The following is a 144,179-nucleotide window of genomic DNA, read 5'->3' as shown; positions in this document are numbered from 1 at the left end:
AACCTAGAAAGTTGATAGAATATCAAGTTATTGCATTAGCATGAATTTTCTGAAGGATATGAAGTTTGAAACTCAAATGTGTGCCATTATTTTCTGAATTCAGCCCTCAATGATTTAACAGAAGACCACAGTTTTATGAGAATCAGACCAAAAATATGAGGCAAAAATCTGGACATTCTGCAAAAATCTGTACAGTTGAAAGATATGTTCCTAACACACCTCTACTTGTGGCATAAAAATTGCAATGCAAAGACTTTATTGCATAAATCCTAAATCTAGATTTTGTTGCAAACTTGGGAAGAAAATAAATATCCTTCTACTGTTCATTTATATATTGTCTTTCAGTTTTCATTTCCCAGTCTTTTCTGACTTCTTCCAAATATTCTTCTAGTAGTTATCATGCATTATTTTATGTCACACTATCTCTCCTTAAACTGTAGCTTATGTCCTAGACTCAACTGTAAATTCAACTAGAGCTGGTCTCTCATTTAACACTCACCTATCCCTTTCTCTTTGCCTATACCCGTTTATCAATACCTGCTACGGAAGGTAGTCCTTAACCCAGTCACATTTCTGCTTGACCTTATCTCACTCTATGAATTTTTCCTCCTAGTTATTTGTTCAAAATACATTGGCTCCTTTACTAATTGTCTTCACTAAATTCCATCTCCCTTTGACCTATTTTATTAGCCCCTGCATAGTCATTCCTATTGGTAAAATCTCATTTCTCCATTTGTTTGCCTCCCTTTCATAAAACCTCAGATTCATATCTGTCAGTTTTGGAAGCACCTGAATAATTTTCTTAGTTAGTTTAGACATATGCACTTTATAGTTCTGGTTCAAGACTGAAATTGGCGTATATCAATTTGAGTTTCAAGGATCTTTGCCCTCTTTAGGTAGTACAGTCCCCACCACTTTCTTCCAGGATACTGGTACTGTATTTTCATTTTAAAATATTGTTAAACATAACCTTCTATATATTTATCACTGTTCTTCCCTTGTATATCACAAACTTCCAAAGGAATACCATCTGCTCCTGGGGACATCCCTGATGACTAATACATCACTATTTTTATCTCATACCCTCCCATCTATTAATTATTGAGCCTTGTTTTCCTCTAACCCTGGCATATTTAAGTCTTCTATGAATATTTCCATATGTGGCTTTTCTTGGTTTCACCATTCCTATGTTCTATACAGATTTTCATAGGATTTCTGAAATATCTCTAATACCTCTATATTGTGTATATATATATATATATATATATATATATATATATATATATATATATATATATATATATATATATATATATATATATATATATATATATATATATATATATATATATATATATATATATATATATATATATATATATATATATATATATATATATATATATATATATATATATATATATATATATATATATATATTGGTCTAATACCTCTATATTGTCTCTAGTTATTTTTCTAGTCATAGACTCCCTATGTTTGGCAACACTCCCTCCTCTTTTCTGTTGTGTGAGTCATTGTGCTAATAGCTTTTGTGGTATGGGGCTGTTATCAAAATATTTGCTTAGCAGCAAACTTTCTAATCTCATGCATAATTATCCAAAAATTCTCTCATTTTCCTCTTACCACTTAACAATTGCCCCTCTTTTTGTTCCATAAGATTCCCATTTGTCTACAATTACATTTTTAATAAATGCTCTAAATAATTTATATGTTCTCCTCTTTCATTTATATTTAAATTTCATCTCACTCCTTAGCTATGCCATCTGAATAAATGTGTATCTTCCCTAACAACTGTTGAATATTTTCCAGTACCCATTACTTAAATTCCTCTCTAAGAGGCAAGTAGAAAAGTGTCATTGTCTTGTGTTTACTCAAATACCCTTAATTTTTATTGCAGTATTTATTTGCCAAATGATTTGAAATACTTATTGGCTGTGTTTCAAAGGTTTCAATTAAATATCCATGTTCCTGCAAAATATAACTTCTGTCCAACCTAACCTAGTTAGTGTACCTAGAGGAATAATATGCAAATTATTTCTGGCTTCTTTCTAGTGATTTCTCATTTTCTATCCCAAATATTCACATATAGGTTTTTCAGAGATCTATCCTCTTGTGTTATATTTTCCTGGCTAATTCACCTCTAATGTATCATCTTTATTGCATATCAAGTTCCAATCTTCACTAATGAATAATATTCCTTGCTAGAAGCTAATTACCTCTCCCATGATTGTCTTCAGTTCCTAATTGTAGTTTTAGGTAGAATATAAATGCATGCCAATGTAATCTTCCTTGGTCTTTCTTTTCCTCCTCTATCATTACTGGGGCACCTCTCACAATCAAAGTAAAAAACAACAAAAGTACCAAAGTCCAACATGCCAAACTGGCAAGTTAAATAAAATAAAAACTACAAAAGTCGAACACAACAAACTGGCAAGATAAATAAAATAAAAACGTTAATTCAGAACAGTTTTTATTTTATTTATCTTGCCAGTTTGCCATGTTGGACTTTGGTACTTTTGTTGTTTTTTACTTTGATTTTTTTATTGTATCAGTCCATTCTTATTGGGATCAGCAATGGGTTAGGAGGGTGGCCTAATGGTTAAGGTGCTTGTCTTACAAACACAAGGTGCAGGGTTTGAGTCTCACAAGGGATAATTGGCTAGGCTTAAAATAGCTTGCAAGGGAAGTTAGTCTCGTACTAATCTATGAAGCTATCTATCTATGAACCTATTCTTATTCCTGGTGCTGTGCTTTTTTATATTTTCACGTCTCACAATCAGTTTTATTACCACTGCTTCCTTTTGTCCCTGATACTCAGCTGAATAACCACACAGCAGTACTTTCTTTGTCAAATTCACATGCTCATGTCTAAGTGTATCTCCTATAACATTGTTATTTTGCCCTATACGTCATATTCTAATTTCTTACTCTTTGCTCCTTGTCCATACTTACAATGCCATCCTCATTCTTTGAAAAGATTGATGTCAGTCATTCTGAGAAGATGTTATTAGTTTCACATATTATGCACAAGTTTTTGAATATATTTTTTCAACTGGCAACTTATATACTCACATTGATATTTGACAGGCTGATATTAAATGCAATTGCAGATTCTCATTTTCTGTTTGGAACTGTCTCACATTTTCTCAAACAATGGCTCAACTTGTCAGTGCTGTGTTTAGGAGAATATTACTGAAAAGGGTAAAGTGTTCAAAACCCCTCAGTGCCAAAATCTTATATTTTCAGTAGATATATATTATAGTACACCTACACTGACAAAATAAAAATGTGATGATTTCAGTTTGGTGTATCATGATACTTTACTGTAACCACCTATCCTGAGTTCAAAATTGTCTATGTTCAGGTATATCACATTGGTATCTGTATGTTCTCTGTTGTGTTCTGCATATTTGCTATGTTCCCTAGCTCCAGTTGCAGTCTTCTGTCAGTTTTTATGTTCTACTACCATCTCCACACTCAGCCCTTAGCAACGATAGCCTTATTTTTGCCTGTAAACCATTTTCTACATATTTGTTGTCTTGAGTCACAACAGTAATTTCAGTGCCTTATTATTACCATTTGTGCACTCAGATTAATGATGATTTCACCAGACACTCCTACATGATCAATGTTTATAACAGTTGCTCATACTTCACTCTGTCTTTGGGCTGGTTGAACATAATCTTCCCACAGCTGCCCACGGAGGCTGTGTAGTAGAAGCTGCTTATCATGCACACTGTCCTGGATGCATGCATTCATACTGAGCCTTGGGACTCAATGTGCATGCAATGAAAACAACATTGACTTGGCTGCAATCTTGGATGCAGCATTTTTGAATCAACAGGATAGGCTGGTATTCTTTAAAAGCCTATCAGTATGCAAAATAGTATATTGTTGTAAAAGAATATCAAACACTGGGATACTGAAATATTAGATACTCAGTATAAACATTATGCCATTAAACTTAAATTACAAAAATTTGGGAAAACATTATTAAAAGAAGTATCCTAAATAAAGAATATAAGATTCTTCCTTCTACTAAACAACTATAGCTTTAGAAAATATAAAACTTCAAAATTATTCACTGACTTAGAAGAGGATACATAATTTAATCAAAAGATCAAAGTAGCTTCTAAAACCAGTCATATGAAGGAAATTAGAAACATAACATAAAAATTAAAAACAAGAACTGAAGAAATGTTTAAACATTATTATGTTGGAAAAAATAAGAAAAATAGGATGGGGCTATATGGATTCTTCATTTACATCTTTTGTTAGTAAATTAAACAATACAAAATTATCAGAAAGGCCACAGTGTTTGTTTTTATTTAACCCATACATTTTACTGAAGTAAAAGCAAAATAAAATAAATAAAAATAAAAGCCCCAAGTACAGATGTATTTATTTCAGAAAGTTGTAATATGTTACCACAAGAAGCTTTTTTCTTTTAATATGGTGCTCTAGTTGACATTTAGGTGAGAAAAATGTCCTCCATTTCTTGAAAATATTCAATCATTCTTCCCTTAAGGAAAACAAAGATACTATATAATGGGTTTAATATAGATCAATTTCAATACTGAGTTTAGATTGTACAATCTTTATTTCTATGATAACTGATAGACTAAACAACATATTACAGGTACCATAAACTATGATAATCAAGCTGGATTTAATCCTAGAAGACAAGTTCAAGATACTATTAAAATAAAATATCTAACACAAATAGATATGGCTAATATTAATATAGATATAACGGTATTCATGAGTGTCAATAGTCATATGATTTTGACTCGATCAGATGGGATTTTTTAAATGAAAACTCTATTTGTATTTGGTTTCCCAAGTGACTTTGTCAACCAATAAAACATTAACAATGATATAGCATATATAAAACTTGGAATATATTTATCTAATTTTATATAACTATGGAAGAGTAGTAGACAAGAAACCCTTTCTTTCTCCACAATTATTTGCAATTGATGTTCTAGCAGAAGCAATTGCAAAAACAAAATATTTCAGGCATTAAAGTAGAAAAAACATCAATCAAGTGTAATTATAGCTGCATATGATATGTTTATTATTACCAACTTAGATGCATCAGTAGAAGAAACTGAGAAAAGTTTAAACTGTTTTAAAAATATCTTGGACCTACATTTCAACAATGTTGTTGTTGTTGTTGTTGTTGTTGTTGTTTGTCTTTCGGCTTTTCCCAGTTAGGGGTCGCCACAGTGGAACTCCAGTCCACTAATGATTGGCAGTAGATTTTCATGAACACCGAGGTGCCAGCTCGACGTCCAACCTTCAACAAAGGCATGCCCATTTACGCATGTCTTTAAAACAAAATATATTATAAGTATTAGTACTGAGTTATTAGAATATCTAGGAATAATTGTAAAATATACCTGCAATGAAATATGGGACAAAACTATGATAATATAATACAAAAAATAATTAATTGTGACATTTGAGGATAGATCACAACTCATAAAAATAGTTTTACTTCCAGAAATATACAAAATCCATACAGCTGTTCTGATACCAATCAAAAGTTATGTAAGGGCATAGGAACTGGTTGGATAAAAAGATTTAGTTAATTGAAAAGGCTTACACTTATCACCAATTAGCATAAACAAAATGCTAATTGACCCTCCTGTAACAGGAGACTTAGATAACATAATGTGGTTGACTGCTTGTAACTATTGTCAATTAAACATTTTCCACATTCAAGATCACAGTGTGTTAACACAATACATAAATGGTTCAAAAGATGCCATATTGATCTTTAAAAAATCTGGTTAGACCTACTTATACCCTTAAGTTACTTTATTCCCTAAAGATGCATTAATTAGCTCACATTTATAATTCAGGATACATTGCAATAAAATACATTTATTGGCTGGCATAGCTGCTTTCATGGCATGCATCTGACAACATAAGAAAAGATTAATACTGTTATAATATGGGAAGATTTGTTCATGATTAAAGCTTGGAATGAAAGCACAAGAGATATTTAGAGGAAATAGAAATACATCTTCAGTAAAATATACACAGATTACTAGAACATTTCTGTCAAGTCATGCATAAAAATAAGACACATAGATCTTTATTATCAGATGTGTATGACATTATCTCCTACTCATAAAGAAGAAGAAATAAATCACAAATGTTGTGACTTTATATTTCAACAAAAGAATACATATATTTCCGAAAATAATTGGTACTTAACATAAAAAAAAAAATACTAAGAAAATTCAGTAGCTCAACACTGCAAAATATATGCATGCATAGGATCTTTTAAACTCTGAAATGGACAGCTAAAATGAACAAGCATTGTAAAATGACGTGCTGGGGATGGAAATGAAAAATTAAAGCTGATTGTCAATATATAACAACTGAATGTGAGTCACAACAGAGATATTGGGGAAAGAATAGTTTTTTAAGCAATACAGTCAGACAATGTTACATTGCCTAGAAATGTGCTTCTATTTAATTCATCTGTTTCTAATGTCTGAAAGTGAATCAATATTTTCTCTTGTAGAAAATACTGTGGATTGCAAAAAATGTTATATCAAGGAAGTGGAAAGCAAGTCATCTTCCACAAATTTACTAAATTCTTGCAACTGGTCGAACATGTCATAAGTAAAAAAATGAACACTCATGAGTTGAGGTTGACTACAAAAAGATGAGATACCAACATATGGACCAAGGTGCAATGATTAGTATAGAATGGGGCTCAAAAATATTTGTCCATGACAAAATATTTATAAGTCATGTTAGACTATTAAAAATAATACTGAATTATGCTCAGGTATAACAAAAACACAACTAATGTAAACAGTTTATATATTTAATAACCATTAATTAGATTGCTTTATCAAGTTTCCAAAAATGATTTTTAAGAAAATATAAGACTTATATAATACGTTTTTAATCAGTTATTGAAGTAAATGATACATTTGTATGATTATGACATCAACAACCAATAACATTTAAGAAAAGAAAAAAAATGCGAGGGAATGGTACATTTGACACTTGAAATCTCTTTTTTTTTTCAACTTAGTGCAATTAGTCTGTGACCCATGACTTTGCCTTATGATGTTTAGAACTGGAAAACCGTAATTTTGAGCTCATGTGTACAACTGTGGAGATTATTCGAAGTCACATGAGCAACATCAATTCAATGTAAAATAATTATTTGAGGGTTCAGGGAGAAAATCGCCATATCTGAATGGAAAACGTTGCCTTCCATGTAAAACTGCTGACTTTGTTATGTATTTTACTCAAGAAGACTTGAAACTTGAGTTGTTCACATTTCCAGACTTTCAAAGGAATTTTTTTTTACAGGAAGGTGATTTTTCTATTTCTAGTTTATAAGGCAAACTATTTAATATAACTTTTTATTGATGTTTTCTTTGTATACATGAAGAAGGGTCTTAGTATTATGCATGAGACTAATGCAAAAAACGTAAATATGGGGGTAAGAAGTATACAAGTGAGTAAGGGAAAACACTGTGCCCAAATTATATGTATGTAAGGAAAGAGTACAGAGCAAAAAATCTAATGATATTTAAAAATTTCATCTTTGCCTAACTTCCTTTCAAGCTTTTATTCATTCAATACATCTATTTATGGCAGCCTTTTCTGCTAGAAGCCTTCATAGTACTTCATTTTTTTAATTAATTTTGGAGGTGTAGGTACCCTATGCTATGCAGATTTTACAGAAGTATTGTACCTCTGTAAGCTGAAGTATTTAACTTTTGATCAAATGGCTGTTGGATTTATGACTTTGATTATGGCATACACTTTCACCTTTTTGACCTATAATGACAGATAATTTTAGGCAATTATTTTCCCTAAAAAAAAGGTTATTAGTGTGTCATTAGTACTACCACTTCCTGTGCAAATGTCTAACAGGAAGCATCAGCTATTTTTCAGATATATAAATAAACATGCAACTGGCAGCCTTGGTTAATTCAATGCATTTTACATCAAAACTATAAGCCTCAGTTTAAAGTCCTCCATTAATATGAGCATACTTGTTTTCAGTATGTCTATTCATTAGTGATTTTCACTGGGATTCTAGAAGCTCTTGATTCTGAGTGAAGTATGCCAAACTGAGGTGCACTACTGAAAAGAAGAGAGAAGTGACTGCCTTACCAAAAGTCATATAGAAAATCAAGTCTATTCTTGGGTTATTCAAGTTTGAACACCAAATTAATTTAATGTAAGTGTTCATTGCACTGCAGTAGTATTTGGTAGAAGTAATCACACAATAGTAAACTTTGCAAAATGCATTTTTACCATTTACTAGCTTTGTTTGTTTTCTCCTATGATTTCTCATTCTTCTGTTCTTATTGTTTTGCAGTTTGTGCCCTTAACATGTACTCGGACTGTTATCTTTTATTTCCCTTATATTATGATGGAGGTCCTGACTGACAGTGTTCAGAGATAAATATAGTACAGTATCAACAGTGATTTCACCCATTCTTCCTGTGTCCTAAAGATGCAGATGTCACAGGTGATGAGCTCTGAGGTGATATTTTTCATGTTTTATCAATATTTATTACATTATCATCATCAATATTTTCCCTGGATCTATTAACCACTGCATCTTTTTGCTCCTTTCACCCTTTGGATAAAGTATAGACCATCATTTATTTTTTTATTTGTATTTTGTTGACCAGGTTAACCCTACTTGGCTGAGTCCATTTTCAGTGAGGAACCTCACAATGGTGAAAAACTTTGCAAATGAACAATCCAAAAATGTAATAATGTAAAGCCGGTGAACATAAAAGGTGGTAATAAGCATAAGTTGTAACCATGCAAGTTCCAGGAGAATGTGTGATACTAAATGGAAATAAAGGTAAATAGAGACAGTTGTGGATGAGCCGCTGACAGTGCAGATAGATAACGATAGAAGGAAGTGAGCTATAATTTGAGTGAGATACGAGACATTCTACTGGGGTATGTGAATGAATAGAAGTTAAAGTGTAATTAGGTTAATTGATGTATTCCTCTAGAAATTATTGATGCAAAAAGGTAAATATAAGGATAAGGAGTGTACAACTGAGAAAGGGAAAACATTGTGTTCTAAATTATATGCACAAGAAGGAAAGAGCATATAGCTAAAGATCTAATGATATGCAGGCATTTCAACTTTGTCTGATTTCTTTGGAATAGACATAGTCAGGCCCCCATGTCTACAGTGCAATTACATTTATTAAAGAGTGTGGGGTCACCATTTGAAGTGCATTTCTTAATGGCACTGCGATATATATGTAACAACCTGCTTCTTCCTCTAGTATTAATGTAAGGCACATTTATTTATTCATTCATTCATTCATTCATTCATTTATTAATCATTGTTTTCTGAAGTAGAGCTATGATCTCCAAGGACCTTTTTACACTCAGCCCAAGAGCAGTGAATTTATTTATTAATGCAATATAAGTCAGCATTTTGTCTGCTTGATTTAAACTGAATGTATAACTCACAAAATATCATACAGCTATTGTTTAAATGAGGCTGAAGTGTGCTAATGTTTAACTATTTATTAGAATACTCATTCTCTTAGTAGCAGCTTTCTGTTTTCCTTTTAATACAGCCTCTGCACATATTACAAGTATTTCATTATACTTATATTACTGGCCCACCACACATTCTGCATGTAATCCTTGACAGAAAGTATGGGATGGATATAACTTGTGTCATGTATACAGTTACAATCCAAAATATCTGTGTCTGTTGCATTTCATGTTTAGTATGTTGTACGTGAAGTGTATACCATCTTGTAATACACCATTTTATAACAGTCTTCACATGTTGCAATTTCATCATCAGGGGCATACAGATCATTCACATATACAATTCTATAGAATTGGTATGTACTATTCTAAATAATAGGCAGTACATGATATCTTATAGCAAGTGTGCTTCTTATGCCATGCATTCATTACAGTTCATTTATTCTAGATAATATTCCTGGCATTCATTTTACATCACTGTAATTATCCATCTAGCTAGTGAGGTAGTCTATTTATCAGACTATAGCTATCTAACTGTCTATATATCAGTCCATCTGTCTAGCTATCAAATTACCTATCTTTAATATTAACATTAGATATAGACAAACGTGAAAAAAAATAACCAGAACCACTATAAAAACAAATTATGATTGTTCATCCTTCCCATGTCATCAGATATGCATTTCCATACTTTGGGCATCATCACATGTTTATCACCATGCTTGGCACATCATTAGTTGTATAAAAAAAAACATAGTTATACAAGTCTCTGTAGCTCAAACAAAATCATACATTGCACATGCAAAATAGCAAAATACCCAAACTTGCCTAAAACATGTCCCTAAATGTATTCTTAGAAAAAAAAATCCAAAGTCCACTTCTTTGATTTACACTGAGAAAACACTGGCTGTAACTAAATAAAATATCATTAATGGGAAAACTGAGCTAATTCTAATTATCACAGAAATTGTATCAGCTCCTAGAATGTAGCCCCTCCTCTAGTAAATATAACCCTTTACAATCTAAAAAATCCCCTCGAAATGACAGGTGCTTGATTGAGATATTACTTCATGGACTACAAAGCCAGTATGGCAGAAAAGTATTTCTGAACCATATCTTGATAATTCTGTGGTTTCTCTAAGGTAACTTTTTGGTCTTTTGCCTTCTTCATTTCCATAAATACAATTCCAGGGATTTGATAATGTCCTGGCCACATTGCAGCCAATCTGACACTATTTACATTCTCAGCATGATGATCAGAAAAGTATGCGGTCACCCCAGTGGACTTGACGAGCAGCACAGACCTATGGCTAGATCACAATAAGCCACCTCACAGCCACATTGAAATACAAGTAGGTAAAGTAAATAATAACAATGCACAAGCACCACCACTACTGAATGCAAAAAGTAAATAGTAATGCACAAGCACCACCACTACTAAATGCAAAAAGTAAACAATAACAATGCACAAGCACCACCACTACTGAAAGCAAAAAGTAAATAATAACAATGCACAAGCACCACCACTACTGAAAGCAAAAAGTAAATAATAACAATGCACAAGCACCACCACTACTGAAAGCAAAAAGTAAATAATAACAATGCACAAGCACCACCACTACTGAATGCAAAAAGTAAACAATAACAATGCACAAGCACCACCACTACTGAATGCAAAAAGTAAATAATAACAATGCACAAGCACCACCACTACTGAATGCAAAAAGTAAATAATAACAATGCACAAGCACCACCACTACTGAATGCAAAAAGTAAATAATAACAATGCACAAGCACCACCACTACTGAATGCAAAAAGTAAATAATAACAATGCACAAGCACCACCACTACTGAATGCAAAAAGTAAATAATAACAATGCACAAGCACCACCACTACTGAATGCAAAAAGTAAATAATCCAAAAATAGCTGGAAAAGGCAACACCAAAGCAGACAATCCTATAACACGAACTTTTATTCCAATTGATTATACAGACAGTGAGCTTTCACATTACCACATTTCATCAGAATGCAAAAATTAAATAATAACAATGCACAAACACCACCACTACTGAATGCAAGTGCTTGCACACAGTTGTTTAATATTGATGTAACCAACAACAATAAATACATGCATACAGAAATGTGCAATGCCAATGTGAAGGAATGGAACCCAGATGCGGGGGCTAGAGTACAGGTTACACTATAATAACAGAATTCACAGACATGGATAACATAAATGTACAAAAAGAGTAACTGAACACAACAATTGATGGAAAAGCAGATGGAAGAAGGTATGACAATACAACAGTTTTGACAAATGTGAACTATACACAGATATGACTGCATTGGAGTATCAACAACGGACTTGTACAATATTGGGAATGTCATTAAAAAGGAATATATGTTAACCCTGAGGGTAGTCATTGTAGCAATTTAGTCCATATGCCAGTATATCCACAGTGCACACGCACAGTGAGCCACTGTAGAAGTTAGGGAGTAAGTGGTCAAAAAACACACACCTGGCAAATGTAGTATATATGCAAACAGATTATCACAAAAAAATATAGGCCTGAAGATAACTGAACCTAGAAATCCCACATAGAAATACTTCATAGCCCTACATTAACAAGGGCATTCTGGATGTGTAGGTCTTAAAACAAATATCTGGGAAATGTAAGAAATACAGTGATTTGCAAATTTATAAAGCTATGAAACTACATGTGAAACTCATTAACAGTTGTAATTACACAGTAAAATCATTCATAGGAACACTGCTCCATCAAACAAGTTAGAATAATGGGAAATAGTGCTTTATTATTAACTAAAATGTGCATCAAAGCTTAGCTCATTTGTGGAACTGAATAATTCATTCCACGTATTTTCCATCCTGTATGCCATTGAGTCCATTTTCCTCAACTGTCTATCTTTACACTGTCAGAAGAATCCAGAATTAGAACATGTTAGAAAGTGATAACCTTCCCCACATGATGTACACACTCATTAAAGGAATTGTTTATTTACAGAGGAACTGAAATCATGGTAACACTAAAAGGGAAATGCACATGAAGGAAATTGAACCTGTGTCTAAGTCATCGATGTGTTCTAAAAGTACAGCATTGCCTAGTCATGCCATAGAAGCACAGGCAGAAAAGGTGACTTAAAATGCATTTCAGGAGAATAGAGAGCATGAGAGCAGGCCCAAAGAAACCCACATACCTTTGCTGCAGGCCTTGCTTTTTCTCAATTATATATTCTCCAGGACTATTTCTTAGCATGATTATAAAATACATTTTAAGGGAACAGAACACATGATAGCAGGACAACAAAATTATCAAAACTCAGTTCAGATCCCTGCCTTTACTTAAGGATAGAGTACAGTGCAGGACATTAGCAGGTGAAGCCACAGAACAACATATTATTGAAGAGATCTGAATAAACGCATTTCATGGAAATGTTAAACCAGTGGTGAAGAGTGGAAAATGACCAGTGGAAAACAAAAGTGAAGAAGATTAAAACCCATCAGCCACAGCAAGAGTAAATTGAGACAGGGAGGTTATCACATGCATATATCCTGTTTACTGTAAATTACACTTAAATGGCACATAATCAGCACATGTTAATGAGTTTTGTCAGACTGCGACAACTTACACCACATTGGAATGGAAACTTGCCTGTCTAACTGATAATGTACACACCAGGAAAAGTTTCAATAAGGTTGCACATAAATACATGTAAAGGTAACTTTAGAACACTGTGGAAGACACAACTTACAATAATCATGGATGCATAACCCACTCCTTATGTATTGATAATGCACACATCACATTATTACCAGGCACATCAAAGCTGTGAGAATACAAGCATTAATGATACCATATGGCGCTATTGCCTGTTGTCACATACCAGTGATCACCTCAATTGCACAACAGAAGCAGAATTCTTAGTGCAAACAAACCATTTTCCTCAGTTTTTGCCATATGATGAGAAAACGCATTTGTAAGTGCTTACGTAAGGATAGATAGATGATGATTACCATCGTGAAAGCCCTTTTTGGCCATCTATGGCCTGTGATAATCTCACAGGTAGTATTAACTTTATTGTAGTTCATTACTGACTTGTGACCATGTAATACTGGTCAATGAATATTAGTAAACAGCATGTTATAATAAGAAATTAAAACCACCCCCTCATGTACTGCCAGTTTATACAGTAATGACACATATTATGATTGCCCTTATTGTCTGTGTGCATACCACCTACTTGCTGCATGATAGGCATTTTGGTCACCCTACTACGATTTAGAATGCAATGTATTTGAACTGCTGCCTGGCTAACTCACATCCTCTAGAGTCTAGAACTATGTAGCTATCAACAGCACAGAAAAGTCAAGAAACAGTTACTAGAAAGCACACATTTGAAGGAATGTTACTAACAACATGTGTATATGGGGTGAGTCTGTGACTGAAAGTGAGCAGGATTAAAAAGGAATATAGCACTCGAGGGATGAATAACCTGGATCAGTCAAACTGACATTCGGGTAGTATACCATCTGCCATATTTGCTCATTAAGTCATTTCTACATGACTCATAATGCTATTCATACAGACACAACATGCACCTCTTTGGATTTAAGCACTTACCTATCTAACTCAAACTCTACTGACTTGTGTAATAACTACTGATGCCACTGAAGAAATTATGCAACAGTTGTAAAAAAAAATCATACTTGAAGAGATATTATCAACAGTGTGTGAATGAAAATCTGCATGGTTAAAAAGGAATACAGGGTTCCCTATTTAAACCCCGAAGGTCCACTTACGCAAATACGGAAACATCGACATGTAATCAGTGAACTGCGAAAACACCAGTCATCCTGAAGCATGAAATCCGAAATGTTGAATCATCATAGTTGGCCCTTCTGCGGTATAGCTGCGTAAGGTAAGTGTGCGATAGTTATTGACCTTAGGGTTAGGGTGCTGGTTAACGTAAGTGGATAGATAGTAATTTATGCAAGGTATAGGGTTAAAGTAGGGTTTTGTTAAGTGCATGTGTGTGGATTATTTATTTTGTTTGGGTATAGCTCCTTAAGGTAAGTGTGTGATAGTTACAGACCTTAGGGTTAGGGTGCAGGTTAAGGTAAGTGCATACATGGTAGTATATGCAAGCTTTACTTTAGGGTTAGAAGTAGGGTTTTGGTTAGTGTATGTATGTGGCTTATTTATTTTGTTTGGGTAGGTAGCATGTAGCGGGTGGTGGGGTTGGCCAACTATGACGATTCGAGATTTTGAATTTCGTGGTTTAAGGTGTTTGGTGTATTCGCAGTTCGCGCAATATGTGTCGCTGTGTATGTATTTGCTGAAAATGCTGAAAAGGACTTTCGTGGTTATAATATAAACCCGGAATACAGCACTCATGAGATCAAAACCATCCCCCTGACAAATCCAAGTAACATACCTTCTGTTACATTGTTTACTAAGTCATTACTATATGATGTGCATTACTATTCTTATGGATACAGTGTACATCTCATTGAATTTGGGCCCCTGCCTCCCTAACACATGTTCTCTTGACCCTTGTACTTACTACTGATGCCTCAGACGAAGTTATGCAACAATTGTTAAAAAGCACTCATTTGGAGGAACTGTTGCAACCCCGAGGAAGACTAAAAACTGAACAATGTTAAACAGACTGCAGTAATCCGGTGACACAACCCTCCAAGTGCCTTAATCACCTTGAGAGTAGGTTTACCTATGTGCTGATTGTCACAGCATTCGAATCATGTCTTTGTTTCTAAGACTGATGCAAAGTACACATTACTGGAATGGTTTCCGTGCCTATGTAACTGATATGCTCCAAATCAATACAGCATGATGTACAGTCACAGAAGAATTTACACTGTGTGAATCTGACAACTCACAGTTGACTGTAATGTTCGAAAGATATATGACAAAGCTGATCAAATAGAGACTGAACAGGGTGGAGGTGTGTGACAAGGTAACATATAACGAAATGTAACTCATGCCTTTTGTAGTCATATTCTCCACATCAGAGCATTATCCAGGATTCCAATAAGGTTGTCTGTATGGGGTCCTAAGTGAGGCATATCAGGTGGTTGGACACCATTCACTGACTGTTATCAAAACATTAAAATTCAAAGAGCTTCAGTTTTTATTTCTTGATATGATTCTGCAAATGCTGGTTGGAAAACAGTTGCAGACTGGATTGGAACTCTGCACTGAGTGCACTGGAATGGACTCCTCTGATCACTGAAATGGGGAGGCATGAAACCAGTTCCAGGAAACATAAAAACTCACTTTATCTTGCTTTCATGTATGGCAGACTTGCTTACTGACATGTGGCAATATTAAGCCCAGGAGCACAACCAATGACAAAAGTCTTAGCACATGCATAGGAATTTTCTTCATTTTTTTCCATAACAGGAGAACTAGCATTACCCTCTGTTCGTTTAAAAATGGACCATGGCTGTTAATTCCATTGTTTTCCATACTAGTTGGGATATGCCTAAAAGAAAGGTTGATAAAGACACATCCAGCTGAAAGCATCAGTTTACTGATGCCATGTGTGAGGTGGTACTACAGCTCCTCCATCTTCATGGTAGATGGCTCATCGCATTGCAAAACACCAACAAATCCTTCTGTGATCATGTCTGGCAAAAGGTAGAGAAAGATCTCAATGGCATTTATAGCCAAGGAAGGAACTATGAAACAGTCCAACAGAGGACAATTGATATGATCCATGATACCACTATCGGAAGGATGCCTTAGTATGGATGCCTTAGTATGGGAGCAGAGGACTACAGGTGGCGGGTCATCTACTGTGCCACCATTTACAGAGATGGAGGTGTTCCTGGCATCATTCACAGATAGAACCACCTCCTCAGAATTCCACAGAGTGGTGCATGATGTTGGGGCATGGATAAGTCGCCCCCTGAAGATTTCTACTTGTGATGCCCAAGGTATGCAGTTCTACCTTTACTATGGCCCTCATATGTAACTGGTAGTCACATTACTGTTTATAATAACTATCTCTCCTGGTACATATAGGTACATCTGGCATCAAGGTGCAACAACCACATATACAAGGTATGACCATGATTATATATAATTATCTTTATTAATAAATGTAATAATATCACTTGCATACATAGTTGTGATGCTTGGACATACTTACACTACAAATGTTTGTATTGGTGTATTCACGGGTGAGTCATTATCTTGCATCAGCACTGTGGAACTACTCTTCTGATGTCAAAGGATCCTTAGCCTCTGATTATGATGAGAGAGGTGAGCAGGGACAATCTTGAGATGCAGAACATTTGTGTTGTACAAGGTCAGTATGACCTCCACTACCCCTCCTCAGACGATAGTCAGAGCCTCTCTGCCTGAGCATACCAATGACACACTACCATCTGAGATTGCATAGGTTGCTGCAGACAATGTTGATCAGGGAAGTGTGTCCTCAAGTACAGACAATATCAGAATCTGCCCCTAGCCACCATGGCCAGGAGAGCCCTAACAGAGGGAGTCATTTGAGATGCTCACAGGAGGTGTGGTTACTGCCTACCCCTTGAGGATAGGGTGCCAGTAACAGCCATGCAATGCATGTGCATTGTAGAGGCATAGGAGAATTCCATAAGGGCTGTGCTAGAGGTTGTGAGGATTATCCAGGCTGTGCATAACCAATGTGTGTAAATCTCTAGAAGATGACTCACACATTGGACCATGTAGTGTCATTTCTGTGTCATCAGTTAGGGTGTGGGACAGTCCTTATGATGGTCACCAGGTACAGCTTTGGATGTTAGCTAACTGGGCCATGAATGGATGAGATTTTGCACCTGAAAGGCTATCACTTCCACTACTACATGAGTTGTGGATGTGTTTTCACCCAAGCAACAGTGTCCTCAAAGTCGTGGTGATTTTCATTCTGACACCTCCTGCAGCAGATATTGCTCACATTCAGGTAGCTTGCTGACATCTAGCCAGGGTCGAGGAACAACCAGTGCTACTCCTGACAGAAGCAGTTCTTTTGAACAAAGACATACACAGGAATCTGAACCCCTCTTTCATGCATGACTTGGACCTGTCTTGTAGGCCATGGCTCAGTGCTGCCCCACATGCTGAGGCTGTTTCCATGCAGACACAGATGCTCATAGCTCATCACAGCCCATAGCACATCCTCCACACACAGTGAGACAGGCCCTATCACACAGTACTGCCCCAAACCATGTTACACTGCCCATAAGTGCACTTATTCATTTGTTACACCTCAGCAGTCACTCTCACTTACTTCCCTTTGAAAGACATTCACTCCTGTTCTCCCTTCCAAGCCAGTGCAGATGATGATAACTGTTCCCTGTCCTTTGCACATTCTGACTTGGGGATGCCTATGTCTGATGCCAGCTATGCATGGGTAAGTACAATCTTGTGTTTTTATTTATATCATTTGCTTGTTGGCATCTGCTTAGGCACTGTATAGTTACATAGTAAAGCATCCGTCCCCACCAGTGAAAAGGATGATGAGAGTGTCCCACCCTTTGCATATTACGACTTGGACTGTCCATGTCTGATGCAAGAGAGTGGCCAGCCTGTCCATGGGTAAGCACAGTCTGACGTACTTGTACACATAATTGTTACTATCTGTATCTGCTTAGTTCTTGTAATGAAGCTGTGTGCAATCCAATGCCTCTTAGTTAGTGCCATGGCATATTATGCCCACATATGCCTGGCATGGTCATCCCCTGCTGCTGACTTATTCTCGTTAGCCTCATTTGAATAAGCTGCTGCAGCCTGTAGTGCAGGGAACTGCAGCCCCTGGCAACCACCACTCTGTTCTTTCTGCTTCCTCAGCATTATATTATGTTGAATGGCACAAACAGTTAAAAAGTTTTCACATGTGGCAGGAATATACTGCAGGGCTCTGTCAGATATATCCAGGCAGTGGAGCCATGACTTCAGTAGCCCAAACAAATGTTACAGGATATTTCTGGTTAGCAAAAGGGCATAGTGGTTCATAGGTTCATAGGTTGGTACTAGGCTATCTACCCTAGGGCCTATACAAGCCTAGTCATAACAATTCCCTGGATATTTCTTCCTACAATATTTACTTCCCTGTCTAGCAGGGTGACTGACATGATCCCCAGGGTGAATTTTCTATCTCCCATCCAATCATCTCTGCTTGACATGTATGGGCAGTCTATTCCAGACTATGGGGAGTCTCAGGGTCAGGAACCTGTCCCTCAAGCATGTTTTGTTCATTATGATGACATGGTTTAGATCCCTGGAGCATGTGGCTCTGAGTGATTGGGATTTCTTTAAGTGGAGCATGTCCAACAGCTCAGGGTTTGACGTGGCCTTGTATGTTTAGCAGAGATCACCTCTGAGCAGACGATATGCCACAGAGTATAGCTGGATTATTTTAGATGGTCAGAATAAGCATCTGCTTTAGGCCTGTGATTCTTTTAGTGAGGTATTTCTGCGGCCTTTTCAGCTGTTGCAGATGTCTTGTGAGGTACATACCAAATGGGGGGTTATACTCTATAATGGGTCTAATGAGGGATGAGTACACTGGGACAATGACCTCCTTTTTCCTGGATGAAAAGCCTTTAGTGATGAGGTGTGTCACATAGAAGGATTTCCTGACTGTTGTGGCAATGTGGTTATCAAAGGTGAGACCACTGTCCACCTGTGTCCTTAAGTCGCTCATCACACTTTCAGTGTTTAGTGTACTGCCACCTATGTGGTAATTCATGGGCACATGTTTTTTCCCAAAGGGGATAACTATACATTTCTTGGCATTAAGCTTGAGCCCGTGGCTCTGGCACCAAGCATCTGTTTCTGTAAGGCCCTTTTGTAGAATATCCACATCATTTGGGGATTCAATAATGGCTCCCAGTTAATTTTGCTGTTTTGGGATATTTGGATTTCTCACTGTGGTCATGAGCCAAGGTTCTTGGGCATATTCAGCATCACCTACTAGAAGTCCCTGTGGAAAGCCAACTCTCACAAAACATCTGTAAATGTCTCATGTGTGCCATATGTATGAGTCACGGAAACTGCCTGGGTGGCCTGTACACACAATGTAAATGAAAGTCTGTGCATTACAGGCCACCTGGTAGTTGATGAAGTGATTCCATTTGCAGTTTTCATAACTCCTTCCCAGTTCACCAGCTGGGACCTTTATTTCGATGTGAGTACAATCTATATGTTCTGTTACTTCAGGGAAATGGCCTATAGCATGGAAGTCTCTCATATTGTTAGCTCTCTTCTGGTATATGTGGAAACTGCAAATATTCACCAATGTTCTGAAGCATGCCATTGAGCAACTGGTGGAGTATTCTTGAGGCAGATGCATGAGATACCTATACTATGTCCCCATTTGGTCTTTGAAGGGTTCCTGTAGTTAATATACATAAAGCACCCCATACCTTAGTATCTCCTGGAATGGTTAATCCATGAGTCCCATGGGGCTGCAGACATGGCCGGCACATGTTCATGATTTGTTGCTCTGTGTCCAGGTCTACATGGTAGATGTCCATGATGTTAGTGTCATAGAAGGCATGAAAGTTTCAGTGTGTTTGAAGACCTGGCACCCTGTGAGTAGCGGCAGCTGTTATAAGAGCCTCTTGCCAATACAGTTTACATTGTATGTGGCAACCCTAAACATATATCTTTGATTTCTCCTCAGCTTGAGCTCTAACGTATGTCCATATCATTGCCAATTCATGAGCAACTGGCCACCATTTGTACATTTGTGAACCACTCTGCCATTTTCAGTGGTGTCCTGTTTACTGCTGGCCTCATAATGTTGCTGTGTTTCATGAATCACACACACCCTGCTTGTCCCCACTCATTGTGCAACTTTGCTTGTCACAATGCAGTAATAGCTTCTGAATGCAGCTCAATGAGTATCAGATAGATGTACCTAGTGCAGTATGCTAATGATGTTATTTTACTTTGATACCCAGACATAATTCAAACTCTCTTTCAAGGGGTGTAGAGAGGATTCAGCATTCTTTCTATCTGGCTACCTCAAAGCAAATTGCTACTCAATAGCAGAAAACATTTTTGTCACGTACTTTGTAAAGCACTAGAGCAAATCTAATGTGGTTAACCACACATAGATCCAGTAGCAGTGACCCACTAGAAGTTGTCTCTAAGTTGAAACGCCTTGCCACAATTACTGATTATTAACATTTGTGCATCATAAGATTGGGGCACTTTCAAAGGCTAAATCCTTTCTAACCTTAGAAGTAAAGAACATTGCTACCCAGTATTATCCTGCCTGGCCAAATCTTTTCTTGAAAGTGTAATTTTGTGTACTTCACAAATCAATTCAATGGGTACTCTTGAAAAGAAATACAAGAGTATAAACATGTTCACCCGCACCACACCACTGTAACTCATCGACTGTGTTAAATAAGGTGGCCTTAATTCATTTGCTATAACTGAAGTTAATTTTGTGCCCTTCCAAGATCATGCACAACAATCTAGTCATGATTTTGAACTAACTCATATGGTAGAAGCCCAGTAGTTAGCTTAGATCCTAGCTAGCTTAGAAACAGGATGTTACCAAACCATCAGACAAGATGGCCGACAAAGCCATTAGCCACCTTATACAAATACTTTCAAATTCTCTCATTTGCAAGTCACTATCTATGCATACATTTAATTTATTCAAAATACAGTTATTTAATCACATTGTCCAAAGTATAAATTACAGTACATGAAGAGGGACTTAACCACATTGAGACACTCATTGTTTGCTGCAATATCTCTGCGGACACAGGCAGTAACTTAATAATCTCAAATGAACTTATTGCAGTAAAATCTCTGTTCATGTATACATGTTGTGGAACATAAAAAACAGCTGAGGGTAACCACTTGAAATGTTGGACCTGCTAGACCAAGTCCCAAAATGCTGAGACTGAATGGCTGAAAGAAAGGACTTACATATATTAAGTATGAGATGCCATTTCTTAGAATATTCCCTTTTCTCTGAGGTATGGCAATGGCACAGTTGTTATATACAAGTTCAGGGGGTGGGCTTGCCCAACCCCACATGTGGGGAGGTATGCAGGGGGAGGGTTTGCTTTCCCTGCATAAAGAATTTTAAAGGAGAAGACTGATTTTTAGAGATTCAATCTTCTATGGGTTTTCTGTCTATTTTTTTCTGTTTTTTGGGACTTGGCATTTTGAGTGCTGGCATTTCAGTAGGGAGCCACAGCTGAAGCCACCCGTTTTAAAATTATATTTTTTATTATATGCAAATAAAAATAAGGCAGATTCTTAATTTCCAAAACAAAGTATTATTGTGGTTTAATCAAGTACAAAGCAAATAGCTTTATCCCAGTCGTATACTGTGGAGAAAGAGCCTGTGTTGGTAACGTTCTTTGGATTCCCTTGTGCAATTTCCAGTTTCCTTTTTATGACCTTCATTCATTGTTTGATGCTGCCTCCCCAAGCCACTGCTCTAGACACAAAGTGCTTTTCTAGAAAGGGCAAATACATCCTGACTGAGCTTCTGTCAGCCCAAATGTTATATTATATTCAGTACCTCATTAACCAAGCCCATTCAGATTAATGTTCTTAAAGAAGCAAAGTAAAACTTAGCAGAAGCACTTAACCTCATTAAACATTCCTCATGTTTACAGAAGACTCTTCATATTATTAGTTTAGATAATATTTACACATCTGTTTACATATTTGTGGATCATTTGTACTACTCCAAATGGTGAGAACCACAGTGCTATTTTGTACTTTATTTATAAGATGCACAGTGGTTAGCATTGCTGACTTGGACTGCTTGTTTGTCCAGTTTGATTATCAACTGGGTGCCTTCTCTGTGGAGTCTGCACATCCTACCAGTGTCCAGGTGCACAGTGCTCTAGTTTGTTTCCACACCTGTGTTGTAGGTTGATTGGTGATTCTTTAAATTATCCATAGATGTTTTTGAGTGTGTGCACATTGTGTATGTGTGTGTGTGTGTGTGTGTGTCTGTCTGTCTTTGCCAACATATGCTATGGATTCACCACAACCTTACAATGTGTCAGATAATTAATGAATGTGTGTGTGTGTGTGTGTGTGTGTGTGTGTGTGTGTGTGTGTGTGTGTGTGTGTGTGTGTGTGTGTGCATGTGTGTGCGTGTAAGTGCGTGTGTGTGCATGTGTGTGCGTGTGTGTGTGTATGTTACAAATAATTCCTTAGTTAAGGATTATGTATCAGTTTATTATTTATACTAAGTGCCTGTTTTCACTCTTACATTTGTCTCTTTCAGCATCAATGTGTGTACATTTTTTGTTAGATATTGTTATTCATCCCTGCAATAGTTGTCAAAATAGATGTCTGTTTGACTTCTTATAAAAATGAAAAAGACCAGAAACACCAAACAGAAAAGACAAAATATCCAGAACGGTGAATCTTGAAAATCTCTCTTCTCTTTTAAACTTCTTTTTTTTGTGAAGGGGGCGCAATGCCCCCCTCATGTGGGGGCCACCCACCCTCAGACTTACATATACCAACTCTGAGATTGCTATAACTGAAAAAAAGGGAATAATGCAAGAAATGGCAGTCTCAGACTTGTTATATGTAAGTCCGTTTTTTTCGTCCATTTAGTCTCATTATGGGACTTGCTCAAGCAGGGCCTGACATTTCAAATCAGTACCATCTGTGCACTACTAACACCAATACTTTTTTTTTAAGTTTATTAAAAACACTGTTTGGATGTTGTCCATATTATTGTTGTACAGAAGTTTTTTCCAATGTGGGTCTCTGTGACAGGACTTTTCCCAGAAGGAGTTAAGCTGGTTAGCAAAATGAATGAATGAAAGAATGAATAAACAAATAAATGAATGAATTAATAAACAAATAATTAATATATAAGTGATTCAGTGTTAAAATCATTGTTGACTAAAACAGACCCCCGGATTCATTAATCGTCCGTGTAAGACTTAATAAGTCTTACTCGGAGGCTGCAGTTGAATGGTTTGACGTCAGCGTGCCATGAATATTCATGAGGGCACGCTGACTCAACCGTAACTCTTACATGGACTGAATAGGAAAGCAGGGGACGTGTCCGACTGCCAAGCAGTCTAAATGTGCATACCCCTGCAAGGTTTTAAAAAGCATAATGTCAACACACAAGAGCGAGTTCGCTCAAATGTACTTACACCCAACACCACACTCCCTGACACTGTAAACCCCCATCACACTTATATAAAGTAAATAATTATATATATTTTTTTAAATCCACGATATAGCTGCCCTTATTTGTGCGTGTGTACGCGGGTGTGCCCAATGCTTAGCTAGAGTTGCAATTCTGACATGGAAGAGCATAAGAAAGAATGTTTATGCAAATCACACCAAATTGCAATAGTGTAATGGTAGAGCATATGCACAAAGAGAAGGCATTCACGGTTCGAGTCCCACCACTCCCCTTCTTATTTATGTTTTAAATCAGTATTTGAAATAATACCAGACATATATGATTAAAATTTTATTAAAAGTAGTGACATGGCCAATGTATCCGTGAATAAAATATATATTTTTAAAGGACCCAGATATATAATAGCCTGCTGTTAAGCAATGCTTTACACAGCTAAACACAGGTTCCCATAGTTTAATAGCACTTTACCCAGCTAAACAGAGGTGCCCATAGTTTAATAGCACTTTACCCAGCTAAACAGAGTCACCCATAGTTTAATAGCGCTTCATCCAGCTAAACAGAGTCACCCATAGTTTAATAGTGCTTTACCCAGAGCAATAGAGTTGCCCAAAGTTAAAAAGCGCTTTACCCAGCACAATGTGTTTGCGTGGACGTGCGCGCTGTGCCAACCAGGGCACCGTGGAGCAACGTAGAGCTAAGTTGCTTAAATACAGCCACACCCCCTAGCCTGTCTAGACAGCATTAAAATAAAAGAACGGCAGGGTTTGAACCCAGGACCCTTTGTATCATAATCAAAGTACAGAACCACTAAGCCATGATAACACAGAGGAAGCAGCCACTATTAACATTCATAAACGTATGAATGGTAGTTTAACCATTACTAAGCAGGTCTGCAGTCAGCCGAGAATTTTACAAAACGGCCAATTACAAAAAAGTGTGGGAAATGCGGCATATTTAAGCCCCATAGGCAGGAATACTCGCCATAACTGATTGTAGCTTACATTTGCAGTCAGAATTGCAGGTGCAGGAGAGGGTTCACGCTTCCGAGCACAACGTTGGGGCATCGAGGAGTCCAAATACATGGTTTGGCTCCTTGTCCACCATCACGAGACAAGACTCCTGCAGGGCCAGTTCCAAAGGACAGAGTACAAGGCAGAGGCTTGGAACTGGTTAGCTCGTGACCTCACCAGTGCCACAGGCGTTCCTCGTACTGGTGAGCAGGACCATCACCACCATGCAGACCTGAAGAGACAAAAGCAGGACCACCTGAACCAGTGGATACAGGAGGCCATGGGATGCAGAATGCCCCACAACTGAGTATGTAGCCATGGAATGCAGTATGTAAGAATTGATAATGGAGTATGTATAATGGATAGGTATGTCTCAATATCCCTTCATTTACTTTGTAGCTGCAGTTGACCATGCTACGAATCAGCAAGCCTATGCTGATAGGCTGCTAAGGCTGCACCACCAGGCAGGTTAGTGATTATTCTGCATGTATTGTTATATAAAATATGGGAGAGAGCATGAAAGAAAGTGTTGTAGTCCAATAAAACAGCCATAGAATTGCCTGAATAAGTCCTCTGCATGTACTGTCAGATAAAAATGTCAGAGGCAGAAAAAGAGTGTAGTAACCCATTAAGAAAGGTAACATATGTCTGGAATAATATCTCTGCAGGCACTGTCATATAACATAAGTGAGTGAGCCTGAAAAAAGATTGTTCTAACCTATTAATAAAGGTATAATATGTCTTGAACATGTCTGCCATAAAGCAAATAAAGGAGTGAGCATGTGGAAAAGTGTGGAATGTCATTAATAAAGGTCTAAATCCCACAGTGTGTCTGTGTCACAGAGTCTGAAATGTCGTTGTACCCTTGCATTATACAATCAGTACTGTTTGAAAATGTGCTCGCAACCCAGAGTTATGCAGTCCCATATAAAGTGGGTGATGGAAGTGCTAGTAGCTGTGAAACATATATACAGTCCACAATAGTCAGTTACTGGCTGGCATGAATAAGTAAACCTGGCACATGTGTAGCATGTAATTATTCACCAGAAATGTGAGTGTGTGTCAAGAAATGCAGGGTTCTGTACAAATCAAAGTGAAAATGTCATGTGAAAACATCTCAGATATGTAGATAAAGAAATATAAATGCAAACTCATCACTCATCACTCATCAGACCAATGATTGAGTACAATGTCCCATTCGGAATGTATCTGAACCGACACCTGCAGCAGCTGGAAAGGCCCCAAAAGTTCCTCACCAAAAGGATAAAGGGTCTCAAAAATATGTCTTATGCTGCCCGACTGAAAGAACTCCAGCTCTATTCAGTCGCTAAACACGCTTGCTCAGAGGTGATCTGTGCCTGACATACAAGGCCATGTCAAACCCAGATTTGATGAACATGCTTCACCTCAAAAAAATCTAGATCCCTCAGAACTACAAGGGCGGGAGACTCAAACCTTGACACGGTTATTAATAGGACGTGGTGGAGGGACAGATTCATCACCCAGAGACTCCCTATGCTGTGGAACAAAATCCTGGTACATGTGAGGCAGAGCACCCCGCTGGCCTTGTTCAAACGAAATCTTGACCAATGGATGGGAGATCGCAGATATACCCCAGGGATTACCTCAGTGTCACTGCTTGACAGAGGCACAGCAAAATAATGGGCATAGTTTCCTTCAAACTAAGGGGTGGCGAAAGCCACAAAATTCTGGGCTAGGCTTATAAATGCCCTTGGGCAGATAGCCTAGTATGAACCTATGAACCTATGAACCTAAACAAGAAATATGTAGCAGTAACATCTGCATCCTGGACAGTTAGTATGTCAGATATAGGTCAGGCATATATTGAATTAGCCAAACCCATGACACAACCTAAAGTATGGTGGCAAGTGTAATAATACAGGTAGGGGATATACACTTGCATTCACTGGGCATGTAGTGTAGACTAAAAGGTCATTATAAGATGTTAACTGAGGTTTTTTCTACACCCTATTGTATGTGCATAAACCATGCAATTCCACACCTCAATGGGTATGTGTAATCTTAAATATTTGTTAGGACATATGTCCTATTATTTTATAAATATTTGCATTGATGTTGATGCATGTGCCCTGTTCAAACACCACGTTCATGGTGGCCTGTTGCTACCAAACATCCCTGCATGCTGTTGGAATATCCACTGTCGTTCAATATATGCATGTGTTATGCTTGCTGTTCAACTGTTGGAACCTTCGTGTGTTGGGTTAATAGGAATATTACTGCATACTGTTACAACTAATCTAGAATGCTGCTGTTTATGTTGTAATTAAACACACCTACTCACAGAACGTATGGGAAGGCCGGTCCTAGCGGACCCACCTGTCCCTCCTCAGTTGGCGAGTGCACCTGGCACCAGCGGCTCTGGTGCCCAGCCCGGGCTTCCCTTCTCCATTGGTCATGTGCCACCTTCAGGTGGAAGCGCTGCAGGGGATGGGGCTCATCCCCCCTTGCAAGCGTGGGCAGAGGAGGGCCACCTGTCACCCTTGCTAGGGTCCGGGCTGTGGTGCATAGGGAGAGCCAGCGTTCAGTCGCTAATCCCCTACACCAGCTTGAGGCGAAAGTGGCACGTCTCTCGAGTGAGCCTGCCCATCCTACACAGCCCTCAGCACAGTCACCCTTGGGGCTGTGAAGGTGCACTGGTGACTACCCATGGGTGGGGATCTCAATTCCACTGTTACCATCTGTGGGCTCATGGGCTTGCGATTTCCAAACATCCTTCCCCGTCAATTGTGTTCACCCACCCCATGTGTCAAACTTCGCCCCTGTATGCATCTTGTTTGTCTTGTCTGTTTACCTCCCCAACCTACCTCCCCAAATATACCTACTTCCTCTACCTCACATTCCACTCTCACCTGAAAAAAAAATAAAAAAAGGGCAATCTGTTCCCACAAAAAAATTAAACCCCATACATAGCTGCCCAATTCGCACACATGTCCACTGGACATGTAAACTGATAATTCTTATTGGCAGTACAACATATTTTGTTGTACTCACCCCTCTCTCATGGGTGGAAGGTTTCAAATTTCACACCAAATTTCAAACATATGCACAGCTGTTGCTGGTAAAGAAATGGGTAGCTATGGACCTTCCCTACACCCAACCTGCACATTCCGAGCTGGTTTCCCTACTGTCTTTCCCTCTTTGTGCCCCCTTTTTCACCACTTTCCTATCTCCCCATTTTCTTTTCTTTAACAGAAATTAGTGCGGGGGTTAGCAGGAGTAAGCACTTTTAAGCAGTAGTTAGCAGGGGTGCGCGAGTGTGAGCTTGTGTGTGCTTAGCTAAGCATTGCTATGTGTCGCACAAATCAGCGCAAACCCGCTTACAACTGCTTAAAAGTGCCTTAGTCGCTCTGTATGACAAGGCCCTTGTACTGCTCAGCAGCAAAATAATAAACCTTGTCAGTCTCGAACCCGGGACCTTGGACTCACCCGTCTGCATGAAGTACCACTACACCACAACAGATATGCAATAACTTAGTGCTGAAAGCAATATATCATGCATTACCATGAGTGAATGTAAAGGGAAAATAGGAATGGCATAACACAAATCTTGTTCTGTGGGCCTTAACCAGCAGGTGTTGTGGAATTGCATGACATGACTGTGAAAAGAGAATCAGCCATTCTAGTAGGGAATAATGTTACAGTAGCACCTTACAAACCCCACACAGTATCAGAGCAGGATAAACACTGGCATATTTGCATAGGTCACAGGCCAGACCTCCCAACAGTGACTGATCTACAGTGATGACCCTGATTTGTAAAAAAATGTTAGCTGTGCCCCTCTGACTCCCTGTGAAATGTACTAACAGTAGGCAGCACATCAGAAAAGGTGTAGTAATACATATGCTCTGAATCCCCCAAAGTTTGAACTGCAAAATGTCTGAACTATATCACAGGTGTATCCCAGTTATATGTACCTTTCCCTGACGCTGTTCAAATATATACCTGAGAGTATCTGAGGCCTGGAAGAGTCAGAAACACACAGGCATATCAGCTTGTCTGCTGTTACACACTCTGCAAATAGCTGTAGAATGAATCCCACAAGCATGCCCTTATGTAGAAGTACAACACAGAAATATCAAAGGATGTAGCCATGTACTGCTAGCAACCACCTGTAACAATGCCATTGTTCAGGTGCTGAAAAGACTGCTGTGGTGCACAGTCAAAGAATACTAGGCTGACCTCTGTCTACCATCTGGATATGGCCACAGGTGGGAGCTACTCAGACAGACTACTAGCCTTTATAGACTTACAGGTACACAGCAACTCTGCATGTTCAGTAAGATAAATATCACACGATAATAAATAATGCACTCTGCACTTCTGCACCCCTACCCAAAGGTACAATAGACCCGTGTAGTTAGGTACAACCAAGGGTGTAGGTAGGCATATACAGTAGTGAAATATGTCCAGTTGTCCTGAGCAGACTGTGCTAATGTCAACACAAACAAACCACAAACTGTTCAGAAGTGAGTAACGTACTAATGACAGTGTAGCAGTTCACAAACAGTGCATGTGCCTGATATTCATAATTGGTAGTACAACATACTTAGTTGTCCTCACCCCTCTCTCAGGGGTGGGAGGTTTCAAATATCCTTCCTAATGTATTGCATATGCTCAGCTGTTGCTGGTAAAGAAATGGGCAGCTATGGACCCTCTCCACACCCATCCTATACATCCCTAGCTGGTTTCCCTACTGTATTCCCCTCTTTGTGCACCCTTTATCACCACATTCCTATCTCCCCATTTACTTTTCTGTCAAAGAAATGAGCGCAAGGGTTAGCGGGAGTGAGCACTTGTGAACAGTAGTAAGCAGGTTTGCACCAGTGTGCGCATGTGTGCGCTTAGCTTAGCATTGCTAAGATATGATAAGCTAAGCCAAGCTTAGCTTAGTATTGCTAAAATAAAATAAGCTGAGCCTTGTACTGCTCAGCAGCAAAATAAAAAACCTTGTCACTCTCGAACCCAGGACCTTGGACTCACCAGTCTGCATGAAGTACACTACACCACAGCAGATATACAATAACTTGGTGCTGAAAGAAATATAACATGCATTACAATGAGTGAATGTAAAGGGAAACTAGGAAAGCCATAGGAATACATTACAATAACTACTGTTGTATGCCAGTTAATTCTCTAATTCGAAAAGAAAGTACATACTCCCATGTATCCAGTGTTAGCATTAGGAGGTGTGAGTAAACCTACACACTGAGAAGAGTGTACTGGAAGAAGCAACAGTTAGGTTTCAGTACAACATGCATTTCACTGGCTACAACCCAGCTTCAGATATGAGACATATACCAACCTTCTGACTGAGACAACAGTGTCCACAGCAAACAAGCATGGGCCCCACCTTGCAAAACTGAAAGGGCTACGCCTACCTAACCTAGCATTTTATAGCAGTGTCCTGCAATCACAGTGAGTACTGCAATTACCACACAGCAGGCTGCATGCATTTACTAAATGGTGGGCACTAATTGGTGCAGAGGCCATCACACGCACATGTGCAGATACCTACAAAAGCAGCCTGTATCTGCTGTCCACACATGCAATAATATCATTGCAACAATTGGGAGAGAGAGAGAGAGAGAGCACGAGTGAGAGAGACAGACAGACACAAACAGGCAGAAGGAGACAGACGCTGAAAACAAACAGCAACACACAGAGGAAACAAAACCAAATAAATAAATAAATAAATAAAAAATAAAAAAACAACACCTACAAAAGACGGAGGTGAGGAATACAAAGGTAAGGTATGTAACAGATATGTATTTGCTGATATTCAAAAGATGTGTCTGAAGGGTACTCTACATACTGTGAATCATCCATATGTGGCAGCAGTCCGTATCTATATGTACATACACATTTGCATAGGGCAAGGGACATACTGCAACTGTTAGTGAAGGCTGGACATAAGTATGTTGTTGAAGGCTGCTATGTGCACATATGTATGTAGGTTGTAGTGTGTGGCATTGCAGAAAGCAAGCAGTGCCGGTATATGTCATGTGGTGTTAAACGCTGTGGGACTGAGCTACAGGCAGTGAGGCCTGCAACAGCTATATGGCCTGAGGACAGCAGAATGCATTCTGCACAACATTGTGCAATAGTATTACATAACCATATGTCTCACAACTGTTGCATAATTGACATCCCCACCATGAAAGGTGGGCAGTATATGTGCCTATATGTGCAGCTATATGTACAGCAATGGATGTTTACATGTATGTGTATATATACATGTATGTATATATATATATATATATATATATATATATATATATATATATATATATATATATACTATCCACAACCAGTGCACGTAAATGCGATCCAACGAAAAACACCAATACTGCTCGGACCAAAAAACACAATCACCAACTAAGTCCGGCACTCATCAGTGTAGAATAAAAATCCATCATCATGTATTTCAAGCAAACGATGCAAATAATAGTTGCTTTTCAGCAAAATATAAGCAGAAATGCGAGTAATAGTTGCTTTTCATTTATTAACATCCATCATGGCTTCAGACAGCCATAATCAGCCACAAGCACCACAAACCGGTTTCACCTAATTGGCGTCATCAGTGTTCAAGGTGCCCGGATCAATCACGTCATATTTATTTCAAAAAATCTTAAAGGGGCACTAACCAATTCAAAAAATCAAAAATGCATAACCCATTAAAGTATTACATTAATATCAACTAAAATATTTTCCACAAATGTATACAAATCTAATATTATAAAAAATGTAAATATATATGAAAAAGAATATTTATATATATATAAATGTAAAAAATATAAAAATAAAAATAAATGAAATCCACATATATTATAAATTTTCATTTAAGCCCGGCTTATATAATGCACCCAACCTCAAAATCCACATCTTTTCATTTTGATCTAATATTTTATGTTTTTTTACTAAAGTCAAATTATCTCCCAATACCCTATCTATCCCTACATAGATGAAATGTGCAGCTCTGTGTTCTAACTGATGTTTATATAGAGCACTTTGAGTTCTTTTACAATTAATATCACTGACATGAAGAGCAATCCTGTTTTTAAAACTTCTAGACGTTTGTCCTATATAGAATGCTCCACATTTACAAACCACCATATACATGACCCAATCAGTATTACATGTGACTAGAACCCTAATATCAAAAACTTTAGTTGTATTAACCGAAGTAAAAGATTTAGTTTTGATACCAACTTACAATACACACAATTACCACAAAATATACTTCCTTTTAAAATATCTTTTTTCACTATTTTGTTCATAAATGTAGGTTTTTTATATTGATTCAAATATTCTCCTACATTTTTACCTCTACAGTATCCAAAACTACAATGGCCCTCCAATATTTGCCCAAAATAAGGATCATCTTTTAAAATAGACCAATGTTTATCAATAACATACTTAATTTTAAATGTGTTGGTACCATAGGTGGTAATAAATCGCATTCTATTCACTTGTTTAGCCACTCTTGCTTCATTGGAATCTAGCAATACTCTCCTATCTTGCATTTTGCCATAATTAAGGGCACCAGAAACCAACTTACTATTATACCCTCTATGGATGAATCTCCCTTGCATATTTATTGCCTCTTTGTCAAATTCCTTCTCATCACTGCAAAGACGTCTTAATCTAACAAACTGTGCTTTAGGTATATTTTTTGTTATGTGTCCAGGATGGCAACTCGTAGCTTCTAATATTGAATTTTTAGTGAATGGTTTTCTATATATGTTCGTCATAACCGACCCATCAATCAATTTAGTAACATTTACATCTAAAAAATCAATATTACATTTTTCAATTTTACTAGTAAACTGTATCCCATAAGCATTATTATTTAGGTATTGATTAAACTCATACCATTTCTCAGATGTTCCCACCCAGACACACCAACAATCATCTAAAAATCTTCACCACATATTCATATCTTGTTTATATTTATTGCTATCATTGTAAATCATTCTAGCTTCCACATAACCCATAAAGAGGTCGGCATAAATGGGTGCAAAATTTGTACCCATTGCTGTACCCCTCATTTGCAAATACCAATCTTTTTTATACATAAATGCATTATGTTCTAACACCATACCAAGCATTTTAAGTATAAAGTCAATCTGTGCCCTAGTATAAATTCCAGAATATTCAGCCCAATAATTGACTGCTGCTAAGCCAATTTTATTAGGAATACTAGTGTACAATGATTGCACATCTAGAGTGCACAAGTATGCATGTACTGGAATTTCTACATCATCCATAAGTTTTAAAAATTCCGTACTATCCTTAATTCGTGCTCTTATCAATGGCAACAATGATTTAATTTATTTTCTAAATACATAGATAGTGGCTCAATTAATGACCCCCGACTAGATACTATAGGTCTACCTGCGTTATTCAAAATAGTCCTATGTATTTTCGGAAGTATATAAAAAATTGAAGGTTCCATATCTACAACATTAAGTTGTTCACAGGTTTCTTTGGTCATCATCCCTTTAACTACTGCATCATCTAAAATGCATCTACAGTTGCTTTAAATCCCTTACTTGGGTCCAAAGGCAATCTCATATAAGAAATGGGATCATTAAGTTGTCTCATCACTTCTTTATCATTATCTTGTGATTCCCACAACACTGTTGCCCCTCCCTTGTCAGCTTTAACCACCACTAACTTATCATCATTCCGTAATTTATTTAAAGCATCCCTTTGTTTTACATTAATATTATTATTATAGTTTCTAAATATAGTATCTTGATTATTGTGCAAATCACCCAATACTCGATCTTTAAACATCTTTACTACTGGATGATAAGGTGGCAAAAAAATAGTTTTTTTCACTTTCAATTCACTTGTTGACATTACATTCACTTTATCCTTAAAAAAGAACTTTAAATTTAAGGAACGACAAAAACTTTTAACATCAGATACCACAGATACATGAGATGCATAGAATGCAGGTACATAATTCAAACCTTTATGTACACACACGGGATGTGCGGTGCATGTTGATGTGATGTGTTATCTGCTATGGACACAGACACTGCTCTCAGACATGGATATCTATGTGTCACACAGATAACACATGCAGTCATGGCATGTATACTTGTGAGTGATGGTGCACAGGGCATTGCAGAGCTGATAATACCTGCACAGCAATGTTGTGTCCATGTACACATTGTGTTCCAGGGTGTAGCCAATCACTGAACAACTACACAGTTGCATCAAAGCCATGTATACTGCCATTTAATAGGGGCGTCTATACTTGCACTTCATGGTCTTGTGCTACACATATTCTGCATGCTGACACGTGTGTGGTGACTGTCTACCTTGTGATACTGGCACCCACCTTCACCCACTATAGAGTATGTGTTGGATTGCTGGTATGTGTGTGTATGTGCTGTAGTGAGGTGTGTATTAGTGTTCATGTGTGCATGTGTGCATGTGTTCATGTGTGCATGTGTGCATGTGTTCATGTGTTCATGTGTTCATGTGTTCATGTGTGCATATGTTCATGTGTTCATGTGTGCATGTGTGCATGTGAGCATGTGCAGACTGTAAAGTGTGTTTCCTGTCTTCCTCTCACAGGTGCTGAGTTAGGGGTTGGTGAAAGCAGCAGGCAACCTGAAGCCACTGCCATGAATAGTGGTGATGATGACACATGTATATTGGCACAGGATGATTTGACAGGGTCTGTCATTGGTCCGCCAATCGACAGTACACAGCGTTCAACCCCATCTATGCACACACTCATACTGTCAATACATCTCTCACCACCAATGGCCATAGGCAAGGGACATCATACAGTTGGCATTGACCAGGAGAGTGTGGTACCCATGGCACTTGCATCCCCTCATAGCAGCCATAGCCGTAGACCTGGAATGGTACCACATAGGCGGAGGTCCAGGGGTTCTCGGGGGAGCACCACTGGTTATATTGCCCCTGGCAGGAGTGCCCTCACAGGTCTTACAATGACCAGTATGTTCCAGGTTATAATGCAGGCTCAGGCACGTATGGAATGGTACACCAGGCAGGGACTTAGGGCGCAGAGGGCACATTACACAGCTATCAATGACAGCATCCGTGACCTTGCTGGTGCCATCTAGACTTGCACCGAGGTCATTGATAGACTTTTGGGGGAGACATTAGATACCCTCCACAACATGTCTTCCAAGAGCCTGGACTGTGCGGGACGGTTGCGACGTCAACGCAAACGCATGCCAGCAACAGCAACAGCTGGCAGTGATCACAGACGGGCCAAAGTTCACAGCCACTCCAGTAGTGGCAGTACCAGCCCCAGCAATGCTGGGGCTGGCCTGTCCATTGACCATCCCAGTAGACCATGTGCACGTGGCTCTGGCCAGTCCCAGCAGGAACATGGGTCCAGTCATCATACCTCTGCATCTGATGACAGTACCCAGTCAGGGTTGGTACCCGATACTGTCTGTAGCACCCCTGCCAGGCACAGGTACTGTGTCCATGGCAAGAGACAGTGATCTGTACAGCCTATCAGGTACAGTCTGTGGCTGTCCCACAAACTACCGTATATGGCAGCCACATGGTGGACCTGTGTGCATGCAGACACACACACATTAACCAAACAACTAGGGCTCACACATACACACACACATTACATCAACATTGGCCCATGCTGTACTGTTGTCCCTTACACACACACACACACACACACACACACACACACACACACACACACACACACACACACACAGAAATGTCGATTGGATGGATCAATGTCAGGCTCTGGCAAACAACATAATGCCCTGTGCATATGATGATACCTGTGTCGCCTCCTGTCATCTGCATCATTGACAGAGGGATAGGCTAACATGGTGCTGATGTACAGGGTGACACTATAGCAGTGTAGCAAAAATAGCAAGTTGTCAACAAGGAAGTGTAACGACATCCTTGTAGGTATATCTGAGCAGACATTATGCATCAAAGCTCTGGTTGTCAATGTAGTATTATTTATACCACTGTTAGGTCTGAGTATGTATTGCCCACCCATGTGTCACTTGGCTGAAGTGTAATGTGTTGCCAGCATGTGTTAGTGAGTGGACAGTACGTGTGTGATGTGTGCAGTACAGATTAGCAAGTGTACATCTGTGAACATGGTGGGTGCGCACTGTCTGCATGTACGTGCATAGTGGACACATGGGACGTATGCCATACCCTGTTGTACACATTGTTAACATCTCATAGTATCTTTCAATGGCCAGTATGCATTCCACTACAGTTATGTACTAACATGGGTAGACATGTGTATGACATGGGTTGACACTATGCTGTGGGTGATACCGTTAATATCTGTCAATGATTTGCAGTCTGGTAGTATACACAACCTCAACAGCATGACTATAAGCAATCATTGGATGATGTCCTAACAAATGATACACAGTAGTAGGGAACCCAGTAACAACTGGATCCTTTCGGTGCTACACTATAACACTAACCAGTGGTAATGACCGCCACCCATTCCTGTGACCACACCTGTTTGGCATATATCCCCCTTAGGTACATGCAGACACACTAGGGATGTGTCCATCCGAATCTGGAAATGCATGGATTGGCCTACAATGCATTCCCTGGATGGGACGCATATCCTACACAAGGGTATCATACAGACAGATACCTGTTGTCTGATACATGCTGTATAGCAGTAAGCCGACTATGGCATAGTCATCCTCATGTACTATACATACTATTCCATCAATACCACACAGGTGGTAGCCCTCAACATGTATGTTGGGTACCAATGTGTACATACAGCCTCATGTTATGTCATGTGTCCGTTGGTATCCACATATCCACAGGTATTGTGGAGTCCCAAGGTGTATCACATAAGACATTAGAGGCCTGAATGCATATCCACAAGCCAGTCATACACCTATAAAGACTGTCCATTCTTGGCAGTCTTTGTTGTGTATGACCATGTCTGACATATACCCCAGGCATATACCCTCACTCACACTACTCTTAAGTAACTGTCATGGGTGTGTGTGCCACAGATGACTTTGGCCACAGAACACGACAGTGGACAGCCTTGTCACATACATACATATGTGTCCTACGATCTGAGAAGCAGCGGCACAACCTGTCAATGGAAACAAATGTATTCATGTAGTATGCTGGCTTCACACCTATGTACTGATTGAGGGGACATGTACACATATATATTTGCCACGCAGATACCTGATGCGTGCAATGCACTTACTGTTGTAATCATACTATGTCATACCATAGTAAAAGCAAAACCCACACTGCACTGACACACACACAGTCAGCATTTGCAGGATTCAACCCCCTACTAGCTATGTTATAACATTAGAGAGATGCATTAACATGGAGCGCTATCTGCTTTATTGGGTGGTTTCCCTTCTCCAGCTGTATTTGTAGGATGGTGACATCATCAGTCTTTCCAAAGAGGAATGTACCTCTTTTAGTGTGTTTTCCCAGTCTCCAAAAAGGTCACTTCTTTTAAAGACAATTGCACACATACACACACCCCTCCACACACACACTCTCACTGTTTGCAGGATTCAAACCCGTATCTAACTATGTTATGATACTACAGGGAGATGCATTAACACGGTGCGCTATTTGCTTTACTGGCTGGTATTCCTTCTCCTGCTGTATTTATAGGATGGTGACATCATCACACTGGATATGGTGATGTGTGTACACTTTGTTTTATGCCATTCCAGGAATGGTCCATGTGGGTCAGCAGGTGTCAACAGCTTGAACAAGACCTCAGAATCCTTACCTTGTGTGATCTTTCTGTGGACACATTGACATTCCGTCATATGTCAACACATATTTATGCATAGCTTGTTGGTTTTGTGGATACTACATGTGTCTGGGATGTTGATTAAGGGCTATTCAAAGTCTATGTGACACATGTGTAGATGTGTTCATTGATGTATGTCCTGGGTGGCTGCCTTGCAAACAGTCTAGCATGTTTGGGAACCATGATCCGCACATGAACATACCACAGTTGGTAGGGTTGTGTGTATGTCAGCTTAAATAGCTCTGTTTATGACTGCAACCATGATGGACTCCATGACCTTGCAGATCAGACTTCATAGGCGTACTGGACTTGACTTCCCATGGTGTGTTGTGTACCAACACTTATGGGGAGTGCCATATGTAGCTGTGACACATTCAATGGTTCCACATCCTGTGTAGGGGGTGAGACTCAGCTGACTGTTCAGGTGCATGATCTGTTTGTTCTGTAGTTTATGCATGACACATATTGGGAATCAATGTATTCCACTTGCTGCCATGCTTTTGGCAGTGTGGTAGCTGCTCATCCATTCTACATGTGATATCTCCTGGTATGATGATATGGACTATTGTCAGTGGGAGGTGGGTATGTACATATGGGCCTGTCTGTCATGATGTCAGCATTGTCACTCAGGTACAGTTGGCCCTAACTCAGGACATATATGGGTGTACATTGCTATTTATGACATAGCTGAAGGAGGTGTCATGATTCAGTCTGGACTCCTTCTCAGCTACTCTTTACAAAACACCAACGAACATGAGCACTAATCCCTGTTATACTCTTTTACACGCTTAACACCCTACTGATCCTTTGTGATCAGGCTACAGAGTATGTCATGATAATATCCTTTCATGTCCAGGGGTCGGTTTCGTGTGTACTCTCCAGTCCAGCTGGTGGATATTGTGATATTGACACAATGTCACATCTGCCTCATGTACACAGACAACCCTCTCCTCCTCCCAACAAACTCAGATATATGTGTGAGATGCACCTATATAGACATACAGGGTGCTGAACTCTCTTGACCCATGACTGGCACAGTCTATCAGGTGGTGAAGGTAACCACACACACCACATATCAGTCTCACATATCTTCTAGCAACAGAACTCAATCCACATTATCACACATAGACATACTCAGATGCTGTAAATGTACTCTACCTAAGCAGCAGAGACCTCTAAAGCAGACACACACACCTGCTACCCCACTACAATACCCACATATCACATAGTTCACAATGTCAGTGTGCCACACAGTCACTGCTCTTCAGGCTAAACAAGACACCTAATACACTTGTAATAGGCGACACTTATTGTCAGACACACTGACATACCACTCACCAGCCCTAACAAGGGAATAGTCACTTTGGGCTGTCTGTTGGGCCAGGATCTGCTGCATAACACAGGCAGTCAGGTCACTCCAAAGCAAGTACAGGACTGGCACCATCTTTGTCTATGATGGTGTGTATAACCTCAGATGTTACTCCCTGTACCACATGACATGATACATGGAGGAACACTCTGATCATGTAGCCCAGGCCAGTATGACCCTGACCTTGTCTAGCATCTTACACCCACCAATTATGATGTCACAGTATACGGACACACATATCACATTTAACAGTTGCATAACAAATTTGTTTAATTCATAGGGGATACAGTGTCTGTCAGCCTATGGTGACATGCTCAACATGCCACATAGCTTCACTATGGACTGCTTGCACCTGTCACCCTTGGACTTTGGAATGCTGGCTAAGGCTCTTGCTACCACCATAGTGCCTTTTTTAAGCAGGGCTCAGAAGACAAACCCACCTCTATAGACATTACAGGTTAAATGAAACTAAGGGTAATGCTGCTCAACAACAGTTGTGTTAACCTCATATTGCAGCCACTCAGAACTCTCCTCATTATGGAGGATAGTGATATCAGTGCACTGACAGACGCCTGGTTCAGGCTCGCTTATGCACACCAGCACTACCAGGTTATGTTTCATATCATGCTGTCTGACAACAAGACTTGGAATAGACAACACAACTAGGGGGAGTATCCATATGCATCACAGATACACACACTTCCGGGTTAGTAGCACTGCACAAAGCATCACAGACCATACATATACAACTACCATTGAGCAATACTGCCTTTCAGTTTTTTGCCTGCTACAGAACACACTACCAAACTCAGGAACCACACTCAGCTTTCGTGGGAACTATGAAGAATATGAAGGTCTCCACAAACACCATTATATTGTGTGACTTCATATACACAAATATTGACTGGGGATACTACTCAAGCCCCGACATCCTCACCCAACAGTCGCTACAATTTGTAGACTCATATGCTATGGCACAAACAGTCAGCACAGCCACAAGGGGGACTACATATTGGACATGATCATCACCAACATGGGGACTCTATGTTCCACACCAGCGATATACTCCTCATTGGTAAGGTCAGAACATACATGTATCACACTGGACATACATATACCCTCCACACACCCATCCTGGGTAATCTTGGTGAACTTCTCATGAGCCAATGTTTCATTTCACTGCAGCAAGGTGGTATCCTTCAGAGACCCTGAGACAGTGGCAAATACGGCTCACACTGCTGCATCCTTTACATACACATTCTATGGACACCTAGCGGACTGCATGGATTGTGCTATCCCAAATAACAACAGGACTTACTACTCCAATGGCAGGGGACCTGTCTGGTAGACCCCAGCCATTAATAAGCTGTACAATGTCAGGAGGAAGCTACTACATGATAGAGCACAATCCCAGACTGGGAAGGTATCTGTGGTCTGTACTAGCACTCAGCTATGATCACTCATGAACTTTTCTAAGGGCCGCTTCTACCGGACAATTGCAACAGACACGTAGGACTATCACACGACCTTCTTCAGTTATGTCAGGAACCTGGGTGGACACTCATTGATATGCTGTGAGTTACTGCATACGTACTAAACCTACCCTGAACCCACTGGCATTGCCAACATCCTGGCAAACAGGTTCAGTGCAGATGTCTCCCACCCATCCCCTCTAAGGAGCAACTATCCATCCCAACAGAGTATAACCTCCCTGACATCACACAGTAACAGGTGAGTGCTGCCCACCCAAAAGCGTACATCACAGTATCAATGTGACCAGATGGTGTCCCAGCCTGCATCTTACACGAGCATCATGACAGACGTAACCCTCACATTACATCACTGTTCAATATCGGAGTTACCACAGGATATGTACCCAAGGAATGGTGTACAGCAACAGTGGTCCCACTCCACAGAGTTGGTACCACAACAGACCACAGACAATATTGCCCTATAAGCCTAAGTAGCCTGTTCTGCAAAGCTATGGAGTGTATTGTCATGGGACTCATACACATAGACATCGGGAACCTACGGACACTGTGTCCTACACATTTCAGCGTTGTTGTGGGCAGATCTTGCCTCTTGAACCTGTTTGTATTCTTTAACCGGCTAACAGGTCCATCAACATAGGGACAGCTGTCCACACAGCCTACATGAACCTTGCAAAACCCTTCAACACAATAACCCACTGGGTCATTATGCATAGGCTCACCAGCATCGATATGGACACATATCTCACACATTGGATTGATACCTGGATCAGGGATAGCACCCACATGGTCAGAATTGCAGGTGCCATGTCTGACTATACACCAGTTACACATGGCATCCCACACGGCTCGGTCCTGGGACCTCCCTTGTTCAGTATATATTTGTCTGACGTACAGGCTACCACAGGGGGAATATGGCTGAACATGTTTGCACTTGACTGCAAACCGGGTGCCATGATCAACTCTCCAGCTGCCACATGCATACTCAAACAGGGTCTCACAGAGATGGATGACTGGTGCCTGAGCCATGGCCTACAGCTAAATGCCATTAGTTGCATAGTCATCCCCTTTGGGAATAACAGCTTGCCCACACATTACCACATAGGTAGTACTCCATTACATATGGTAGGGGTTGTTAGGGGTTTGGGGACATGACTTGTTCGTACTGTCGCCTTTGACATTCACGTTGCCAAAGTGGTTGGACACACCTTCTATGTGGGCCACCTTATCCCATATGGTTTCACATCTAGATCGAGTGAGGTCATTGTGTCCCTATACTCATCACATCCATGCGTGGTTACAATGCCACATTTGGGGTGTACCTTACCCGACACCTGCAGCAACTGTACTGCCCACGGAAGTTCCTCACCAAGTAGATCTAGGGACTCACACATATGCCCTGCACAGTTCAAATGCAGTAACTCCAGCTCTACTCAGTCGCTTACCACCTACTCATATATGATGTGTGCCTGTTGTTTACAGATATACCCAACCTAGAATTACTGGACATGCTCCACCTCAGGATATCCGACTCCCTTGGAGCTACACACTCCAGGGATGTATACCTCAACAGAGATGTTAATAGGACATTGTGGAGGGACAGATTCTTATCCCAGAGGCTCCACTCACTCCAGAATGTAACCCCAGTTTCACATAGGCAGAGCCGCCCACCGACCACCTAATGGAGACATCTTGATGACTGTATGGGTGATTGTATGTTTACCCCTGGGATATCTTCTAGGCCCATGCTAGACAGAGGCACACTAGCCTAAACGTACATGGGCTATCTTGTCTGACCTACTATTCACACACACACAGTGTAGTAATCTGACAGGGTTGCGAATGCCAAACACACTCTGGCTAGGCTTGTACATGCCCTAGGGCAGATAGCCTAGTAGATTTCTGAACCTATGCTAATGTTCAAGATGCACAATATTTATTGCTGATGCTGTTTGCAGGTCTTTATCATCTTTGCTTTACCAGTTTCTATGAACAACTTTGGTATCTGCAGAACATATTTGATTATGACAGGGTTCCACTATATTATAGATGTGTCTGTTGTCATATGACTGTGTACACAGGGCGGATTGCTGTATAGTGACAGGTTCCTGGGTTAACACATGCAACTGCCAGATATGCGTGGCCCACTGCTGTACTCAGACATGGCCTAAGTGTGTGAGCATGCCCAGTTCTGCCATTCCGTGTTTTGTTGCCTGACATTTATCTCATTTATTCAAGTGTGTGAGCATGCCCAGTGTGACCCTTCAGTATGTTGCTATCTGAGGTCCACTACATTTGTTGATGTGTGCAAACATGACCGATATTAACATTTATACTGTGTGTGTTGGAAGTCAGGTTCTGTTCTCACTGCAGGACTCACCTTTGTGTCATAACTCGACAAGGATTATGCTGTGCCTGCAGGGTTTCCATGAAATACTTTGCATAGACTTATCAACATTCCTTCATTCAGGTTGACCACTGCAATACTGTCACGGTTTAGTGGTTTAGTACTTTGGCTATAGTGCACAGTATCCTGGGTTCGAGTTCCATCACTGCTTTATAGTTTCATACTGAGCAGACCAGACTGCTTAAGGGCCAGTTAAACAAATATGAGCATGTTGGCTTTTGTTCAGCTATGGCCTACTTAGACCAGGCTTGTCTGACATTGCTCAATATTCTCCAACATTGCTGGACGTTGCCCAATATTACTGAACATTGACCACAGTTGTGCTAGTTGGTGTGTGCGATTTTGTTTGCATATACTACATGGTGGTAAATGCTGTTTAGCACTGCTTTATATTGCTTAACACATGGCAATCATGCCTTAGGTGGTGCTGCAGGGCTGCCTATGTCAGATGCACATACTACAATCCCTGTACATGTTTGAAAGCAGGTAGTGTCAACTTAGACATCCCTTTTACTATATGTGCGAGTCGGAGAGAGGTATCATTTCCAGAGTTCCTACTGAGCCAGTGTTATGTGCTATGCGTTGCCTCATTGCCAAGGCCAAAGCATACTGGTCATGCCTCCTTCGGCCTACTGGGGCAGGCTCAGGTTGTTCCTCCTCCTAGTCATGCTCTGCCTGTGATGGCCTTGGCAATGTTGGGGGGCTGTTTGGCCCAGGCCTATGCTGGTCCTGCTGCAGCTGTTTTTGCAGGATCATATTATGTAGCATAGCACATACCATGACAATTTGGGTACATGTAGTTGGTGAATACTGCAAGGCTGCATCAGATGTGTCCAGGCACCAGAACCATAACTTGAGCAGCCCAAACACGTGCTCTATTTCATTATGTGCTTGTGCGTGTGCCTCATTATGGCGTTCCTGTTCAGGTGTGTGTGTGTTTCTGACGAGTGTCATCAGCCATGGCTCCAGTGCATAGCTAGCATCCCCCACTAGATGACCATGTGGGATGTCCCCATTGGCAAATGTCTGGTACAGCTGTGTCAGATGCCAGATATGGGAATCATGATAGCTTCCAGGGCAGCCTGCACACACATTCAGTATTATGCCCTGGGCATCACACACGACCTGGCAGTTGATGGAGGGGAAGCACTTGTGGTTGAAGTAGACCCTACCCCGCTCGCCGGCTGGTGCTTTGATGCATATGTGCGTGCAGTCTATTGCACCCACTACGTCAGGGCATTCCGCTATTTGATGGAAGAGACGTATATTGCTGGCCAATACCTCATGGGAATTGGTGAAATATACATAATCACAGACATGTGCTGACATGGCATCCAGGAACTGGTGTAGTAGCCTGGATGCTGATGCCTGTGATATCCCCATCATATCACCAGTTGGTCTCTGGAAGGTACCTGTTGCTAATATTCTTAGGCCAACACATACCTTGGTTTCCACTGAGATGGGTTCCCCTCTGTTGGTTCTGTGTGTGAGGTGTGGCCTGCACAGCTCAACAATTTGCTGCAGGAGGTCTCTGTCCACTCTATAGTGCTCCACTATCTCCAGCTCATGTAGCCCCTGGTAGGTTACCTTGGGCCTGTACAGTCTTCCCCTTCTCCTCACTGTGGATTGTCCAGCAGCATTTCCATTGTCACCACTATCAGCATGTTGCATATGTCGCCTTATAACAGCAATGGCAGCCCCTAACATTTCTTTGTCTCAGTAAAGCTTTTTCAGTTTTCACTTCTATTAGCTTACTGCAGTGTCTGTTGTGAGAAACATACTGGACTGTTGTTTGCAGAGTTTTAAGTGCTAAGCTGGGCTGGGCTAGTGTACTGCCTGTGTAATTGCCTGATTCTGATTGTTTTCACCTGCTAGCTCTGCTAGTACATCCTGGTAGCTTCCTACTATTTGTTGTGCTTCCTTTTCCTTTCTGTTTCCTTGGGGGAGGGGGGCGCTGCACACACAAGTGCAAAAACATGCACAGCAGCTAATACATGTGCACACATGCTTACACGGACTAAAACTTACTTATTCAGGTTAAAACGTGCGCACACCAGCGCAAACGCGCTTACAACTCTTTAAACAGCCTTATACATGCTTACTCCGGCTTAAACGCGCGCACTCACACTTACACGCATGCACTCTGTTTTATTCGGGTTTACACGCGCTCACACATGCGCATACCCACTCAGCGAGAAACTTTGGTGTTATCCACGGCATACACCTTCCATTTCTTGCCTTTCCCTAGCCTACCTGTTGACACACCTCTTTCCATGATGTGTAAATGACAGCTGACACATGCCACTCTGCTCCAATGAGCTTCACTTCTTTCATACATACCCCCCTCGTGATGTCACCTATCTTCTACTCTGTTACTCCCCATATCCTACTCCTACACTCCACTGACTGTGCTCATTTGCTATGTAAACTTGTGATTCACTATCCTAATGCTCATTTACATAGGATTGCCTACTAATGCTTGGTTACATGTCTTAGACTGAGCTTCCCCCCTTAGCAACCTCTATTCGGTGGCCATGTTGTCTTCAGCCTGCCATTCCCTTGCATTGTACATTAACAATTTCAATAAAATCCACATTTGTGGGTTTTAATTTTTAGTATTCTGGGTTTTAGAGCGCAGCCCATTTGCGCTGCGCCGCTCTATGCTTAAACATCGGAAATCAGCGAAAAAAAATAAAATATTTTTATTTTCATATTGCATCAGGAAACATTTCACATGGCCGTATATTTGGCCATTGGCATGCTTCCTGCACTGGATGCAACGTTTATTTGGAGCTGTTATGGCTCCATTTTGCTTTTTGCAGAACGGTACTCAATTGTCAACTGAGTACATTTCTGCAAATAACACTGCTCTTACTTGGACAGGTTCGGATTTCCTGAGTTGCAAATCTACCTCATTTGCATGCCTTTCACCTGCTGTTGAGGTAATTTGCATATCCCAACCCTGTCTGTGTAAGAGCCGTTTTAGGAGCTCTCTTACACGCCCCTAGAGGCTGTTCCTGGATCGCTCGTCGGACATGATGGCTGCATGAAGTCTTACTCTACTCTAAGACTCCATGCAAGCCTTCGTGAATCCGGCCCAGAGTACTTTAAAAAGACATTATTCTGTCTCATTAAACCCAGATACTGTCTGAATGTAAAACAAAGCATACAGCTTATGAACCCACAGCATAGTTGCATGCCTTTCTAGTTTCTAAAACTGATTTTTTTTTTCTTTTGGAATATAATTGCTTAGAACGCTGGGCAAAATCAGAGCTTTCCCATATGAGTGACTCTAGTACTTTAATGCTATGTGTTGACATTTTACAATGTTCTTACCATTTTCTTTATAGATCTTTCATAAATCAACACACAGTTATTGCTGCAGACCTATGACATTTACACATGGAGAGAATACTGTTGACTGCAAGATAGCTTAATGTGTAACCGATTTATCCCACTGACCCAAGAATTTACAGAAATGTATGTGTATAGTACATAGTTTTTAAAGGTATTTTTATGATGTGAGTATTACACCACAGCAACAGGGAGCATGCTCACAAATTGCAATCTTTTCTATAGCAGCAGTAAATCAAATCATTTTAATGAAAGCATAGAGGCAGTATTCTGAAACGTAGGTTTTACTTTGTTTCTGATTTAGAAGCTGACCCATTGAAGGAATCTTTTACAAACAGGCATGCCTTCATGACTAAAACTGCCGCAGTATACATGTAAAGCCAAAGGGTTCCTTTGTGAGGCTGGGCAGGGTGAATACAGTAGTGCAGTCATTGCGTATGTATCTAGGTAAGGAGTTCAAATGAAGTCGACTGCAATGAAAAAACAGGCTTGCTTCAAAGAGGTTTCTGAAACTTACAAGCACAATTTTGGCACTCTTTACATAATACATTTATTATTAGTGCTACTACAGATGTCTGACAAATAAGATTTCACCTAAATCATGTTTAATGTATGCATCCATTGAAATGATGCCTGGGGTGAAACTCAGTGGTTTTGTTGTCCTCACTGTAATAACTGCCTTCAGTATTGAAGTGAAATAACACAGCATACCATAAAATAATACAGGTAAAAAGGCAGCTCTACCCCCTCCCTCCCTCCCTCCCTACAGCCTCATTTTGCAATCCATATGTAAGATATGCACATAATCAATGTGTTAGAAATCCCTTATCTATCATATTAAGAAATATAACACATAAGTCACTGAATATGCAAATGTTCAATCCTTCATTTCATACCTACTCCCCAGAACCCAGAAGTTGTTTAGAAATGATACTGATGGTTTTATATGGTTTGATATTTTGAAAAAAGTATTGAAAGTACATCTGTGTTTACAAAAAATAAAGATGAAAACTAATAATGGCTATAAGTTTCCACTGAAAAGAGAGCTTTAGGTTAATATAATCTATCTCAAATAATCTCTGCTGAAAGTACACAATTGCTGTTGTATAGTTTTCAGATGTAAAACTAGAGCTAATGGGGCGAATTATATTAGTGTACCACCTGATTAAAATGTTGTTTTTTTACATGGATGTCATATTATTATTATTATTGTTATTATCATCATTACTATTTCATTGCTTTTAGTTCTACTTGAAAAAAATTGCATATTACATTTCAATATATCTCAATTATTCTTTATTAGCTGAAATCCTTATATAAATCTGGTTGTACTATTTTGCAAAGGTCTAGAGTTGCTACAATCTGAAAAGCCTGATATATATATATATATATATATATATATATATATATATATATATATATATATATATATATATATATATATATATATAATTAAATTGTCACACTAATATGCTTGTTATTGACCAGCTTTGGTGGTCAAAATTTTGATAACTGTGTTAAATAATTTATTTTAATTGCTAAGAGACCTTTGTTGCAATATGGTCACTCCAATCACAATTGATTTCTTTACCAAAAGCATTTCCTTTCAAATGTACAAAAACTGGGCTGGAATCTATAACAAAATGGTCTCTGCCTCAGGACAGATATATATGAGTGGTATTTTTTGATGGAGGGATATATCAGTCCTTGGCAAGATTTTTCATCAGAAATCCGTTACATGTAAAATCATATTACCAAGACTTGGCCGCTAGAAAACAACCTGGTTATTAAAAAAAAAACAGTCCACACATACTCATTTTAAGTTCCTGTTTGCAGCCTGACTTCAGTAGCAACTTTACTGACTTCCTAGTGTTATTTGTCACTAAGCTCTTGATCTCTCAGCAGTCCAGTGGATACTTTTTTAATACAAAATTCCTACTTGGCATATTCTCTAATTTAGTTAGCAATAAATGCTGTCCCCTGAGAAAGTAACCAGTAAGGGGTTTGTCAGATTCCACATACAGATATTTACGTTCAATGCATTTGGGGGGGGGGGTAGTGTGCTCAGTCCTTTGTATATTCTTTGAATTTCATTTTCATTTTATTTATATTAATTTGTTAGGTAAGTATGCTGTTACATATACCCTTTTCATCTATGACTTGTGCCACAAAGCTAACAGAAATGCAAAAAAAAATATATCAGTTTAGTGTAGCTAATGAACTGGCAGGTTTTTGAAATGTAAAAGTTGGATATATATGCTGCCTGGAGAAAACCAATGAAGACATGCAAACTCCATACAGATAGTGACTGGAAGTCAGATTAGAACTTCAGACTCAGTACTTGGGGGACAGAAATCTTCTCAAAGCAACAGCAGAAATAAAGAAATAAATAAAATGATAAAGAGTAACAATGATAAGGAAGAAAATGTTTAACAACAAAAACCCTGAATGTCTAAAGAGTTATTGAGCAGCTGGGGTTGGTGTAATGGTTAAGGTATTTACCTTAATAACATAAGGTACAGGGTTTGATTCTCACCTTTGGGAAGCATGTCTAGGCTTTAAAAGATTCCTTGGTGTTGGTAGCCTAGTAATTACCTCTGAATCTGAAACATACATGCTCCCTTCATGATAGCACAACAAGCAGCTGTTCCCAATGAATATGTCTAGCAGCAGCACCTGATTGTGGCCAGAATACCTGCTAGCAGCCACATTAAGTTGCACAGAAGCTCAAACACACAATATAACAGTATGGTGCAAATTCACTCAACCCCATAAGTGAGTACACACAGAAAGCAACATACAAGGGACGGGCAACCTTGCGATACATAATTAAGTGGCAGGGGGCGCTTAATGAGGAATGTGTTGTTATATATAATCAGATTAGTGTACAAACAACAGTAATTAAATGTATTGATGACTGCAGAAGTAATCCTGTCCAGTTAGAGGCACATCTACATAATAAAAGGAAATGTCGACAAAAGGGATGTGAGAGGGACACAGCTGCAGTGCAACAAAGGGATTATAGGTGATTCATGCAAAATTAACTTAAATTGCAGAGGTGAGATAACAATTGGCAAGGAAAGTAAATATAATAGGGGATATTGCATATATTGCAGGTAGTGTGTTTCATTTGTGCATCCACAGAGTTATATGTTGTAACCAGCAATTATGCTTTTGTCTCCCCACCCACCTATCATGTAAAATAATTGCACTCAGCTCTAAAGCCGATGTCCTATGCATTTCAGAAATGAATTTTTATTGCCATTTTTTGTGAACTTGTGACCATAGAAAGGCTATTACAAAAGTTAAAATTGTTTTAGCAAAGCATGTGGTATATATGAATGAACATTATACAATAGTTTAGACAGTTATGAAATATACAATATACTGTACGTTTTTCATTATACATTTCCCAAGACATGCTCAGAAAAATGTACTCACATGAGTTTATTGAGAATGCCTAGCTATACCTGTGTTGCAGATGTATGGACTGACTCTGCCATTGTGATGAATACTGTGCAAGTAATCAAAGGAAATAAATTACTTCCACATGATTGATGTTAGGACATACAAACAGTTTAATGAATTGTAAACCTTTCATTTCCTTATGTGCATGAAGGAAACAATAATGTTTTGGCAATGCACACACCTGTAACACTGTAGAAATATTGAGAAAAATCATGAACACCTGTCAAATCATTCCTTTAATAGTATTAATTCAGGAAAGAAAGCATTTTTGATGGCAACTTGCATGTTGTGAATGGTAGAAAATGTGACTGCTCAACATGCTGTGTATGTACATACTGCAACCCAGAAGGGCATGACATATATGCAGAGATGTCACATTGTTCAGCATATCAAAAGAATAATGATCTACTACACATACTTACAGTTGCCTAATTATAGCAGATGTGAGATGTATGTACTTGCAAAATGAGGATTATGGCCTGTGACATTTATTAATATAGACATAAGTCAAGGTAGAACTTATGTGTACTCAGTCCCTTGACAACTGGGTTACGTGTGCAGGAATGTGTGTATGTACTGTATATCACTATGCAAAGTATGCATATGTGTGTGCATAATAATTATGGATAGGTAGCCAAGACAAGACATAGGCCAAACAAAATTACATACCAGCATTATGGAATAATGACATCAGCTGAAAGTGGAATGCAACAAATATCAGGTTATAATTATTTGAGTATGATGCATTTGTGGGAGTATAATCAATCATATAAAGTGTGTCCTTTCTGCTACAACTGCCTCACCATACATGTTGAAATAAAAAGTCTATGAAAGTATGCATGTGAATGCAGTGTAGCATCATGTTGTACCTGACATTTAGCCCAGAAATGAGTCTTGGTAAACATATAAGTAATACCTGTATGACAGCACAGTAATTAAAATCATAGTCGGGTGAAACATTAACATGTATTAATAAGTGACCTGTTAAAGATTTACATTGTACATACTCCCAACTGTTCACTGGCGTATGACAACTGTTGTTATCCTCCATGTGAAGGTCAATGACTCCATTGTGCAGACATTGGCAAAGCAAACATTCCAGAGGCTAATTCTATTTCTTTTTGACAAAGAAGAACAAATGACAAGAACTGTTCTAAAACATTAAGTACTTAATGTATTTCATGCTTAATGGCTTGCATCTGATATATCATTATACTAGACATGCTCAGAAGGAAGTACAGTGTTGAGTACAATAATATCAACTATCCAACACAAAACCACAACAAAGTATCCAAGTATCACAAAACACCCATTTGACTGTCATCAGTCTTTGTGGATGATTTTGCAGCATGGCACACATCACTAAATGATGAATAAGGCCTCATTTTCTTTAAAGTCCTATACCGGGAACAAAATAATAACATGTATAGTAAAGGTTTGCAACAAGTCATGCAATAAAGGCTAGTCTTTTTGTGGGACAAGATAATGCATGTGAGCATTCTCTGGCATACTTAGAAATTACATCTTGCCAGACTCAAACACATGCCTGAGTTCAGACCTCAAAGAGAGCTGTACAAACATTGTCACCACAGAAAGAAGTATATATTATGTGTAATGAAGAACACACTTCAAGGGATGACATCAGTATCCTTTTGGAATGGTTATGACTTCCAGAACATGGAGTCTGAGACAATACGAAGAGGTGCTCTTACAATGTCATATCTCTTTTGCTAAGCCACTCCTGTCTGCCACAGTTGTCTGACAGCCATACCTCACCAGATTTAAGCTCTACCCATTAATAAGCTTTGTATTAGCTGCATATGACACAGGAGATAGCAATGGATAGGTGTCAAAAGAACACACTTCAAGGTGTGAACTAAGAAATGTTTTTAATGGTCATTTATCCAATACAAGTTATTCTGAGGGCTGAAAAGGATGTAGCAATGTTACTGTTCACACAAGTGAGATTTAGTTATATCACTGTTTTTGGGTAAGCCACTCTCGTGCATCCATATTGTTTTGCACATACACATTACCAGATTTGAACAAATGCCTATCTGGCTACAAATGCTATAGAAGTTAATATTAACCACATGCCCTACAGGAGAACTCTCACTAGAAGTATCACAAAACACCTATTTGACTGCCATGAAATCCTCAATGTTTTGAAAAGCCTTTGTTGCAACTAAAAGAATAGAAAGAAATTGATGCAATGTTGTATGTGTCATGTAACTACACTCACATTATGTTACCCTTTGCTGGAGTTGAACAGCTGCTTATGTAAGTCCACACTTTGCAGAAATGTTTATTAACCACATGTGAAATCTTACCACATTTGTGAGGCATAACTCTAGACATGACATCATCACTGCAATGCAAATCAGTGGTTTGGGCTAAAAGTAATGTAAGACCCCTCTACCACTGTAATTGTATGCAGTACAACTGTGGCAGATGGCTTTCATCCCTATCACTAAAGTAGCGCAAACTCTACTCAATCATTGCACATTTCAAACACTTGCCTATTTAACACACACACACACACACACACACACACACACACACACACACACACACACACACACACACACACACACACACACACACACACACACACACAGACACACACACACAAACACACTGGCATGCCAGTCAGTCACTGCTGTATTCAAACACCTAAGTATACAGTCTAAACTGCACTGCATCAATGCAAGTACCACAGGAGAAATCTGACTTTAAATGTGAGATAGTGCACATTTGTAAGGATTACTACAGCAGTATGTTGTAGAGAAGATTGTGTGCATCACAGGTTGGGGTGAAAAAATGTGTCTTGATTTGATCAGACGTAATGACGTACTGTTCAGATAAGATATATATCCTGCCACTCATGTAACATGCAGTACTGTGAGTGACATGTAGTTGTTTCAAGAATGGTGTAGTGATGATAATCACACTTATGAAACAGTGGATTGACATCCAGGCATTCCTGACTGTTCAACTCAGGATGACTGTATGCAAATAATAATAATTTGGTCTGTCATTTTCAATATTTCCTCATGTTTATACAATGTGCAGTGTAATTTTAAAACATACAGGTCAAACATATGAAAGTATACTATTCAATACAAGACAGGAAGTATGTATACAAAAGTCCCACACCATTGTACATCATTTGCAAGCCTAATGTGTTTGAGAGCAGTCATAAATTAAAAACATAACACATAAAAAAAATTATGTTTCACATACTTCTGGATTTAAATATTTGATACTATGCAAAAAGCAGTCTATAGACCTACACACTACACAAGAACTCATATTTCACTGTGTTAAATTACACATTTGAAGGGACAGTAAAGAGAAAGATTGAAGCAAGAGAGAATGTAGGCAGCAGGCCATCACAATAATGACAACTGTGACATCCCATAAGGTGTATGTACATTATATCCAGTGACCTAATAATTATGTGCGAGTAATTGTTGCACAATAAGTCTATCAGTCTGCATTTCAATAGCACACTGGGGTTAAGCATATTTGCATGATGTTAATCATGCTAGTGTGGTCAATGGTAAAAATCTAAGTTTTTGACAATAGGATGAGAAATACCATTTACCATACTTGTCAACCTCTTAGCACAAAAAAATGGACAAAGCCTAAAGTAATCAATCTCTCAGACCTGTTATAACATGCTTAACTACCTCACTCCATCTCAACTCCAAATGCATATCCAACTGACTTGCACCTAACTTCCTCTCATTACCACATATAATACTCACCCAGTCTCCTCTCTTACTTTTCTATCTTCCCCTTCCATCCCATTAGCCCTTCTAGCTTGTTCCACCTTCATGTGGAGTTTCTGCTTTATATCTGCTTGAGTTTAGTACAATATTTGTATATAAGATTTAGGTATAGGAGTTTAGAAAAAAAACCGTTTGAGCTTAATATTATCTGTATATGCATCTTACCTTTATCCCTAGCCTCTAGCTACATATTGGTATATCTGTTCATTACTAAGTTTCATATTGTATTTATAGCTAATGTTTGCTGTGGTATCTATTATTTGCTATTGTATATATATTCAATTGTCCTTTATGTACTCTGCTGCTCATTTATTGTTCTGCAGAGCATTTCCCTTGGGCCTTCACTGAAAAAAGACTTGTGTCCAGTTGGAATTTCCCAGTAAACAAATGTAAATAAATAATAAAATAAATAAATAAATAATGAGGAAACAACAGCCCAAAGCTAAGAATACATGTTTAAATCCAGGATTTTTTTAAACTTTGAAAGTTGCTAGACTAACAAGTTTTGTGTTAGCATTCATTTTTCTGGAGGAAACACAAATATTTGCCATTATTTAGTAATCTTCTCCAATGATTTACCAGAAAATCATAATTTTTAAGAGGAATAGACCAAAAATATGAAGCAAAACCCAGAATAGTCTGTGAAAATCTGGATAGTTGAGAGGTATGCCATTTACTGTGACTCCCAGCATTGCTCAAATGCTGAGGACACAAACTGAAGTTTTTTTTTTTTTTTTAATGGGTCAACTCTGGCCATGTGTATTGTGTGCAATTCTATTTTTTGATCAGATTAAACATTTGAAAATGGGTGGATAGGACAGTGGTGAAAATGGGAGTTGGGTCACGTTTGGGTAGGCCAAAAAGGGAAGAATAAAAGAATGTGGAGGTGGGTGGTGAGACAAAACCATATCTATCCACTTCTTCACAATATCAATGTATAATAGTTATAGGAATTTCATGAATTTGGATATTCACTACATCGGGGCTAAATGACAGCAATTGAATCCTATTGTATGGCAAATTGGACCAAATCCATTGTGTTCAGCAGATGCATATGTGAAGTGGAGAGCTATGTATGGGGTAGGATTTTTTGTGGGACTGGTGCCCATTTTTTGTTTATTTAATTATTTATTGTAGCAAGAGGACTGCTTGGGAAGGTGGTTAGAAATTAGAGAGTAAGGTATGTAGGTAGTGTACATTAAGTAGCAGGTACAGACATACAGGACATACAAGACACACAGGGATGGTGATTAATGCAAAAGGTTTGGGAAAATCATGATTGAGGTCAGGTAGGGGACATCAGAGACATATCCACATTCAGCATCTAGTCCTCACCATCATAAATGTCATTACTGTCTGCAGTTGCAGATCTCTGGGTCAGTGCTGGATGGGTCATCAACTTCGTTATGGGTTACATGACTTTTATCTACTCAGCCAATTCAGACACCAAGGTCCCTGTCTATGATCTTCCACTCCAGCCTTGTCAGTTCCTGATGGATAATGAAATTGCCACCTCCACTAGTACTACTCCTACAGGACACAACTGCACTATAACCTGGGGCAAAGTTACCTGAATCAATTGTAGCAGGTAGTGCAGGATTTGTGAAGGAAACATTGACAAATTGGGACTTAGAAGTGCTGGCTGGCTGTGCTGCCTGGGGTGGTGCCACAACAGCCACCTGTGGAGTTATGGTGGTCTAATCAACAGTGGTCACTCTAGCTCACCATGCTGATGGTCATTTGTGTTGAAGCAATAATGTTTTTACACAAGAAAACAAAGAAAAAAGAGAGATATAGGGCTGGAGAGAGAAAGCATATATAATAACATCAATGCTGTGTCAGACTAATATTTCAAAACATAAATAAATATAGCATATAACTATGTTAACCATTGCCACATCCAGATATGATGTGAAGGCATTAATGTGTCATAGAATACCTCAATATCACTGCTATTATAAGTAATAATGAAAGAGTTAGGTGACTATGGTATATCTGATATATGCATTCTAAGTAAATGCATCCGTTTAGAAAAATGGAATGATTAATGTTTTTCAATTCTGCAGGAAATAATTTTTAGATCCCATCCTGTAATACAAGACAATTGCTGCTGCTGGGAATTGAACTCACACATAGTTAAGTTGGCCACAATAATCCTGCACCTCTTCATACCATCTTTGGGCTCTAAATGGAGCACCATCCTCACCTTCACTTTGCGTCTTGTAATGGATACCTAGAAATATGGCAGTGAATTGTTTCCCAGTTCAGATTTCATATGCAGCAGCCTATGCAGAATGAAAGGCAATTTTGCCATCTACATTAAAACAATTTAAAGGAAGCAAATGGCTTTCCAGAGAAACTGGGTATGAGTCCTACAGAATAGTCTATAAGTATGAAATATGACAATGAGACATATTCATGTGTGATGCTCACTGTATCCACACATGTTCTTCTGTGAAGCCCTCAGATGCTTTTGGATGATACTAAATTATATTTCAAGGGGTATATTGTCACCCCTAAACATACTCTCAGTTATTAATAATTCATATAGTCTTTTGACACAGTGATATGACATTACATACAATCTATAGTGGTGGTAATAATCAGTGTTGGTAAGAGGTAAAATGTATTGAATTAAGGCATAATTGGTTGGTGGGACATACAAAATTCAAACTTTGAGTGATACCATCTGTGAAGTTAACCCATCACTAAAAAGAAGCCTAAAATACTAACTGTTTTTAATAACTGTTTCTGCTATAGGAGAACTAACATTTTGAAATTTTATGTTGGAGGGCAACAATTTCAACATTAGATGAGATTGGATTACAACTTGCCTCTATGCGATTGACCTCCACTTGTTATGTTACTGGAGTTAAATGTAAAGCCATTAACTATTTATGTACATCAGTTTAATATGCATTCAGTTGAATGACCTGAGTAAAACATGTTGGTGTAGGTGCCATACATACTTTACCTGACACACTGTCATACACACCTAATAATTATATGCATTGAGTCGTAGCTGTTTGCAGTAACTGTTTTGCAGATTATGCTTATAAGTGTAGTTTAAATTAACTATGAGTATTTTATGCTTAACATGCTACACAGAATATAATTGATTAATTTAGCAATCATTATACAGATTTATGCTGCAATTTTTATTTTTGTAACTGTCACTTGTACTTCATGTTAAATGTGATATAAAAATTCTGTGCCTTTACTTATTCTGACCCCCCCCCCCCATTAAAGTATCTGTAAACTGGATTTGAACTGTGCATTATCTATGCTGTTTCTTCAAACTTACTGCCTTAGCATTTTGAGCCACAGTGAAAGGCAATTGAGATATGATTTTTTTATTCACACAGTACTGTTCAGAGTGCTGAAGGAAGTACAATGGCACCAGTTTAATTTGTGCAAATGATGGCAGCCCAAATAAAAATTGGGGGTTTTACATTCAGACACTAACTGTCTCTGACTGATAGTGACTGCAGACAGTTGGCAATGTGCAATGCCAATGGGAAAGCAAATGCAGAAGCAAAACATAAAAAAAAATAAAAACAGAATCCAATAAAATGCTATATCTAGCAGGGAACCCAGCACCTATGGCATTACCTTAATATATTCACCATTTTAACAGTGTTTGCCATGTGATAACTTGCATTTTTCCTACACAGTAGCAGGCCTTCATATAATTACACTTCTTGAGGAAGAAGCTACACAGGATATTACATAACTCATTTTGTGCACAGCATATACAACTAAGAATTAAATATTTTAAAGGAAATGTATTACTGTCATCATTGCTATTTTGGAGATATGGATAATTAATCCAGAATATTATAAACATTTCTATATTTATCATTTTATTTACTCACACTTTAGTAAATGCTGCATTTTTTACACCATGCATATACATTTGTGCTAATACTACTAATTCAAAACATTTGTGTCCTGGTAAACAATACATTCGAGTTGTTAAAAGCTGGAATCAAACCCTGCATTATTATTGCTACAACACATATGTTAGTGCATTCACACACTGAGTCATAGAGAAAATTCCATAACAAGTGTCTTTTTTTCCAATCACTACTAGCTACTGTTAGTACTATACATATGCAACTGTAGCTCCAATTAAATATGTTTAGTGTTATGCTTAACACAAATTCACAAAGAGTATAAACAATGTACTTAGCATTCATTACACAGAGTTGGGTTGTTCAGGTCATAATAAAAAGTGTGTGACAATTCTCATTCTGAACCGCTGAGTAAAACTACTTGCAGGTTGGATGTGATTCATGTATTAACTTGGTTGTCTTTCCAAACCTATTGCATTAAAACTTTTAGGCACAGAGAAAAGTAATTCACAGGTGTATTTTCTTCATTCAGTGCTCTGTATACTCCTGACAGAAGAGAAATGGCATCAGTCTCATTTGCATTCTGATGGAATTTCAAATTAAATTCCTGAGTTTTTGTCATGGGAAGTGAGTCAGCTTTCACTGCTAATGACTGTTGAAAGTTACCAACATGCAATGCCAAGCTTTGTGCAAAGGATGAAGCAAAGAGAAAAAGAGAGAAAAAGGAAAAAGTGTATGTGTGATGATTTCTCAACTCTCTGGTCTTATACCATGAAATGTGAGGATTAAAGATCTCCAGTTTGGCACAAGTATCATCCTCACCAGATTTGAACCTTGAAACCATGGCATTAAGATGAGACATTGGGAAGACTACCAGTATGAGCTACATACAGAGAGGTGTTTATGTCTGATGCACAGAAAGTGGAGTATATACACCCCAGTTAAGATAGTCTAACAATTTACATTTATGAAACAATATATCCATGTTGTCAAAGTTGTATTTGTCATTTCATAGATGATGTCTGTATGCTTCTCTTATTTATAGCAGTTAATCTAAGAAATCATGTCATAGTAAAGCAGATGTATGCAATACAATAATGTGTCCTTCCCTTTCTTTTGTAAGCAGTAACTGTCTTTTGCTAAATTTGTAAACTGATGGCATTACAAAGTGCATGTATTTAAACATGTATTGTCTGTGTGCTTTATTTTCATGTACGTTGCTAACTTATACACTCCTTGTACTCACAGGCACATTTACCCGTTAAGTATATATTCCAACGTGTCATAATATTTTTCTTTCCTAAGTAAGTCAAGCTAAACTCAAATTTCTTCTGTAGGTGTAATCTCCCTGACACACCTTATATATATGTACATCAAAGTTGCAGGAGTGTTAAACACGTAATTATTTATGCACTATAGCTAATGAGTCACACTTGTAAGCCCTTAGCAAACACCACTTCTCAATACTCACTCTTGTATTGCTAGGGCACGTGCAAAACATTGTATAGGTTTTCAGACCATGTTTACCTGGCCAGCACTTCAAGCAGATTGGGTGATTCCTGAATGACAATGAGTTGACACCTGATTTACATATTCACACTATCAAGGTGTTAGTCTGCATTATATAAGCACAACCTGTGGCTAAGGCATTGTATCATTCTATTGGAGACTGTCTGAATTCATCAACTCATTAAATCCAAGTGACGCCTCCAGGTACATCTGCAGTTAACTCCTACTAACGTCTCTAGACGTCAAATATTGCTTGTTCATATTTGCATCAATAATTCCAAAACCATGCTGTGTACAAGGTTTTAAAAGATTTCATCTTAATGCTTACACAATGTCAAACTCTACTGCATTAATATTTGACCTCTGTCTGGTGCAGGTAAATAGATATTAACTGTTGTTTTTATGATATTAATTTATACAGAAACATTTTCACATTTTTCTAAATATCTTAACAACCAAGTGAGGCAAACAGAACTCCTTAGCCTCATATGAAAGCTCTCAGCTAGATGAATAAAATGTTGCTGACAGCATGTGTGTTACCTTTAGTGGTTGCTGAGATATTATAAGTTGTTTAGAAAATATTACAAGTGTAATAGCTACTGTGTTTACTGGGTCTTATAAAATTCAGTTTAAGACCTAGACCCTAAAGAATACTACCACTATAAAAATAGTTTCTGCTGAAGAGTTTGCCATTTATAGTACTTTCATACCACCTATGTTTCCAGAGATATGAACATTTGTTTGAAATGTAAGGACATAATTTGATTCTGTCAAAATGCTTAGGCTCAGCCCATTGTTACAGTGCAAATTTCCTGAGCTCCTTTGGAGTGAATGAGTTAAGATACAGCTGTTTGACTACAGCAATTTCATTACTTTTGTTGAGCTCTAATGCAAATACTGTCAAGGTATGTAATGTTTCTTTAGAATTAATATGTAAACAGTTGTGCTGGCTTATATTTCAGATAACATAGTGTGATATCTGCAGTCTGTCCATTTGTGTTAGAATAAAGGGTATAGCAGTTGTTATTTGAAGAATCATCACATAATGTTACATGCTTTATAGCAACATTTCTCTGTGGATGTGAACACGTGAGAACATTTTTACATTGCTAGTAGCAATTTGAAGGTGATATTGTAGACCAAAAACTGTGTTCATTTTGTTGTATATAGCTGACATAAACAAAGGTTTTACCAAATGGTAGCATTTGCATTTCATACACTTAATGTATTGTTAATGGTGCTTCTATTCCGGAGTTACACATTTTTTATCCTTAGATTTGTCATTTCATTGTGTGTTAGGAGACTGGCGTTATACTTGTGTATTACATATGTGTATTCTTATAGATCAGTTAATTTTTTAGTGATGCTTGCATAAATGCATATGTTTTCTTTTTTTATAAATATATACATTTGTGTTTTTTTACTCCCATACAGGGATATGGCTCCAAAAAATATGTCCCACATAAACCTGCATTCACAGATGCTTAGCAGGAGCTAATAGTGCAGGGCCTCCATCAACATAGATCACACCTATAACTAAATGTCTTAGCTGACAAGCCCCTCCATGACTGCATCTGGCAACAGGTGATTGATGATATCAATGCTGTGAGTGTCCATGGCCATGAATATGTTGCCGTCAGACACTGGGGTAGTGACATGATCACCGAGGGCAAGAAAAGAGCCAGTGCTATAGCACTGGATCTGAGGGCTGCTGGCGGCAGATCTGCTACCAAACCATCTCTCACTGAAACAAAGGAGTTCCTGTCCACTGTAAGGGATCTGAGTAGCTCAGCAGGAGTTCCCAGTGTAGTGATGGCATGAGTACAAATGTGGAGGATGACCAATATATGCCAGTTTAAGAAGCTTCAGGTATGTGATCAGTTATCTATTACATATATTTATAGAAGAGAGAAAGGGTGAGACAAAGAAAGACAGATAAAGAGGGGAGACAAAGATAATAGAGATATAAGTATATAAGTGTATAATATCTTTATTTCTACTCATACATCTGTGAGGTTTGTCTTTAATGACTCATATTCACTTTAACGCTTATCATACCTCTTTCCATTTCCATTTTGTCTGTCTAGGCACATCTGGTAATGAGGTTCCATAACTATCTGAAATGGTATGGCCATATCTTTTTTATTTGTAGCAATTATATGATTTATCTTGAAGTCTACCTTAATTCCTTTTTTAATTACACTTACATCTATTTTTGCTTAACTTAGGTTTACATAGCACTGTTTATTCCTGGCAACGTAAGCCATGTTCGGAACAGCCCAGAACCATTATCAGGAAGTCCAACTTCACATCAGCCAAAAGAGATTCTTCCTTATCTTCGGTTGAAATGCTTTCCAAAAAAATCATTTAATTTGAGGATTTTGAGGGCAAAGAAACATCGGATTCATCAAGTTATTAGATGGGAAAGGAGATAGTAGCTCCTCAGGGGAAACAAGAAAAAGGGCGGAAGAATCAGGTCAAGGGAAAAGATTTAAATTATGATTAGATTATTGAACTTACAGCCTAAGCAGGCACTTTGGGCCTGAATGCACTTCATCGGGTTGTTTTTTTTCATTCAGAATGAACATTGATCCATGTTATGAGGACTCTAACATGCTTGTAGGTAATAATAACAATGATAATGATTTTAAAATTGTTAATTTATCAGATTTGCAGTTGTGAGAAGTAACCATAAGTTTAATGAGTAAGGGGACTAAGTTTGTTCCTACAAAAATACCAACATTAGTGGAAATTCTCATAGATGTAAAGAAATTTTGTAGGAAGTTGTATCACATTGTGCGTTTTAACAAAAACAAAATAAGGATGGTACGTCTGTCATTAATACAAGCACAGATGTTGATGAAGATGTTGATTCCTTGTTAAATCTTTCTATTTATGAGTATGAATCAATGTATGATGAAAATGAAGATTTAAATATGAATGTTGCAGATGTCAATGTTTTTAATACTGGTTATACTAAGTTTGTAAACCTATGTTTTCCTGTAGTTAGAAATGTTATACCATCGAGATGTTCTACTGTGGTGTGCGTGTTTGAACAAGTCCTGTGTAAAAGAGTGGAATTGGAATATTTCACATTTTTGAAATCTTATAAACATTACAACTTAACAAAGTTGGAATGGGAAGAACTGAACAAGCTAAGGGTTTTTTAAAAACATTATGTGTTCAAGCAGGCTGACAAGGGAGGCAACTGGGTCATTATGTCAAGGGTTAAATATGACATGATGGTTCAGGAGTTACTGCTGGTAAAAGAAGATTACATTATATTAACTCAAAATCCAGTTGTTCAGTATAATAGTGAGTTATCTGAACTCTTGGAAAGGGGATAAAGATGGGGTCTTTTGTCAGGTGAAGATGTTAAAAAGTTAATCATTATGAAGTCTTGTAACCCAATTTTTTATTCTATCCCCAAGTCGCATAAAGATATTTCAAATCCACCAGGTAGTCCAATTGTGTCTGGCGTTCATTCATTTTTGCATAATGTTGGGATTTTTTTTCTGCACACATTAAAAATATCCAACAGTTATGTGAGATGGTCAGTACAGTGAAATGGCTGGATGACTTTTATTGGATCTCAGTGGATGTGAGTTCATTGTATACAAACATACAAAATAGATATGAACTGGAGGCTATTTGTGACATTATAGGGGAGGACCCAGAACTGCTTTCATTGTTAGGTTCCTTGAATTTATGACTCATAATTATTTCAAGTTCAATAACCACATTTTTCTTCAAATAATAGGTACACCTATGGGTGCTTCATATGCACCAACATATGCAATCATTTATATGTTTTTTTTTTAAAACAATTCATATATTGCACTAATTTCTATAGGGAAAGTGGTATTATATACAAGATTTAGTGACAACTTTTTTTGTATATGTAGGGGGCATTCTTTGGAATTTGAAAGTTTTTTAGGAGGATTAAACACACATGCTCATGGTTTGAAATTTTCTATGGTGAGGGGCAATTCCGCTATTTAATTCTTGGATGTAGAATTGTATGTTGATAGTACATCCAGGGTTTAATACACACCATTTAGGAAGCCCACGGCAGTTAATAACTTTCTGTATGCTGAGCAAGCATCCCCCCATCTTTTAGATTCCCTACCCCTAGGTGAACTTAAGTGAATTGCACACAATACTTCAGAAGATAGATGCAAAATAACTTTTTATTGGAGGATAAAAAGAGATTAATGAAGAGAGGTAAAAAAGAAGAAATTTTGAATAAAGCAGTAAGATGTAGTCTTGGAAATGATGGTGGAATGCATGGTGTAAGGTCAAAGAAGGAACCATGTGGTATGAAAAATTGAAAACACTCATTTTCTGGGAAAAAATTGTATTTTGTGCCAAGTCAATATTTTCTACTTTTTCTGGAATTATGAGAAAATTGATTAAAGAGTTTTGGCACATTGTTTGCTTAGATAAAATAGTGGGAGATCTTTTTCCTGGAATGGTGAAAATTTCATATAGTAGATAATTAAATTTAAAAGAGTTGTTGACTACATCTTTATTTAGTGTCCCCCAGGGATGGCAGGGGCTTTTGTTTGTGGATGTTGTAAAGTATGTAGAAGAATAAGAAACATTTCTAGCAGTAGTATTAATGAACGTAAATTTGTGTCCAAAGCAAGGTTTCCGTGTAAATCTTGTGGGGTAGTGTATATTGCAGGATGTGGCTGCAATGTTACAAAATGGTACATAGGACAAACCAAGAGGGCAGTTAAAGTCAGGATTTTGGAGCATTTGGGAGACATTCACAACAAGAATTTTAGGAGTCCCATAGGAGAACATTTTTTCAACAAACATGGTGGTAGTGATAGTTCATTCTCTTTTAGTGTTTTAGCTAGACCTAGTTCATGGGGGGGGGGGGTGACATGAGTCATAAATTAAATACATTGAAAAGTAAGATGATTTAGAATTTTGGTACACTTCACCCTAAGGGTCTCAGTTTGGAGGTCAACCTAGGCTGAAATAGGAATGTTTTATAAACTTAAATATATAAATGCACTAACAAATAACAAAAATAGCAGGTCTAGTTGATAAATAAAACACATATGTTAGGATGTAAGATATTGTATTATTTATTTTAGTTCATGTACAATTAGATACTATAAATGTATGTTTTATGTGTATTGTGCACTTTAAAGATGTAATGAGATGCAATTAATTAATTAATTAATTAATTAATTAATTAATTAATGGTGGGGATCACCTGGTGTGGACATAGAGATGTATCCTCGAAGGCAAAAAGTCGAGGTACCAGATGTCTGTTGGTGCAACTAAAATTATTTGATTCAACTGCTGCTGTTTGGTGTTTTTTTTTTTTTGGATACTTTATTCTAGCCATTTGGCTAGTTTGTGTTTTTCAACTTACATTACATACGTCTGATAATTTTTTTCTTGTATTTCTCCTTTTGTTGTATTTTTATAACTCTAATGTCAAGTGAGCCTGCCACCAGCACTGTGGGACTCCTACCCCCTTATGTGCAAGTATTGGTAACTTCTGGTGATGATGGCTGTAAAGAAGAGGCACAGTCTAGTGTTGCAGAGGGTTAGTCTGATACTGAGTTTATGGCTCTCACATCCCCTGTCCAGACTTTGGACAGAGTCAGTATGTCTATGCATACCTATGATGTAAACCCATCTAAGATAGGACATGTGGAGGGTTACCCAGTTGATCAGGGTAGTGAGGTTACTCCCTCGAGCCACCATGAGGATGAAGTACCATCCCATGGTGTTGGAATAGGTGTTTGGAGAAGGCATGCTTTTCGCAATCCCCCTGACATTAGTGTGTCAGTAGGTGCCATGCAATGTATGTGCAAGGCCATTATGGAGGCAAAATCATGGTCCACTAGGGCCTCAGAAGAGACAGTCAGAGTACTGAATTTCATGTGTTCTGATCTGCAGAACTGCCTGAAACATATGGGTGATCCCTTGGACCACATGAATGACACACTGGATCATGCAGTGTCTGTAACAGAATGTCTGCTAGAGGAGGTTCAGCATCTACATGGCCAGAGAGATGCTACATCATCAGGTGTTAGTTGATGCAGCCTTGTCAGATCTCACTACATTAGTGGCATTACTTCTGATATTCTTCCAGTGATTGACATGTCCACACCAAAATGTGGTAGACCACGTTGTTGTGGTTATGGAAGTAGTTGTGATGAGAGACATTGTTCACATTCAAGTAGTATCCTGACTTGTAGCCTGGGTCATGGCATAGCAGTGCATCTCCTGGCAGAAGTAATTCTCCTGGTCAAGGGTGGTGACTGTAAGCTTATTACTCTACCAGGCATGGCTCACACTTGCCCAGGATCAAAGGGCACAGAACTAGCACAAGTGTTTTAATGGTGTTCCTGCAGACCCACACACAGTAAAACTTATCTTAGCCATGCCACCTCACACACACATGTATATAAACATTAAAAAAAATATATATTGAATGATTTATATTTTATATCTGCGGTAGCATTGTCACCTCACAGTAAGATGCTGTCCGGTTCAATTCTCAGCTAGAGCGTCTTCTGTGTGGAGACATGCATGAATGGGCATACCTTCGTTGAAGGTTGTGTGTCAGGGCTGGTAACTCAGCACGTAAAAATCAACTACTAATCATTAGTGGACCGGAGTTCCACTGTGGCGACCCCTAACCGGGAAAAGCCGAAAGAAGACTTCTACTGCTACTATCCCTGACAATGGATACTTGTTGTTTCTAATTTCTCACCGATACACACACTTCGTTGATGTCAGATTTGTTCTCCTGTAACCCCATCCCACCCTCTGCAAGTGATGATGACTCTGCCCTGCTCTTTGTGCATTTCTTTGTGACTTAGGATTGCCTACGTCTGATGCACAGAGAACATAGTTAATGCTTGCTACTTATGTTTTTATGTTAATCAAAAGTATTGCACTGATTTTTATTGTTTGTTTTTTTTCCTGCTAAAGATCAAATGATCGTTATGCAGTTAGTAATCCTCATTGTAATTGTACTAGTATTGTTAGTAAATGCAGTCCTACCATTTAGTAATTAGTGCATGCTCAGCAGTGTGTGCAAATGATGCAAAAATTGTCATTGTCACTGTTGGGGTGTCTACATTGGGCAACTTAAATGTTTTATGCACAGTATTGGGTAGATTCATATTTAAGTTGCTTATGTCACTCATAAGCTACTGCAGCTATTTCTATTCTGTTGAGAAAACTTTTATCTTACTGATTTACAATACTTGCATATGAGGGCAATCATTTCTATCTTTCCTTTACATGTTCATCACTTACCTTAGTTAATGCAGCTGCTACAAGTTGTCTCTTCTGGCTTTGACTCTATCTGATGTTGACAAAGCACAAAGATTATATGGCTAAGTAAAGGTTTCTAATTTTGCATGCATTTCTGTTACTCTTTGTAGCTTCTTATGTGTATGCTATACTCTGTCTCTTAGCCAGGGCCATAGCATATTGTGCACATCTACGTCTGCCAGGATCATTAACTGCTGCTTGTTCTTCATCAGACTCCTCAGCTATGACTGGTGGCCCTGCTTGCACTGTTTTTGGTACTGGAAACTGCTGTCTTTGACCTTGTTGTCCTTGATGCAGCTGTTTCCTTACAATTATATTATTCAACATGGCACAGATGTGCTGGGCATTGGACATTGGAACCATGATTTGATACATGCTCTACAATATTCCTAAGCTGACCGTGTGTATCCTTGTAACCTTGCTCAGTGGGGTTGCATGGGTTTTTCATGGGTGTCATTAGCCAAGGTTCCAGTGCATAAACTGCATCCCTCACTAGATGTTGTTGTGGAAAGTCACAATTAGAAAATCATACATACATGACACAGATGTGCCATATTTCTGATTCATGAAATCTGCTAGGGTTACCTGCATGCATATTGCAAATGATGTATTAGAGACTACCTGACAGTTGATAGAGTGATATCCTTGTCTGTTGATGTACCTGTGATGTTGTGAGGTATTGTCAGTTGCACCAGAAAAAGTGAGGCAGTGCATGTATGGCATATGCCAGCATGGCTGGCTAAAAAAGGAGAAGCACATCACTTTCTGTAATAGGAAGCCTTTAAGCCTTGTTTAATGAATAAAATGATGCTCACTGGATTCTAGAGGAGGAGACTGAGTCCTTAGGATTGCATATCTGCTAATTTTACTGCCATCCAAACCAAAGTGTAAAAAGGTCACATAGACAAACCATTCAGTAAAAACTGCAAGAATAATCCAGCCAAGCTAGAGTTTTCACTGTGTGATACCTTAAACCTCTTGTAGCGAAGGTCTACAGGCTATATGCAAATTACCACTTAAAGACATACAATATTTCAACTCCATGGCTTCTGAATGCCCACAGCTTTTTACCTTTTACTTTATAAGTCTTTATGGGTACATTCAGGCAAATAAAGCCAAACCTCACTAGCTGTGGACATGCATGAGTCTGGATTATAGAGACTATCTGGCAATTCTTACTTTCGTAATCCAGACATAAAGGCTTCCTGTTACAGAAAGTGATGTGCTTCTCCATCCAATACTTGTTCACAAGCCGCATATGAATAGTGACAGATAAACATATGAACTTCTGATTACTATCTAAAGTCTCAGCATTATGATGTCCATTCTGTAAAGTGCCAGAATTTCTCAGCATTATGATACCCTTTCTCTAAGGAGACAGAATTTGGACTCATAGTAAGTATGCCTTCATTAATGCTGCTATATACATCAGTAATTACTTGCATCAGATCTAAAGAACAGCACTCAACTCAGTTCCTTTACATCATTTTATCACAGCCTGCACTGATATAGTATTATTTTTACCGTGTTTTCAGCTGCCCCCCATTATTTAACATATATTTCTGTCACAGTGCAATTTGCTTCCTCTTAGCCATCTCACTAACTTTCAGTTGTAATGATTGTTCTTAACTGTATCCTGCTATTAGCATTTATCAATAAAAAGAAGATTAAGCACATATTCCCCTTTTTCTCCATTCTTAGTGAGTGCATATATTTCTGACTGACTCCCTGATTTAATCCTGTTGATGCATTATCTTTATTACTGCATCTCTCACTTACCTATTGTACATTGCTTCTTACAAAATATTATTTTTCAATATTCAAATGTATTAATACTATTTTTCAATATTCCAATTTATTAATATTCAGCCACTTGCATTTCTCTTCTCATTACTGTAAAACTTGCAATATTCTATAATATTATTGTGCTATGCCTGAATAGATTCACTGAGTTGACTTTACCTTTGTAATACATTGCATTGCATAACATTTTTTTCATGAAAAATCATGATTGTTGCTTGATGTCTGTTTGTATTGTGATGTCTTTTCATACTCAGGGATCACCCATCAGCCATTCACCTGATTATCAAATAAACAAATAAGTAAATGCAATGCCTGATTTATGTGACAGGACTAGAGTCTGTTCTTGATATTTTTAGTATCACCTTTGTGCAAAGGGATGACAATAGCAGTTGTCCACTCAGCTGGCCATTCCATCCAGCATTTGTGCACAGTGAATTAAAAATTATGAAATGTTCGGGTGTGCAAGTAAGATTAGTATTATCATAGCACAGCCCTAAGTGTAAATAAAGAGAAAGGATGTGGATTGTTTTCATTGTTTTCTCATATGGAATCATTATTAAATGTAGTTTAGAACAGAGGATTATTTTTTTGCTGATTTGCATTAAGTTCAGGAAGTAATTAGGCTATTATAGAGAGGGACTAAGGACTTTAGCTGTGGTCAGCTCATAAAATCTTACATAAGAAATGTTCATTGTGATACTAGCTTAACTTTCTATGCTGAAGGATAAGGGTAGGCTATCAATAATATCTAATGTATTACTGTGGTACAGACAAAATTGCTGTTTTCTTTAGTGTTCTGAAGGAGGCCTCATATCTAGTTAAGGAGAGTAATGCTCAAAGCAGAGGTACAGTGTAAAATAGCAGAAACCTCATAGGCCAGGTTTGTACTGCATTTTGGGGGAACAGAGATCTTCTGTTTCTGACACAGTGTGTAATAAACTGCCTAGTGTAGTTTCTTGGCCATATGACATACATTCAAATCTAAAGAGAGAGGAAGCAGGAAATTCAGCTGCAACATTTTGCACAGAAGGAAATGATTATTTAAAATGACGAAATAAAAAACAAAACATGCCTTATAAACAGATTGGGGCAATAAATGCAGTTCTTCTCCAGGAAGATATTACAAGTACATCAGGTGCTAAGATAAACTATATAGCTGGAAAATCTAATACAGTTTAGCTTTATATTCATTGCTAACATTAAGACATCATTGATTCTATAGCATTTAGTACAAAACATCATTTTGAGTTTAAACAATTGGGGCACTGTTCCAGAAATTAAACTGAGATGAACTATGCTTCTAAGCATTTATGCCCTTTCATTGGTTTGATTAGCCACATTTTCCCCTAGTTAAACTTAAGGAGTAGTTTAACACCTTAAATGCAAATTCCTTTCACCACAAGGAAGTCATTATGGGCCAGTACACTTATAACAAGGGATGCCTTTTCATTTACTTGTCACTGAATCATCACATCTGAGCATATCTGAAACTAACCATTTTTATCCCTCCTTACTGGTGCTTTTGGATCATTACAGATTCAGGCTCTACTTTTCTTGTATGCTATCGCTGTTGATTATCCATTATGTAAACTAAGCTGCACTTATTTAAGGGGACTAAAAAAGATCAGTTTCACACAATGTGCAAAATATTTCTGATACATTTGCTTCCCCTTGTTAATGTCGTAACTACAGGCTTCAGTCCAGCAGAGTGGAGAAATGCTATTGTCATCTCTTTGCACAAAGGTGGTGCCACTACTCACCCTGGAAACTATCGCCCCATCAGCTTGACTAGCCTGATCTGTAAAGTCATGGAACATATTATTATTGATCTCATAAAGAAGGACATAGGCAATCTTCAAACACTCAACCCCACCCGATTTGGATTTGTCAGGGGCAGATCTTTCCTATTGAACCTCGCTGACTTCTTTTAGACTGTCACCAAGGCCCTGGATGAGGGAAAGTCAGTACATACAGCTTACCTTGACCTGGCCAAGGCCTTTGTCATAATCCCCAACTTGGGCATCATCAAAAAGTTAACACAACTTGGTGTTAATCCCTATCTAGTCAGGTGGGTGGCCAACTGGATCACAGATAGGACCCACAAGGTCAAAATAGGTGCTGCCACCTCCACCAGCAGACCTGTCACTAGTGGTGTTCCCAAGGGATCTGTTCTGGGACCCCTACTGTTTGGCATATACTTCTCAGAGGTCCAGGCAAAGACAAGGGGCCTGTGGCTGACCAAGTTTGTGGATGACTGTAAGTTGGGTGCTGTCAGTGACTCCTAAATTGATGTTAACATACTGCAAGATGGTCTCACAGCTACAAATAACTGAAGCCAAAGTCATGGCCTTAAGTTAAATGTAAAAAAATGCATTATTGTACCATTCAGCAAAAACATGGCCCCCTACTGATTATCACATCAATGGCAACCCCCTAAGCACAAAACCTGTAGTGAGAGATCTGGGTACTCAGGTTGACAACAATCACACATTTGACCATCATGTGGCGGCGGTGGTCAAAAAAGCCTTTTACTTAGTTCATTTCATAGGTAAAGGGATTGCATCCAGAAAAAAGGAGGCTATTACCACTCTGTACTTCTCCATTATTAGACCTATAATTGAGTATAATGCCCTGTTTGGCATGTACCTTTCCAAACACTTGCACCTACTGGAAAGGCCACAGAAATACCTCACAAAGAGAATCTATGGCCTCCAACACCTGTTTTATGTGGACAGGCTCATACCACTATCACTCTACTCGGTATTGTACAGATTGCTCAGAGGTGATCTTTGTCTTGCCCACAAGGCAATATCAGACCCTGTCCTACTAGAGATGCTCCATATCCATAAGTCTAACTCCTCATGCATTACCTGCTCCATAGGCCTAAATCTAATATGCAACATCAACAAAACCTGCTGGAGAGACAGACTTGTCTCCCAGAGGCTGCTCCGTCTGTCAAATAGACTGCCCATACATGTCAAACAGAGTACCTCAATGACCCTCTTCAAATGCAACCTTGATGAGTGGAAGGGAAACCATAAGTTTGTCCCAGGGATCACACCTTTGTCCCTCATTGACAGGGGTGACAGTTGCTGACTGAGGTTTCTTTTTCAGGGATAAATTCTTGGCTAGGCATGTAAGGACCCCAGGGCCATTAGTCTAGTAACCTTCTATGATCCTATGATCAATATACTATATAACAGGAGGAGGAAAATCATGGAAACAATTAGGAGTTACAGCACCTAGCATGATAAAAGCGCTCACATCAAACTAAACTAATAACTCAGAGGACAAATAAAGTCTAGCAAAGACAAATTTGAGGCTAATTTGGCCTTCCAGGCCAAGGACAACCACAAGGCATTCTTTAGGCATGTCTGCAACCTCAAAGGCAATATACAATTGTATGCAAAGCTCATTGTTAATGGAACCACCTATACTGAGCCAGAAGACATAGAAAACCTACTGGTAGCCAAATTCATCTGTAACTTTACCTCTCTCTCTCCCTCAGCCCTCCCTCAGGAAATACCATCAAATATAACTCCCCCTGCTATCACTACAGAATGGGTCCTCAATGCTTTCTCTAAAGCCAAGAATACTGCAGCCATGAGGCCTGGCAAAACCCTATGCTGCCTTCTAAATACCATGAAGCATAAACTATCAGGCACTCTGAAATTGCCATTAAACCATAGCCTCCAAACAGGCTTAGTGCCTCATGAATGCAGAACAGCAACCATCATCCCTCTGCACAAAGGCGACCCATCCACATACCCTGGACACTAGAGACCTATAAGTATCACCAGTTTCTTATGCAAAGCCATAGAAAGAATTATAATGGAAATGATTAATAATAGTATACTAAACCTCCAGACACTGAACCCAACTCAGTTTGGTTTTGTCAAGTAGGTGATGTCTACTCAACCTGGTGGACTTCCTTGAGAAGGTCACAAAAGCAATGGATGGGAGCAACACAGTTCATACTGCCTACCTTGACCTGGCCAGGGCATTTGAGACAACACCCTACTTGGACAACTGTTGACAGCTCAAGAGTTTAGGTATAAACCCTTACATCACCTGGTGGATAGCTAGCTGGCTCCCTGACAGGACCCAGGAAGTTAGACGTGGGGAGTCCTCCTCTACAAAGAGGCTAGTCACAAGTGGTGTCCCTCAAGGATTGGTCCTTTGACTGCTCCTTTTTGAAATCAACTTCTCTGAAATCAAGGCCAATGTCAAGGGCCTCTAGCTGATCAAATCTGTAGATGATTGCATATTAGTGGCAGTCATAGACTCCCCCACCAACACTAATGTTGCCAGGAAGGACTGACACAGATAGATAACTTGTTCTCTAATTAATTAATTGGACTAAAATTAAATACCAAGAAATGGATAATAGTATCCTTCAGGAAATCATTCTTCTAATAACTATCACATTTACAATACACCTCTAAGAGTCGACCCAGTAGTCAGGGACTCGGGACACATGCATAGATAGTAATCGACACTTTGATCATCATGTGTGTACAGTTGTGAGGAATTAATTCTATGTTGTGTAACTTATAAATAAAACTATAGCATCTAGGCCCAAGGAGGTCATTGTTCCACAATATCTGGCATTTATCAGACCTGTCATTGAGTACAGTCCCCCCATTGGTATGTACCTAACCAGCCATATTCCACAAGTGGAACATCTGCAGAGGTTCCTCACTAAAAGAATACAGGGCATAAGTAACATGCCATTTACACTCTATGTCTGGCATACACGGCATTGTTGGATCCCTCCCTGAAGAACCTCTTGCATATTGTCAAAATAAATAGTACCAGAATTACCCATTCTAAAGAATTAAATATTGCCTGTGATAGAAATAGGACCTGCTGGTGAGACAGGCATGTCCCTTTCTTTGGAACAGGCTCCCCAAACATGTGAAGTAGAGTGACTTTGGTTAATTGGATGGAGAACATGAAATGCATTCCTGGTTTGACAGCTGTGTTTCAAATGGACACAGGCAGCCTGTAAATTATTAATCTGCCAGGCCCCTGCTTGTAAACGTTTCATCTCCCAAGCCCATGCTTACACTTATCAAGGGTGCCAGAATTTGTCAGAGATTTAGTATGCATAGCTAGACTTTAAAATGCCTCAGTGGTCATTAGCCTAGTACCTATCTATGAGCTTATTAACCAAAGAGGACATTATCTTCTATTATCATCCTGATAAGAGAGAAGGAAAGAGAGGCAATTACTTTTTTTTGGCCTGGAAGGTATGCCTCCGGTAATCAGTTTGACTAAGCAAAAGAATTTGCTAATGACAGCTGAATCATAATGGTCAAAAGAGAGTTCTTTTACCATGAAACTGCCTATGTCTCTAATTACAGTAGCTCACTGGGAGATTATCATTTGTGTGGTAGGTGCAGAGGCATTCTTTCCCAAATAGGGCAAAATGTATTTCTTGGTATTGATCTTTAGTCCCTGGTCCTGACATATGGGTCCATTCAAAGGTTGTAAGTGTCATTTGGTGAGATGTTGATGGTTCTATGTTTGCAATCATTGATAAATTTAGTACTCTGGAGAACTTTGACATTAGCTTGGATAACAGCAAAATAAATGCTGAAGAGTAATGACTCTAAAATGGAACCCTAAGTGATGCCATTAGTCACAAGCCATTTGGAAGAAAGTGTGCCAACAGCCTTGACTGAGTGGGTTCTCTCTTTAAGACAGTTTGCCATCCAATTAAGTAAGGGTTTATATTTAATTAGGTCAGTTTCCAAATAATGTCAGTGTATAGAATAGAAGACTTTTGCTTAGTACAGGTAATATTGTATTTGGGACTTGCTTAAAGAAATATTTCAGGTTTAGTAAGATTTATTTGGGTCAAGAAACTGGGAGCTACCCCTATCATTATTTGTGAGCTAATACAGTCCAAAACTTTACAAATTATACTGGAAAGGCTAACTGGTCAGTGTTTTCCGGGGTTAATGGTAGAACCCTTGTGGAGTTCTCCAGATAGTGAGCACATAACCAGTGGCAAGATTAAGACTGCACATGCTCAAGAGAGAGCCAATGAGTCAGTGCCGTGTGATAACAATGAGTAAGCATGGATTGCTGTCTAGATCCAAAGAATCAGTGTTTTTGGTTTTAGAGGGGACTTCTAGGGCTTGTTTGGTGGTAATTATAAGAGGGGTGTAGAATGGATGGAGTGAGGGGTAAACAGGGAAGGAACAGTGGGGAGACATTTGAGCTAAATCTGTCTGCTAATATATTAGCTATATCCTCATAGTCAGAGTGGAGGTAACTGTTTGAGATATGTTCTGTGCAGTGCATAGTATTGCTTCTAAAATTCCTGATATAGTTGTTATATAATGCCTTATGATTATCTTTGGATGATAATATATTTCATAGCATATCATTTGTTTTTAACATAAAAAAATTTTTATTATTATTATTATTATTATTTTTTCATCTCTAATTTTATTTTTATTTTTATTTTTGAAATTATCTAGTATACAGTACTAGATATCTTGGAACATCTAAAGCGCTACAAGAGGTAATTAGTTTTAGAATCAAAACTTATTATTATTATTGTAATCTGACTATATGCTTTGTAGAAAAAGCTATGCAGTGGCTGCTACTATCAGTTTAAATCTTTAATTGGTTAGTTAATTATTTCACTAAATAATTGATTTCAATTAACTAATGAATATAGAGTATTTAAATGAGTGGTACATTCATAAGAATCAGGATCTGAAGAAGCATACATAGTGTATGTGAAAGCGCTTATCCAGTTCGTTTGTTTTGTATGAATAAAAGCTACGTTTTGAAGAATTCTTGTCTACTGCTGGTTTACTTTGGAATCGTTGGAATTGACTGTTTCCGTGACTGTTCACCAGTTTATATATTCATTGATTTCTACAGACTGTGACTGGTGAGCTAATTTGAGTAGTAAGTGATTCATATACTACTATCTTTGGATGAGGCAGTCATTTATATTTCATATTTGGCTTTGTAGGGTTTGATACTTTCCCTTAATTATTTTTCCTTTTTGACTACTTGTACAGTATGGAGATTTGTGTTGATTTCTTAGAGCCAGCAGTTCTGTTCTTTTGTTATAGTGCTTGTTTATTCATTATTTCTACAGTAAAGGCCTATTTCTAGATTTGGCATTGCATTTAAGTTGAGAGTAGTAAGCATTTGTATATGTGAAAACATGGGTTATGGGATCATCTTGTGGTGGAGATCTTTTAAATTCAAATAGGTCATCAGGAAGCTCTAGCAGACTGTCTTTGGAAAACTCACAGGAGACAGTAGGACTGTGGGATGTTTTGAGCTGGAATCTTATGTAAAATACAACAGCAAGGTGGCCTTATTTGACCATTGAGAAGAAAATGCAGGTGTAGAGCATGTTAGTGCTATAGTTCTAAGGACTAGGTCAAACATATTGAAGTCTCTAGTATGAGAGGGTACAATCTGGTTGAGGCAATTAGCAATAATGATATCTAGGAATCACTGTGTCTATTTGTTGTTTGTGGTATATGTTTGCCATTTTATAGATGAGTGGTTGAAGTCGCAGAATGATAGAATTTGGTTCAGCAGTTAAGCACTTTGATTGTTAAGGTTGGTTTTGTGAGCTGTAGGAGACATGGCTGAGATTCTACAGTTGTAATAGTATAGAAGTTGGACTCACCTATAGCTGTCAGGGTATGTAGGTTTTCTTGATCATTATATTGCTGGATTAATCATGATGTGAGGGGATTTTGAATGAATACAGGTATACCCCTATCTGAGACACACCCATCTAAGCAAATGATAGGTGTTAACCCCAGCTAGAGAAGCAGTGTTGTCACTGCACTGCAACCGTGTTTCTGTAATTATACAAAAATGCATATCTTCAAGGATCAGAAAGATTTTGGGAGGGGACTTCTTATTTAAACTTCTAACATTGAACTAATCCTCATTAAGATGTATCTGGCTGGGATTTCATAAGTTGGTAGATATGGAAGGCTGGCCATGCCTAAAAGAGGATACAACAGGATTTGAGAATATCTTAACCAATATACTGAAGCCTATATGGTGCAGATAGGTGCAGGTCACCCAAACTGAAGCAAGCAGGGCAGTTTACCATCTCCTTCCAAGTGGAATCATATTGTAACCCCTTAGAATGACACTATCTACTGAGCCAGGTGTTGAACTTGGTTTATTGTTTTGTTTGTATTGTGGCATCTTTTATAGTGATGGCAGGACGCTGCTCAATACTAGTTATTTTCCAGACTCAGGCACATATGCTGAGAGCTCAGTAACCTATCTTTTCATATCTCCTAAGGTGTAATGCCTAAGGTCATTCACTCCTCCATGCAATAACTTGCACACTTGGTAAAGGGTGAATTATCTGAGTTCTCAAGTGACATCACAAATCTGAGCAAATTTGTCAGTGCTCAGCCTAGAGAGAGATACATCAGCATGTTTGAATTCAATGTCTCCTTTGACACAGTTGTTGGCATGTGTGACAACAAGTACAAGTAAATCTTGTTTGTGGTTGCAGCAGGAGATGCTATAGCGCATGCTGTTAGTGAAGTGTGACCATGCTGCAAGGGCTGTAGTGTGGTAGTGCCATTTATAGAGGTCTAAGGATAAGCTGTATGCTGAGGAGGTTTAGGTGTGGTGGTGCATTGCTGATGGAGGCATAAGAGGTTTTGGAAATGATTCTTTATTCACATACAAATTAAAGCAAATAAATCACTTGGATGCCACAAATTTAAACTTAGCAACAGTAAATTTAGAGCAAGAGAACTCTTTTAGCTGGAGAGCATTGCTTATATGGTAAGATGGATTACTCTAGACTGTATATGACATCTATGCTTTCAGCTATGTAGATTGAAGAGCTATGCAGGACCTTACAGACTCCATGTATTCCTCTAATTAAAAACTGGGGTGGAGGAATGGTTGGTGGAACTGCCATTTTTTATGAGAAAGAGAAGGAGTAATGACAGTCTTATGGGTGACTGGATGAGCAATAAATATGGAGTAGCAGACATGCATTTGCAGACATTGCCTTGGCAGCACCAAAATGACTGAAACATTAATCTGGAGATTCAGAAAGAACCCCAGCACTCACATTCAGGAGTGCAGAAAAGGGCCCTGTTTACACTGTACTTGCATATTGAAAGACACATTACCCACAATAAAGGAAGACCTCATTATTAGGTAATTTGTACGTCTCTGAATTGTTAACTCTTGTGAATGCAGATCAGTATTTTCCTGGTGTAGTTAACAGTGTTAGCCAATACATCATGTTATCACAGGTATTCCCCATTCACTCTACCACACACACACACACACACACACACACACACACACACACACACACACACACACACACACACACACACATGGCATACAGCATATCTATCCCTTTGTTGTCAGAACATTCTCAACATCTCATTTTTCTTGCCTTGGTAAATCAGGGGTGTTTACAGTCAGTCATGAATGCCAGACATTAGAGTTTCATACTTCATATCTATCAGCAAATACATGCTAGTGCAAAAGTTATTATACTTCTGAATTCCTGCTTGCAATATGAATAGTTAAACTCCATTCCTGATTATGTGCCTTTGTTCTATCATTAAGACTGACTGTGTCAATTTTTCTTGCACTACAAGGCTGAAAGGTGTGCTTTTGTTCCATGTCTCTCCCTCATAAGTCACGAATCCTTGCAGGCACTGAATAATGTTTGAGATCCCACGTATCTATTAAAATAACACATACAGCACTAACTTATCAATTAGCACTGCAGGTTTATGTCTCTGCTTCCTGTAGTATGTGTGCAGGGTTTGATTGAAGGCCTTCCCCCTTTTACTTTACTTTTTTCTATATCTTTTTTATATTACACTCCTTTTGTGTCTAGTGGTGGTACAAAGGACAAAAGTAATTAGTAGGAGGGTACAGAGTTGAAATCCATTTTAGTACCATTAATGCATGCTGCTTACAGTATCCTTGGTGTCTAGTGTTCCTTCCTACCGACGTTATGTGTAGGTGTTATTAGGGTACGAGATGAACACATAATCTCTTCTTGACCCATGCTATGTGTAAGTGTCATTAAGAGATGAGATGAATGTTTAATCCCTGGTGGCTAGTGTTCTCTCAGACTCATGTCATGTGAAAGAAGTGCTATTAAGGCACAAAATAAATGTGTAATTCCTGGTGGAACTCAAATTATGTGTAGGTGCCTTTAGGGCACAATATGAATGTAGAATCTCTAGCATCTAGTGCTCTTCCTGACCCATGTAATGTTTGAGTGTAATTAAAGGATGAGATGAATGTATAATCCCTAGTGAACAGTGTTGTCTCGGGCCCACTTTGTGTGAAAGTGCTGTTAATGTACAAGATATATGGGTAATTCCTAGTGAATGGTGTTCCCCCATCACATGTCTTCAGAGTTATCCCTGGTTGCTAGTGTTGCCCTGACCAAATATTGTAGGCTTTGATCATAAGTCTAGAAGTGTGTGTAGTATGACAGTCACCACTACCCACCCACTTCTGCCCACATATACACTCTCACACACACACACACACACACACACACACACACACACACACACACACACACACACACATGCAGTATCCCACTCACTCACTCACTCACTCACTCACTCACTCACTCACTCACTCACTCACTCACATACAGGCAGTTCTGTGGGAGGACACATGGCCAATTAGTATATGCTTCTACCCCAGAATGCTTAATTATCGTCTAGCAAGGTTACAGAAATAGCCCAACATGGTGCTATACTTCTTTACACAAAACCACTGCAGTAGAGAGGTCTATCTCTAAATATAAAAAAGTTGCAGTGAGTTGTACACTTCATGTACACCTTGTGATACTTTTTCTGAATTGGGATTAACGTTCTTTGTAGGGAGTGGCAAGTTATCTCATTATGACATAGGAGGTTTTACTCTCTGTACCTCCCTTCATCAGTACTGGTAATGACATGGTTTTGTCAAGACAAAATATGGAGTGGCTCTTGGGTGGGGGGCATTTGGCATTAGCTGAAATTAATTATTTATTAAATAGTTGTCCAGTCTGCAATACAGTAAAAACAGAGTAATTTGTTTTTCTCCTACAAAAATCTATTTTGTACAAAATAGGATGTCTATTGTGATAGTCATTGTTCTTTCTCCTTTTGCCTGCTACCATCGGTTCTTCCATGGTTTGACATGCCCATTCATTCTAATAGGTGAGGGCCTGTGATGGGAGGCCATAATTTACATAGTCAACAGGATTTTTTTCTCTTTTCTTTTTGTTCCTTTGCTACAGTATCCTTCAACAATTGATGGTGTCTATGCAATACCACCATTGATGCATATTTGGTTTTGTGTATGCACACATTCTGCCTACAGCATTATGCTTGGCTCCTGGCACTTACAGAAGATCCCACACCCTGATGTACATAGACTGAGACTCCTTCCAGCATGCCATAGTACACCACTACCACCCTTCCTTGGTGAGTGAGCAGGCATTGGCCACTTCACTTCCATCACTTCAGCATTCAGCCTACTACTTCAGCTCAGGATGTAGTCATGGCTTCATCCCTCTGCTCTTTGGAGCTGGCTTTCTGTTATATTTTCTTACATATGAGGGATGTATAAAGTATGGTGTATGCTTGCTGCATGAAACATAATGAAACAGAGATGAGGGCCAAAATGTGTAATAAATCATAGAACTCTGGCATTGTTAGTTATTACCTAACCTTAACTCTAACCCTATTTAAGCGTATCCTTAACCAATGGATGGGAAATTGGTAATTCAATCCAGGTCCATGTCTCTGATAGGCAGACACAGACAGTAACTATGCCCAAACTACCATATCCCCCACCACACATATAATTTTTAGAAACTTTCTAGCATACCCCCTCCTAATAAATGCCTATGATACATAAGGACCCTTTTGGATTGGGTTACACAGCTAGGCTTATAAAGGCCACGGTGGTTGTTTGTCTAGTATAGACCTATGTACTTATGAACCTATTCAAGTCTTTTCCATGAGCGTAAATGTCAGGCACATGCTACACTTAAATATGAATTACTAAACTATGCAGATGTTGCATGTTTGGGGTAATGAAACTATTGTCTGAATTTTTAAGGTACTCATTTTCCACTATGTTATGCAAATTATAAAAAAGTTATTGATTTTATTGCTTTCAAGCTATGTTCATGTGCTTCTATGTTGTTGAGCATTTAATGCATGACCTATCGGTGTTATACAATGGCCTGACAAAGTAAAAAACAATGATATAACAATGTAGTTGAATTAAAACCATGTTATATTGCATATTATACCATGACCGCCGAAAAACGTGCACGCTGATTGGCTGGCGTGCCCGTTGTAAATCGAGTTATACTAATGGAAAAAGGTCCGGTCACCCGGACTTTTTTCCATTAGTATAACACGTTTTTTTAAAACACTGTCTCGCTATGTTAAATGGGTTTAACATAGCGAGACAGTGTTTTAAACACGGAGAAAGCAAGATCTCCGTTGCTTTTTAGTGTTCGCTATGTTAAATGAGTTTAACATAGCGAGACAGTTTTAAAATAAGCAACGGACATCTCCGTTGCTTATTTTAAAACTGTCTCGCTATGTTAAACTCATTTAACATAGCGAAACACTAAAAAAAAAGCAACGGAGACCTTGCTTTCTCCGTTGCTTTTGCCCACAGCTCTGATGTAATGCGCAGGCGTGCAGTACATCAGAACTGCCGCGGATGCCAGACATCTGAGGAAGGGCAGTAAACAGGCATTATTCTATGCCATTATTTAAGAAAAGTAATAGTTTATTTTCTTAAATAATGTCATGGTATAATAGCAATAACCCACTTCTGGGTGTGGGTAATGCTAAATTTACCCACGGTTGGCTTTGTTTGGTCCCGAGGGCGAACCGTGGGTAAATTTAGCATTACCCACACCCAGGCGTGGGTTATTGCTATAATGTTCACTTAAATGTAATGAGTCGAGGCTGCTTGATTCCCAGACAGATTACCTGTTGCTTTATGCTTTAAGGATCTGTATAGCAGGGGTTGCGGTAAGAGCTTGTGTAGAAACCATGCGTTTTAACATGGCTGATTGCTATGTATTTCCTTTATCACAGGTGACTATCTTTACTGTGGTACATTAAGTGATACAGTTGTCATTAGGAGCCTGACTAGGTCATGTATAACTGAATTAGCTTCCTTTTCTTTTTTTCCTTAAAGCACAAAGCACTTCACTGTTTTTATGATGAGGGAGTATGATGGGAGGAGGGATGGGGTGGTTTCTTTCAGCTTTTAATATCTTTTCAGAACAGTTATACATTTATTCAGTTTTCAGCAAATGACTGATGCTGTCTGTGTTTGGAGACAGTTAAGTATATACTTCAGATTTAGTGGTCTTTGCTACTCTTTGCTGTTTCATTCATGTTTTCTGTAGATTCATTCATTTTATGATTACAGTGCTGTTGCTGTTTAGAGGTGAATTGGCTTATCAGGTAGAACTGAATGTCTGTCCTGCTTTCATGTCTACAGTAAGAATATCAGAGGACTTTTAAATCCATGTCACATTGCGTATATGTGTCTGATGGTCTTGACTTTTTCTGCTCATTGTTTAACTAACCTTCCAGTCTGTGGTAATAAGGAAGGCTTTGGATAATACAGTGCTATAATTTTGGGCAGCTGAAAGACTGAAAGATAAAACATGGCTCCATGGCATAGGCATAGGAACTTTTACTAACAATAACAGCAGCCATCAGAGGAAATCACTGGCTCTGATTTTATCACAAGTTTATTTACTGCAGTCTCTTATTAGAAGCAGCTGTTAACTTGGCTGATACAAGAACAATAATCATATTTTCACAGCTGCTTTAGCCTGTGCCTTTCTGGCTTTCTGATTTGATCATGTGTAACTCTCCATAAAAGGAGCAAAGAGAAATACCTGAATACCACCTTATTAAAAAACACAAAAATTAAATGAAACTCCATTGCAAACAAGATATTGCTGAAATCTAATACCAGCCTCATCCTTCAACTCTGCATATAATAGAAATTCAATTAGAGATGGTGAAGTCCTACAGGATCCTGCTGCTGGAAATCCCATAAATGAGATATGCCTTCACAGCAGATTGCTAGAAGGCCATGGGTATAGCCAAAGTTGATCCACAGTAAAATAGCCATATTTGTGTGGTTTGTTCTTGCCTAACCATGTCTTAAACTATCTGCTTTTTAATTTGAGTAATACACAGTCCTGGCTAACCCTGTTCAGTGATTTTGTATAAACATTTTAAAAATATATATTTTTTGGTCTTTTTGAGCTTTGGACAAAACTGCCGTGGAGACTCTCACAAGGGATAATTGGCTAGGCTTAAAATGGCTCGCAAGGGCAGTTAGCCTAATACTAACCCACATGACATTTATTATTATTTTTATTTACTTATTTGCAGTTAGTTTGCCAGGATAGTCCAATTGTGCCACAAGGAGTCCATTTTTAATGGAGTCCTGGGGAGAAAAGCTTCAGAAAAATACAAATACATAGTACACATTGCACATTTACATTACAGATTATCTCATAGGAATACAAAGTAAATATAATAAAAGTTTAACAATGATAGAATACATCAGTATAGTTTGTAAAACAAGGATGTGATGGTGTATTTAGTTCTTTGAGCTGCTTGGCATGGTATTTCTGAGAAAACCTGCTTGGCATGGTATTTCTGAGAAAACCTGAGCTTAAGGATAGCATATGCATTACACTCTCAGTTTTCCACCATTCTCAGTTTGGGATAAGTCTGTTGAGTAAAAAAGCTATAAAACAGATGACAGTACTTCATTTATCAGGCATACATATAGGAGAAGCAGGGGATTGAATGATATATATCTGAAACATGTAATTTTGTTAGTTTTCATAGTAACTGTAAAGATGCATTGAAATGTGTTTTTCTTTCTGCAGCTTTTGCAGTACATACTAGAGAGAGAACCACATGCACTTCAAATACATTGTTCATAGTATTAATGAATGTGAAAAATGACAGTCAGTCAGAAATTACTCCTAGCTAACCTCAAAATAAATAAATGGAAAGTACTTTGGAATGTAAATAGAGTAAGTCATGGCCTAAACTGACCACATGGTTTAGCAAGTAATAATGGCATGCAGCAAACATCCCCATATTCAGTTTTAATTTGGTGGTACTTATCTCTCTGAGTAGAAGTGATATGGGGAGGTTAAAGATGACTTATCATTCCATAATTGGGTTATAGCAACACTCTTAAGGCCTACTTTAAGAGAATCATTAGAATCATTAGAATTCCTTGCCGGGTCAGCTTACCTACAGGTGAACACTGCACCTGAATTATAGCATAGTCAGTGCAAGCATCTTGCTAGTAATGTGACATCTATCACCAGCCTTGAAAACTCAGGTCCTCCAGGACTCGGCTTATGGAAATCCCCTTTAGGAGATATGCCTCCACAATGAATTGCTTTAAGGTAAGGAGGATGGCCCAATGGTTAAGGTGTTTGCCTTACAAACACAAAGTGCAGGATTTGAATCTCACAAGGGATAATTGGCTAGACCTAAAATGGCTAACAAGGGCAGTTAGCCTAATACTAACCTACATGACAATTATTTTTATTTACTTATTTGCAGTTAGTTTGCCAGGATAGTCCAATTGTGCCACAAGGAGCCCATTTTTAATGGAGTCCTGGGGAGAAAAGCTTCAGAAAAATACAAATACATAGTACACATTGCACATTTACATTACAGATTATCTCATAGGAATACAAAGTAAATATAATAAAAGTTTAACAATGATAGAATACATCAGTATAGTTTGTAAAACAGCAATTAAAAAAACTTTTTTTTTTTACACAAAAGTAGCAGCATAGGGTAACTGTTAAGTAGTTGGTCAAATAATTCAATAGAGCTGTGGAGTTATAAGATGATGTGATTGTGTATTTAGTTCTAGAAGAGTAGAAAGTGGTATTAGAAGGCTTAGGTAGAATGGGAACAGGGACACAGAGATTTTAGCACTAATAATAGCCTTAGATGACCCATGTTCAACTAGCAGCCTTGACATTGTAAGGTCCAGCTGCTGAGAGATGGAAATGAGTAGATGATACTGATTCATCCTAAGGGAATGGTACTTCCACAAGAAAATTACAGAAGTACATTTTCTGCAACAGACACTTCATTGGGAGGATGCCTACCAAAGAGTGCACAGTGTATCACCTAAAAATTACAAATTTGTTAAATCATGCAGCCCCACTGGCTCAGTGTTAAAGACATACCATCTTGCCCTCCAGTCAGTGAGTGCAAGTGGGCATTAGGAGCACCCAAAATATCTCTGACCTGTATGTCAAGGATGACAGTTGCTGTCCCCATTTCATTCCTTCATCTCTCAGTGTCCTTGACATTATGAGTGAGATGAAAAAATGGAACCATTAGGGAATGGAAGCTTAATCATTTTGGAGGAAGGATGACCAAGCATCATCTAGAAAAGCGATGTAATCAGAATTGTTCCATCTATGGAGTGAGCACACATACCATATGCAAGAACAGGCTATTCTTCCTTTTCACGTGGAGGAAAACTTCTAATTCACCTAAGGGACTCTAGTCATTTTGGATGCAATAGTATCATTAGTGTTCCTTGTCTCTAGGTAGCAGGTGCACAAGTAATGAATTATGTCAGTTTTACTTGAATAGGGAGCACTTTTAACCCTGGGCAATATAAAAGTGTATAGTTTGATATGTGTGTAGTGAATATGGATCATATATGCATATCTAAATTATATGACAGCTAGCATAGTACTAATCTGATAACTACATTTTTATATCAGGTTCTCAGATGGGGTCTTTGCCATATAATAGAAGGTTCAAGTCCACAAACCTCCATTTGTCAAACCAAAAAGAGCAAAAGTTCACTGAAGCGAATGTTCACATCGGTGAGTGTTTCAAACAGGGAATGGAATTAGTTGGCCAACATCAGGAAATTTGCCCTCTTCCCCACTGTACTATGATCTTGGAGTTGGTTTATATAGGTAGAGGTTGTGGGGGGCACAACCCCCCATCTGGATATGTGCCACATTCTGCAGTGTGTGTGCTGGTTGTGATGTTGGTCAACTCATTCCTTTCCCTGTTTAAGATATTTGCTGATGTTACCATTTGCTTAATTGAATGTTTGTTCTTTTTATCTCCGTGAACAGTTTCATGAAATTGAACATTCAGTTATGTGACATAGACCCTCTCAGATGCAGCCGCGCATTGTATGTTGATACTAGGTACCACTTAATATCGATTAGCATTCCAGGTGCTGAAGGAAGGGTGTAGCTTGGATTATACTACAATCATTTACTATATAGGCACATATATACCGACATTGTTGCTATTTAGTGCCTCATGGAATATAACCCTCATATTTCTGAGTTTAACATGTTCAGGTGCATTTTGCATGAAATGCATGGAGTTCAGTCTTCTCATACCTCCACTGAAGAATCTCAAACCTGGGGACCTACACAGTCAATAAAGGAAATAAAACAACAAACAAAAATTCAGTCAACTTTTTATTTATTTAAGAGCTTGCAACCTAAACAGTAATATAATAAAATCACAAAAAGTGTAAACAGTAACAAAATACTGGAGATCAAAGAATAAAGATCAAAGATACAAAATGACAATGACAGCCACAATTCATATCCAGGACCAAAGAGATAAAACTTCAGGGTTTATTTAAAGTCAATAAGCATTGGGTTCATCTTCAGCCATCCTGATAAGAAGTTTTAAAAGTATGGCAACATTCAGCAGGTGAGTTAAGCCACAATTCTAAGACCTAAGTCATACCCGGGGTTGAAGAGCACAGTTCATGAGAGAGCTAATAACAGGCTAGAAGCTTTTTGAGATAAGGAGGACTCAGGTCATGAAGGTCAGATAAACCTGTGCCAAGACTGTGTAAGTCATACATAATCAAACTGCCAGCCACTATAAACTCCACTGAAATGGTGTGATTTGGTGGCATGAAGAAACCCCACTGTTAACATAGCTGCAGATTTCCACATGCATTTCAAATGGTCAGGCTGTGAGTCCAAAAGCCCCAGGTACAAGGGATTGCACTAGTCCAGCCTAGAGGAAATCCAGGCATCTACTACTACTGGAATATCCACAAATTACATAAGGTGCTATAAAAAGGGTGATATTCTTCAGGTGGAAACAAGAGGACTTGATGACAGTGGATATCTGATCATTAAGAGTAAATTGCTCATCAAAAATCACCCCCAAGATTCTGTACTTCTGACAAAAATTGCAGCTTGTCACCAGTGTAACTAAAATCAGGGAACAACAGCAGAGCAGGTAAATGTCTCTCACTGGTGTTAGTGGCCACTGTGGCTATCTTGGAAGTATTCAGCGTATGCTGATTATCTGCCATGCAGTTCTAAATTAATTCCAAAGCTGCAGCCAGTTTGGTTAAGGCTGACACAGATTCATGATGAAAGAAAGATGTAGCTGCATGTTATCGATGAACCATTAATACTGTAGATCTCTCCATGAAATTACATCTAATTAAAGCATATACACTGCAAACAACAGTGGACCCAAATTATACCATATGGCACACCACAGGCCAAAGAGTAAGAGAGGATAAATTAAAGCTCAACACTTCCTTATGAGTATATCCTGATAAGTAGAAGGGGAGACATTTCAAGGCAATGTATATGATGCCACAGAAAAGACTCAACATTTCAAATAGGATCCCATGGTCAGCCGTTTCAAATGCAGCAGAGAGAGCTGTAAGGACCATGATTGAATAACACCTCTCACAAGAAGGTGATCATTAAAGACTCTAGTATGGACTATCTTTGTAGTATACCTAGAATGAAAACCACATAAGAAGTGATCATAAATGTTACTGTCACTCAGGCTTGAACCCAGTTGTGCATATATAAACAACTCTACCAATAAATGGAAGATTTAATAGTGGTATATAATTATCCAGCTCACCTACATCTAAACCAGTCTTTTTAAGGACAGGAGTAACCAGGACCTTCTTTAGGTATATTGGAAAAACTCCATCTAAGAGAGGACACTGTGAACAGATGAAGATCTGAACTCATCACCACTATACATGATATAGCAAACCTTGTGCGGCAAGGGTCTATTCTACAAGTTATTGTACACACAGCACCGTAGCTAGCAATTTTGGTGTCACAGGACCACAGAACATCTTTGAGATTCAACATATGCTAAAACTTGATCTGAACAAGGCAAGCTCAGTGGCAAAGTACCAAGCGGTATTATCCTTTAGCCAAGAAAGGTTTTAAGTGGAAAGATAGACTGATCTGCTAAGCATGCTAACCACCCACGAAATTGTTGCTAGTTAGTATGTCACTGCATAAGTCATAAAAGACAAGTATATAGACTTTTGTCAGTTGATCTCTATACGATAAACTGAAAAATGTTAGTCTACCAGAAGCCTGTCCTGCAGGCCATTGTGATGCCATCTGTACACTAGCCTTCATCTTGTTCTCCTCAGCCTGTGGAGCTTAAGACTGTACCATGGCTCATGTGACACAAGGTGAATAGTTTGTCCAAAATATGGAGCAAGATAATCCTGAGACGTAGTAAGTAACTCGGCCTTCTCTGTGTCTGCAGCACCAGAGGGCTATAAGTACTGATGTGAAACAGGAGTCAATAAGTTGAAGAAACCTGACTCAGGTTCCTGCATACCACCATATTCTGGTTGGGATTCAGCTGAAGAAACTCAATCACAAAGCAAATGGGTTAATGATTGGACCATGTGACTGGTTCCATCACCAAATCACTGATCATGGAACCCAGATGGAACACCAAGATCAGTGTATGGTCTTGTCTATCGCTAGACGAGGTAACAGTATTAGCAAACCTGAATCCTATAATAATGTAAAGATGTTATGTATGGAGGCTATTGAAGGTTTGTTACTCTAATACTAAAATCACCCAGAATTAACCATCTAGAAAACAGCAATATAGAGGAGACCAGGAAGTCCGTGAACTCCTAAAGAAAAGTTTTTTCAGTTCTGGGTGACTGGTAAACAAGGAAGTACCAAAGTTTGCTCTTGCACCCTTTACATGTTCAAAAAAGTTAGTAGAAACAGACTCAGTCTCCTTCATCTCCAAGGCTATGGAATGGAAACTGTCAGTCTCAGCACTCGTCCATTCTGGCCTAAGAGACACTTCATAAAACTACTGGTGGAAGGTGTTGCACTGTTGCTCTAAAAGTGGCTCCATAGTTGGAATCAGTACATGATTCAGTAAAGAACATGAGGTCAGCATTATGAAGCAAAATTGAACTAATACCAGTCTGTTTGTGGATAGGTCTGGCATTCATATTTGTTACTTTGGATGGAGTTAGTGTTATAGAAGAACAGATTCAGTTATCATAAATATCTGAACTGTGTTTCCCTAATGGCAAAAATCACAAAATCAGCGACCACATTGGTCTGCGCATCCCGTACCCAGAGTCAATGTGTCCCCGATGGCAGTTGTGATGAAAATCGCTCTTCACCTCCTATTAACTCACAGCCTCCTGCATGCTGCTAAGTGATATGTAAGGACATTTTCTATAAGCCAGTTCCATAGCTCTATGAAGTCTTCCTGTAGAGCTTTGGAGATAGGCTGTAAGTTTGGAAATAGTGATAGCAGGATGCTGTAGAAGCAAAAAGCAATACAGGTCAAGTACTTGATCCCAAGTACAATTAAAAAATAAAACGTCTCAGCATTATGACAGATATATATATATATATATATATATATATATATATATATATATATATATAATTTATAAATAAATTAAAAAGTAAGTCAGATTAGAATTAAGCAACACGTTAACACGTTTATAATTAAAACAGTAATAAAATCCATTAATTCACACCAAAAAATGAAGGACAAATTAGGAAAATTAAGACAAATACAGCAGAGTACTGGAGAAGAAAACTAGTCAAGCACATGTAATATATCAAAAGTCATAACAAGTCTGATTAGTGGTGACTGCAGAAAACAAAATGAATATGAAAGCCAGTAGGTCAACAGGAAGCCAGAAATACTTCACCCAGAAGACCTGAGGAGGGGGAAGGAAAGGAATTAAATGAATGAAAGAAAGAAAGGAAGGAAGAAAGAAAGAAAAAAAGAAAGTAAGAAAGAAAGAAAAAGAAAGAAAGTAAGAAAGAAAGAAAAAGAAAAGAAAGAAAGAAAGAAAGAAAGGAAGAAAGAAAGAGCAAGAAAAAGGAAGAAAGAAAGAAAAGAAAGAAAGAAAGAAAGAAAAAGAAAGAAAGAAAGAAAGAAAAAAAGAAAGAGAAAGAAAGAAAGAAAAAGAAAAAGAAAGGAAGAAAAAAAGAAAGAGAAAGAAAAAGAAAGAAAGAAAGAAAGAAAAAGAAAAAGAAAGGAAGAAAGAAAGAAAGAATGAAAGAAAGAAAGAAAAAGAAAGGAAGACAAGGACAGGAAAAGGAAAACATTTAGGGCTAGTTTGCTCCCACAGGACAACAGCATTTCAAGGTGGATCCATGCTCAGATACCCTGATATGCAATAGTTTAGAAAGCCAGCAATGGCACTACAAATAAAGAAACAGGTGAACTGCCAAAGACAGATCATGAAGTCAACTATCAAAGATGCCAAAAAACATGGTTCAGTGTCTCAGATCAAACAGTTAGCAAATGTTAATAGGTGAAGCAAGTGTTAGGTTGTAATTGGGTGTGGATACACATTCTATAATGAGTAGGTAAATATTGATCAGGCCAGTACCATAGATCCATACCCACGTCCAGGTTGAAAAGTGATCAGAGAATGGACTACCAAGTTATACATGAGTAGAACATGTACAAATCTATGGTACCAGATAAAAAAGTCAATATTAAAGCAAAGTTACAGTAACCAAATTCACCAATACACCCAGATACAGGAATCTTTGCATTAACTGAAGTAATGGCAATATGAAGCTCTTTCAAATACTAGCAAGACTGAAATCCACATTAAGACTAATGGCACTAGAGGGACTAAGTGACAGTGGTTGGGAGTGGCTGAAATGAGCTTGCCTATCCCGTTGGGGGGCACCCTAGGTTCGCTGCAATATAGCAGCATTAATACCTTAGCAAGCTCCATCCTGCTAATAGTGATAGTGCTTAGCCAGTGGTTGCTACTGACACAGTACTAATATGGCACTTGCAAAGGCAGCTGTGAGTGGAAATGAGAGTTAGAATGCACTCATCGGCAGCAATATATTGATATCCTCACCAACCCTGGACTTGGTATTGATTGAACCCAGGGGAGGTTAAGCCAGGTCTAGTTAACCTGGTGTATGAGGAGATGAGCTGAGAGCTGCTAGTAGTCAGCTGCATGGAGTGGAAAAAAAATCCAGATAAAAAAATGGAGATAATCATAGAGACAGTAGCAAGATCCTGTTACTGAAAAAAAAACCCTCTTACACTTTCTTTTTATCAGTAACCTGCCTCACGATCTGCCTAATATAAACTGTCTTCCTTGTGCAGATAACATTGCTCAAAATCTGGCCAAAAATAAAGAAAAAAAATTACAGTCCATCTCCAAGGGTCTGCAGGATGACTGCACAGAACTATGGAACAGGCTTACAGAAAATATCCTTATAGTTCACGCAGCAAAAAGTAACATAATGTTATTCTGTACTCCTCAACTTCTTAAGAATGCAACTAGAATCACAGTCTTTAGCACCAGTGGATCTTGTTATCCAGAAAAAGCATTCCAGAAATATTTAGGAATCATACTTCACCCTAACCTTCTTATCCTTTCCTTACTTTCCCACAGAGAAATAAAAGTCATCAAGCAGAAGGTTTCTTACAAAATATACAAGTTCCTGGCAGTAGAAGCCAGATCCATTATTTCCATTCTCTCTCACCCAAACTCTGCTCTAATAGAAACTGCAGAAAATAACCCTGTAATGGTTGCATGGAGGAATAACACTAACTATGTCCCAGGCAATCTGTGTTTGAATACAGACTTGGGTGCTTAATGGTGCAGGTAGGCCTGCTCATCTTTAAAAGGATAGAAATATGAGCTCCAATGAATCCTCACAACTGTTTACTCATAGAGGTCAGAGATGCACAAGGACACTGACCTTGGGGCAGAGCTGTGTCTTGCAGTCACTATGAGGGGCAGGACAATATCCTACCTGCCCTGTTGCACCTCTTTCTGGTGGACAGAATGAGCACACACAAGGAGTAGGACATTTGGAGAAAACATAGCAGCAGTGGTGAGACACTGCCCCAGTGTGACTCAGGCTCCTCTGGGGCTCTCAAAATGGGACAAGATAATACAGGAGAGGAATTTGAGTTCTGTAGACCCTGCAAACATGCAGAAGCCTCTTAAAAGAGCTGATAGTTGTTAAGACACCAAAATGACATAAAATATACACACAGAAAATACATTCCTCAGATGTATTCAACTATCCTACAATAGGGAAAACCACTGTACCATACTGTCCAAATGCTATTGGCTGCTAGTGTAATCTAAGATGAATATTACTCTAAAATACCCTTATCTGCAATTTACTGTGTAGCAAGTACTGTTCTCCATTTTAATTAGATTATTTGAAAGGGAACAATCTTTTTTAGGGGATCTGAAGCTATGTCGCTAGTGAGGCCCCCTCATATTTATTTATTTACTTATTTTACATTTGTTTGCTGGGATAGTCTGCCTGTGTGTGAGCCCGTTTTCAGTGGAGGCCTGGGGAGAAAAGTTCCATATAAGTACAGACAAGTAATAACAAGGGCATATTTAACAATAATTATATAAACTGGCTACTACTGAAAAAGGCTTACCAAAGGCAGTACAAACAACCTGGAATACAATTTCTGAAAACATTAAGCAAACCAATATTATGATAAAATTCAAGAAAAAAAATGAAAGTCTCACCTAGAAGTTGAATTAAAATGCAGTTGTTTGAAGGATGCCAGATACTCAGATACCATATTAAACTATCTTCAACTTATATTTATACAGGATATAGCCACCCTACACCAATTATAGACTTTAGTATAGACACTCCCACTATACAGTAAAGTATATATGTTTATAATGTGCATGTTTTCCTTGCTTCATATTAGGATTCTACAATCTATATTTTAACATGTATTGTTTTCTGCATTTGTTTAAGATTTGCAAAAAAGTAAACTGTAGCATTTATGTAACGTCATAGTCTGTATATACATATGCAAATGACCATGGTCATGGCAGAAAAGGGTTCTTAAAGCTCATACCCATTCACTTACCTGGTTATAAAATAAAATAAATTAATTAATAAGACAAGAATGCCAGTATAACACAGGACAATCTTGATAATGACAAATATGACCCAATACTGCTGACTGCAAAGATGATGCCACTAAATGCTGGTAAATCAAGCATTGGATATGGTCCAGTGTTATTATATGCAAAATGCAGAATGAAACACATGCCATGACATTTCCATAATGATACAAAAATGTAATGGTTGGTGTTTTTGCTTCACACAGTTTGGTTCTGTACCTCAATTCTTGGATGGGGTGCCTTCTTTGAAGATGCATAATGTACTCCTTGCGTGTGCTTGTGATTTTGCAGGGGCACTTATTCAATTTTGGTAAAAAATGAAATTCCAGTTTTCACGACATGAAATTCAATAACTACATCTCTCATTTTTTAAAGCAATATTTGATCACTACACTGATTCTATTATATTTTTAGCACATCCATACTTATGTAAAATTAAAGCAGGTTTTAAACAGGGAACATTCAATAGGCAAATTAAAAGTATTCTAAGCAGTAAATCAAAGAAGAAATATGGTTAATCATGACTTAGTGTTCTGGTTTAAAATAGCAAATTCCAGTAAAATCCAATATTTCTTTCCAGTATTCAGGCAGTCCATATTTAGGATTTCCTGGTAATTTTCTAGAATAATGGAAATCAGGACCCCAGATTTTTGGCTGAGTCTTTTGATTCCTTCCAACTTTCAAAGAATATACCAATATCCGAATATGGAGGTCCCTGTAACTGCCCAGAGGTGTGTGTGGTGTGTGATTGTGTGGGTACATCTTGTGATGCACTGGATTCCCTTCCAGAATTGTTCTCTACCTTATACTAATCACATACCAGGATGGACTCTTGCATCTGCATGAGCAAAAACAGGATAAAATGGGTACTGGAGCATGAATTCTTGTTATGATATTATTAAATCATAATGAAAGTCCAGCAGGAAGACTAGCAAGAGAGAATATTACTGAAATAAACAACAATGTAGGGTGAGACTATATGGTAGTAACTGTAGCATTTATGCAACTTTATACTTTGTATATGCATATGCAATTAACCATTTGTAATTCTAGGTCACAGAACAGGAGCAGTCTATTCAGCTCATGCCAAAGCATACTGAAAAAAAATTGACATCAGCATAATATATTACCTACTTTCAATATATCTCAATTACATTAATATGTGCTTGACCACAAGCAATGCACACTACTTCAAGCTAGGGGAATTTCTATTACAGTACTTCTTGTCACATTAGACTATGTAGAAGCTATTTTCCCCATGGGGGTCACTCCCTTTTTGCTAATGTCATTATATTATAAATGCCTACCATTTAAGGCTGCTATATTTTGCATTGTTACTGTGCAATATAGATGATTATATTCTAATGTTTGCTGTATTTTTATACTTGTAACAATATTTACATTTGCACATCTGTTAGTGATGCTCATTTTCTCTGCTTGTTGTGTTCTTATAATGTCTATGTATTGATTACTGTTACATTCAGTGTATTTGCCTTGTTGGTACAGGTCATTGCAAAAAAAGTGTTCTTAGTGCTTCAATCCATTCACTTAAATGGTTAACAAAATAAAATAAATAAATGAATGCCAGTATGATGTGAGTAAATCTTGATAATGACGAATGCAACCGAATACTGCTGACTGCAAATGAGATGCTTCTAAATGCTAGTAAATCAGGCAGTAGGTGTTATGGTCCAGTGATGTTATATGAAAAATGCAGAATGAAACACATGCCATGACATCTCCATAGTGGTATAATAATATTATGGTTGGTGGTGTTGCTTCACTGAGCTTTGTTCTGTAGCTCAGTTCTTGGATAGGGTGCCTTCTGTGAAGATGCATGATGTCCTCCTTGGGTGTTGGGATTTTGCATAGACACTGATTAACATTTCTTAGAAAATGAAATTCCATCTTTCATAACATGAAATTCAGAAACTATATCTATGATTTTGTAAAGTAATTTCTGGCCACTACCATAATTCCATTATATTTTTAGAACATCCATAAATATGTGAAATTAAAATAGGTTTGAAATATAGAATATGCAGTAAACAAATTAACTGTATTGTAAATAGTATATAGAAGAAGAAATACAATTAATCTTGAATTACTGTTCTGGTTTAAAATAACAAATTCCATGAAAATCAAACATTTCTTTCCAGTATTCAGTCTACATTAAGGATTCACTCGTAATTTCTAGAGTAATGGGAAATCAGGGCCACTAGGTTTTGACTGAGTCCTCTGTTTTTTTCCCCAACATTCAAAGTATATGCCAATATATGAATATGGAGGTCTATGTAACTGCCCAGAGGTATGTGTGGTATATGATTGTGTGGTTACATCTTGTGACTAATTGGCGTCCCATCCAGAATTGTTCTCTACCTTATAGTCATCATGTACCAGGATGGACTCTTGCATCTTCATGAGCAAAAATAAGATAAAATGGGTACTGGAGAATGAAGTAGTTTTATGATATTACTAAGTCACAGTGAAAGCCTAGCAAGGGAGGATATCATAGAAATAAACAACAGTGTACTGTGAGAATATATGGGATAAATGGTAGACAGTGAGTAAAGTGAGGGAATTAAAAGAGAAAGTACATGATTATATTATGGGAGTAAGGGAAAGTAACTGCTAAGTGATGGGTCATGATGAGTCACGACATGACTGTCCAAGGCATGTGATTAGAAATTACATAGATAAAACAGTACATGATGCAGGAGAAGGGCATGTATGATTCCTTTAACTTGTGCTCATATTTTTTTATCTCTCTACTCTATGAAACTTTAATAAACTACAGTTTTCCTAATGGGCTATGTCATTTCAGATGAGGATGACATGATACAACTCTATGTGTGTGGCAATATATACCTCTGTACATGTAAGCAACTATATCAAATTGTGAATAAAAGATTGAGTAATGGCAGCTACTTGCAAACTTGTTAGACCATAAATTCACTGTCATAAAATTAAAAGGAAAAACGAGCTTACAAAAAGCTGCAATGCAATCCTCTCAACATTTTATAAATTGGTAAAATTTAAGAAAGAAAAGCCTAGTTCTTCGAAGAAAGAAAATGAAGTCTGCCATTACTGTATGCCAAAATTCACAATACACCAGTTTGCTCTTCCAAGTTAAAGCAGCAGTCGTCTGTAGGAGTTAAAAATAAATGACCCAGAATAGTCGGAAAGTTTAAGACAGAGCAAGAGACACACAGAAAACAGAAAGAGAGAGGTAGAGAAACAGAAAGAGAAAGAAACAGTGAGAAGAGACAGAGAGAAACACAGATATTATTTTCACTTTGGAGTTTTCAATATAAGAGCTGCAACTCTTCTTATGAGTGACCTGTGAGAAAGAGAATTGCCCATATACTCATATTTTTGAGGCATTTACAGTAACCTTTTACAGTCTATAGCTCTTTGCTTAAAGAGACAGACAATGAATTTAACACAGTTTATTTTAATTAGTTAGACACATTACTCAAAAAAAACCTATGGTAGAACTTGACATCTGAGGTTGTGAATTTTGTTTTCTTCTTTTCTTTCTTTTAATAGGCATTAAATTCATGGTATCCAGTAATGTTCTGCCTTGATCTGTGCACGGGGGCCATCACTCAGATAGTAACTTTTGGGTATTAGGTATAAGGTCTTGTTAGACTAATGTATGTCAAAAGTTTTGTAAATCAGCTGTCATGATTAAGCATAATCACTGCTGCCAACACTTGTGTTGTTTACCACTCTAACTGAAAGCTGCTTTCTCCAAAATTCTTTCTGACTAAAACAAAGCAAATGAAAAATCATTGAGAACAGTATGCCTATCACAACCTTTCTACCTATACAAGCTTTCGGATAGTTGCATTTCCAAAACATAAAAAAAAGCATGCAGTTATGGCCTCAAGGTTTGCTCCTTAAAGCCCTTCAACTGTGCCCTCATAAAGAAAATGTTATACCTTCCATGGGGGCAGTTGGAAAAAAAACAACATCAGTTATCATCTGCCCTATAGGAATAGTCAGTTGCTAAATAAACAGATTATTAATTATTCTAATGAAAAGCAGAGTCATACATATATACAGCCATAATGAAATGTTAGATAATAAATACAGAAAATTCATGTTATATGACTTAATGCACTGATCGGGCCTTATATCTTGAACTAAATTAATAAAAACAACTATAAGATGGCTAACTTCTGCAAAACATGCAAATGGATGTTCTTGTCCTTAATGGCCTGGAATTTATAATGCAGATATAGACATCCTTCTGTTTGCTAATGTGTATTGAATATTTTCAAATTACATGCATAGACTCGCAGAAAGAATTGACTCTTTGTATGTATAAACATTGTTTTACTTTCAATATGAGCACATCTGCATGGCAGAGAGATTGTTTTAATCTAATATTTTTATTAACCAATTGTCTAACCAATCATATTGCAATATATATAAATACAGATATAGATATAGACACAATAAGTCTCAATGAAATAACTGCAAGTTATTATTTTCAGCCATTTTGGCATTAGGAATGATTTTGTTGGTGACTAAATGCCACAGCACTTTATTCATCCATTTTGTGTAATGCACAACTTCATGAATTAATCACAAAACTAGCATTAATCTCCTTCTGTCCCTTTAATGATTAACATATATATAGGTTCATAGGTTCATAGGTTCATAGGTTCATACTAGGCTATCTGCCCGAGGGCATTTACAAGCCTAGCCCATAGTTTTGTGGCTTACGCCACCCCTTTAGTATGGGGAACTATACCCATTATTTTGCTGTGCCTCTGTCGAGCAGTGACACTGAGGTAATCCCTGGGGTATATCTGCGATCTCCCATCCATTGGTCAAGATTTCTCTTGAACAAGGCCAGCGAGGTGCTCTGCCTCACATATACCGGGATTTTATTCCACAGCATAGGGAGTAAACGCACACATATATATATATATATATGCGTATGTGTAGTATTTTACACTGAATGAATGAAATATTGATGTCCATAACGTTGATGTAAAAACATTGAAAAAAAAAGAACATCTATAGCTACTGTGCAAGCTCTAAGGATTAGTCCCACTATACCCCATCACTCCCTGCTAATTTTATATATATATATATATATATATATATATATATATATATATATATATATATATATACATATATATATATATATATATATATATATATATATATATATATATATATATATACACATATATATATATATATATACCAACCCCCGGATTTACTAATCTTCCGTGTAAGACTAGATTAGTCTTACACGGAAGTGCCAGTGTAAGAGTATAATGGCAGTGCACCATGCATATTAATGAGGGCGCACTGCCTCAACTCTAAAGCTTACATGGAGTGTGGACGAGTGTAGGGGGCATGTCGGATGGCAGAGCAGTCCAACAATCCACGCCCCTGCAATGAAGAAATGCCGCAACTTCCAGTTACATGAGTGAGTCTGCTCACATGTGTACAATGTATCACTACACTCCCCCATATATTAAACAACTTACAAAATAAAAAATAAAAAGAATTTTTTTTCTTCGTATATAGCTGCCCGTAGTTGTGCGGGTTTGCCCTGGTTTGCCCGGGTTTGCCCATTGCTTAGCTACAGATAGCAGCTTAGACACCAGAAGAGGATACTAAGAAAAATATATGCAAATTAAGCAACATAGCGATAGAGTAATGGTTAGAGCCTTCGCACAAAGAGGAGGCATTCGTGGTTCAAGTCCCACTACTGCACGTTCCATTTTCTGTGGGAAATCTGTATACAAAAATATTTCCTGACATTTTTTGTGTATAAGTTTTGTAAAAAGCATTTAAATGTTAAATGTAGTAGTGAATGAATTATATATATATATATATGAAGGTGAAATGGTTATGCATTCTGAGACATGAGTACCCTATTTTAAGCAATATAAAGCACTGATAAGCACATTTTACCAGTACTGAGCATATTTAAATACAATGGCATGTAGCTGCGCACTGAGCTAACTAGCACAATGTTGGGCAACTTCAGGCAACGTTGAGCAATGTTGAGCAATGCTGAGCAATGTTCAGCATTGGGCAAAGTCGGGCAAAGTCGGTCAAAGTTGAGCAAAGTCTGGTAAATGTCCTATTGGTTTATAAATATTTGCATTTATTTCTATGCATGTGCCCTGTTAAAATACCACAATATTGGTGGCCTGTTGTCATCAATTAAACCTGCATGCTGTTGTAATGTCCACTATTGTTCTATATATGCATGTGTCATGCTTGCTTTTCAACTGTTGAAAATCTGGTGTGTTGGGTTAATGGGAATACTTCTGCATGCTGTTATAACTAATTGGCAATGCTGTTGACTGTTACTAACCCATATCTTTATTAAACTCTCCAAAACATAGTTCGTATGGAAAAGGCCAGTCCTAGCGGACCCACCTGTCCCACCTCAGCTGGCCATGGTACCTGGCACCAGCAGATCCGGTGCCTAGCCTGGGACTTCCTCCTCCATTGGCCCTATGCCCCTTCGGGTGGAAGCACTGCAGGGGATGGGGCTCAACCCCCTGTGCAAGCGTGGGCAGAGAGGCACTTATCACCTTTCGTAGGGTCCGGGCTGTGGTGCATAGAGAGATTGCACGTTCTGTTGCAGAACCTCTACACCAGCTTGAGGCCCAAGTGGTGTAACTCATGGGTCAGCCTGCCCCTCCTACACAGCACCCAGCGCAGCCATTTTCTGGGCCATGAAGGTGCAGTGGTGACTGCCCATGGGTGGGGACCTCAGTCCCACTGTTTCCATCTGGGGGCTCATGGGCTTGTGATTTCCAATCATCCCTCCCCGTTAAAGGTGTTCACCCAACACATGTATCATATAACGCCCCTGTATGCATCTTTTTTGTCTTGTATATTTACCTCCCCAACCTACCTCCCCAAATATACCTACTTCCCCTACCCCACATTCCACTCTCACCTGAGAAAAAAGGGCAATCTGCTCCCAAAAAACAATTACACCCCATACATAGCTGCCCATTTTGCACACATGTCCACTGGACACATGAAATGTTATTTAATTGGCATTACAACATACTTTGTTGTCCTCAACCCTCTCTCAGGGGTTGAAGGGTTCATATCTACCTCCAAATTTATTGCATATGCACAGCTGTTGCTGCTGAAGAAATGAGCAGCTATGGACCTTCTCTACACCCATCCTGCACATCCCGAGCTATTTTCCATACTATCTTTGCCTCTTTGTGCCCCTTTTTCACCACTTTCCTATCTCTCCATTTTTCTTTTCTTTCAAAGAAATTAGCGTGCAGATGAGGTGGTATAAGCACTATTAAGCAGTAGTTAGCAGGATTGCGCGAGTTTGTGCTTGTTTGCACTTGGCTAAGCAATGCACAGCATTGCGCAAACCTGCGCAAACCCACTTACAACTGCTTAAAAGTGCCTTAGTCACTCTGTATGTCAGGGCCCTTGTTCTGCTCAGGAACAAAATAAAACACCTCTGTAAGTCTCAAACCCTAGACCTTGCAAACACTACACAACATGAAGTACCACTAAGCCACGGTACACATACATCAAGCTGGTGCTTAAATAATTATATCATGCATCAGAATGAGTGAATGTAAAGGAAAATTAGGAATACCATATCACACAACTTGTTCTGTGGATGTTGACCAACAGTTGTTGTGGGATTACATTATATGACTGTGATAAGAGAAGCAGCCATTCTAGCAAGAAATAATGTTACACCATCACTTTACAACCCCACACAGTATCACAGCAGGACAAATACTGGCATATCTGTTTAGGGCAGAGGTCATACCTCCAACTGTCCCTAATTTTCAGGGACGTCCCTGATTTTGACCCAAATTTTAACTCTGTCCCCCTGAATCCCTCCTAAAATTACTGACTTTGGGCAGAAAGGTGGTGAATTACACTTAATGAATAATGACAATAATTAAAGAGCTAGACAATTCATTTGCTTCAGTAAAGGTGTATTAATTCATATGCTCTGATTCTCTCAATGTTTCAACTTAATGGCACTAATATTTTAAAGGTGTCCCTGATTGTCCCTGAGTTTTTCTTGACTTTTCCCTGATTCTGTTCAAATAGGTACCTGATTGGTTGAGAGGTCTGGCAGAGGCAGAAACACAGAGGCATATTAGCCTTTCTGCTGTTACACACTGTGCAAATAGCTTTGGAAGGAGTTTTGGAAGCATACCCTTATGTAGGAATAAAACATTGAAATACAAATGGATGTAACCATGTACTGGTAGCAACCAATTGTAAGAATGCCATTGCTCTATTGCTGAAAAGACCTGTGTGGTGCACAGACAAAAAAATAACAGGCTATTCTCTGGCTATCATGTGGATAGGTCCACAGTTGGGAGTTGTGCAGACAGACTACATGCCTTGATAAACTAACATGTACACAGCAACCCTGTAAGTCCAGCAAAATAAAATCCACACAATTCTACTTACGTTCTCTGTACTTCTGCAACCCTACCCAAATGTAGAATATACCTGTGTGTAAAGGGCCTACCAAGGATGTAGGTAAGCATACTCACTGTACTGAAATGTGTCCAGTTTTTCTGAGCAGCTAGTGCTAATGTCAACACTAAAAAAGAACAAACTGTTTAGAACCGAGTAAATGAATAGTCACAGTATAGCAGTTCACAAACAATTCTTGTGCCAAAGGAATACATCTCTATAACTAGCTTTGTATGACAGTTAATTGTAACAGTTGAAAAGAAAGTACATTTTTCCATGTATCTTGGGGTAGCAATTTGAGGGGTGAGTACATTTCTACACTGACAAGTGGGTACTGGAAGCAGCAACATTAGGTCTGAGTACAAAATGTAAATCTCTGGCTACACCCCTGGCTTCTGATATAAGAACTATACCAACCTTCTGTCTTAAACAATGATGTCCACACCAAACAAGGATGATTTCCATCTTGGAAAGCTAAAAGGGCCACGCCTACATGAGTCAGCAATTTATAGTACAGGGTTGCTATGACAGTGACTACTGCAATTACTACACAGCAGGCTGCATGCAATTAGCAAATGGTGGGCACTAATTGGTGCAGAGACCATCACATGCTCATGAGCAATTCCTACAAAAGCAGGCTGCAATCTCTGCCAACAAACTCAATCACTCTATTGCAGAGACCGACAGAGAGAGAGAGAAAGAGAGAGAAGGAAAAATAAATATTACCAAATTATACAAAGGAAAGGTATGTGACACATATGTATTTACTGGCATGTAGTAGATGTTATTGAAGAATAGTCTACATAATGTGAAACATTCATATATGGCAGCAGTACTTCTTTCTGCACAGTTGTTCTGCTTAACTACTGCTATGGACAATACTGTGTGTACCTGTGGGCAGTGTGACATACCTGTGAAATGTGTAGCTCAGCATTAAATGTCAAAGATGTGAATATATATGACACATATATATATATTTCTCTGTATGTGTGTGGCATACAAACACATGGTCCACACTGTTGTAAGTCCCTGGACCTCACAGCTGAACTGTAGGACCTTGCTGAAACACAAACAGGTGTCACATATGAACACAGACTAACATTAGGGGGGTATATATGGCAACAGATGCTAGATAAGCATACTAAACTGCTACAGCAGTTGCCAATGCTAAGCTACACTTTAATACAACTATCATGCATGTGTTGTTCTGTCACACCCATGTTTATATAATGTCAGTGCTAATCTCCCCAACAGCCATTGGCCACACTACTGTACAGAACACATATAACATGGATCAAATCTTTGACATTTAATGCTGAGCTACACATTTCACAGGTATGTCACACTGCCCACAGGTACACATAGTATTGTATATGTGCATAGAGCAGGGGACATATTGCAACTGTTTGTGAAAGGGGGAGATATCTATGTTGGTGAAGGTTTGTATGCACATATTTGTATGTAGGTTTTAGTGTGTGACAAATAAGACAGCATACAGTGCTGGTATATGACATGTGGTGGTTAAACACTGTGGGTGGTACGTTCAGTTTGCAATGTTGAAGCCAGTAAGGCCTGCTAAAGCTACCTGGGCTGTGAACACCTTCAATGTATTTATCCCAAGACTGTGCGATTTTATTACATTACTGTACACCTTACATCATTTGTATAATTGATATTCTCACTATAAAAGGTGAAATATAATATATATATATATATATATATATATATATATATATATATATATATATATATATATATATAAATATATGTAGACAAATGGATGTGTATATGTATATATATATATATATATATATATATATATATATATATATATATATATATATTCATGCACACCTACATCTACTTGTTGCAATAGATTCTCTGTACTGTTGACTGACTGTGATGGTCAATATGTTTGTGAATACATCAAAGATATGTATCTGTGGGATAGCTTAGTGGGAAACTGTTTATGTTATGGTATTATGGGTCCTTGCTTTGATCCTAGCAAACACTGTGTATTCTGTTGCTAGGCAGAACAAGTGCTATTGCATACAGTGTGATTAAGTCCTTGGTTTTAACTAGGGTGTGTCATTGGAGGCTAAAGACTACATCTATGATTATTGATTGGTATCAATGTTGAATGCAAATCATGTGTGTACTGTAGTACTAATTGAAGCTCTGGGCCTGTAGAGCAAAGCATGGTGTATGCCCACATTGCTTGCATCCACTGTTTTGTGTGGTCCCTGTATTTATCACAGATTACATTTCTCAAGATTAAGGTTGTGTAAGTACTGACACACAGTACTGTATAGTACACACTGAAAGCTTATCTGGGTTGTCATACCTTTGTGTCCCGTAATTATGTCTGACGTGTGTGTGGGTATACATGTCCTTTGACATATATGTGGTAATACATATAACTGCGTATCTGGCAACATTCATAGTGTACTACAGCAGTATGTGACCTATATTCCCAACTGTGCACATATTTTGGTCACGGGTTTGGCATTAACAAGTTGTGTGGTGTAATAGTAATACATTTACTGGACCTTACACTGATTGTGATGGATGATATATTTCTTTACACATCAGCTTGATGTATATCTGCTGTGGCTAGGTGGTGCATCGTGTTGCATACAGTGTGCCAGGTACTCTTGTATAGTCTTATATAGTGATTTTATTTTGTTGCTGTGCAGAACATGGTTCATTGGATAGAGTGAGCAAGGCACTTTCAAGCACTTGTGGGGTGAGCAGTGATAAGTGGCAGTTACAGTGTTTCACTCTCGGTTAGCTTATGGGTTGCTATATATGGCAGTTCAGTGATATCTGTACTGTATAATGTTAAATGTGCCATTTGACTTGCTTAGACATATTTTTGTATTTATGTCTTCCAGGGATCATGGCCCACCACAGGAACCCAAGCTACAGTAGGGCTGAAGATGATATCATCACTAGCAGTATGATTCAGCACTACCGTGTAATGTTTTCATGAACCAGCCAGGACCAGCAGGAGCGTACTGCAATGTGGCAAGATCCTGTCCACAGGGTCAATGAGGTAGGCTTGCATAACTGCACATATGAGCAGGTACACCACCAATGGAGTGATCTTCTCTGACATGTCCGTCTGTGTGCCGCTGATGTGCATAGAGAACAGCTTGCAACAGGGGGTGGTGTTAACATCCATCCCTCCTCACCAGAGTGGAGGAGCTGCTCCTGAGCCTGGTGGCACCTGCCCAACAACAACAGCAGCAGACATACACCATGATGGAGGTTGGAGCCACCCAGCAAGCACACATGGAACATGCAGGTAACATGGCATATCTGTAGACTACTGTTATCTGTATTGGTAGATCATGCATACGTAAGATGTGGAGTGTCGTTCAAAGATGTGGAGCCTGTTGTTGTGCAATACTGATCATTTGGAACATAATCGGTAGCCCTGTGAATGTAAACTGTTGTTGTACTGTAAGATTGCAAACACACAGTAGCAATGCCACAGTTGTGGCCACTGACAAACTGTCTCATCTCTATGTAGGTACCTATGGGGTGACGTTAAGGCAGCAGACAGATGCTGGTGAGTGTTTTCTACATTTATTATTGTAAATAAAAAGTGCATGTCATAGTTAAGGTGTAGGCCATGTACAAATGTAACACACCTACCCATAATGTATGCTGTGCATGTTTGCTGTAAGAGCATGCACATCTCACTAATGTCATTAGCTGCCTCAAACACATGCAATACCCAGACCATCTCAAACAAATGTGGCTAGACTGTTGTGACCATTGGATAGGCACAGTTGATACTCAACATGCACATAACATACACATCTATGTCATACACAGAGCATTTTAACATGCTACACATAAAGGATTCCCAAACCCTCTGTAAAGACACACTCCAGTATCCAGAATCTCATCCACACATTACACATAATATACCTGAGGGGTAGAGGCCTATCCTGGGGCATTTAAACACTCTGCAACACACGACACGTTCATGTCAGGGAATGCTCCTTATTGGCCTCGTTACAAACTCACATCACAACTGGTTGTGAAATGGTGAATTTAGCCAAGGTAGTACAGTGCTGGCACAGCATGATTTGTGCTGGTTTGTGAAACATTTGTAGCCTTGAGTGACCACCTGATGTTTCATGATGATGGCCTGTGGTACTATATCCCATCCAGTTATTGTAACCACAGTACTACACATAGCTGTCATTGCTACACACCATAATGATGCGTGTGTGTACACATGTGCACCTCCAAACAGTATGCATACCAATAATCATTTGCACAACTGACACATATATGTCTTGTGATGCTATTGAGTGTCTAGATCATATGACACATATTGCGTATGTGTAGTGTTTAAATATGCAGTTGTGTTTTAGCATGCCATGTCATGTATGAGACTGGCATGTCCACAATATGATCTACACTCACCATAAGTACCGTACATTGGTATGTGGCCGAATGGTATTCCAGCAATTATCCATGCACCACTGATGAAGTTGTGTGAATACTCATCATGCATGTGCTAATAATGTGTCCACAATTATTTGCTAAAGACACAGAGGCTGTAATCAGCATTGGATACCTATCTGACACACAGATACACATCCACCAATGGTATGCACACCTGTGAGTTATGGTGCACAGTACATCGCAGGGTTATGAATACCTGCACAGCAATGTTGTGTCCATGTATGCATTGTGTTCCAGGGGGAGGGCCATCACCTAATAACAAAACACATGCATCAAAGCCATGCATACTGTTAGTAACAAGGACTACCTACACTTGCACTGCATGCTGTTGAGCAACATATGTCCTGCATGCTGACATGTGTGATATGACTGTTTTGATTGTGATACTGTACTCCATCATCACCTGCTATTGTGTATGTTCTGTGATTGCTGGTGTTGTGTGTGTTTGCTTTCAGGAAAAGTGTAGTTTTGTGTGTGTGCATGTGTGCATGTGGTCTGAAGTCATGTTCAGGTGTTAAAGTGTGTTTCCTGTTTTCCTCTCACAGGTGGCGAGGTGGGGCTGGTTCAGTACAGCAGGGAACCTGATGTCACTGAGACAGACAGTGATCATGAGGATAGGTGTGTTGAGGCACAGGCAGGTTTGTCAGGGTCTGTTGCTGGGCCACCAGTTGACAGTACACAAGTCTCCACCCCATCCATGCACACAGTCAAACTGCCTGTACATCCATCATCACCATTGCCCTTAGCTGAGGGACAGTGTGCAGTTGGCACTGGCCAGGACAGTGTGGTATCTATGGTACATGCATCAGGACACAGCAGCCATAGCCAGATATCTGGAATGGTACCACATAGGCAGATGCTCAGGGGTTCTCGTCAGAGCACTGCTGGCCATCATGCCCTTGGCAGACGTGCCACACCTCTTTCTACCACACACATGTTCCAGACTGTCATGGAGGCACAGACATGAATGGAGCGGTACACCAGACAGGGGCTAAGGGCACAGAGGGCTCATTACACCTCTGTAAATGACAGTATCTGTGACCTAGTAGGTGCCATACGTAACTACACTGAGGTCATTGACAGACATTGGGATGAGAAATTGGATGTCCTCCATAATGTCATGTCCATGTGTCAGGACAGTGTAGGCCAGTTGAGTCATCGATGTGGACGTATGCCATGAAACATCTCCAACTGGAGGTCACCATGGACATCCAGCAAGTCACAGCTGCTCCTGTAGTGCCAGTACCAGCCCCAGCAATGTTGGGGGGCTGTCCATAGACCGTCCTAGCAGACCACATGCACGTGGCTCTGGCCAGTCCCAGCAAGGACCTGGATCCAGTGGACATTTGTCAACCTCTTTGGATAGTACCCAATCTGGATTAGTACCTGATACTGTCTGTAGCACCCCTGCCAGGCACAGGTTCCGTATCCATGGCCAGAGATGGTGATCTGTAAAGCCTGTCAGGTACAGTCTGTAGCTGTCTCACAAATCCCCGTATATGGCAGCCACATGGTGGAACTGTGTGCATGCAGGTGTGTATGCAGACACACACACACATAAACCAGAATCCTAGGGCAAACTCATACCCACACACATGACATCAACATTGGCCCATAACAGTACTCATGGCCCTCACACACACTCACACACACACACACGTCGATTGTATGGCTCAGTGTAGGCCTCTGGCAAACCAACAACACACCCTGTGCATATGATGAAACCTGTGCCACCTCCTGTCAGATGTAACACTGATGCAGGAACAGGTGAACATGGTGCTGATGCACAGGGTGACTTTAATAAAGTATAGCAATGGTTGGATGTGTAGGATGTTGTCAGCAGTAAAGTGTAATGATATCCCTGAAGGTGTAGCTGAGCAGGCATGATGCATTAAAGCTGTAATTAGCAATTTTATATTGTTTTCATCAGTGTTTATTCCAATTGTGTTTTGTTTGCCCATGTGCCACTTGGCTGATGTGTGTAGTTGTATCAGCATGCGTTATACAGTGGACAGTAAGTGTGGGGTGTGTGCAACACAGGTTTGCAGGTGTCCATTTGTGAACATGGTGAAGGTGCACTGTCTGCATGTACATGTATATTGGACACATGGGCAGGGTGACATGCCCTGTATTGGCCAGTGTTAACACTCAATAGTTTCTATTGGTGGCCAGTATGCATTGTACTACACACATTTTGGAACTTGAGTACGCATGTGTATGTATGACACAGGTTGACACTGTGCTGTGGTTGATGCTGTTGTTGCTATCTGTCATTGGTTTGCATTACTAAGGTTAACCTGTCCCAGCTGCATAATCCTTTAGTAATGCACACTGTTCACCTACAGGGGTGCATGGACCGCAAACACAAGAAATTCTCACTTATACAGTAAAAGTGCATTAGTCTCATGGACCACTGCCATAAACTAAATATATAATAGAAGGTGTGAAGTTGTACCAAAAAAGAGTTACATACCAAGAAGGGATGACCTCTCTGGTCAGTATCATTGGGAAAATACAAGCCCTCATTAATCATACAAGACAAGCTTCAGAATACAAATTTGCAATGATTCCAAAGACAACATTAAAGCTTTTTTTAGTGTTGTTTATAATCTACAGGGGAAATCTCAGATCGGGTCACAGTTAATGTAAATGGTCACAAAGTACACTTATCTGAGTGACATTACCAATTTCTTCTCAGACAGTTTGAATGTGGATTTCACCACCCTGTCGTTACACAAGGGCCACATTTCCAGACCTGAAAAATGTAAAACCTGATGATTCACAGACACTCTTTACCAAAGTCCAAACCACAGTGGCAATGGTACTGGACAGTGTCCCTGTCTGTGTCATGCACAAGCTGACATATGAAGTCACCACTCACCTAAACACTCTGTTCAGATGCAGCCTCTATACAGGTTACATACTTGTGGAATGATGCACGCTAGTGGTGTTCACAGTCCATGAGGGTTGAGCTACAGCTTCTTCTTCTTCTCCTTTCGGGTGCTCCCATTAGGGGTCGCCACAGTAGATCATCTGTTTCCATTTCTTCCTGCCCTCTGCATCTTGAGCTGTCACACCATCCACCTGCATGTCCTCTCTCACCACAGCCATAAATCTCATCTTAGACATTCCTCTTTTCCTGTTACCTGGTGGCTTCATCCTTAGCATCTGTTTCACAATATACTCTGCATCCCTCCTCAGCACATGTACAAACCAACATAATCCTGCCTATCTGGCTTGGTCTACTAACCTTCAAACCTGGGCTGACCCTCTAATATACTTATTCCTAATCCTATCCACCCTTGTCACACCCAGTGCAAATGTTAACATAAATTGATTAAGGGTAGAGCTACAACAGATCCTGGAAACTCTCACCATATAAGCCAGACAAATATTATTTAGAAGGATATGGAGCACAGCATTATGGAACTCATTAACAGAGCCATTATAAAACTGCAAACACTGCACCATACCCATTTACGTTCTCTAAAGGCCAGATCATGGCTCCTACACCTAGAAGACTTCAAGCCAGTTAACAAGGCTATAGGTGAGGGAGGGGAGGTCCACACAGCCAAGCTATAGCTCACCAGCAATTCATACTCATCCCACATTCTGGTATTATACATAACCTCAAAAGACTGACCATAAACGATTGTTCGATGATGGATTGACAACTGACGCACCGATGTAGGAAACACAGTAACATTTGCAGCCTCCATGTACAATTCTATGCCAGTAACAAGTGGTATTCACCTGCACTCAGTCCTGGGACCACTCCTGTTTGGCATATAGCTTTCTTAGGTACAAGCAAACACAGTAGGGATATGTCTGCCCATGTCTGATGAAAATGCATACTGTGGGCTATACTTTATTCTCCAGATGACACACACATCCTCCAAAAGGGCATCATAGAGACAGATACCTGGTGTCAAAATCATGCTGTAAAGCTATAAGCCAAATAAAGCATAATTATCCACTTTTAGAAAACAAAGTATCCCCAGAGTATCACATAGGTAGTAGCCCCCAAAATGTGGAACAGGTACTAATGTATACGTAGAGCCATGTGTTTAGTCATCTCTCCTTTGATAATCACATTACCAAAGGGTTTTGGAAATCCCTCTGTGGAGCACATAAGCAATAAAGGGTTTGCGTGCAGATCCACAGAGGTTGTTGCACACCTATAATGATTAGTCATCTTTGCCAGACTTTGCTTGCTTTGGAACAGGATTCAAATATACCTGAAGCATAAACCCTCACTCACACTCTTCAATAGAAACCGTGATGAGTGGATGTGAAACAGAAGACGTAGCCCAGGGATCACTGTAGTGGCTGAGCTTGTCACAAGCATACATAAGTTACCTAAGGTCTGGAAAGTGCCAGCACACTCTGGCAAAGATAACAGATGCTTTCATGGAGAAAGCAGAGTACCCACCTATGAAATAATTGAGGTCACATGTATGTTTACGGCTTTGCCCCACAGCTACCTTACATGTGCTATGCACATACAGTTGTCATTGTGATATGTCATACACTAGAAAAATCAAAACCCACTCCACATTGACCAACATTGTCACACACCTGGAACACACACACAGTTAGCAAGTGCGAGATTCAAACTCCTACCTAATTACATTATGATACTACAGCAGTATGTATGCACATGACACACTATACACATTACTAGGATCTCATCTTCCCACAGATATATTTGTAGGATGGTGACATCATCAGACTTGACAAAGATGAGTATATCACTTTTAAGGGGTGTGAGTAGTCTCCAAAAAGGTTGCTCCCTCCCCAGGAAAACACACACACTTGGCAAGTGCAGGATTCAAAGCCCTACCTAGCTACATTATGATACCACAGCAGTATGCATTTACACAACGTGCTATACACATTACTGGGATTTCAATTTCCCACAGGTATATTTGTAGGATGGTGACATCATTAGAGTTGACAAAGATGAGTATATCACTTTTAAGGAGTGTGAGTAGTCTCCAGAAAGGTTGTTCCCTCCCCAGGGGGACACACACTCACACACAATTGACAAATGCAGAATTCAAACCCCCACCTAATTACATTATAATACTACAGCAGTACACATTTACACGATGCACTATACACATTACTGGGATATCATCTTCCCACAGGTATATTTGTGGGATGGTGACATCATCAGACTTGACAAAGATGAGTATATCACTTTTAAGAGGTGTGAGTAGTCTCCAAAAAGGTTGCTCCCTCCCCAGGGAGACACACACACAGATGGTAAATGCAGGATTCAATCTCTTATCTAACTACATTGTGATACTACACCAGTACGCATTTACACGACACGCTATACGCATTACTGGGATTTCACCTTCCCACAGGTGTATTTGTAGAATGGTGACATCATCAGACTTGACAAAGATGAGTATATCGCTTTTAAGGGGTGTGAGTAGTCTCCAAAAAGGTTGCTTTCTCTCCACAGAGGCACACACAATCGGCATGTGCAAGATTCAAATCCCTACCTAACTACATTATGATACTACTGTAGTATGCATTTATACGACATGCTATACACATTACTAGGATTTCACCTTCCCACAGGTGTATTCGTAGGATGGTGACATTATCAGACTTGACAAAGATGAGTATATCACTTTTAAGGGGTGTGAGTAGTCTCCAAAAAGGTTTCTTTCTCTCCACAGAGACACACACAATCGGCATGTGCAAGATTCAAATCCCTACCTAACTACATTATGATACTACTGTAGTATGCATTTATACGACATGCTATACACATTACTAGGATTTCACCTTCCCACAGGTGTATTCGTAGGATGGTGACATTATCAGACTTGACAAAGATGAGTATATCACTTTTAAGGGGTGTGAGTAGTCTCCAAAAAGGTTGCTCTCTCCCCAGGGAGAGACAGACACACACATACACAGTTGGCAAGTGCGGGGTTCTTAATCCAAACTAAGTACTTCATTACACTTCAGCAAGCAATATGGAGTTACAGGGTGCAATACAGACATTACTCGCTGACAGTTTGCCCAAAGGTTTTTTCCACATTTGCTAACCTCAGCAGGCTTATCATACTAGGTGTATTGTGAGTGTATTGTATGCATAGGCCATGACCATATCACATATGGGTTGATGCACCACATGCTGGCACACACAGGGTCAAACCGGTGGCTAAGGTCTGTCAACCCAATACTGGACAATACAGTCAAGAGGAGTAGGGTTATACAAGCACAACACCAACAGTCTCACATAGACCTACAATATAAGCACCAGCAAAACACACACATAAATACACATTACCATACTCGGAGAATACAAATATTAATCTGAAAAAGAGAGAGTGTCCTCCTAAGCAGACAAGCAAGCAACATGCACCTCCAAGCACACGCCAAAAAACACATAATACACCAAAGCAGTGTGCCTCACAACAGGCCCTAAGGCAAAACAACATACCCAACACACTAGTAATAGTTGACTCCATAGTCAGGCGCACAGATGTTCCACTCACTAGGCTGGACAAGAGGAAGGTTACTGTCAGTTGTCTGTCAGGTGCTATGATCCGCCAGATAACACAAGCACTTAGATCACTCCAGAACAGGTACATATATGACACAGTCTTTGTACATGTCAGTGTGAATGATCTGAGACATACCTCCCAGGACAACATGACAAGAGATATATAGTAGCTGTATGATCATGTAGCCCAGGCTGGTATGACCCTGACTTTGAGTGGCATCTTACCTTCACCTACATGATACTGCAATATAACAAAAAGATGATAAATGTCAACAATTGGCTTAGCTTCTGGTGTCATTCAAAGAGTATCCAGTCTCTGTCTGCCTGGGATGACATGATAGACATGCCTCGTTGCTTCACTAGATATGGTTTACACCTGTCACCTCTATGCTTCTGAATACTGGCCAAGTTTACACCTGTCACCTCTATGCTTCTGAATACTGGCCAAGGCTCTTGCTGTCCCCATATTACCTTTTTTAGGCAAGGCTCAAAGGTTCATAGGTTCATAGGTTCATAGGTAGGTAATAGGCTTTCGGCCCTGGGAACTATACAAGCCCAGTCTAAAAAGATACCCTGGCTTTTGCCACCCAAGAACATTATTTTCCTGTGCCACTGTTGAGCAGAGCCACAGAGGTGAATTTCCTATTTCCCATCCAATCATCAAGAGTTTTCTTGAAGAGTGCTAATGAGGAGCTTTGTTTGATATATATATATATATATATAGGTAGTTTATTCCAGAGTATGGGAAGTCTCTGGGACAGGAATCTATCCCTCCAGCATGTTCTGTTTATTGTGGCTCAGAGGGATTGGGATTTCTTTAAGTGGAGCATGTCCAATAGCTCTGGGTTTGACATAGCTTTGTATGTTAGGCAGAGATCACCTCTGAGTAGGCGATATGCGATGGAGTAAAGCTGGATTTTTTTGAGACGGTCTGTGTAGGGCATCTGTTTGAGCCCGGCAATCCTCTTTGTGAGGTATTTCTGTGACCTTTCCAGTTGTTGTAGATGTCTTGTGAGGTATATACCAAAAGGGGCGTTGTACTCTATAATGGGTCTAATGAGTGATGAGTAGAGGGGAACAATGACCTCTTTTTTTCCTGGATGAGAAACCTTTTGTGATGAGGTGTGCCATGTAGAAGGATTTCCTGACTACTGTGGCGATGTGATTATCAAAGGAGAGACTACTGTCCATCTGTGTCCCAAGGTCTCTTATCACACTTTCGGTGTTAAGTATACTATCACCTATGTTGTAGTTCACGGGTATAGAGTTTTTACCAAAAGGGATGACAATGCACTTTTTGGCATTGAGCTTGAGTCCATGGTTTTGACACCAGGCATCTGTCTCAGTGAGGCTCTTTTGTATGATGTCCACATCATTAGGAGTTTTGATTATGGCTCCTAGTTTGCAGTCATCTGCGAACTTCATTAGCCAAAGACCTTCTGTGTTAGCCTGTACTTCAGAGAAGTAGATACCAAACAGGAGAGGACCCAGGTCTGAACCCTGTGGTACTCCACTTGTCACTGGTCTGAAGTCGGATTTGGAGTCTGCTACTTTCACAGTGTAGGTTCTGTCAGTGAGCTGGTTGGCAACCCATCTTGTGACATAGGGATTTATACCTAGTTTAGTGAGTTTATCTATAATTCCAGAGTGGGGGGATGGTGTTGAAAGCCTTGTCAAGATCTAGATAGGCATTGTGAACCACCTTACCCTTGTCTATGGCTTCGGTGACTGCTTCAAAGAAGTCTGTCAGGTTTAGGAGACATGATCTGCCTTTTACAAACCCAAACTGGGTGGGGTCCAGAGTTTGGAGATTACCAATGTCTTTGTTTATAAGTTCCATGATGATACATTCCATGGCCTTGCTTACCAGGCTCATCAGGCTACTAGGGCGGTAGTTACCAGGGTCCGTGGTGGCTCCCCCCTTGTGGAGTGTGATAAACATTGCTGTGCACCATTCACCAGGCACAAAGCCTGAGGTGAGGCTATGATTGAACATGGTACTTAGATGGGGTGCCAGTTCATTCTGTAGTTCGTGTAAAATGCAGCCTGGGATGTTGTTTGGTCCCATGGATGCTGTGTTCCTGGCTTTGGAGAGTGTGGTTTTTAGCTGTGCAGCTGTGATTACAGGAACTTTGCATCCTTCCGGTATAGAGATGGGCTCTTTAATGGGTGAGAGGGGGGGTAAAGTTAGCACTGAACCTATCTGCCAGGATGTTGGCAATATCAGTTGGGTCTGTATATTTAGTGCCATTGTGCTGTAACTCAGAGCAGATCTGAGTGTTGCCATTGAGATTCTTGACATAGCTATAGAATGCTTTGTAGTTGTGTTTATAATCAGTGGTGATTTTGTTTTCGTGACTAGCTTTGGAGGATTTTATCAGGGATCACAGCTTCTTACTGAAGCTGACCAGGGAGCTCCTGCACTCATGGGATTTTACTCTCTTTTGCAGCAGTTTCTTCCTTCTGTTGTACAGTTTGTTTATGGCAGGGGACCACCAGATTGGCTTCCTTTTTTTGGAGGATAGCATCTTGGTTCTGTTTGGGATAGCATGATCCATGCACTCATGTAAGTGCTTATAAAGTGCAATTGTGTAGGATTCAGTAGTCGTAACTGTATTGTCCATCTGCATGGGTGTCATGAAGTTCACCACTTCTGTCTTAAGAAGCATGAAGTTGGCTTTGGAGAATTTTTTTACCACGGTTTCCTTAATGGAGGATGGGGGCAGAATGTGGATATCTAGGGTAATTAGCTTATGGTTGTTTCGGACCAATGAGGCATTGACTTCAGGTGTGGAACACCAGTCAATCAGGACAAACCAAACCCCATAACCAACACAAATAACCACAAAGTGAGCTAAATACTACTCATTGCCAGACGTCTCAGCCTCCAAATGCACACACTCCAGGCACTTCTCAGTATGGAGAATATTAATATCTGTGCAGTAACAGAAAACTAGTTCAAGGCTCCAGAGAGCACACCAGCACTACCAGGATACTACTCATTCCGTACCTTCCAGAATCAGAACCTGGATCATAGCACATAGGGCGAGGATGTATCCATATTCATCAAGGATACCTACACCTCTCTCTCTACAGCCTCTCTACAGGATATGTACCCATAGAATGTTGCACAGCAATGTTCTTTCCACTTCACAGGGGTGGGGCCAGAACAGTCCCATGGCATTCCTGTTCTATGAGCCTGACGAGTCTGATCTGCAAGGCAATGGAGTCAATCATAATGGAAGTCAACAATAAAGACATTGGGAACCTTCACACAGTTGAGCACACCCAGTTTGGCTTCGTCAAATGTAGATCATGCCTCCTGAACTGGGTGTATTTCTTTGAGACAGTTACTCAGGCTACAGATGATCACGCTAAGGCCTTTGACACCATTCCCCAGTCAGGTATCATAGATGAACTCACCAACCTGGACATAAATCCATACATCACAAGATGGATTGCAAACTGGCTCACAGATATATCCCACAAATTAAGAGTTGCTGGCTATATGTCAGACTCTAAACCGGTAAAAACTGGTGTCCCCCAGGGTTCAGTCCTGGGGCCCCTCCTGTTGGTCTATACTTCTCAGAAGTACATGCCAACCCAGGAGGGTTGTGGTTGACTAAGTTTGCTGGGAACTGTAAAGTGCCATAATAGATTCCCCGGATGACACAAATATTCTCCAAAAGGGACTCTATGAGACAGATGTGTGGTGTCAGAATCATGGTCTCAAGCTCAATGTGAAAGAATGCATAGTAATCCCCTTTGGGGAAAAAAATTACCCACAAACTACCACATACGTGTTACCCCCTAAAAACTGACAAGGTAATAAGGGATCTGGGGACACAAGTAGATAGTCCTCTTTCCTTTGACAACCATGTTGCCAAAGTGATTAGGAAGCCCTATGTGGCCCACCTAATCAACAAAGGGTTTGCATCAGGATCAAAAGAGGTAGTGGTGGCCCTCTACTCTTATGTCATCAGACCCATCATTGAGCTAATGCACCATTTTGGATGTACTCAACTAGGCATATCCAGCAGCTGGAGAGACCACAGAAGTACCTCACCAAGAGGAATCCTGGCCTCAAACAGTTGTGTTATGCAACACAACTGGAAAAACTAAATCTGTTCTCTGTTGTGTACTGCCTACTCAGAGGCAAACTCTGCCTAACATACAGAGCCATGTTCAACACATAACTGTTGAACATGCTCCATCTAAGGAAAACAAAATTGAGTCGCGCTACACACTCCTTGTGATATGAACCTCATCACAACAATGAATACAACATGCTGGTGGGATAGAGTACCATCCCAGAGACTTGCCTTACTGTGGAACAGAGTCCCAATGTACACCAGACAGAGCCCCTTGCTGACACTCTTCAATAGGAACCTTGATGAGTGGATGGGAAACAGACAACTCACTCCAGGGATCACATCAGCAGCCTCACTAGAAAGGGGCTTAGGGTACTAACTATTAGAACTAGGGCTGAGGAGACTAACCAATGGGGTGGTGAAAGCTGCACAGCTTGCCTAGGCTAATATATGCCTTCATGAAGATAGTCTACTACATACCTATGAACCTATGTGACAGGGACATTTCTACAGATAGTAGATTTGTACTTCATTGTACAGTCATGTTGTACAGCAGGCACATGAACCACATACACTGTAATGCTTACAGATACTGGTGGCTATTATTTACAGTGGGTGAGATGTGCACCTCATGTTTTTTGTGCCATTGGGATGTGTGCTGGGTGGGACAGTCCTGGATGGCTCCCTGTCATGGTCACCCTCTTACACACATCTCTGCCCATCCATCTTTGACTTATTATACTGTGTTCCCCTTACATATATAGGTACATAGATATGTAATAGGCTATCTGCCTGAAGGCATATATTAGTATGGCCAGAGTGTGCAGCTATCACCACACCTGGGGTTAGTTCCCTATGCCTCTGTGTAGTACAGTTGATGAAGTGATCCATGGTGTGACAGTTCAGTTTCACATACACTCATCAAAGCTCCTCTGGAAGAGTGTCAGTGAGGGACTCAGCTTAATGTAGGTTGTGAGCCTATTCCAAAGCAAGGGAAGTCTGTGAGTTAGTAATGTATCCCTCCAACATGTTCTGTTTATTGTTGTGATGATTCTATCCTTAGAGCATGTGGCACAGTGAGCTTGGGTTTACTTCAGATAGAGCATGTACATCAGTTCTGCATTGGACATGGACCTGTCTGTTGGGCAGAGATCGCTTGAGTAGACAGTATGCAGCAGAGTACAGATTGAGTTACTTCAGTCTTGTTGCATGGGGCAACTAAGGCCAGTAATCCTCTTGTTGAGGTACTTCAGTGGTCTTTCCAGCTGCTGAAAGTGCCTCGTCAGATTCATTTCAGGTGTGTTGTGGCACTCTCTGATGATGACTGATGAGTAGAGGGAACGTCCTTTGACCTACATGCAAAGACTTTGTCAATTTGTGGGAACACATAGCATGATTTTCTGACCACTTTGTGAATGTGTTTCTGAAAGTAGAAATGACTACCCACGTGTCCATAGATCCTTGATTATTACCTCCATATTTAGGGTGTTGGCACCTATGTGGTATTTGTATGACTGTAGCTCGGGCCATAATTTTGACACCACATCTGTCTGACTGAGTCCCTTTTTAAGGATGTCTCTGTTGTCCCAAACATCGATTATGACAACCTTTTTGCAGTCATCCACAAACTTTGCTAACCATAGCCCTTGTGTGTTTGACTGTACTTCTGAATAGTATACACCAGACAGGAGGGGTCCCAGGACTGAGCCATGGGGGACAGCAGTTGTTACCAGCTTACAGTCCAACAGGGAGACCACAATTCTTACCTTGTGGAAGCTATCTGTACCCCAGTTGGCAATCCATCAGATGACATACGTGTTTATGCACATGTTGTTGATTTTGTTGATACGACATGTGTGTGGGATGTTGGAAAAGGGCTTTTCAAGGTCTATGTAGGCCGTGTGGAGCTCATTTCATTGATGTATGTCTTGGGTAACTGCCTTGAAAACTCTCTAGCAGGTTTAGGGACAATGATCTGTCCCTTACCAAACAAAAATGGGTAGGGTTGGGTGTTTGTAGGCTCTCAATAGCTCTGTTTATGAGTTCCATAATGATGGAGTCCATGGCCTTGCAGATCAGGCTTATTAGGCTTATAAGACAATAGTTCCCATGGTTTGTTGTGCACCAACACTTGTGGAGTGTGCCAAACGTTGCTGTAACCCATTCAACAGTTTCATATTGTGTACAGAGGGTGAGTCTCAACAGACTGTTCAGGTGCAGGGTCTGTTTGTTTTGGAGTTCACATATCACACAGCCAGGGACACCATGTCATCCCATAGATGCTGTGTTTTTAGGTGTGGATAGAGCTGTTTAACCATTGTATATGTGATTTCTGGGTTTTCACAATCTTCGGGTATGGTAATGGGCCCTTTTGTCAGTGAGAGGGGGGTAAATATGTATGAACCTGTCTGACAAGATGTTGGCAATGTCAGTCATGTACATATATTCATTTGCACTATGCACTAACTCAGAATATATACGAGTTTACATTGATATTTATGACATAGCTAAAGAAAGCTTCATGGTTCTCTATGGAATCTTTGGCAATATTTTTGTCAAAGCTTGGCTTGGATAATGTTAGGAGTGCTCATTGTTTCCTAATGATACTGATCGGAGATTTATTGATCTTCTTTGTATTTTAACTTTCTTTGAACAACTTAAGTACTTGTATTACATAGTTTGATTATGACAGGGGTCCAATATATTATATGGGTATGTTTTCATATCACTGTGTGTGCAAGGCAGGATTGGTGAATAGTGATGTGTCTGGAGTAAGAACTGCAACTGCCAGATATGTGTGGCCCACTGCTGTACTCAGACATGGTCTAAGTGTGTGAGCATGCCCAGTATGACCTTTCAGTATGCTGTTGACTGACATTTGCTTCATTTGTTTAATTGTGTGAGCATGCCCACTATGGGCATATATACTTTATGTGTGTGAAAAATCAAATTGGTTTTTACTTCAGGGCTCACCTTTGTGTTGTACATCAACAGGAAGCACTCTGTGCCTGCAGGGCTTCCATGAGTCAATTTGCATAGACTTATCAACATTTCTACATACAGGGGTGATAGCAATTATTTGTACATTTCTACCCGGTGGGCACACCTGATTGTTACTGTGGGTGTACATAGGATGAGGGGTACACCTGACACTTATACACATTTGCTAGGCCTGCATTGCTATGTCAGGTACTCCATTTCAGTCTGTACTGTTGCCTATCATACTGGCTTGAGGCATACCACTGTAGTACAGACTTTAGCTTCCATTTACATGCATATTAGTTTGTGACTTCATAGCCTACCCAGCCCACATCACACTGCCTGGCCTGTTATTATCTGTCTGCATAGGCCTTTGGGGAGGTTACCCATATGTCTCTTCAGAGGGCATGATACAGCATTTGTTTGTGTTTGCATTTGTCTACAATTGTCCTGCTGGCTGTGACTGTTAGGTATGTGACCCCCCCCAACTGGTATGTGGGGGTGACTTAAGTTGTCTCTGTGCCAGTGAAATGCTGTCATGGCTTAGTGGTTCAGTACTGTGACTATGGTGCACATTATCCTGAGTTCGAGCCCTGTCACTGCTTTTTATTTTCTTGCTGGGCAGACCTGACTGCTTAAGGAAGAGTAAAGCAGGTGTGAGCATGTTTACCCGACTTTGCCCAACTTTGCCCAATGTTGCCCAACTTTGCTCAACATCGCCCGACGTTGCCTGATGTTGTGCTGGTTAGCACGGTGTGCAGATACATCAAATGTATTTAAATATTCTCAATACTGGTAAAATGTGCTTAGCAGTGCTTTAGATTGCTTGAAGTAGGGCACTCGTGCCTCAGGTGGTGCTGCAGGACTGCCTATGTCGGATGCACATAGTACACACCCTATACATGTTTGAAAACAGGTAGTGTCAACTTAGGCATCCCTTTTACTGTATGTGTGAGTCAGAGAGAGGTGTCATTTCCAGGGTTCCTACTGAGACAGTGTATGTGCTATGCGTTGCCTCTTTGCCAAGGCCAGAGCATACTAGGCATGTCTCCTTCTGCCTACTGGGGCAGGCTCAGTTTGTTCCTCCTCTGAGTCACACTGTGCCTGTGCAGGCTTTGGCAATGGTGGGGGGGCTGTTTGGCCCTGCCCCATGCTGTTCCTGTTGCATCTGTTTCCGCAGGATCATATTGTGTAGCATGGCACATACCATAACAATTTGGGTACATGTAGTTGGTGAGTACTGCAAGACTCCACCAAATGTGTCCAGGCACCAGAACTATGATTTGAGCATCCCAAACACATGCTCAGCTATGTTTCTTGTTTGTGCATGTGCCTCATTATGGAGTTCTTGTTTAGGTTTGTGTGCATTTCTGATGGGTGTCATCAGCCACGGCTCCAGTGCATATCCAGCATCCCCCACTAGGTGACCATCAGGTATGTCCCCATTGGCAAATCTCTGGTACATCTGTGCCAGATGACAGATGTGGGAATCGTGATAGCTTCCAGGGCAGCCAGCACACACATTCATTATTATGCCCTTGGCATCGCACATGACTTGGCAGTTGATGGAGGGGAAGCCATTGCGGTTGATGTAGACCCTACTCCGCTCACCGGGTGGTGCTTTGATGCATATGTGCATGCAGTCTATTGCACCCACTACCTCAGGGTATTCTGCTATTTGGTGGAAAAGATGCATATTGCTAGCCAATGCCTCATGGGAATTGGGGAAATATACATGGTCACCGACATGTGCTGACATGGCATCCAGGAACTGGTGGAGTACCCTGGATGCTGATGCCTGTGAAATCTCCATCATATCACCAGTTGGTCTTTGGAAGGTACCTGTAACTAGTATTCTTAGGCCAAAACATACCTTGGTATCCACTGGGATGGGTTCCCCTCTGTTGGTTCTGTGTGTGAGGCGTGGCCGGCACAGCTCAACAATTTGCTGTAGAAGATCTCTGTCCACCCTATAGCGCTCCACTATCTCCAGCTCATGTAGCCCCTGATAGGTTACCCTGGGTCAGTACACTCTTCTCCATCTCCTTACTGTGGGTTGCTCAGCAGCATTCATAACATCACCACCTTCAGCACCTTGCACATGTTGGTTTATGATGGCAAGAGCAGCCCCCTAACATTTTGTCTGACTTAAACTTTTTAAGCTTTCCCTCTTTGTATACTGCAGTGTTGCAGAGTTCTTGAGAAAAAACTGGGGAGAATGGTGTTTGCAGAGTTTAAAGTGCTGGGTTGGGCTGGGCTAGTCTGCTGCCTGTGTAATTGGCTGATTCAGATATATTTCACCTGACAGCTCTGCTAGTTCTCCTTGTTTAACTTCCTACTACTTCTTTTCCTTCCTTTTGCCTTTCTGTTTCTGCCCCGGGGGGAAGCACCGCACAAACAAGCGCAAACACGCACACACACACGCCCACGTGCACACAAGCTGTGTGCATGTTTGCAAGGAGTTTCCTGTCTTTTAACAGTGTGCACCTTGGGTTTCAGGTTTTCAAATAGGACAACTGTAGGCATGCCTCTTGCAATACTGAGCAACTCAGGGCAAACACAAGCCACTGTGCTCCAATTAACTTACAGCTTGTCTGACACACCCCCTCATGATGTGACCTATATTCTACTCTTCTACTCACCTACCCCTACTCTTACACTCTTGGGACATGCCTCACATGCTGGGGAAAATTGGGATTCACTATCCTTATCCTCATTTGCATAGGATTGCCTAGTAATGCATTGTTACATCTCTCACACTGAGCTTCCCCCTCTTAGCAACCACTAGTCAGTGGCAATGTTGTCTTCAGCCTGCCATTCACCTGCATGGCAGAATAAACTTTTTAGTGAAAATGTCTATTTTTGGCTTTTTTTTTATTAATTTCTTGTTTTTATAAGCGCCACACGTTTGCACGGTGCTATGCTTTGCTTAAACATTGGAGATCGGGGAAAATAAGTTACATTTTTTATATTTTTAAACATTTTAAAATGTCAATGGCCTTATATTTGGCCATTGGCATGCTTCCTCAACTGTATGCATCCTTTATTTGGAGCTGTCATAGCTCCATTTAGCTAAATGCAGAAATGTACTCCGTTACCAACAGAGTACATTTCTGCAGCTAACACTAATCTTCCACAGACATGTTAGTGTTTCCTGAATTGCAAATTTACCTCATTTGCATGGTTTTCACCAGCAAATGAATGAATTTGCATACCATAATGCTGTCCGTGCAAGAGTAGCTTTAGCAGCTCTCATGCATGCCCCTGCCAGCTGTTCCTGGATCGCATGACAGACATATTGCCAGCGTGAGCTCCTACACTCTTCTTGCACTCCGTGCAAGATTTCATAAATCCGGGGGCAAGTCTGAGCATGCAAAATCCTCAGGGCAAGACCATATTTCCCTACCTGGGGATTGTCCATCTTACCCGCCGATCCCCTGTTTTTGTTGACCAAATGGTGTTGACCAAACAGATGTTGATATTTCAGCATTTTGCTTAAAAGTACATAACCTATGTGTTTAAATATATCCATAAAGAAAAACACAGATCCTTGTACTGAGGCACAAAGGTTTTCAAGCCTTAGGGGGGATAATATGTCTACCTCCCATAAGTAAAAACAGTCGACAACAGGGAAATTTGGCACTTGTGAGCAACAAAACTGGTGGCTGGGAATCCTAAGAAATCAGAAAAAAAAATATGCATTGTAGACAAGGTTAGTTGACACTTCGGAGTAATCAAGCAATTGTAACTTGTTTAAAAATCAAATGTAATGAAAATCAAATCAAAATTGCTCATCTATTTGTTGTTCAATAAAGTTTTGATTTCTAAACAAGTTGCAAGTGCTTGACTACTCTGAAGCCTCAGCTGAGCTTGCCTTCAGTGCATTGTCCTTTCTTCCTGATTTCTTAGGATTCGCTGCTTTGTTGCTCCCATGTACTAGTTTTGCAAGTGGTCTAATATTAGTAATTCTTGAATTTATCTGGGATGTACCTGTAAGTGGTTGACTGTGATCAGTATACTACTTTGGTAAACTAAATGCATTTATTTTCTGAGAGCGGTTTAATGATTATGTGGTAATTTACAAATATCATAAAACAAATCCATATGTATATATTGTCACACTAGAAAAATCAAGCAGCACTATGAGATTTTCATTCTTTATTAATAGTTTATCTCAGGATATCGCTGTTATTCTAATAAGTAAATGTGGATAACATTTTGACACTGGGTGTAATCCACTTAATAGTTCTTTGTTGGTTTTCATGTAAGCATGATTCATTGCTTGCTGCAGGCTATACTATGTGATACAAGGTTAGCACAGACCTTGATATACAGAACTTCCTGTCCATGAGATAAAAATGATTGGTTCTTGTTGGTGTACCACTGTAGAATTGCCTGAGTATCACAACTGGCTCTGCCAGTCTGATAGAGATGTCATTATTTATTGTTCATAAGCAACAGACAGCTGGGGTCCTTCCTTTACAAACCTGCATTCATAAGTGACTTGCTCATTATCTGTGGGCTCCCTGCCTATCTGCTTATAGTGTTAAAATGTATGCTTGTTGTCCAGGAACATGTCTAATTCTTTTATCCAGTAAACACAACCTTCTGAGCTAGAGTTTCCCTTCTCCAACTCTATTGAACATAAATTTGAATGTTTTCCAGGGCCACTGCCCAAATCTTCCCCCTTATGTAATAGTATTGGTGCTACTTTGAAGTGTCCTTTTGCACTATATTTAGTTTTGGAATATAAAGAGCCATTTATACATTTACTGCATTACCTAGTTATGTTGCATTCTTCCAAAATATCATGGTACCATGAATCTTGAAAAAGCTGAGGCAAACCAGTGGTGCTCAAAGCAAGATGCTTAATGAAGCTGCAGTAGTAGAGGGCAACGCTCAGCACTACAGCTGGCCCAATACCCAATGCCACACGTTACTGATACAACTCTGTGTTGGTGGTATGCAGAGAGGAGTGTCACTGAAGCACTAGGGCAAGTACATCAAACTGCCTCTGTAAATAATGGTGTGACTATGGAATCACTGGTTTCTGGCTATTCCTTTTAGGACTCACAGAGTATTTCAACAGAGTGCAGCAAAATGCAAAGCTGTGCCCCCCTAAATGGTGTATGTTAGTGTGAACCACATACATGAATCTGTGTGTTTCAGTAGTTCTGCTAGTGGCACTTTTACTGAATCCCACCCTCCCACAACCAGAAGCATTATACAGGATAAATGTTACTTCTTCTGTCTAGTACATATTCATTAATCTTGCTCCTTACTTTTATCATCATTCTTTTATGTCTTGTGAAGTACATATGTGATAGTGATAGGAGCTGGCATATAAATATACGCATAGCTTTTAACAGGGTTTTTTTAAGATATGTGTAAATTATGTGTTTATTGAGCACTTTACCCCCCCCCCCCCAAATAATATTATTTTTAAAACACATAGTGCTAATATTACACTGGTATGATATAATTTTAGGAGTCATACATATTTATTCTAATAGAAGTCTTAAGATTTCAATCATTTCAACATGCAGGATTACCACTATTATTATTATTATATATAATGGTGGCAGTGTGATTCCACCATATAGCAAACTTCATCTGCTTGAATACAGAAAAAACTGATTACCAGATTCAAATATTATTGGCATCATAAAGCTATGCCAAACAATTATAAACACTAATGTGTGAAGTATATGTTATATATACTGTCACCATTTGAAATGCATTGACCCAGAAGAGTGAGTCCCGAAATATGGAGAATGAATGGCTGAAATAATGGACTTATATATATTAAGTCCAAGATGCCATTTCTCAGAATATTTCCTTTTCTTTGAGGTATGATGATCTTGGAATTGCTATATATATATATATATATATATATATATATATATATATATATATATATATATATATATATATATATATAAGTTCAGGAGATGCAAAAATAAGTTTTAAGGAGAAGAGTAATATTTGAGATTCACTCTTTTTCTGTGTTTTTGTTCTTTTTTTTCAGCTTGTTGGTGCTCGGCATTTTGAGTGATGATATTTCAACAGGACGCCAATATCTACAGGTGGCTGAGGTGAAATTCCATGAGAGTGCCAGTTGCCTGAATGACAAGACACCAAAGTACACATCGCCAATTACTGTTTTCGATAGGAAATCACTGCTTGTATGATTTCTAAGTATTTGCAGGCACTGATCACATTTTTAGAGATTTCTTCCTTTATTGAATTGGTGTATCATAGAGTTGGTATATATAAATTCATTGGGTGAAGGGTCTTGCACCCCACATTGGGGGGGGGGGGTCCAGAGAGGCCTGTTCTCTGCAAAATACACTTGCAGTTAACTTTTTCACCCTTCTCTATTTTGGACATTCTCAGGAATTCAATAAACTCTATGTAGGTTTATAGCAAAGCCTACACAGCCTTTATGTGTTAGTGTGATGAACAGCAGCACTAATTTCATATTTGTGTTGCTCATCGCACTTACACATATACAAGTATGGCTTTATGGCCAGCAACAGTGCTGTTACCAGGCAACTATGCAGAGCAACATGAGCACAGCAATAAGAATCATTCAAGTTTGCTTACGAGCAAGCCTGCTCGGCTAGATTGTGGGGAAAGCCATAATAACTACCAGGGATAAAAGTACTGAAATAAGAGCAGTATTAACACAGTAAATAAAAGTGTACTGAGTGCAATGTACACTGCAACAGTTATTAGCAGAATGAAATAATGGCGGAGGGGGAGGCAAGGACAAACACAAAGAAATGTATACTAGACAGGGAAAGTGTGCAGATGAAAATGGGCACAGACATGAATCATAGAAATGAATAAAAATGAAGAGGACATGGTAAATATGGTACTGTCCCCAAGATAGGATCTGTCAATGTATGTACACTTCCAAGACAAGTCAGTAGCATAACATTAAGCACATATGTAGATAAAAAAGTACGTACTGCTGTTTACACTTCCTGTGTGAGTATAATGTATCACCACATATGATAGTATGTGTGTGACTGTCACCAGGGCCGCCGAGAGAAAATCCAGGCCCCGGTACAAAGAAGGTGTGTGGGCGCTTATACAAAATTCTACACACACATGTAAGTGTATATATTATTATTTATTTCTAACAATCGTAGGTTACATTGATACATTTCGATAAGTATGTATAGGTATAAATGTAATAATAAAGTAATATATTTATAATAGTAAAAGATGTTTATAATAGCATTTATTGTCTGCCAAACAAAGGTGCTTTCCTGGCCTTTTTCTTAGCGAAACTCTGAATTACATAATCAAAATGAATCTGTTTTGCTAGATCAGACTCAGTACTGAGTCTTGCCAAATCTACCAGTCGTGCTTGTGACATAGTGGATCTTAGAAAATTTTTTACCAGCTTTAGCTTGCTGAATGAGCACTCTGCAGAGGTGACAGTGGCAGGAATTGTCAACAGAATACGCAGACCGACGCATATATTTGGAAAGAGTCCTTCCAGTTTGCACTTTTTCAAGCAATTCAGCAGCTCCAATGGGCTCAGCTGGTTCTCTCCAAAATGTGATCTATGAACAGTTGGCAGATGACTCATCTCCATTACAAGATCTTCACTGATATAAGCAGGATATTGATTTGCCAGTGATTTTGATTTTCTTTCAGCCCATCTACAGGAATTGTTAGGTACTTCCAGAGGAAGCTGAACTTCTCAGAAATGTTCACTGCAGCATTGAAACGAACTGTGAGTCCACCAATAACATTATCCAACATTACATAGAAAACAGACTTTCTGAAATACGCTTCTTCAGGGGAGTCATCTGTTTCATGTTGTTGTGACAATTTGGCATCTTCACCATAGAACCTCCTTTTGCATTTTGTGTCACCACGACTTCCAGATAGTTTAATTTCTGTGTGTAAATTGGAAGCAAAATGCTTAGCTTCACTCCACATACTTTTCCAGCTGTTGCGGAGATCTGTCAGCTCTGAAATCAAGTTTTTTATGTTGGACATTTCAACATCCAGTGTTGCATTTCTGGATTGTATAACTTTGTTACAGATATCAACTGGAACTAATATTTTGTACCATACAACAGACATTATCAATCAAACAAATGATGTCACATAAGACAAAGCGCCATTAATCTCTGTTCTTGTTTTGGCAGTTAGGTTCGGCTTCAAGAGGTCTTCTAATGCTAGTTTGATGCCAGGCAGATGGGCTACAAAGGGCTTCACACTTTCAACATGGTCTGACCACCATGTGCTAGATATGGCATCCACATATAGAAAATATAGCAGTTGGACATTGCTCAAGTATTCTTGCTTGTGCAGCTTTATATTTTCCTGACATGTTGGCTGCGTTGTCATAACCCTGTGCTTGGCAATCAGAGAGTGGAATATTATGTTTGTTCAATGTATCTACAATCATCTGTGCTATGCCAGATCTGGTTTTGTCACTGCAGTCAACAAATTTCAGAAATCTTTCTACAATTTCAAACTGGGATTCATTTTGAATTACATAACATAGCAGGAATGTTGTCTGCTCAACATGAGATGCATCATCACTGCAAAGTACTTTGCAGTCTTTCTATCTTGCAAAATGTGTTGTTTCACAAGTTCAGAACTTTCAGCAATTAACTCATTTTGCAAGATAGAAAAACTGCAAAGTACTTTGCAGTGATAGTTGATTCCACACCGGATGCATCTCATGTATAATGTGTTGTTTCACAAGTTCAGAACTTTCAGCAATTAACTCATTTTGTCCTTGTCACCAATGTGCTGTGAACTACCACGCAAAGCAAGCCCACGTTCTCTAAGGAATAGTGCAACATCAATGATTCATTTCATAATGTTGCACCACTTGACAGATTCTGTTGCAATTGATGCCTCTAAGAGACTTTCAATGCCCTTATCAGAAGACAGGCGTCTTTCTAATTCTTGCCAAGCTAGATAGTATTGTCTAAGACTTTTGCTTCTCTCATGTTCTGGGATGCGACTACAAAATTTTTGCCACTTTCCAGCAGCTGACCATCCTTCTGATGATGCAAGCATAGACTTGGATGTGGAGCTAATGTTGCAACACAGATTGTTCCAAAATAATCGGCAGGGAAAACAATATAACGCTTGTTTAACATCACTCCAGACAAGCCAACCTCGGACATGTTTCTCACCATTCAAATTTCGAAATGTTAGTATGCTTTCTGGAAAAACTTGGTTATTCATATCTTTGGGAAATGTTTTAGGATTGCCAATATGACCTTTCATAACACAGTTTTCTATATCCAGCTGAGAAGGAACCTCTGTTACAAGAAGTCCAATGTCAATTCCAATGTTACTCTTTTCTTCACCATGGCCAGATTCTGTAGACATTGACGTACTCGTTGACTCACTTCTCTTTTCATAACTAACATTCACTTGTTCCTTCACATCTCCTTTTCTCTCATATCCTCCATCCTCCAAATCCACATTCGCATCATCCACCTTTTGTGCAAGAATCACATTAGGATTTACTTGATCTGATGTTTTTTTGAAAATCCAAACCGCCTTCATGAGATTCTGTCCTTTGTTTCAGTTCTGCATTTGGCTCACCTTGTTCTAAATCTAAAGTTTCATTTTTGTCAGTTTCTCTTGTTTTGCATTTAATGCCAACTTGAAAGAGTGTTCGCTGTCCTTTTTTATTAATCTCACCACGTTTTTGTTTTTCTTTACGTTTTTGAGCTCCAGATTTTTGAGATGACATGTTTAAGGCCGGTACCTGAAACGAAATATAGAACATAGAAATTTGCCATATTGCTATCGAGCATTTTGCTAGTGGCTCTAAAGATAGGACAATATTTATTGCTATTGATTTCCACTAACCATCAAGCCATTTATAGTCTCGAATCTCTCAATAACGTAGACAAAAAGGCATGCAATGTTAGTGGGTCCTTTATGCTACAATTACAGCATTTACAGGGAACTTTACCTGTGGAATTATTTCTTCCTTCACTTTCCTTTAAAGTCTTCTTTGCAGTCCACAATGAATCAGCCTGGCTCATGTCCCGTTTTCTTCCTTCCGGGATTCGGTGGGAAAACAAGGAAGAGTAATCTGAGCAATAAGTTTGATGTTTGAAGATAGGAATGAATACATGAGAACACTCATTGATAGTCACTTTCACAAGTTTTTGTTTGTTGAATCTTGAATACACCATATTATGTCACTCAAAAGTATTTTATCATTGTCAGGCCTTCTATTGCTTTGCGCTCACTCAACGCTTCATGATCTTGTACACTAAAGTTCTCGTGCCGTTCTTTATCTTAGTTTGTAAGGACATCTCCTTCTCGAGACAATGACACACTTCGGTTTTTGTGATATTTCTTGGGCTACATTGGGCCCCCTTGAGCTTCATAGGACCTGGAGCGATGTACTGGCTGCACCCCCCTCTCATCACGCCTGATTGTCACACAAGGTTACATGTCAATGGAGATGAATGGTTGTGATATAAACATCACCGACATGCTCACTGGAGATGACATTTAGTAAGGATGGTGTATACAATAGGAGGTATGTGCATAGTGTGAAAATCTGCAAAATGACTTGCTTGAATACGACTGACAACTCAACATACCTCTCAACCAATCATGTACACATATCAACAGACTCTTGGACAAATGTAGGCAGTATCAGGGACACTTTTAAAATATTACATTCATTAATCTTCAGCAATGACAGAACATGTGAGTGCAACTTATACATGGTTTTCAGGAACAGACATGTACAACTGTAATGATTGTCAGTATTCTATAAGGGGAATTTAGTCACCCCTTCCACAAAAATTAATACATTTTGGATGGGTTATGAGGGACAATGTTAAACCTAAAGTTGAAATCAGGGGGAATCCTGAACAGCTGAGAGGTTTGCATGACACAAAAGCCATAGTCTGCACCTGCAGGAATCAAACCAATGTCATCAATGTTGTCACTGTGCTGTGTATTTACTGGGTGCAACACAGAAAGATGTATCACACAAGCATCTACTAGAACACCTTGAAGGGAAGTCTGTACTGTCAAATCCTAATGGGTATGCATCCCAAAGAATAGTTTTGTATAGCTGACAAGATATGATGGAACGCACTGTGCCAAATGTGATACACATGATTAAAAATCCCTGGCTGACATAGGTATCAGCCATACAGATAACAACACATACAGACAACGCACTATTATGAGTGGATTCCCTACACACAGGTGTGCATTGCATACATCTGCCACATGTAATAGCAATGGGTATTGTCTGAATCATCTGCAATTGGAGTGTGGATTAAGAAATGACCCATTATAATGAATGGTACAGCACTATGTGAGACTGATTGCAATGTATAAGTTATGCCCATGTGCATAAAAATGACAGTAGTGCTAAGTCTTCTGTCAATGAGCAAGGAAGCTGCCATTGTGATATTGTACAAATATCAAACAATACATGCAGCACCCTCTATAAGTACATATCAACACTCAGCACATGTGCTACACAATCACTGTCCCCTGACATTGCCAGTGAAAATGTTATACTACCATGAAATCCTAAGATATATCTATATGTGTTCATGCAAACTATCGAGTGTTAATGTTGTTGTGATGTAGTGGTATGTCCATGATGCAGTACAGTCACACTATAGCTTAACCTATGCTACAATTACACTTCAAGCTATAGATCACCTCCAAATAAAATGTTTGGTCTGAATCATATATGACACAGTGGAACTGTTAACACAGTCATACAGCTCTACTTATTGCATGTTATTACATCAGTTGTACATCATGTGCCTATATGTTTATACGTGGAAATATGTGGGTGAGGTTCCTGACACCATATGTGGACATATTACAAACGAGGTGGATGTGGCTCATGCAGAACTGTTAAAGATACAAATGCTGACAGTCCGACAATGCTGCTGGGGACCACCTGTATAATCCTTGTGAAAAGCAACAGAATACTGCATTCAATGAAATCACCAAGGTTGCAAGTGAATCTCATCATTTCAACAGTGTTAACACAGTAAAGAAAAGTGTACTATATAACAGCATTACAACATGTGGATGAACCCAGGCGTATATGCCCACGTAATCAGTATGACTTAATTTTGCTGTATGACAGATGACATTTCCAGATGCTAGGTATTCACATGAACACCTGCCTACTGCATCTGACACTGTGATGGTTGTATGACAACTGTACAGACTGTTGATATACTGCAGTACAAGAACACATGCCTTAGTACAGTAACTATATACATAGCATCATCCAATGTCAGCAGTCCTCAGGAGGCACATTACTACAGCTGTTATGGAAGGAACACATAATCAAATAGCAGCAGTAGCCATCAATGCAGCAGCTCAAATCACAAATGCAATACACTGTGGATGAAAATAACATTAACATGTACAATGTTCAGAGGAACATAGGATGTTACTAGGCTACCATTCAAGAGCACATAAAATCCAAGCATTATTATACCATTTAGCACAAATTGCTGTAACTTCATGATGGAAGATAGTAGGGGTATGTGCATATATGCATATGTTTTTTATTTATTATATACTGCCTCTCTCCATATGTGGCATGTGTCTGACCCTATATGACAGAATTAGCAATCACATATCCAGTGGTCTGAAGATGGCTTGCAGGGGGTAATGGAGGGGCTCTGCTTCACGATGTGTATATGCATCTTTCAGATAATGACATCCTTAGTGTTCCACAGAATGGATGTTATGTGGACAGAGAGAAAGAGGGGATGTTGGATTCAGGGGAATATGTAAAGGTTTCTCCTGAGTTGGAGTCAAATGAAAAGAGATTTAAAACATTATACAGTTACTGCAATATACCACCAACCACACACACGCCAGTTGATTGTGGTCAGATTTGAACACCACACATGTGTAGGTGCAGAAGTTATATTCCATTCAATGTAAGACTAGCACCATGACAGACATCTGAATTTAACACTGTCAGAGTGCACTTTATAAAGGATGACTTCATCAGTGTTTGCTGAGAAGAAGGTGTTTGAGTAGGAGTTCCTGACATGCCTGACATCTTGTGACTCCACACCGAGGTTTTTGAACACACATGTAAGTTGACTGCTGTGAGATTAGAACACCTACCTATCAAGTTACACAAGCTGCAGAACACAGTACTTAAAGCTGGCACCACTACACAAGTCTGTTTTTAACACTGTCCAAGCGTACTTTATAAATGATGACATCATTAGTGTATGCTGAGAAGAAGATGTTGGCGGGAGTATCTGACATAACTGTGGACTCATATCTTGGTGCAAAGGTGTCTCCAGATGAACAGCTGAATGAAAACGCATGAGTGCACACACACACACACACACACACACACACACTTACACACACACACTCACACACACACACACACACACACACACACACACACACACACACACACACACACACACACACACACACACACACACACACACACACACACACACACACACACACACACACACACACACACACACACACACACACACTCTGAAATGGACCACTGTGGGATTAGAAGCTGCAGAACACAGTATTTAATGCTAGAGCCACTAAACAAGTCTGTCCTTAATAGTGTCAGAGTGCACTTTATAGAGGATGGCATTATTAGTGTATGCTAAGAAGAAGATGTTGCCAGGAGTGCCTGCATTGCTGTTGACTCACATCCTGGTAAAAATATGTCTCCAGATGGATAGTTGAATGAGCACACACACACTCTTATATTGACAGCTGTGGGAGTAGAAGCTGCAGAATACACTACTTAATGCTAGAGCCACCACACAAGTCTGTCTTTAATAGTGTTAGAGTTCACTTTATAGCGGATGACATTATCACTGTATGCTAAGAAAAAGATACTGGCCGGAGTGTCTGACGTATCTGTGGATTCACATCCTGGTGTATAAGTGTCTCCAGACTTACAGTTGAATGAACATACATTCAAGAAGACCTCTGTCACATTAGAACTCCTATCTATCTTGTGAGGCAATCTGCAAAACATTATAATTAATGCTAGCACCAACACACAGCTCTAATTTTAACATTGTCAGAGTACACGGTAAGGAGGTTGTTATCATCAGTTTATGCCAAGAAGATGTTGGTCGGAATGTCGGACATAGCTGTGAATCCTGGTGAAAAAGTGTCTCCAGACTGATAGTTGAATGACCACTCACACACTATAGCTGACTACTGTGCAATTAGAACCCTTACTCATATACACAAGCTAAATACCGCAGTACCTACTGCTCATGCCAACCACACAAGTTTGATTTCAACACTGTCAGAGAGCATTTTATAGAGGATGACTTCACCAGTGTATGCTGAGAAGAGGATGTTGGAGAGCTGTTTGATATTGCTGTGGAGTCATATAACAGTGTAAAATTATCTTCTGAATGTTACTTGAGTTAAGGCAGTAAGACCTAAACTCATGCTCTTCTGACTAGACACACACACATGCACACAAAAGTTGACTGCTGTGATATTAGAACCCCTATCTGTCTAATTACACAAGATAGAGAACACAGTACTAAACATGTATACCACTGCAGAACTCTAATTTGAACAATGTCAGAGTGCACTTTATAAAGGATGAAATCATCATCATGTTGCAGGTAACTTAGACTGTTATGAGACTTGCTTGCAAACCAAGGACTTGTGATATATTTATGAGTGCAGTTTGCAAAGGTACATATAGGTACATCCTGGCAACCTAGGTGAAAGAAGCTATCATGAATGTATATTGCAGAAGTGAGACAGTCATGTACCTGTTTCTCAGAATGTTGTGTAGATGACACACACACACACACACACACACACACACACACACACACACACACACACACACACACACACACACACACACACTTTGGAAACAGCAGTAGTGCAATGATAGAGTTATGTATCTTTATATTCAGCTGAAGGTATGCCCACATTAATACAAGTTACTGACAATATCAATGGGATATGATCATGGATAACCAATGTCCAGTATCACTATAAACCCTTAGCAAATGTAACAATGCAGTTACTCTGTGTAATTCTGGAGTCTGACAATGGCCCAAGTGCTGATATTCCATTTGCAAGAGCATTGTTGCAGGGCCCACATGAATATCAGGAAGTATGTGTTCAGTGAAGGACACATGTCACTGTCTTTTCTTGTGTTTATGAATCCATTCCAAGTAGAGAAGGGGACACAGTAACCAGAGTCAGAAGTGCTAAACACCTGCTCACGCAGCACATCACAGAGAAACTGATTTGTGTTGGTGATGGCAAAATATTAGCACATGTGTGGTTCTATTTTCAGGAATTCAACTTGGACTTATGAAGTAGCAGTATCCACTGGTGCTCATTGCCAAACTCTGTGAAAATAAAGATATACAGTAACTGACCTGAATGGGGTTAGCTGCATAATACATCTGTTTGTTGATAATGTTTCATGTGTCAAGCTTGCAAGCTATGTTATCAAATGACTGCTGGCAGATACTGTGATGTGCATGGTGTAGTCTATCATTGAAATGTTGGGTCCAACATTTTATTACATAAATAACTGCTGGCCGTGCCTTCTCCATTTGTGTGATGTTAAATACCGAGCAAATGTGGATCTCTGATTAACTTTTATTTAGTTCACCGTCCTTCGCACAAACAGGATCAGTGGCAATGTATGACTGTCAGCATTATGGACAGTACTGAGTGTGGAATATATGCTTATACCCTTACCTCTCAACCTCTTGGGGCAAGAACTCTGGATAAAGCCAAAAATAATGGAGAGACAAAGACCCCAAAATAGGATCAGATTATAAATATTACTCTTATAAACTTAGAAAGTTGATAGAATAACATGTTTTGCAATTACATGTATTTTCTGAAAGATATGAAGTCTGAAATTCAAATGTCTGTCATTATTTATTGACTTAATTCCTCAATGATTTGCAAGAAAACCACAGATTTCATGAGGAACAAACCAAAAATACAATGCACAAATCTGGCATTCTGTGAAAATCTGGACAGTTGAGAGCTATAAATATATACCTGCTGCCTAGCTTTCTCTGTAGCATAGGTGAGCCAGCATTCAAATCCACATGGTTCTCTTTTTTTTTACAAAAAGTGTTGATATGTCATTAGCTAAGTACATGTGATCATGATTGCAAATGTGACAATCACTGACCACACTAAAGTGTCTGTCTTCCACAGATTTTATTAGTAATGCCTATTCAAAAATACACTTATACAACTAATACCTGTTTTGCAGGCTTCACTGCAAATCACAAGTTAATTGTCTGTACAGCTTTCTACAAATGACATGAGGTGGTACAGATTTTTCTCCCCCTATGCATCCTATGGTACATCAGTTCCAGAATAGCGTGCTCAAAGATCTTCATTTTCGTAGCTTGGATATACGGTTTAAATCCAATAATCTCACTTTGGTTGAAAAACAAGCTATTCTGGAACTCCAAAACAACAAAGACATAGTTATTATCTCTGCAGATAAAGGTGGAGCTGTAGTTGTACTTAACTGGTGTGATTATGATAATGAAGCAAACAAACAGCTTTCTGATCAGAGATATTATTCCATCATGCCTATTGATCCTACTTTCAGGTTCAAAAAACAGATTGATCAATTTTTGCTTTTGGCCAGGGATGAAGCTATTATTAACAATGAGGTTATGCACCAACTTATGGTCAAGGATTCTACAACTCAATACATTTATTTCTTACCCAAGATTCATAAAGACCCATTACATCCACCTGGTAGACCCATTGTATCTGGCAAAGGGTACATCACTGAGCCTTTATCTTTGTATCTTACCAAACATCTTAAACCCCTATTGCATGTGGTGCAATCACGATTGCAAGATACGACCAATTTTCTGCAGATTATTTCAGACACACAGTTGGAACCTGAATGGTTTCTATGCACATTGGATGTAAGTGCACTATATACCAACATCCCCCATCAAGCTGGTTTGGATGCAATGGCCTATTGGTTAGAAGTGTCGGGCTTATATGAAGTGAACTTCAATTCTTTTTTGGTGGGTCTAGCCAAACATGTGCTCACGAATAATGTCTTTTATTACAAGGATAAGTGTTATTGGCAAACTAAAGGAACAGCAATGGGGGCATCCTTTGCCCCCATATATGCTGATCTATTTATGGCTTATGTTGAAAAACATATAATTTATGATTGCAATAATAATATATTCATGGAATATATTGACATCTGGAGACGTTATTTGGACGATGTTTGGCTAGTATGGAAGGGTGATGAATGTCAACTTATGGATTTTGTTTCATATTTGAATCACAATCTATGGGGGTTACAGTTTACTGTACACTATGATCCAAATACAATCACTTTTTTAGATGTATTAATCAAAAGATTACCTGATCACACACTAGGTACTGAGGTGTATAGGAAGTACCCCCAATACAATATCATCTTACATGCCTCCAGCTATCACCCACCTCATATTGCATGAAACATTCCAAAATCACAATTCATACGTGTAAAACATATTTGTTCTGAGGATTCTTCCTTTCAACAACATAAGGGTGACTTAACCAGCAGATTTAAATCTCGGGGTTATAAGATAGGAGATGTGCTAAAGGCCAGTCACCAGGTCAACTCTATGGATAGATCAGAACTTCTTACTTACAGAGATCATTCAGCAACATCATCACAACCCATTAGGTTTTTAACAACCTATGCTAGAAATTCTGACAGTCTAATTCTAAGTGTGCACAGACACTGGAATATTTTGCAATGTAATTATGAGCTTGCAAATATTATTCCGGATAGATGTTTATTTTCATTCAGGAAGGGGAAAAATCTCAGTTCTTTTTTTAATCATTATAAATGTGGAAATACCTTGAATAACTCACAACCTTTACAGACAACGTTGATGGGAGAACCATTGCATGGCTGTTTTCCTTGTGGTCTTTGTACCAACTGTCAATATGTAAGTAAATCTAAGCAATTTTCTAGCAGGAATTGTTCTTCAGTTTATGATCTTCATTTCTTTGCTAACTGCAGTAGTGATTGGCTGATATATTTGGCAACATGCACTTGTGGCTCTTTTTATGTGGGACAACCTTCCCGCCCATTAAGATTACGTATATCTGAACATATTAGTAATATTAAGAACAAAAGAGCTCAAAATGCATTATACAAACATCATATGCTACACTCTACTGCCAAATTTTCTTTTATAGTTATTGACATTATACAAGGGAATCGTTCGAATAAATCAGGTTGGCATTCTATCTTAAATGCCAAAGAAAAGAAATGGATCATCAGACTAGGTGGATTGTTTCCACCTGGGCTTAATGAACAATTTTAGTTATCCACCTATGAACTTTGAGAAGCACTTATTTAAACAGCATTGTATTTTTTTGTTGCTTTACACTGAAGAAGACTGTGATATTGTCCGGCAGAAACTGGTCTGTTTTGCTGTTATATATTCTTAATAAATCTTTTTTTCAGGTCACTGTATGCTGGCTCTATTCCTTTTTTTGATTTCATACATTGCCTTTTGAGCCATGCATTTGCCGTCGTGCAGGGGGTCTTTTTTGCTTGTTACACTCATCTCTTTTTTTTTACAAAAAGTGTTAGTATGTCATTAGCTAAGTACATGTGATCGGGATTGCAAATGTGACAATCACTGACCACACTAAAGTGTCTGTCTTCCATAGATTTTATTAGTAATGCCTATTCAAAAATACACTTATACAACTAGCACCTGTTTTGCAGGCTTCACTGCAAATCACAAGTTAATTTTCTGTACAGCTTTCTACAAATGACATGAGGTGGTACAGATGTTGAAAGGATTAATATGACTAGGCAGATATGCCCACTATTTGTGTAGGAACTGGTATACCAGAAAGTGTGTGCAGTATGCTTCTTCACTGTAAAAACAGTTTCTACATCATATTAGATGAACATTTCATCCATCATCACCTGAATATGACACAAAGAAATTCTACAGCAGATTTTGAAACCTTGCACACTACAGGAGCACTAATCACCTATTGAATCAAGGTAACACATTTGCATTATCCATCAGCAGAGTCATGTCAGTATTCAGAAAGAAGGAGATGACCTATACATCCATCAGTGTAATAGATACATACCTGATACGAAGGGTGGGAGTGAAATGGTGCATACAAGGAGCGATGGACGTACACATAATGTTTGGTGTAAAGTAACACTCATGGACATGTTTTCGGTCTGTTCTCATTATTAAGCTGCCATGCTCTGCATCATGAACTGGCTGTCACAGAGTAATGATGGGTTAGTAGAAGGACACTAGGCTTATGAGAAGCAGAACGAGGCTGGATAAATATGTCATAATTGGGGTGGATGTCAATACAAATAATGTATTTTGGCCAGTATTCAATATATCTCCATGAGATCAGGACTGTGGAAATGTTAGGATGAGAGTGATTAACGTATCATGGGCATATAACAATATAAAATCACAGTAAGAAATGTTGGAGAGACATCTGCAATTGAACCCTTGATGTTATTGGCAAAAAAAAATATTCAGTCAAGTGCTTTATGTCAACACTCCACATAGGAAGTTGCACATTGTTACATCCAGTAGTGTACAGAACTGTCAGAGTAACTGTATCAAAGCAGTGGCTTTACTCTGCTTTAACTCTGTGTTTCTATGGAGGAGCATGATTAAGCACCATTGCACGGTGATAGTTTTGCCATAGGACATGAACGGCCATTCACTGCTGCTCAGCACTGGTGCATGATGCTAAACTCTGTGCAAATCAGAGAACAAAAAGTGAAGACTTTTTTAAGGGCCATTTTTGGCCATGCATGTGGTGTGTGATTCTATTTTTAGACCAGATTAAATGTGTGAAAATGGTGTAGATAGGAAAGTAATGAAATGGGGAGGTAAACAGAGGGAAGCACGAAGTGGAAGCAATAAAGGAATTTGCAGGAGGGAAATGGGAGAAAACCATAGATGTCCACTTCTTCAACCGAGTAATGTGCACATGTAGAGAAAATGTGATGAATTTGGACTGTCACGACAGCATAGATGGGTGACAACAACGCAATGATATTGTAAAGCCAATTGAACCAAATCAACTGTGTAGAGAAGACACATATGCAAAGTGGAGAGATATGTATGGGAAAACTGTTTTTGTGGGATAGGTGCCCATTTTTTTCTTTTGGATTTCAAGAGAGAGGAATGTTTGGGAAAGGATACATGAACATGATAGTCAGGTAGGCAGGGTAGGCCAGGAAGCAGGTACAGACAAACAGGACAAACAAGACAGATACAGGGATGGTGATGGATGCAAAAGGTTTGGGGATACCATAATTTGGGATAGGTAGGGAACTTCAGAGGGACATGCCCATAAAATGTGGGAACAGTGAGAATCTCTAGTCCTCACTGCCAGAATTGTCATCTCTGCCTCCCTTCCTCAGTTCTCTGTGAGACTGCTTGTTGTGCGAGTCTCTTTTCTATTTTAATGAGCAATCTCTCCAGCTGGCTGATGTGGGCACCAAGACCAGTCTCTATTAGATCATGCACCATCCCTTGTGGCTCCTGGCAGGTGAAATAATCACCGTCTCCATCAATACTCCCAGTGGGTACCACTGCACCAGCAGCTGGGGCAATGCTACCTGATGTGGATGGTCCAGGTTGCATTCTAGAGGTGCTGGGTATTGGTGTGGAAGCTGTTGGAGGGTTGGCAGGCTGAGTCAGAGCAGTTGGTCTACCTCCCTGTGCTGAAAAGCATTTGGTTTGTTGTTATAAAGGTATGACATCAGAATTGTGTAATTCCAGGTAACCCACAAAAAATAGAGAGAGATAAGGGGTGGGGTGAGACAAAAAATAAGAGATGATTAGAACCATGATATGTCACATTCATGTTACTAGTACTAGTTATAGAGCTTTCACTATCCAAAATGACAGTGAATTGTTACAAGAAATCCTTGGAATATGCAGATATTCCATATATGTTTTTAAATATACTACAGATTAACTAGAAAATATGGGGTCTATATTAGAAGACCGAAGACACATTCTTTCGAATGCATCTTGGTCGAACTTAAAATGCTGAAAATGCAAAATATCGAAGTGGCTGTTAAGCTAATTCTTTCCCTGGGAAAGAATTCGCTTGGCCGCTTCGGTATTTTTCCATTTTCGGCACTGTAGTGCAGTCTTGAAGTTGGTATAATGTAACATTTGAAATTTATTTTTATTTATTTATTTTTTTTGTTGGAACAGTGATTTTTTTTCCCTTGGAAAAAAAATCGCTGTTCTGACACTTCGACATTGTAAGCTTTCACTTACATAGGGCCGATTAATCACTGTTCGCTTTTTTAAGCGTTCGGTGATTTAATATAGACCCAAATATGACATTAAAGTCAATATTGCTGTATTTCAAATTTAAAAATTATACTTGTTGAATGTGAATTTATCGATTACTTGTGTAAACTGAACTCACATAATCTGAGTACACTATTACACTTGCCTAATACAATTACCAATAGCTACAGAAGAAAACATGCATGCTTGTTGTTACAGTTAAGATATACATGCTGAACTTGATACAGATTTATTAAATCACTATATATTTATTACAATTAGGTTAGTTGTGCTGCAGACATACCCTTTGCCTCTCTGAGTCACTCTAACCTCTCAAGATGTGCCTCCCTGTTCACCAAAATTTCATCTGCAACTGTAAATTAGAAAATGAAGGAAGAGAAATGAAAGCATAATTCATACCAGCCTTAGCTACCTACAGCATTCCATATCATTTAAGGTTGCTTAATCTATATACTTACACAACTGAATTGCATCAGCAGTTCTAAAGTCATCCAGCCAGTGGTCAATTTGAGCTTCCTTGCATCTCATTAGGTCACTGTAGTGGTGCCTGTACTGCTCCCCAGTTTGTGGTATGCCAGTCACACTAGAGACAGCCTTAGCTAGTCTATTCCCAGTCTCAACCTTGTACTGAGACCCAGTATGGTCCCCTTGCAACAGTCTGCAGCTGTAGTGCTTCACGAGGAGTGCAACCAATATTTTTGACTCCTCCATATCCCGCCTCTCTGCCCTTAATTTGGCACCATCCTTCACATCTCTTGCCATGTCTGCAAACGTCCTCCAACAGCAGTTGCAAGGACTTCCCACCAATTTGTGATATCTCATTCTGTGACCAGTGCACAAACATGTACAACCATGCCAACTGCATTTTCCTGATGTTATGCAAAGAGAAACATTGGCAAATAAAGAGGAAGGGAGTTTATTAAACAGCAATGCTGATGTGACATTTGTCATTGATTTATGTCATATGTGCTGCTTGACCTGATCAAACTTTGTCCAGTTGTCAACACCAAAATGTTAATGCATTAACCCCAAGTACCTTCTCATGGTGCCTGTGTACTTAACAGCTAGCGAGCCATGAGAAGATACTAATTTCAACTATTACCCCCGAGTGCCTTCCTGAAGTGCGAGAAACTGTAGTGCACATTTTTAGTTGAAATTAATGTAAAACACACTAAAATCATAACTGAACATGTAAATTACATTATATAGTTATGATTCAGTGTGTTTTTACATTAAGTTCACATTAAAATTTTACTTCTAATTCCGCTTAAAAAGTTGTTGATAAAGCAAGTGGTGGCAGCCAATCGGATTCTTGCAATCCAAGCCCCCACTTGCGTACCAGCTCCACCACCAACCTAATTTTCTTTTGTTTTATCCAGATAAATAGAGGGTCCAGCAACAGGTATTTCTTTTCTTTTTGATAATATTTGGAGACTTTACCTGCTACTGGAACCCTCTATTTTATTTGTGCTTTCACGGATCGCCAGAGATAGCCATTCACACTCACCGGCATTTGCTGCAAGGAGTTCCTGGTTTGACTGCCCGAAAGAACTGCTTTTGTTTCCCCTTCAGGTAAGCTGTGGTTCGAAGATTAAACGTATTTATTTTTGTGAGTGTGTGTATGTTCAAAGTCATAGCCCTTTACTGACCAGCCATATATGATTTTGTTACTGTAGAGGTTATAAGGCCGGTTAAAAATCAGGTTGTATTCAATCTACATTGCAGTATATGTGTGTGCGTCTTATGCTTATGAGGTAGAGCTCTGGTTCATGTGGACCTTTATTGGACTGAGCCTGTATGTACAGAAATTAAAATTACTTGAAAATAATATTACTGTTAGTGTGTTAGTGTTATGTTAGTGTGAAGAAGTGTTAGTGTCAATAAATCTGTAATGCGAGTGAAGAGAAAGATATGCGCCCGCTGCCCAGTCATGCAGCATGCTGTATGGAGGACTGTTTCTAAAGAACACTTTGGTTGATTGGAATTTGGAGTGGGAAAATTAGATTATGCATGTTGGGTGTATGTTTCTCTAAGTTTCCTATTCTCTTTTGTCTCTCAATTGTCCAGATTTTTGGTATCTTACTCATAAAGTTTGCGGTTATTTGTAAAATCAATCAGAACTGAAGCTAAATAATGGCATACATTTCCCTCCCCCATTCATATCCTTCAGAAAATGTGTGCTAGAACAAAACTGTGTATTTCTTTAATTTATTCTGCTGCAAGGTGTCATTTTGAGCATGCCTCACTGTGTGATAGTTTCCGGCTGCAAGTTGTCCGTTCTGGGCCGCTTGCTACATTTGAATAACTGAACAATCATTTGAGCAAACCGTATAAAGTCTGGTGTGTGTCTTTGCTGGGCTGCTTCCTGCTGTTTTTATTTATTTCGGCTGCTGCTGTGTATTTATTTAATATCCTGCTGCAATGCTCCATTTGCAAGTCTTTGCTGGGCTGCCTGCTGCTGTGTATTTATTTGGGTCTGCTGCTGTGTGCATTTGTTTGGGTTGCCGCTGGTGTATTTATTTAATTTATTTTGTTTCATACAGTGCTCCATTTTTATGTCCGGTGTTTTATCTTTTTTCTCCATGCTGGGCTGCTGCTGTGTATCATTCTGCTGCAATGTGTGTCCGTTTGACCAAACTAGGAACAAAGTATACTCCATTTCAACAAACTAGGAAGTGTGTGTGTGTCCGTTTGAGTTCTAGTCTTTGCCGGGCTGCTCCATTTGAGCGCTAGTCTTTTCTGCCATTGCTGGGCCATGTATTGTATTCTGTAAGTCTTTGCTGGGCTATGTATTGTATTCTGCAATTTTTGTTTGCAGGAACAAAGTAAGTATGCGCTGTTTGAACAAACTAGGAAGTGTCTTTTTCAACGCGAGTCTTTGCTGGGCTATGTACAGTATTGTATTCTGCAAGGTGTGTGTGTGTGTGTGTGTGTGTGTGTGTGTGTGTGTGTGTGTGTGTGTGTGTGTGTGTGTGTGTGTGTGTGTGATGGGAATTTCTTCACAAAGTAATAGTTCTCAGATGAAACCTCCATTGCAACAGTGGCATTTAAGATTACGCCCAATGGTTTGTAGATGAAGCTCAGTGTGTGCATAGCACATTGACATATGCTGGACAGTCTAGGCTTTAAGGATTAAAGAATCTCTTGTCACTAATTCAGGCAGACAAAACCAGGAAAATAGGTAAAACAAAACATTTCCTTCTGCTGGTGTAGATACAAACCACAGCATGATAGGCATTATACACAATCTATGCAACTGTGCATGTTTGTTTTAGCAACTAAAGGTTTTTGAGATGATTTGATGATGTAATGACAATGCATTAATTAATTATTTCCCTTTGAAGCTCTTGTATCTAAATATCTTTTTGTCTATCTACAGCTATATATTATGTAAGATATAAGCATAGCAGTAAATATTAACTAAAAAAAAAGACTGAAACACAGTATCAAACCTGTAAATGTGAGAAGGCTGGGCAAGGCCAGCTACTGATAAAATGGGAGGACTAGCTCTGAAGCTCTTATTTGTACTTTAGTTTTATAGTGTATATTTAGTTATGCCCCAAACTGTATTTTAAAACTAGAGATGGAGTCCAAAAACTTGCAGAAACTTGTTAAACAGTTTACACATTTGCACATTTTTTGAGGATCAGTCCTTTTTCATATTCAGTTGTTTGGCTTTAGTGGAAATGTATTTACAATTATCGGCTGATCTATGCAGGATGCATACAGTAGCTATTAATATAATAATAATTAATAAATATAACATATACATCTGAGTGTATGTCTAGAAACAATATGAAAAATAATGACAACTATTTTCATTTATATGTTATATTATGATAACTACCTTAGAAGTAGATAAATGAATGCAATTGATTTATGATACCAGCCATAATATCCACATCTATATCTTGGATATTCAGCACAGTAGAAGTCAAAGGTAACTGCATGCAGCTGTATCAGTGGCATAGAATCATAA

Source organism: Protopterus annectens, chromosome 2.part2, assembly GCF_019279795.1.
Source record: "Protopterus annectens isolate FY-2018-M chromosome 2.part2, PAN1.0, whole genome shotgun sequence".
Classification (NCBI taxonomy): domain Eukaryota; kingdom Metazoa; phylum Chordata; order Ceratodontiformes; family Protopteridae; genus Protopterus; species Protopterus annectens.
This window is presented reverse-complemented; position numbering follows the sequence as displayed.